The sequence below is a fragment of the Tachypleus tridentatus genome, unplaced genomic scaffold (assembly GCF_004210375.1).
Source record: "Tachypleus tridentatus isolate NWPU-2018 unplaced genomic scaffold, ASM421037v1 Hic_cluster_2, whole genome shotgun sequence".
NCBI classification, from domain to species: domain Eukaryota; kingdom Metazoa; phylum Arthropoda; class Merostomata; order Xiphosura; family Limulidae; genus Tachypleus; species Tachypleus tridentatus.
The window spans coordinates 23,273,618-23,408,233 of NW_027467782.1; the positions used below are offsets into that span (position 1 = coordinate 23,273,618).

The 134,616-nt window shown below is 32.6% G+C and overlaps 1 protein-coding gene and 2 long non-coding RNA genes across 5 annotated transcripts; 1 reads left to right on the top strand and 2 right to left on the bottom strand.

Moving 5' to 3' along the window:
* Positions 1-26,114: 26,114 nt before the first annotated feature.
* On the bottom strand, positions 26,115-51,585 carry LOC143242591 (uncharacterized). Of its 3 annotated transcripts, none has more exons than XM_076486060.1 (6): positions 51,471-51,578; positions 48,424-48,528; positions 47,797-48,000; positions 38,494-38,759; positions 36,128-36,268; positions 26,115-33,653 (listed from the first exon to the last, which is right to left on the bottom strand). In XM_076486060.1, the coding sequence occupies exons 3-6, from the start codon at positions 47,846-47,848 to the stop codon at positions 33,543-33,545; spliced, it is 570 nt and encodes a 189-aa protein (XP_076342175.1). In that variant the 5' UTR covers positions 47,849-48,000; positions 48,424-48,528; positions 51,471-51,578; the 3' UTR covers positions 26,115-33,542. The 3 variants fall into 3 exon arrangements, with proteins under 3 accessions (XP_076342175.1, XP_076342176.1, XP_076342177.1); XM_076486061.1 differs by having other exon boundaries at positions 47,797-48,029; XM_076486062.1 differs by lacking the exon at positions 26,115-33,653 and adding an exon at positions 33,681-35,207 and having other exon boundaries at positions 51,471-51,585.
* A 6,273-nt stretch (positions 51,586-57,858) lies between these two features.
* On the bottom strand, positions 57,859-120,185 carry LOC143242733 (uncharacterized). The gene is made up of 15 exons (XR_013023187.1): positions 120,123-120,185; positions 116,911-116,979; positions 114,661-114,736; positions 104,153-104,244; positions 103,763-103,864; positions 100,880-100,985; positions 89,744-89,813; positions 84,496-84,567; positions 80,529-80,611; positions 78,132-78,209; positions 74,115-74,160; positions 69,424-69,605; positions 66,649-66,769; positions 64,297-64,366; positions 57,859-62,614 (listed from the first exon to the last, which is right to left on the bottom strand). It is a non-coding gene; the product is annotated as an uncharacterized LOC143242733 (long non-coding RNA).
* LOC143242734 (uncharacterized) lies at positions 89,708-107,023 on the top strand. Its single transcript, XR_013023188.1, has 2 exons — positions 89,708-89,830; positions 106,725-107,023. It is a non-coding gene; the product is annotated as an uncharacterized LOC143242734 (long non-coding RNA).
* Positions 120,186-134,616: the final 14,431 nt, after the last annotated feature.

Consider the following 134,616-nt stretch of genomic DNA (forward strand, 5'->3'; position numbering starts at 1 on the left):
TGCTTTTATGAAAGTCTTTTAAAACCCGACAAGTACAAGCGATTGATCTCCCATCAAGACTTAACCCAAGGGCATAGGGGTCAGTGAAATCTCATAGTCAAAAGGCGACGGAGTCTCAGCTCAGTGAGGGTCAAAGCTATGTAGGGAACGGCCACTAAGAGAAATAATTTTGTTTGTTTCGGATATTTACAAGGGCTATCTGGGTTAGTAGTCCCTAATTTTAAAGTGGCTACAACAGCGCTGACATCCAGCCCTTGAGCCACTCTAATAATGTAATTTCAATGTCGCTCTTTTGACACAGACCCAAAGTGCGAGGCGCGATTTTAAGGCAACATGTAAGACCTCCGATTCACAGTCCAGAACGCTGACCACTGTCCAGTCAGTCACGTGATAAATTACTTTTGTTTTTTTCACATATTACGTCTAAAGATTTAATTGCTTGCTTGTTTGGAATTAAACACAAAGCTACACGATGGGTATCTAAACCCGGTTTGTAGCGGTGCGAGTTTACAGACTGTGGCACTGGGAGGGACGTGTAAAGAGAAACAAAACTAAGACACTTAGCACCTTTTCAGCAAAAGCTCGTTTCTCAAACACAACAAAAGTAAACAACTTAAGTAGAATGTATCTTTTATTGATTTCAATGCTGCAAGTGATAACAATTCTGATAGCACATATAAAGTAAAATTCGAATTTTAAAAAACCTTCGACAGCATACAAATAGCCCTTCACGAAACATTGCGTTTAACAACAAACAAACAACTTACTCCATTCACTTTATAAAAAGATCCATAGTGGGACAGAGATAAGTGTATCGATTTTCAACACGGTTGATACCCCCGCTGAATATGCTCTACAATAAACATATAAATCATAATAAACAAACACTTCATAATATTCAAGATATAAAACACTCGTTAATAAGTGGCCTTGACGTTAAGCTTTAACTTTTAGGTAGAAAAATAGAAAACTTCAACGAAATATTGGTTTTTGTTTTCTTTTTCGAATTTCGCGCACATTTACACGAGGGCTAACTGTATTAGCCGTCCCTAATTTAGCAATGTAAGAATAGAAGGAAGGCAGCTTGTTATCACCACTGACCGCCAACTCTTGGGCTACTCTTTTACCAACGAATAGTGGGTTTGATCGGGACACTATAATGCCCCTACGGCTGAAAGGACTAGCATGTTTGGTGAGACGGAAATTCGAACCCGCGACCCTCGCATTACAAGTTAAGCGCCTTAACCACCTGGCCATGCAGCGCCAGAAGAATAGTAAACTTCAAGGAAATATTGGTTTTTGTTTGGTTTTTGAATTTCATGCACAGCTACACGAGGGCTATTTGTTCTAGCCGTCCCTAATTTAGCAGTGTAAAACTAAAAGGAAGACAGCTAGTCATCACCACCAACTCTTGGGCTACTCTTTTATCAACAAATAGTGTGATTGACCGTGACATTATAACGCTCCCACGACTAAAATGGCGAGCATGTTTGGTGCGACGGGTATTCGAACCCGCAAGTCTCAGATTACGATCCGAGCGCTTTAACCACCTGGCCATGCTGGGCCCCGAAACATTGGACATCCGCCACCTTCATCCAAGCCATTCTTACCAAAAAAGCATCCACAACTAGAAACAAATTTCAAAGACATGTTCATGCAGAATACACAAGTCGAGAAGCTATTTAAGTCAATAGACAAATTTACACAGACACTCCATACAAAGAAGGATATAATGAAAACTCAATCATCACAAACGCACTTTTAAACATCAACTGATTTCTTCCAAACAAGCATGTTGAAACCTAGATATGTATTTCCAAGATAGCCTGGAGAACTAAGACAGACAAACAACCTGTTAGCGACTTTTGAAGATTTCGACACTCATTATCGAGAGAGTCTCATTCACCCCACAGATATGGAACTGATGCTGTGTTCGACAGAATCTTCTATTACTGTCTCGTGTTCTCAACATTTTTACTCCTACAAAGAAAAAACAATCTTCGAAAAACGACGACCACGAGACGTTTTCAGACTCATTATCGACCCTTTTTAAAAATAGTCCATTATTCATTATGTATACTAATAATTTGTAATGTGAACATATTACCACATGCTATTTATAAAATTATTGTACCTTTTAAAAAGTAATGGATTAATATGTTTCTAGTCTTATATTTTTGTGAGGTGATAAAACTGTATACTTTCCTTGTAAGTTTATTATGCAGCAGTTAGAAAATTGTGCACAATTACTATTTAATTATATGAATTTTACTAAGTAAGTGGTGTATTATATTCACACAAGTAAGCACCATTTCTCCAAGTTATATTAATAACCTTTTAGAAGTGTATGTAGCTGTAACATTCGCAATGTCCTAATAATATGATGTTAGTTTTGAATATGTAATACAACAGTTCTGCTTAGATTATATGCAGAAATTAATCTATTTTAGTAAATGTATGGTTTTAATCCTTACAATATTAATAACACAATGGATTATTTTGATCTATAAACCTTGTAACCATTACTGTGATCACACTTTGAAAGTTCCTTGGAAATAATATATTTCTAAAACTGTTATTTTAACTCTTCAGAATTTGTCGAATCTCCCTTTAAATCAAAATGTACAGTTATTCAGTTACACATTTTAACACTGAGTTATGCAACTATTTTTACTGGGACTGAAATAATTACAACTGAATACAAACCCTTATTGATGTAAGCTGTTTTGGATGAATCAAATTACCAACACTACATTTTTTTTTTTCTTTCCTTGGCAGGTCATAAAAGTATTAGATGTTTTAATATTTAAAATTACTAAATTTTATAATTTGAATCATATTTTCAATACTTCAAGAATACCATTCTACAGACTGATTAATCTGCATACTTATTTTTAATCTACATCACGTATTCTATAAAATTGTTGTGTTATTTATAATTTTTTGTACTAAAATGTAATTCCAATAAGTACTTATCTCCTTTTACACAGGTCTGAAATAACCAGGCAGTTAAGACCCTCAACTCGTAATTTGAAAGTTGCTAGTTCCAATCCCCATCACACCAAACATGCTCACCCTTTGGCTGTAGGGGACTTCTAATGTTACGGTCAATCCCAACATTCATTGGTAGAGAAGTAGCCCAAGAGTTGGCAGCGAGTGGTGATGACTAGCTGTCTTCCCTCTAGTCTTACACTGCTAAATTAAGGATGGCTAGTGGAGATAGACCTCATGTAGCTTTCACGAAATTATAAAACAAACAAACAATCCTTTTACATCAATAGATATTCTCATTCAATGCTGGCATCTATTTGTGAAACTTGTTTTCAAGCATGTCCTGAGTTACTGCCTCCTCTTGATTGCAAATTATTCATTAAAATTATCATGTGACAACCCTCCATCAGTAAAAGTGCAAGGTATTCTCATTACGCTTATGACTTCCTCTGTTCAATTCTACCAGATATCACTTTGAGTTCTCTTAGAATCTGGAAGCATCAGGTTTTAATGAAAAGGTAAGATGGGAAGTGTGAAATGAGGTAAGAACCTTCCAGAAATAAATTTACAGTTTGGGAGAATTACAACTTCCAATACAGTACATTATGTCATATCAACAGATAGTGAAAATCTTACACTGAATAGGTGGAAGAAACAGTTTGAGGGAAGGAAAGAAGCATCCTCCAAAGTCATCCAAAGGACACACCTGAAAATAAGAAAGTCAAATTTGGAGAACTGGTGTGGGAAACTGTACGAGCCAGGTGTACATTTTACCCATGTAAGGAAGGTGTGGTACTCATGGGAAAACTGGAATGTAATAAGGGCTATCAATCTTCATTAGAAGAAAAGTGAGGGCATAAAATACAGTGGAGAGTCTGAAGGAACAACAACACTTGAAACAGTGCAATGGATGACCACAAAGATCTATTTTCAAATGCAGACCGTAATGATTCACTCAATACAAGGCATGGTAGGGATGAAGAGCTATTCTATTCTACCTTAACCATATATGTTTTGGTTTAGAATAATGGCTACTTTGATAATACTTTCACAGTTGACTAGATGCCCCCATTAGTTCTGTCAAGACAATATAAAATAAACTTAAAACAGATTTACCAGAGATCCATACAATGAAAAATAAACTTTGGAAGTACTGATGTGATTAATTATTATAGTTTACAAAAATAGAGGCATTCATGTAATCCACACCCTGCATACTGACACACTTGGTGATTTATTGAGATGGAAGATTAGTGTGAGAAAATATTACATTATAAAGAACATGGGGTTTACCAAACACAAGTTCTAACTTTTTGATAATCTATAATCAGTTCACATGTTTACCACTTTGCAAAATAAAATTGACAAATGGAATGAAAATTGAAACAGACTCAAAAGGAAAAAAATATTAAAAAATGCACTGCAGACTCAACACATACCTAGATAAAAATTCTGCACTTTACAGGTCACAATTCTTTCGAAACAGAAACTAATTACATGATTTATGTTCTCCTTGTAGCTGGCCAATCAACTTAGATGGCAATAATCCAGAAGAACATATTACTTTTGTGCCATTAATGACACAAATTCACACTCAAGTTGATACCAGGTGAACTATCCCATGAAGCAGCAGGTACCAGCTGTCATGACTCATATTAGGTACAGCAACACCTAGAAGTCAACTAGCACATGCCCTAGTAAGAAGTTCTGAGCTAGAATCATAAAAATAACTCCGAATTTTATGTTTCATATTTATCAAGCTGAGGTACCTGTCCTTTATTTGTACATGAACTTAAACAAAACCTGGGGCTGGAAGATATGATAAATTAGAAAAATCTTGATTTTCATACAATTCATTTAGAACATTCATTTACTAGACTGTATAATGGTTATTATGACCCTGTAGAAAGAGGTAGTATCAATTGTAATGTCAGTAGGGGTGCATTCTGTTACCTGCTTTCAACACCCAGCTCATCACATCTTTCTGCAGTGTTTCACATGATTATTTAATAGAAAACCAATGGCTACAGAAGTGTCTTACAGACAGGTCAAAGTAAGAAATTATTACAACTCAAACAACAGCTTTTCATACCAGCCTTATGGTGGCTGTTGAAATAGAAACTTCATCTCAGTTTATGCATTATTGTAACAAAGGCAGTCATCTTTGTTCATTTAATTCCTCCAAAGAGAGCCCAGCACAGTCTCTGAGATGTATATATTAAATGTTTGTCTGCTTTAGGCACACTGTATGCATGCATATTAGAAAAATTATAAACGTGTCTTACTTTTTAGTTTAAGATCAAGACACCATCTACAAATATAATTAATGTTAACTTTATTAAAGTGTTCAATAACAGCAATAATGGGGGTGGAGGAGTTACGAACCCTACATTAATATGTCCCCTTTTCCAAATTATCTTCACATTTACTCTCATGAAGAAGGATAGTCATCTATTGAAAGCAGTGCTGTTTTTGGTCTTCTTTAAAAACATTTCACACAGTTTGGTTAAGATTGGTCCAGTGAAGATAATGTAACAAGAGAAAGACAGATATTTGTGTTTTATATATATATATATACACGATATAGCAATGAGGTTTATGGTATCAGTATACCAACTAATTCTACTTTCAACAAATCAAGACAAAATTTAACTATTTTCCTTCTTTTCTCAGACATAAATACTAGTTTCATTTCCAGAACACTGAGAACAGTTGTTATTCTATTTTCCAGGTGGGTGTCAATAGTACTTCAAGTCCACTGCCATGTTTGTTGATTTATGAAAGAAGGGTAAAATTAAGTACAATACAGCTTTATTATTGTCTGGTTACTCTGGTTGTTATCATCTATAATTTGATTAAACAACCTTTAATTACTTTTCATGAAGATAGGCAAAACAGCATGTATGTCAAAATATGTAAACAAAACTTTCCCAACAAGAGGCTCCTGAGTAATTGAAGTTTCACTTTACTGAATCAGGAAAATAATTTTAAAAAATTCTTGCAAGGTTTTTTTAACAGATGCCTAGAAATATCCACTTATCAACACTTGTTTCCAGTTCAGCATGTGAATACTTTACTTGTGCATCAAATGCATTGATAAATATGTTTGTCTTTAAAAGTATTAAAGCTTATAAAGCAGTTAACTGTTTCTATTTGCAATAAATTCATTTTAAAACATTTTATCAATCAGATTTGTTTTGGAAATAATAAACATAAACACGACTTTCTTCTTTTCAAACAGAATAAGAACATGTAATTATTAGATTCATTATGTTTGACAATCAAACACATTCATTGGTACCAGATATGTGAAGAGAGAAAAGAATATTGTTTTTCACATGCCCTGGATCCCTCAGACCCATGGGGTTCACATGGTCACCACTTCACACATGCCAAAACAGCTATTGACCTGTGGTGAACTGGTGCTTTACTTCTACCACCTATTTTTCAGTATAATTAATTCTATTAATAAATAATTGAAAACATTATTATTTATTTTTTACCCATCTGTAAAAACACAGTTAATTTTTTGCCACATAGAAAAACTTTTAACACATTTTAAACAGTTTTGGTGATTATAAAAATGCAGTTTTTCCAAATGGTGAAAATGTAAACACATTTTAAACAGTTTTGGTGACTATGAAATACATTTGGACACTGGTGTATTAGACCTAAAAGCACACCCACTCCCAAAGCTTTTTAAAGAACCACAATTATTCCAATGTTCTGATTTCATTCCAGTTAGAAACTTACTTTTAAATAGTATATATAATCATTTAAATTGGTGTGTTGGACTAAGGATTCTTTTACAATGGGTGTTTGCCACATTTTGGAGATAAATTCAAAAATAAATGAACAGCATGCATTCCACTTATTTTAAAATATGTTCAAAACAAGTGAAACATGACAAATTCTTCACACTACATGTATCACAACTGGATCTAAATACTGTATGGTTCTCTTCTTCACAAAAATTCATTTTAGCCAAATTCAATTGGTTTAAAATGCAGTTGACAAGCCAAACTATTTTTCTCTATTTTAAATGATTCATTTCACATTTTCTAACTTCTCTCTGACTGAAACTCTCTTTTCCTTGGTTTTACTTTTGGCTCACTTCCTACTCTGTGATCTTTAATATGGTTGTTGACACTTTTTATTTCTTGCATTGAGGCATTCTAGAAATCTCTGTAGCCTTGATATGAATTACACAACTTTCAATAACCTTCTGCTTTCAACTTTCTTACTGTGAAACAAAACAGTCATGAAATATTAACTCACAAAATTAACACTACTTACATTAAACAGTGTATTTTATCTTACAACCCTAAACTTATATTTTCTAGTCACTACACTACTTGCCATTGATTGAAAACACTTAAAGTTTGTTGTAATGCAGTTTTTGAAGAGGAGGAAAAGAGAAAGTGGACCAGTTTGAACAATTCTTGAATTTCAAAAGATAACTTAATTTTAGTGAAATACTTGATCAAAAACTTTGAATTTTTTTGTATACAAAAAACTAGTAATATTTACAGAAAGCTAGTCAGATTTTGTGAAGATACACATATCATTTTAAAAGTTACAGTGTGGAAACTGATGATTATGAACAAAGTCACACAGAGTGAGTCTGTAATGAAAGGGTTCATTTCTTTTGTTCCTATCCTCCTCTAACATGACATTTTAAGAAGAGAAATGTAGTTCCTCTATCCACTAAGTATTTATTGCACTGGCTACTGAACCTTACCCTTACAAGAAGCCAACAGTTGTTAACATGGCCAAGCGCGTTAAAGCGTGCGACTCGTAATCTGAGGGTCGCGGGTTCGCATCCCCGTCGTACCAAACATGCTCGCCCTTTCAGCCGTGGGGCTTTATAATGTTACGGTCAATCCCACTATTCGTTGGTAACAGAGTAGCCCAAGAGTTGGCGGTGGGTGGTAATGACTTGCTGCCTTCACTCTAATCTTACACTGCTAAGTTAGGGACGGCTAGCACAGATAACCCTCAAGTAACTTTGTGCGAAATTCAAAACAACAACAACAACAATTGTTAGCCTACTGCACAACCCCCAACCGGGATGACAATTTCTCGGCCCACTGAGTGGAATCGAATCCCTGATGTTAGCGATGTAAATCCGAAGACATACCGCTGGACTAGCGGGGAGGTGTGTATATGTATATATACACATTAATTCCACCTGACAGGTGATATAATTAGTCTCATAACTTAATAATTTATTATACCATTTAATGTGAAGTCAGGAGTTAATTCTTGCTTGATGTGTTCATGGAACTAAAAGAATTCTTCTTGACTACCAGAAACCTACTTGAAATAAAAAGTATTTCAGGACGGCCGGCAACGGTCAGTTGCAAACTCTCTATTTGTTAACCTGAAGATGACCAAGGAAGGTCGAAACGTTGTTTTTTGCTGTATTAATAATAAAGTGTTAACGCCCATACCAGTACGTTTTGAGAAACACAACTAACAGAATGTTCAGTGGAAGCTGTACAGCTTCATTAAAATTTTAAATTTTGTAAATAGGAAATGTTGTTCGTAATTACTTATTGTAATTTTAAAGTGTTAGAATGCAGTGACTAATGTCAGTCGATAGCACTTTCAAACACACTTTTCTGGTCGTTTCATACTATCCAACACTGCTCAGCAGTGATGACAGACACTGATACATCAAAACAATTTTCATTTATGTAAACCTTATTCAGGGATCTTTTATTTTTCCGTTGAGTGGTGCATCAGTGTTACAACTGTTCATACTAAAACAGGTTCATTAAAGAATACTCCCACGAATCACTTGATTTGTTTTGAATTTCGCGCACAGCTACTCGAGGGCTACCTGTGCTAGCCGTCACTAATTTAGCAGTATAAGACTAGAGGGAAGGCAGCTAGTCATCATCACCCACCGCCAACTCTTGGGCTACCATTTTACCAACGAATAGTGGGATTAACCATAACATTATAACGCTCCCACGGCTCAAAGGGCGAGCATGTTTGGTGAGACTCACTTGTTTAGCTGTCACGTGAGGTTGTACTCATAAAATATAAGGAGTGTTATACGTATAACGCTTGATCTGTGTTATGACTTCACTGCCATATCTCTGCTGTTACGATAATTTTAATGAAAGAAACATTGTACAGCCAGTGTGGTTTGTGAAAAATTGCATAGTGAACAAATGATGACTGGAAATGTATGATCCAAAATAATTATATTTAGTGTAATTGTTATTTCTAACTGTCGTGTATCAAATAATATAGATCTTTTAAAGATGTTAAGACATGTTTTGATTGAGGTTTTGTTGAAATCTTATAGATTTTGTTAAGATTCAATTGAGCCTTTTTCAATTCAATTTTGAGTTTATTTTGGTGAGTTTGTGCTTTTAATAATGACATTGATTTATCATTTATCTTACAGCGGTATGTCTGCGGACCTGAACGTTTAAAAACCGGGTTTCGATACCCATGATTGGCACAGCCTAGATAGTCTCTTGTGTAGCTTTGTGCTTAATTCTAAACAAACTAAATTAGCTTACAAGTGTTACGAATTATTATTTAAAAGAGTTTCCAAGTTACTTGAAACTTAAATTTAGTTGTTAATTAACTATTAACCTGAACGTTTAAAAACCGGGTTTCGATACCCATGATTGGCACAGCCTAGATAGTTTCTTGTGTAGCTTTGTGCTTAATTCTAAACAAACTAAATTAGCTTACAAGTGTTACGAATTATTATTATTTAAAAAGAGTTTCCAAGTTACTTGAAACTTAAATTTAGTTGTTAATTAACTATTAATATGTATGAAATTTATATTTGCGAACAAGATTGATATACACAATTTCCTCTTTTAACACAAATATATTTTAGTATATAAACATAAAAATAATACAATTTATAATAACAGTTATTACTAATAATTATTACAAATGACGGCTAAAAAAGAACAGTTTTACAGACAGTATTGAGTCTTATGTCCGGTCTGGAACCGAATATTCTATCGACGATACACGACGAGCAAATTAATTCTGAGTAAATATTGTCACACATCTTGCTTAAGTTAGCTAGTTTGGTTGGCGTCTATACTAATGACGCCTTTCTTAGATAGCTTCACAATCACACGAGTTAACTTCTTTCGGCGAGGGAGACATTTAATGTCCTCGTAAATAATAACGTCCGAAGTATCTCACTGAAGTTGAACGGTTGATAATTTTCGAAATCTATAATGTTTCTGGTCAAGTTCTGTAGTTTCCGATTAAATATAGACGTTAATCACAGTTATGGCTTCATACACCTATAGCACACTGACTGTAGCTGTCCAATAATATTTTCTCTTGACTCTTGGTTGGCTGCTTTTATACAAATCACGCGAGTTTTCCGAAAGTCTACTTGACAACAATGATCCACCTGTTAACTGTGATGAATATACGTCACACACAAAAAGACTGGTTTGGTTTGTTTTGAATTTCGCCCAAAGCTACACGACAGGTATCTGTGCTATCCGTCCCTAATTTAGCAGTGTAAAACAAGAGGGAAGGCAGCTAGTCATTACTACTCACCGCCTTGGGCATTTAGTATGTCAGGTTGCATATTCGAAAGTCCAACGTTCGAGAGCACACAATGTTGTCATACATGATTTATACTTTCAGCAGTGAATATTTTACAAAAGCAGTAGTTCAGTGTCGTTACATTCCGTTAAAGGTATGCAGTGGGTGCTGCTGAATGATTCACTCTCCCACCCACATCTAACCACCAGTTGTAAATTAGGAACGGTTGCTTCCGAACCTGGAGATTTCTAATATAGTCCTTTAACTAATGTATTGCTTGAAGTGTCGAACAGGTTAAAAATATCAAACTTCAAATATTTTTAAATATTTTTTTAGAAAAGAAAAGAGTTAATGAAAGCTGTTGGGACAAAATAATTAATATACGTATTAATTATTACGTATTATCTGATGCATTTATTGAAAGACACAAAATTGTATTAGCATGTGAAAACGTGTATCAAAATACTTCAGAAGCAAATCTCACTTTAATAGTTTCGTTTTAAGTTTACTTATTGGTTAAGTATTATTTTATTACATGTAACTGGTTTTACGGTAACGAAGACTATTATTTAAAACACATACAAAGTTTTGGTCATTACTGTGATCACACTATATACACATCGGGTTGGGCCCAACATGGCCAGGTGGTTAAGACGCTTGACTCGTAATCTGAAAATCGCGGGTTTGAATCCCCGTCGCACCAAACATACTCGCCCTTTCAGCCGTAGGGGTGTTATACTACGACGGTCAATTCCACTATTCGTTGGTAAAAGAGAAGCCCAAGAGTTGGCGGTGGGTGATGATGACTAACTGATCTTCCTCCAGTCTTACACTGCTAAATTAAGGACGGCTAGCGCATACATCCCTTGTGTAGCTTTGCGCAAAATAAAAAAACCCACAAGAAAACAAACACATCGGGTATCGTAGAATTACCACCAGCAGGGGCGTAGATCTGGGAAATAGGGGATACATCCCCCCCCTTCATTTTAGGTGGGGGGCGGTGCATACAATCATCCCTCCCTACAGTTTGGTCAGTTGAATTGTTTTATTGCATTACAGGCTCACAAATTTGTGTTTGTTCTTGTGATTCTCGTGTTCTTGCCAATCGAATTACATAATTGGGCTTAGATGTAGGCTTTTTCAGTAACCTAAATGTACATCTTTAATATAGGCATGGCCGAGCGCGTTAAGGCATGCGACTCGTAATCTGAGGGTCGCGGGTTCGCGTCCGCGTCGCGCTAAACATGCTCGCCCTCCCAGCTGTGGGTGTGTTATAATGTCACGAGCAATCCCACTATTCGTTTGTAAAAAGTGTAGCCCAAGAGTTGGCGGTGGGTGGTGATGACTAACTACCTTCCCTCTAGTCTTACACTTCTAAATTACGGACGGCTAGGTGCAATGGGCTAACAACCTACTCACTTAAAAAACCTGTTACGGAAACCGCAGTGATTGCGGTCCTATGTTCCTTAAGGAATTGAGTGGCAGATGATGATGATGAATATAGGCATGTTTCTAAACTTTTCGATCTCAGCGATAGTTCGTAAGTATCAGTCAGTAAGCCCAAGTATACATGCAAGGCTTGCAAGCACTATCACAGAATCTACCTACGTCTTGTACGTGGTGTAAGATTAAGTAAACTTTTCATCACAACAGATTGAACAGAGCATGAAATTCGAAAATATTGCTCCCAAGCGTAAACTCCTGTGATCTGGATCTGGCAGGCCATTTGTAGCTTGTAGCTGCATCAATCTTATGTTTATATTGTGCGGTTTTCCTACGCCATTTATTCTCATGCATGTCTAGCCGGTTTTATTGTCGAACGCCTTACTCTCCTTAGCTGCCGAAGTCGCTGACCATAGTGTACGTTTAGTGTACAGTTAACGACAGGTTCGGGCTGCTTGGATCCAGACGCGCCCTACATCACCTCCCCTACGCTCCCTTTAGTCTGAGCCTCGATTTTACAACAGGGCTCATCAGATCTGTGTTTGTGGCCCTCATTAATCCATGAAATTTCAGATTATAACTGCCCTCTAATAAAGTGCTTGTGCTTTACGGTAATACGCTTTTATTTAATAGACGTGCTTATAGACATTATATCACAACGTGTTTGATGAGCGTTTAACAGGAATGTAATATATTTGTGATTGTTTAAGTATTTTCGAGAAACTTGCAATTACTTGTGTTGTAGCTATCACACATTATTGTCCAGCGATGCCCAGGTGGTCAGTCGGCTCGGTATTCCACCTAAGTGGTTGCAAAAATCATCCTCCCCCATCGGGTGTATAAAATCTACGCCCCAGTTACAAATAGACTTATTTTCTTCGCTGAGACTAATAATCTCCTGGCAAATATTCAGAAAGCCTCCCGACGTCAAACTGCTAATCACCTCGTTTGAGTTACTGAATCTCCATTTCAAACTTTTAACCGGAATCAGGTAGCCGTATTCCTTGATATCAGGCAAGCTTTTGATTCGGTGTGGCATAACGCTCTGCTCTATAAGCTTTTCTCCATGAACAGTCCGTATACCTTTACCCGTTGGATAGGTAGCTTTCGCCAGAGTTAAAGTTAACAATGAACTCTCTCACTCGTTTCCCATATTAGCGGGAGTCCCCAAGACTCCGTGCTCAGCCCTTTGCTATACATTCTCTGTGAATGGCATTTCTTTCCATGCCATTACTCACACTCATGATTCACAATACGCCGATGACAGAGCTGTTTGGAGTACGTCTACTAACCCGCTTATCGTGTACAGACTACCATCACGCAATGGTGCGACAACTGGCAGGAAGCACTTAATCCTCACAAATCTCAAGCCATTTTATTTTATAGATGCTTTAAAAGTAAAAGAAAAGAATGTCCAAGGTACAACTTAAAATCCATAATACTGTGATCCCCTTCTCAAAATCTGTTAAATTTCTAGGTGTCCATTTTAATTCTAAACTTACTGGCCAACCCATATTAACATAATTGCATCACGTTTCAGTCAACGCATCTCCTTCCTTTGAAGGATTAGCGGTATGAACAAAGGATGTACCCCTCAAACTATTATATTCGTATACATTATACCCCTCGGTCGAGTATAGTTGCATGCTACTCTGTAACATGCCCGACTCTCTCACCAAAAAAATTACAAACATTACAATACACGGCTACTAGGACTGCCTTCCGTTTGCCATGCTATACTCCCCATTGTTACCTCGATAAAATACACAACATATCACCTATTAAAACACGTTTACTTCAACGAGTCACTAAATTTTACAACGAAGCAGTAAACCATAACTCGCTTACAACCCAGTTTACCGATCTATCAGCTACTCCCTCCTCTTGGCAAACGCACATTTCACCCAATAATACTCTCAACTTTATTTACTAATGTCTTTTATCTCAATTTAGTAATGATTATCTTGTCCAATTATCTTTTTTCTTTACAAGTCAAGCACTAACCAGATATATTTTTCGGCAGAATCAAGAACTATTAACTCCCAACTTTAGTTTAGACCTTCCCATCCACATATATTTTGGCATCTGGTTTGTGAAAGTGGGTTTCTCTCGTGGCACTCCAGTTTTCCTTCCACAGCTAAATTATCAGGTATTAGAATTAACCGATCTCTGACCTCGTATTTCTTTGTTTTTTTTTTCATGGAGTCAATGTTTAACCTCTCGCAAAACACCAATGGTGGAAGATTCAAGTCAATTTATAAGGTATTTATCGACCTATAAAATGGGTCAGGATTACCATGAGCCATTATTTTCAGCTATCCGTGTCAAAGGTGGCTTCAATAACAACCCCACTGATCAACAATTCATGGCTACACAGAAAAGGCTATTTTCATATCACAGTAGAGTGGGAGACCTGGGCAATTATACCCTCAACAACAAAAACATTTGTACTGTTAATTGATGTTGATGTTGTAGCTGATGCTCCCACTGTCACTGCATGTTCAGATATTTCAGTCATCAAAATTATGACCTACTTTATTAAAAGTCAGTCATGAATGGGCATGATTATGCTGAAGTACCAAATTTAATAAACTGTATTTTTACAAGGACATATCAATGTTCTATAATGAAGAGTATAAAGTTTGAATGGTTAACAAAAAAAACCCAGAAAGCTTGTGTTGTGGTGTACACATTGTCCAATAAAGAAAGAAAAGCTTTTGTACCTAAAAACGACAGAGAGGCTTGAAAAAGGTAACTTCAAGTGTTGTAAAAATATGTAAGGAAACTGAAGAATGTGTTCATCATTTATTAAAGTCTGCATGTGATAACCTTCCATAACCAAGTTGTATTTTGTCTCTGATTTCTTCTGATGTACTCTCCAATCTTTCAAATGCGAATCTGTTTCTAACACTTAATGATTGCATGTTTGATACTGTTGTTATCAACAACCATTCACATCTCTGATAAAAGTTATTTCTCAATTCTTTGTTAAGATAATACCATACTATCCATGGAAACAGTTCAATGATAAACCAACAGGACGAAACATAATTTGAGAATTGTCAGAATTTATTCTTTTTAAGCACCAGTAACAATACTTTTAATCCTGAGACACAAACTGTAAGAGTGTGCTAAAATAAAAGTCATTTTTAGACCCACACTTTACAGTTGTAGTAATAAACTACCAGATGCAACACAGTGTGTGTGCTTCAATTTTGCAATTGAATAATCATCCGATAAAATCTGTTTAAACTTTCAAACTGCTGCCACATTGAGACAGACCATAAACTAAAAATACTCAACAACGATTTGTAGTTTTACAGCCGGATAATGGAAAGTGTCTACGTTACTTTTTCCTCTACCCACAGCTTCTAAGTCACTTTCATTACTTGACAGAGGGTCTGGTTACATTCTTCACGAAGAACTTTATATGCACGTGTCAGTAAAGGAAAAGTATTTGACCTAACTTTATGCCCTCTTGTTAATGTACATATACACTTGTTCGACCCGTAAGACTCGCTGATTGTTATTAGATTTTCCTTCAGATACTCAGATGTCATTTTAATATTACGTCACTGTAAACCTTCTCTTTCCCCATATCATAACAGTTTACTTTACAACTCTTTCTATTAGAATTTGAGTCCGGGCTAGTAGATCTCTGGATTTTGGAGCTATCGAATCTACTTCGATTCCGCGCGATAATGTAAAATATTCCCTGCACTATAATATATTGGTGCGTTATAAGAGTGACAGTGCATCCCTTAGCGGGCTTTGCATCGCCTGGTGGTTAGTGCCCAAGACTCGCAATCTGCTGGTCACATGATCGAAACCCGTACTCGAACGTAGTCATCCTTTCAGCCTTCGGAGCGTTGTATGTGACGATCAATCTCGCTTTTTGTTGGTAAAGAGCAGCCCAAGAGTAGACGGTAGGTGGTGTTGTGTTAATTGTTACCTTCTAGACTATCACTTCAATATTAGGGACGGCTAGGCTTGGTGGTTTTCTTAAAAATATAAATACTTTAACAGGAAACAGAACCGTTTACACGTTTTATTCATTTATTCCAAAATCTGACTTCGTAGAAATTAGAATCAAACGGTATTCTAACCCACGCCTCTGGAGAATCGGAGGTTCTAATCCTGACAGGTTCAGTTTTTACATCTGGTTACTTTGGTTCTGAATAAACTAATGTTTAAAATAAGCAGTTAATCATAAATACAAACTTTAAGCGTGTTTTCAGTTTGTCTTTTATCGTCAATCAAACTTTTAAACGTCCATACGTTATGTTGTCTGTCAGAACCAAAAGGAAACAGCTGTTTCACTGTTGACTTAACAGTAATCCTCTCAACCTGTCTTCACTGAATTAAGATGGTTGGCCATTAAGATGGCCAGGTGGGTTAAGGCGTTCGATTTGGTTCGAATCCCGGTCGCACCAAACATCTTAATGCTCGCCCTTTCAGCAGTGGGAGCGTCATAATGGTACGGCCAATCCCACTATTCGTTTGGAACGACGTTTTAATTCTAACACAGTTGTTTCTACTCATTACACTTCTCCCTTCGTAACTCGAAAAGAAAAGAAAAACATTTGTTTAAGTTGTTACACGGATACTGCCATAACTTGTCTCTATAATATTAAATAGAACATAATACAACATTCACACTTTACTGTAACTTTACCTTCTGTGGATCGTTAAAATGTGACACAGAGAAGCCCAACACCAAGAGACTGAAATGGGTGAGTACACTTATAGATTATATTAACAGTACCTTGATGACAGGTGTATAATAACAGGAAAACTGTTGAATTAGCCAAGAAAACGCATTGATAAAAAGAAGAAAGACTGGTATATAAAGACACAAAGACTAATAGGTAAAGACAGACAGGCGGATAGATAAAGACAGGAAAACAACCTGATAAAGATAGGAAGATGGAAAGGTAAAGACAGCTGAACTTTTAACACATTGAAGCACCTCTTATTGTTATTGTTGATCGGTTGTGACTAATGAACAATGATTTTATTTATTTTTCGTCTTAAAATGAAAATATATAAAATAACTAAAAGGTTATGAATAAATCTGAGGAATTAGAAAAACTAAAAACAGAGCACTTTGCAACAGATGAGATCTCAAACAAAATGTTAGAATACCAAAAGAAATGAATACAAGGTTAGAGACTTGGAACTGATTAAATATCCAACTAATAAATAAATTCACTAATGGAAGAAAGCATGAAAATATTGATGTTGAATGTGAAATTCCCTGTGGGAACACGAATCTTAATGACCAGGTGAGAAACGCCATAGAATGCAGCCGTCTCTATCTTTGACTCACAAATCACGAGAAAGGAAAGACAAATAATCGTCAACACCCTCCGCAATAAAGATGTTGTTTAAAATCATATCGAACAATGTAATCGACGATCATACTTATAAAGCACTCTCAGCTGTAAAAAAAAAAAGGAACGTCTTTAGTATCATGGTCGCTCGAACTTTCGACTTTTCAATTGCTTGACCCTCAAATATGGAGGAGAAAATCAAACTGAATGTTGTAGGCCAGGAGTCACCAAACTACGGCCCTCGAGGTAATTTTGACCGGCCCGCCAGCAGCTAGCCGCTTGAAATTAAAATGTCCGACTGTCATAACAAAATAAATCACACCGATGGTCGCTTCAAGCTGACAAATACAAGACGTTATCATAAAAAGAAACAAGGCTGTCACGCGCATTTTAACCAATAGGAAAATTCTTCTTTCGTCCTTGCTGCCCGTTTATTCATATCGGGGCACGTATCTATAAAGCATTTGGATTTCGAAAACAAGTACAGACTTAACCCTCGTCCTATCGACTCGTCTTGTAAATTCAGCGGGCTTGGGTTACCGCTTCAGCAAGCTCATTTCTCTTAGTAGTCGGGTTATGAGCTTTTCGTAACTCGTTCTTAGGTAAGTTTCGTGCCAAAGGTACGTTTCAATATATTTTGTTTGTGCGTTCTTGGACCAGTACAATACTTTTCTCACAGCGTTCTGTGTTTTTCATTTTCAGATCCTGTTTTTTCACCCATCGTTATGACTGCTTTTAAAAGAAGAAAAGTGGACTCTGAGTGTCGTCAAGAATGAATGGGGAGAAAAGCACTTTGTGGAAACAAGAAAACAGAAAGCTACTTGTGTGATATGCACAGAAAGTGTTGCCATTTTAAAAAAGTATAGTCTTCGGCGTCACTATGAAACAAAACATCGATCAACATATTTGAAATTTTCAGGAAAGTTCCGTTCTGAGAAATTTGAATCCATGATACGTGGTTTTGAATCTCAAAAGAATCTCTTCACGAGAAAGTTTGCTGAAAATGAATCTGTCACTCGTACAAGTTACAAAATAGTGCATAGGATGGCAGAGCGAGGAAAACCTTTATTGACGACAACTTCATCAAAGAGCGTATGATGGAAGCAGCAAATGAGCTGTGTCCTGAAAAGACAATTTGCCTTTCAGCAACTTCAGTTGTACGGAGAGCAGAAGAACTTGGAGAGAACATCGCATTACAGATACGCCAAAAAGCTAGAAACTCCCTATGGTATTCTCTGGCACAGGATGAGTCTACTGATCTCTCAAGTACGTCACAATTTCTCGTGTTCATTCGTGGAGTTAATTTGGACTTTCAGATCACGGAAGAGTTGGCATCAGTTTGCAGCACGCACGGAAGAACAAGTGGAGAAGACATTTTCATGGAAGTGCATAAAACTTTGAAAGACTATAGCCTTCAGTGGAATCAGCTTAGAGGTGTTACAGTTGATGGAGGAAGAAACATGGCTGGAGTAAAGACGGGTCTGATCAGGAAACAGTTGGAAGATCTTCAACTCTGAAGCGCTCTGTTCATACACTGCATCATACACGAGCAAGCACTCTGTAGAAAAGACTTAGATATTTCTTGCGTACTGAAACAAGTCATTTCTGCAGTGAATTTCATTCGGAGTCATGCACTTAATCATCGCCAGTTCAAGGTGTTTCTTGAAGAAATTGATTCGGATTTCTGTGACTTGCCTTATCACACGGCGGTGAGGTGGCTCAGCTGCGGTAACGTCTTGTCTCGTTTTTATAAGCTGAGAAGAGAAATAGATATAATTTTATCGAGAAATATAGAGCCGATCCACTTCTGTCGGATCCAACCTGGTTGTCAAAGTTGTCAATTTTGATTGACATCACATGAATGAATTGAACTTGAAACTTCAGGGTGAGAATAACTTTGCCTGTGTTCTCTATAGAATCATTAAAGGATTTTGGAGAAAGCTGTCATTGTTTGAAGCACATTTGGAAGGAGGAACCTCTCTCATTTTAGTGTTTCAATGAGTTTCATGCTGGAATCACAGAAGATGTCAACCTGGAGTTTCAGAAAAGATTATTGGTGATTTAAATAAGCATTTTAGAGAGATTTTGGATCTCGACAGAATCGAAAGTGACGTTCTCCTTTTTCAAAATTCTTTTTGATTGTGTCATTGATGACGTGCCAGTGGAACTTCAGCTGGAGGTCATCGATTTGCAAGGAAATGACTTGTTGAAAGCAAAACACAGAGAGAAGCAACTTATTGCATTTTACAGCTGCATACCTGATGATGATTTTCCAAAGCTGAAGCAGTACGAATCTGGTATGGCATGAATGTGCGGAACAACTTATGTCTGTGAATAAGCATTTTCAAAATGAAGTATGTGATGTCGGTACGTCGATCAAGGTTGACTGATGAACATTTGAAAGCAATTCTAATGATTCAATGCAGCAATTCAGAACCAAACATTGAAGATATTTTAAAAGCCAAACGCCAATTTCATAAATCTCACTAACTTTTTTGCAGCTTAGTGAAATTTAGATATGTACTCACTATGTGCGATATGACAATTGTTTTGCTAATGTCACCTTCTTTGATAACCTTTTGGTAAATAAAATGTTGGTTGTATTTCTGTTTGTTTCTAGCTCAGGGGTCACCAAAAATTTTTCACAGGGGCAAGATTACTTAGGGAATTAGAAGCACGGCCGCATGATCATTATATTCAATACTCACAAGCTAGAGCGAAAGCTCTCTGTAAAAAACTTAACACTAAGTTTAGGATACGACATTAACCACGTGGGAGTCGCATGCAATACACACATATAATAAATACAAACAGAAATACAACCAACATTTTGACTCGAACAAAATAATTATGACACACCTACACTCCCGGCAACAGGCCTAGTTACAAGGCAATAAAATGTTAAACGAAAGAGGTCGGAGAAGGCGTAGCTACACATCAATCAAAATATGTTGTTTTTAAAAACGAAATATTACATTTTCTCTTCTCTTTTAATCTTAGGTAAAACCTTCCTGATTTCCTTGTGTAAAACAGAGTTATACGGCAGTGATTATAATTTTAAAATTTATTGTAGAAATATTTGTATACACAAACTGAGAGTACGCATACAATATTCACGTGCTTGAGTAAAACGTATATTTACAATGACACTCATTACAACTTGTTTGCTCACGTTTGTTGTAAAAAGTTTCTCATCCGAAACGCCCCTGTTAAAATCACCAGTAATTGTTCTGAAAGACACTACAATATGATTGTTTCTGCTATAACACAGGTTGAGCTCTGAAAGACACTCTTTTGTTGATATTATTTGTTGGAGTGTATTAAGAATAATTATACTGTTCTGGAGGTTAAACATTGTTGAGTGTTTGTTCATTTTTGAATTTCGCGCAAAGCTACTCGAGGGCCCCTAATTTAGCAGTGTAAGACTAAAGGGAAGGCAGCTAGTCATCACCACCCACCGCCAACTCTTGAGCTACTCTTTTACCAACAAATACTGACCCTTACATTTTAACGCCCTACGGCTGAAAGAGCGAGCATGTTTGGCGCGACGGGGATGCGAAACCACGACCTTCAGATTACAAGTCGCACGCCTTAACACGCTTGTTGAGTGTTACTAGAGTTAATTCAAGGGAGTGACATTGGTTATAAACCTGTGGGGCGTGGAGATCATAATTATTGCTGTAGTCTTCAACAAAAGAACTTGTCCCAACCGAAAGTTAGTCTGGGTTTTTCTACACAATATCTTTTATGATCACGTTAAACTTTAACTTCTCATACAGAAATGAAACGGCGGCGCGAAGCGGAAATCGTTGAGACAGTTTTAACTTTGACCTAATCTCTAACAGGAAATTTTACTGTGACGCCACCTTTCTCGAATGTCATGTTGACCCGAAATATTTTATCTTTGACCCAATCTCTAATAGGTAATCTGTATTACCGCACCACCTTTTTGGAATGTAGTGTTGACCTGAAACAGTTTGATCTTTGACCCAATTTCTGATAGAAAATCTTTATTGTGGCGCCACTTTCTTGAATGTAATGTTGTCCACATTAACTCCCTCATAGAAATAAAGTACTCTGATTCTTATATTAGATTTCGCGATCGTGCCAAATGGTCAAGACGCGGTTAGATTTTTAAGATAGAAATGTTTCTGAAGTTTGTCAAAAAAACAAACAAACCAAAAACGAATTATAGAAATAGCCGACTTTTCCCAGTGTTGTCAAAAAAACATACACCTAAATTTCTTTAAGCTTTCGTAAGTAAACAGAAGATAAACATCTTCTGTGAAATAAAATGCGCATGTCCGAGGTTGTGTCGTGCGTGTACAACCACTGTTATTGATATTAAAACTCTCTTCTGAGCTATCGTGGTTTCTCGGTAGACAATCAATGCACTTTTTCGATCATTTTCTTCTTGACGAATAACTTTCTCCTGTACGTAACTAAACATCCTTTCTTGTCCTTTAGGAGCAAGAACTGTGAATAACGTCATCCGTGACCGAAGCAATTTTCAATATAATTTCACATTCTAAATATTGCTATTTTAAACAGTAGCGTGAGACGTGTGAAACACACATGTTGCACATGAACCATTAAAGATATTTATCGGATTTCCGGTGTCAAAACGTACTCTACCGTCTTGTATAAGAATAAAGAAAACTGTGCCAGTGTATGAGATTGATGATTTAAGTTTTATCGTATAAATAACACAAATGACATCAGAAAACAAAGTTTTGATATACATTGTTTATTTACAATATTTTAATGCAATATAAATGTAGACAAAACACATCGTATCTAAAGAAGAATTCTCTTCCAACATTTGTCTTTTACTCAAGCACATTTTTCCTCTTATGTGGCTCGCTCGTTCTCTCTGGGCAGGATGTGATTTAGCACTTAACGTGTTGGATTGTGGATCCGTGGTTCGCATCCCATTGCAGAAACAAATGGCGCAAGCACTTTGTGGTTTTCAGTATACCGTAAGAGTGATGGTCAAATGATGTAATCATAATAGTCCAAGAGTTGGTAGTCATGTGATTTGATTATAATAGTCTAAAAGCTGACGGTCAAGTGATGTAATTATTATAGTCTAAGAGCTGGCACCCTTGTGATTTGATTATAATAATCTAAAAGCTGACGATCAAGTATCATCACCATCATTAGTATCATCATTAATATCATCATCATCATCATCATTATTATCTTTTGTATCATCATCATTAGTATCATCATTAATATCATCATCATCATCATCATTATTATCTTTTTGTATCATCATCATCATTATTATTATTTTTTGTATCATCATCATTATCATCATCATTAATATCATATCATCATCATCATTATTATCTTTTGTATCATCATCATCATTATTAACTTTTGTATCATCATCATCATTATTGGTGTCATCATCATTATTATCAATGGTATCATCATCATTATCATAATTAGTATCGTTATCATCATTATCATCAGTGGTATCATCATCATCATCATGGTATCATCATCATCATCATTAGTATCATTGGTATCATCATCATCATCATCAGTATCATCATCATCATCATCAGTGGTATCATCATCATGGTATCATCATCATGGTATTATCATCATTATCATCATCATCATCATCATCATCATCATCATCATATCATCATCATCATCATCATCATCATCATCATAGTATCATCATGATCATCATCATCAGTAGTATCATCATCATTAGTGTCGTTATCATCATTATCATCAGTGGTATCATCATCATCATCATTAGTGTCGTTATCATCATTATCATCAGTGGTATCATCATCATTAGTATCATCATCATCATCACTGCTTATTCCCCGATGCTAGAGACATTTACAACAGTGCTTAACCACTCGTTGCTTGGTACATTTCCAACACTTCTTACCCAAATGTTGCTTGGGAGATTTCCAATACTGCTTACCCCCCGTTTCAAGGGACATTTCCAAAATTGCTTACCCCGTTGCTAGGGACATTTTCGACACTGCTTACCCCCCATTGCTAGGGACATTTCCGACACTGCTTATTCCCCGTTGGTAGGGACTTTTCCGACACTGCTTACCCCCCGTTGTTAGGGACATCCCATTGCTTACCCCCGTTTTCAGGGAATTTCCCTCACTGCTTACCTCACTGTTGCTTGGGACATTTCCCCCGCTGATACCCGCCCGTTGCTTGGGCCATTTGACACACAGCTTACTCCCGATACTAGAGACATTTCCACCACAACTTACCTCCATTGCTAGGGGCATTTCCCCCACTGCTTATCTACTTGTTGCTTGGGACATTTCCCCACTGCTTACCCCCCGTTACTAGGGACTTTTCTGACACTGCTTACCACCCATTGCTATTTTATGGGTGTGTTAGAGTATAGATCACCATACCATATGATTTTATCCTACTGTCTAACTCTCTACCTATTAATGGAGTATGTTAAAGTATAGATTACCATGCCATATGATTCGATACTGCTGTTTAACTCTCTAATTATCAATGGAGTATGTTAGAGTATAGATTTCCATACCATAATATTTTATCCCAATGATTAAGATAAGATTGAGAGAAAAAAAGAATTTAAGTATTCCAAAAGAAAGTTTTACCACAATACCAGTGTTATCTTACCAAAAGCTCACCATCACTAGAAAAAATAGTGTAATAGGAGAGAAAGGAAAATCTTTTTTTCTATATAAGGAAGTCATGAAATAACTGCGTAAAAAGATGCTATACTTTTGATAAAGCGTTTTTAGAAATTTCCATGTAGTGTACCATCTTCGTTACTATCTTTATAGACACAAGTTTTACTATCTGGTTTATCTTACGGCATTGAGATCTTTAACAGAATAATAACCATAAAGAGTTCAGGAATTTGACCATCCTACTAAAAGAGATCAATAGTGAAGGGATTTTAACGTTTTGTCAACATGACGAGGGGCGTGATTACCATTTTGATGTGAGACCTTCTCATCACATGAAACATCACACCGTTTTCTCATGCTGCTCTACCGTTTGTCAATATGTAATTTGGATTATCGTTACAAATGTCCCGTGTTACTCTCCACAGTTCAGCTAAGCCTTTTAATTAACTTTCTCAGTTTTTATATAAGCCTATTCAGCGTAAAACATGTTAATTGTGAAATCCAAACCATTGTTGTGAATATTTCATTGATCCATTTTTCTCTATCCCATCAAACAAAATGTCTTTCATCCTTACCAGATAATTCGATATAGAATGCACCTGCTAAAAGTACACGTTTCTAACTTTGGTCATCTCGTTGTGTGTGTTTCATTGTCCACTTAAAACCTTTCATCCTGTCACCTGTTGTCAGTGGTAGTTTTATAGTGGCTATACACCCATTTGGATTACTTCGTACTAAATGTGTATCTTACTGTTGTCAATATTACCTTCATCCTTGTATTTCAGTGTGGATTAAACTGTCAACAGTTCCACGAAAAGCTTGCTATTTCTCTGTGCCAACCACATTGTAATTATCCTGTTAAAGACCGTCCTTCAGTTTCTGTTAAAGTTTGATCTCTACTGTCTACTGGTTCGTTATCAAGTGAAACTATCTTTCCTTCTATTTTACAACACACTACAATTGTAATTTGCTTTTTTTGTGAGATTATACAGGGTGTTCGGAAAGTCACTGTGTAGTTTTGAAAACAGCGATAACAGCATTCATTCAGTCTATTTCAAGCCAGCAACTGATAGCGGTGTTTAGAAACAAAATAAGAAGGATCCAAGCCTGTATTGATGCCAACGGGGGTCACTTTCAACATTTTTTGCAATTATCATTCATATTTACCTCCTATTCGATATTGAAACATGTCTGTTAATAAATATATAAGTGCACAGTGACTTTCCGAAAACCCTGTATTTCTAATAAATATTGTTCTGGGTGTTATCGTTCTTTCTGTTTTGTCTCAGATATTTCTATAAATCTCTAAATTTTATGTAAATTTGTAACTCCCGAGTGAGCACAGCATGGCCAGGCGGTTAAGGCACTCGACTCGCAATCTGAAGATCGTGGGTTCGAATCCCCATCACACCAAACATGCTCGCCCTTTCAGTCGTGGGGACGTTATAATGTTACGACTAATCACACTATTCGTTAATAAAAGAGTAGCCCAAGAGTTGGCGGTGGTTAGTGGTGACTAGCTGCCTTCCCTCTATTTTTGCACTGCTAAATTAGGGATGGCTAGTGCAGAGAGTAGCTTTGCGTGAAATTTAAAACAAAACAAACCAAAATCATATCTAACAAGTATTCAATTACAGTACTGAACAAAAGTGTTGTCTCCCGCTGTTACAGTGGAAAGTCTACGGAGTTACAATGCTAAAATCAGGGGTTCGATGGACTCAACAGATAGTCCGATGTAGCTTTGCTATAAGAAAACACAAACACAAAAGTGTTAAGACAAGAAAATATTTTGTCATTCTTTCCATTTTGTGGGGCTAATTCTTCCATGTCACCACGTAAGAAAACTCAAATATTTTACACCTGAAACAACATGGTAATACTTTACTGTTAACAACCGATGAATCAGTATGAGAATACTTGTCATTCTTTGGAATTTCCATAAACTTGTACCAAGGACATATCATAAGGGTTTTGCTTGAATGAACATAGTGATTAAATTTAAAATCTGAAATAACTGTCATGGTGCTCAATGCAGTGTGTTAACTATATAGAAAGAAGCTAGTAAGGAACTAACATATGGTACCGGTGTATGTTAGAAATAAATTTCATAAAACTTCACAAATAAACCTTCACACAGAGAGTGTTTAACACATTATATTAAGTTTTATTTTCATTGCCCAAAAAGCTTAGAGAATTGTCACGAGAGCAGAGTGACAATTATACCAAACTCTTCTTACAAATTAAATTTTTATTCACTTCTGGAACTCTTCCAACTAATACTACAAAAACTAATACAATAATTAAGTTTTATGAACAATGATACAAAAATATTAAAATGATGAACATCAACAGTATAAATATTTACTACTAAATATTAAGCTATTTGTTAGACCTCACGCATGAAGCAAGAACATCATAATTCATGGTTTAATTACAAGTACTAAACTAACAAAATTCAAATTATAAAACTATAGAAAAATGGCTCTGTAAATATTATAGACAATATATATTGGTCTTGGAGGGTATATTTATTCCATAAATTGTTTTATGTGAATCTAATATTAACTGATTATTTGTGAGACACTATTATCAGTACTATACAGTTAAACTACTTTGCTTGAAACCTAAAGTTATTAGGATACCAAACAATTCCACAACATTAAATGGGTGTTATAATGAAAGATTTTGTTACTTGACTTTGCACAATTGCCTTTTATAAGTTTGGAACTTCTGAGTCAAAAGTATGAAACTACTATCATGATAAAGTATCCAATTAATTGTATTTGTATCTATCACACTTCACAGCTCGTCAAATCACCATGCCACTGAATTACTATTAATATTACGTATTAACGTTATTCATTTACTCATATTATTGTTAATATAGTATCACCACCACTGGGATTCTTCACCAACCTAATTCAAATTATCTTAAGTGTCTTGGTGACCTTGCATGGCCAGGTCGGTTTAGGCATTTCGACTCGTAATCTGAGGGTCGCGGTATCGAATCCCCGTCGCACCAAACATGCTCGCCCATTTAGCCGTGGGGGCGTTATAAAGTTTCGGTCAATCTCACTGTTCGTTGGTAAAAGAGAAGACCATGTCTTACTGAATCACTATGTCAAGTTTGGTGCTCTTTTATCAATAAATGTGGAAACGTTTAATGAACAGATGCACACGTATAGTGACGTTTATTTAAATAGAAGATGAAGGTTCCAACTCACCCCTCAAGCCATCGTACGTCACTCTGTCAAGTATTTTGTTGATTGGTTACGAAATGAGGAAACGTGGAAAGAAAAGTTATTCAATGATAGTTATTGTCGTTTATTGATAAAACAATGTATTACGTATCAATAATTAAAAAGTAATGCTTAGATATGAAAATATGTACACATTTATGAAATATAGTTACTACATGACAAGTTAATGAACGATAGCAAGTAAAATAATGAGATTTTGAGAAATAAAAATCTCAGGTAAAATAAGTAGAGCTTGATATTTTTCCATGTTTCCTGAAGGAATAAAGACTATACGTTTGAGTATTGGTGGAATCAGACACAGGATTCCAGTTGAAACGCTCTCCACATGTAAACTAGGCAGTTCACTTACCACTCCAGCACCTGAACAACATTGGTATCTTCCTGAAGATAAGAAATATCAGTTTCAAGGATGTGGGACCATATTCCCTTTCTTTATTCATTATATAAAGACATTTCATTATTCCTGAAGACGAGTATTAATACATTCATACAAGGAATTACATGTTATGAAACTGAACCAGCAGAAGTTCTTTTATCACCAAAGCTTCTTCAAGATCAAAAAAAGCGTGAGGATTATTTCATCGGCTGTATTGATGAAACATTAGTGTTTCAGACGGAATTTACTGATCGTGGATATTTAATGACGATTCACGGCTCAAAGAAAAGTTTGATGGAAACTTTACCAAAAGTGAAACCAAAGGCTGACAAACACTTTAAACATCTTGGATGGAAGGTGTCCACGTGTTTTAAAAAAGTATTACAAGTTTGTAAAGACAATATATAATTGCCTTCTGTTTCAATCTGTGTCAAAACTAGGATACACCATCACGTGTTCTTCTGAGTGGCGCAATAAATCAACTGAAAATCTCACAACCCAATGGTTGCTTTACAGACAACGAACGCATCATCCGAGAAGAACAACCAAGGCCAAACATGACTACAATTAAAAATGCAGTTCATCGTATCATAAAGAGATTGAAATTTTGGAAAACATAAGAAGTATATTTTTAATTTGAATTAGACTTAGTAGTTACTACTTTCAACTTTATGTGTACTAATATTAACCAAATTAATAGTTTTTGCTCATGTTATTTGAGAACAGTACAATTTCCATGACTACTTCCTTGAAGTTCATAGCTTTGTGTGGAAAATTTATTTTGATGTTAAAATCACTAATTGAATAACCGTTTAAAAACAAAATTATGTAAAATTTAAATAAAGAAACAGTTACGTAATTCTGCTATTCCTCATTCTATGTTGGTGTAATGTCTTTTTTGTATCTGTAGCTCAAATAAAGATTCTTTTGAAAAAACACACGTGTGTGTGTGTGTTTCTTATAGTAAAGCCACATCGGCTATCTGCTGAGCCCATCCAGGGGAATCGAACCCTTGTCTTTTTTCAGTAATATAGTGACGTACTGAAAAGGTATGTTTTAATAGATGATTCAGTTTTAGATTGTGAAAGTATGATTTATAATAAGTACAATAATACACATTGAAACTTACACAGATTATTTCTTTTCATTTGATCTACAGTATCGCTTTACAAATAGTAATAGTAACGATCTTACATGGAAACACCACAGTTTAGTGGGTACGTTTATTTAAATTATTTCTTAGTTATTCTTGGCGTTAGAAATTACTTTTCTGTCGTATCGAATGTACACATTATTTTCTTTTTATCAGCATAGCACATTTAAATGCCTACTAAACAGCCATATCAAATACAAATATAAAGTCAAAGTGTTATTTAAGAGATGATTGGAGATTCTAGTTTTAGTTAAGTGAAACGTTAAAGCCATGAAATGTTAGCAGGTACTCTTTTCGTATGTTAAAAATACTGCTTCCAAAGTCGAAGCACACTATGGAAATAAAACCCTTGTATTTAAATAAACAATAACTATTTTAGGTAAATTCTTTCTGACACAAATTTTAGGTTTATATTCACAGAAACATTTATTTTAAAAAAATGTAATTACATTATTTTGAAAGTTACGGAAATGTTATCCTGCTATTCCTCATTCTATGTTGATGTAAAATAGTTGAGAGTTCTAGATTATGAGCTGTCTGAGAAATATAAGATCAGAAAGTAAATATCGTTATCTTCCACGTTTTATAAGCCCTGTTCCTGGTTACCTATTTATAACAGATTTTGAGGAATTCAAAACTTTGTTGGTACGTTGACTGTTTAATATGAACTGAAGCAAAATTTCCAAGAATGGATTCAATTGCGTTTCACTTTTATCTTTTGTTTTATATTTAAGCATAAAGATCTATATGTGTGCTCTGCTCACCACAGGTATCAAAACCAGGGTTCTAGCAGTGTCAATACGCAGCACAACTATGTGTCGATAGTGGTCTTTATCTTTCATCTGTCATACCTATTTTCATTGGTGCTGGTCTTGTTTGATGTTTCTAGCTCATAAAAGAAGACTTTCTTCCAACAAAATTGTTAACCATTGGTCCTGTGAGTAGTTAGTTGATTTGTTTGTTGTTTGTTTGTTTGGGAATTTAGCAGTGTAAGACTAGAGGGAAGGCAGCTAGTCATCACCACCCACCGCCAACTCTAGGGCTACTCTTTTACCAACGAATAGTGGGATTGACCGTAACATTATACACCCCCACGGCTGGGAGGGCGAGCATGTTTAGCGCGACGCGGGCGCGAACCTCGAATTACGACTCGCACGCCTTACGCGCTAGGCCATGCCGGGCCTTGTTTGTTGTTAAGTAGAAACATATATACACAGGAGACTGTGTAGGATCTATGAACAGACATTTAGAACAACATTTTCATTTGTAAATAATAGATAAATACTACACCAGAGTTAAAACATGTAAATACAAAAGTGGTCAAAACAGTTTAAAAAATGGAGAACGTTATTGTACGTCAGTCAAATGAATTCTGTGAACAAAAAATATCAATGTTTGTTGAATGTGTTGACCATTGTAATTATTTAGCATATGAAACCCTTTTTTACAATGAGACTTTTAAAACCTCATGGTTTTTCGTGATGTCTACCAATTTACTCTAAAAAGAGGCATATTTTCAACGTTAAACCTAAGTTTCAGTTGAATAATTTCAAAACTTTCGTCGGAACAAATTTATTTAAGAAATAGTTTTGTTTAAATGAAAGTTAGTTTATTCATGAGTATTGATTTTGATATTCAGTGAAAGATTAATCTTACCGTTTATTAGGTAACTATAGTTGTTAAGTATTTCGTAGTATTATTGTATTGTGTTTAAAGTTTTTATGGACACAAGCCATTTCCCACATCTTTGGTAACGTCTTGGGCTCCACATTGACCACGAAGAAAAACTAGTTATCTACAACATGTCAGCCAAAGAGTTCGAAACACTGTCAAGAATCGACCTTAAAGAAGAGAATGATTTCTTGAAACATACAAAAAGGTTGAGAACCACTGCAATAACAGTTCTGTGAGCCACTTTTACTCACCAGCTTACACTACTAAATTAGGGACGGCTAGCACAGATGGCCCTCGAGTAGCTTTGTGCGAAATTCAAAAAAGAAAACAAATTTCTTATGGGAAAAATTGATTCGGTTAATGAACTGCCTTCTGAAACGGATTAATTTCGAGAACCGAGGTACCATTGTATTTGTAAATACTTAGCTGTTGTCGTTTATAGTTAAAACAATGGTTTAAACAATGTATTACGTAAATTTTTTTTTAAAAGTAATGCTTTTTTTCACTGTGTCTGTGAAAATTTTGTGAAGGAAGTTGACGTCATCAAATTGTAAGAAGCGAAAGTGTGTAGATGAAAACAGAAATTTTAAGCCAGAGTGGGCGGAATATTTTACATTCACCGTTAAAGGAGGTAAATCTTTATATATTACCTGCAACGTGTTACTCAGTCATTACAAAGCCAGTAACTTGAAACGCCACTATGAAAAAAATCACACAAACGTATCGTCTGATTATCCACCTAAATCATAATTACAGAAAAAAGAATTTAACTGTGTTAAAATCATCAATAAATGGCCAGGAGATACTGTTTACAATGTTCAGTAAGGAAGTTGATACAACGAATGTAGCTAGTTTTGTTATATAATGGAATATTTCTCGTACTAAACGCCTATATTATTATGGTGAATTTGTTAACAAGAATATCGCTGAAGTTACTGCAGTGTCACTTTCAAATAACACAAAACTTCAGTGATTAACAGCACAACCAGTAGCTTCACGCCACACTAAAGAGAGACGTATCTCCCAGATCAGCACTGAAGTCGCACGCGAAATGCAAAATGATTTAAAGAATTCTCTTGCATTCAGCTTAGCCCTTGACGAATCTACAGTCATACAAGACAACTCACAACTGGCGGTATTTATTCGTTATGTTTCCTCTGATGTAACTGTGAAAAAAATGTTGGACTTTCTGGCACTGAAAAAAAACAACTCGTGGTGTTGACATTAAATATGCGTTTGACAGAACAAATACTGATATTCCACTGGGTAAACTCGTCAGTGTGCAACAGATGTAGCACCTGCAATGGTGGGGAAAAATGAAGGATTAATTGCACTTATGAAAAGTGATCCCAGCTTTACAGAGTTTCTCCCTGTTCACTGTGTTATTCACTGTGAACATCTGGCAGCCAGGTGCTTCAAGCATGATATATTGCTTGATTTCTAACCAATACAAACTGAGAAAGACAACAATAAAATGTAAGCATAATATTATTGAATACTTGCATACAGTAACTAAGGAGACGAAATCTTAAAGTAAGAACCGAGCTGTGCGAAGAAAGAACTAAATTTTATGGTGAAAAGTTTCTCACCTTGCATTTCATGGGTACTTCGACCAGTACAATTTGTAGGTATAAAGTTTTGTATAAATATTTTAATTGTATATTCACATAAGATCATTCGATAAATCTGAATTAAATTCTTGAAATAAGAAACAAAAGTTGCACATTTTGGAAATATCATTTACGTTACTCTTAACTCTGCCAGAGGCTTAGTAATTAGTGTTAGCGAACACTGAGCTGTTTTCGATAGCGTGATTCTGAAAACTTTTAGAAAAAAGTGAAGGTTTCTAAGAAAAAAATAAAGATTTTTTTACATCAAGTACTGCAGGGGAAAAGTATTCGGATTGTGCTGATACAAACAGTAATTTTTTATGTATTAACTATGGTACCGTTTATTGAAAGAAGTTTTTCTCTTAAACTTCATTTCTTAAAACTATATACACTGAATTTAAGTGGTGGAAAAGAGAAATAAAGACCTTTAGCTAGAACTGATTTACTCTGATTATTTATGTTACAATTACTTAGGTTAACAATCAGGTCGCCAGGATGAAACTAGGAATGAACGCTATTAGTCAATCAATTCAGCCTCAAATTTTGAACATGTTCACGTCGAGGAATTTGTCTTCGGTCCACTGGTACCACTTGTTTAGTACACCGGTGTATTGAACACTGGCAACAACGATCGTAAGGTAAGTAGAGTACACATTGAACTGTTTCAGTAAGTTTGTGTGTGTGTGAATGAGTTGTTGGTGTGTAGTGATTTCTAGGTGCCTCTCTTCTTTCACTGCTAAATTACGGACGACTAGTGAAGATAATCCTTGGGTAGCTTGGAGCCAAATTTAAAACAAACCAAGTCTCTTTAGAGAAATTTGATAAGCTGACGAAAATTTTGGTTTGGTTCTTTAAATTTGAGAAACTTTCGAATAACGTGACGAAGCTTGAATTCTGAAAAAAAGCAAATGTCAAGGTTTACTTTGACATTTAAAGTAAAATGTAAAAATAATTATAAATCTGTACGAACAGTTTTACTCAAAATTTATAATTTTGTAACATTTATTCAATGTAAGTCACAAAGAAATATGAAATCCATCCACACTTTCATGTTTGTTTACATGTGACCAGATTATACAGTAAACAGTTAATATTTTAAATTAATTTTAACCTCTAATCTCAAAGTCTATGGATGTGTTTGTTAACAAATCTTTATTACTTGATAGACTGAACAACCACCAATGAAGACCGACTTTCAAAGTAGCTGTAGTCAACATCTGAATGTGATTATTTTATGTATACTGTGTGTGTTTGTTTTGAATTTCGCACAAAGCTACTCGAGGGCTATCTGTGCTAGCCGTCCCTAATTTAGCAGTGTAAGACTAGAGGGAAGGCAGCTAGTCATCACCACCCACCGCCAACTCTTGGGCTACTCTTTTACCAACGAATAGTGGGATAGACCGTCACATTATAACGCCCCCACGGCTAAAAGGGCGAGCATGTTTGGCGCGAAGGGAATGATGCGAACCCGCGACCCTCAGATTACGAGTTGCACGCCTTAACACGCTTGGTCATGCCGGGCCATCGTATACTGTGAACCGTGGTGTCTGCTCGTCAGTTCATCTATCTTCTGTATATGACGGGCACTCCTCGTGTTGAGTGTGAAAAGCTACGGATGAAAGTAAAGTTCAATATTAACTATTTACATAACTGTAGAACAGGTATGAAAAATGTTGACAACAAACAGGACGTTCTACACTAACTTGTTATGAGTTAATAACACTATCATATACATATCAACATGTGACGTAACGGTGTGTTATTGTTGAATGGTTCGTAATAGAACGCTTCTCATACAAATGTGGAACATTAAACAGAAAAACAAAACCCATTTAACACATTTATTCTAGAGTGTCACACTATCGTATAGTGTTTTTATCACTGCGAGTAAATTAATTATCCTTTCAACTTTAAACGTTTTTTTTCTCAGCAGCATCTATTTGTGTACTTTAACCTAATCATAAAACATTTTATGGTTCTCTCTATTTTTATATTTCATGTAATACAAATATACATATAAATCTTCAGATGACCAGTATGACTTTTCACATATCAAACTTGTTATTCTGAGATCTTCACTAACAAATTTACACACGTGATCGTGAAGAACGACCCTTTATTTACACTATGTACAACTCCTTAACTAAGTTTAAAAGGATATTTTTATTTTTATAACTCAACTTTTAACGTCTAACTTTTCCCACTTATCCCTCACCAGTTTTATATTTCTGTTATTTTCATTCTATTTCACTTACGTCATATCTTTACAAAACTGATTCACCAGTATTGTTACACCTCCAACCAATACAAACTGTGAAAGACAACAATAAAACGGAACCACAGTATTAGTAAATATTTCTATACAGTAACTAAGGAGACCAGATATTAAAATAAAAACCAAACGGTGCGAAGAAAGAACAATATTTTGGATGAAAAGGTTTCTCACATTGCATTCCAAGGATACTTCGACAAGTACGATTTGTAGGCATAAAGTTTTGTGTAAATATTATGTTCACATAAGGTCATTCTATAAATCTGAATTACATTTCTGAAATGAGAAACAATTACGTTACTCTAAAACCTGAGAGAGGCTTAGTAATTAGTGTTTTAGATAGCGTCGTATTGAAAAATTTAGAAAAAGTAAACATTTTCTGAAAAAAAATCATTTTACAGAAAGTACTGCAGGGGAAAAGCGTTCGGTTTGTGGTAATATAAACAGTAATTTTTTATCTGTTAAATGTGGTACCGTTTATTGAAAAAATAAGTATTTTAAGCTCCATGTCTTAAAATTATATTTATAAATTACATCAATAAAGATGTAATCAAACCTTCAGTTTTAGTACAGGGGTGGATACAGGATTTTTTTGGTAGGGGGAGTATGATCGACTAAGTAACAGTGAGTTAAACCTGACCAGAAGTAATTTTTTTTTTTTTTACTGCAGCGTAAATTTCATGAAATTCATTTAGAAACAAATAAAAGAAACATATATGACTATGAATTTTCGTTTATTGATTTTATTCCAAAATATCAAGTTACAAGCAATCGTACACAATTTTGGTATGGTCAGTGTGGGGGATGCATCCCCCCCCTCTGTATCCATCCCTGGTTTACTCCCAGTGAAAGTCGTGTTCTTGTTACAAGGACAGTACTTAAAATTCTGTTCTATAATGAACAAAGGTTTGTTGTACGTTTTGTAATTATTTTTGTTTTATAATTATCTGAATTTAGAATACCAAAGTGGGAATCTTATAGATTTTTGTCTATATACTGTGATGGTTCACCTGGTGTATCATCATTACTAAGAACAACTTAATATACTGTGATGGCTCACCTGTGACCATTATTTTACTTTCATTGGCTGTAAAACAATTATATCTCTTGCTAGCTGTATCACAACACTGTCAACCTACTAATTTTGAAATAACATTTTAAAAACGAAACTTTGTGGAATGGATGGCAACTGCCTGTTGTGGAGACACAAGGGTAGAGGACGATGTTTCAAAAATCTTCCGCCTTTTCGTCTTCAGGTCAGTGTGCGTGTGTATAGGTATTGTCAGTCTTTTATAGTGTCCCGGTGGTTTGTGAAGAGCGTGTTATGACTGATTGGATTGTCACTGTTTCTCCACAATCCACCAGGACACTATAAAAGACTGACAACATCTACACACACACATACTGGCCTAAAGACAAAAATCGGAAGATGTTCAAAACGTCGTCCAAAACACTTGTTTTTCCACCACAGGCAGTTGCAGTCCATTCTTCAAAGTTTCATCATGAATACTTTGCCTAAACAAAGAATGTTTTAAAAACTTCACAACTTTAGAAAGTAAAAAAACATACAATTAGTAAAACCTTAAACAAATATTATCAGTATCTTTAAAGTTTGGATAGGGTTTCAGATTCAAACTGAAATAACTATTAAAACATCATGTGTTATTGTTTATGAACAACACTGATCACGTTTAACTTAAAGACAATTACTTATGAAAACTAAAAGGAAGAGCTGGAGTGAAACTATTAGTTAATGTTTAATAACGTGCACTAATATATACTAACAGTCACTTGTAAAAAATAAGGCATACTTGAACATGAACTTTGAGTCTATGAAATAGATTCAATAGAGGCTGTTGACAAAACTTTGAACTCCATACATTTCTTAAGGTTGTCCCTGCAGTTACCCATTGTTTGGAATCTATTCTTTCATGTTTAATAGGAACTCCACACTGAAAAGTATATACATATATGTATTAAGTTTCCTTATTTTGTAATTTTTCACTAATTTATAGCTGAGTATTACTAAGAAAAAAATTTTATACATTAAAAATTGTCTTACCACCTCTTAATTTTCTTATACAATTTTAAAATGGTTTCATTTTAAAATAACATGATCAAAACATATTTTTCAGATTAAAATTTAACTCTTCAAGTACAGGTGTGATCATTTTGACCAATCTTGTAACCACCATGATATAGCTTTAAATTTGCTGAGTGCACCTTCATGAAATAAAAAAAAGAAGTAAATATTACATGCTTATTGTACACAAAAAGAAATCACATTTTTAATAAAGTATTTTTATAAATGATCTGAGCTTACAACAGCATTACTAAGTCAGTCCAAGTACAAAATGATTTTTTCATGTTAGCAACAAAATAATATTTGACACCTGTGATGGAGAGAACACAGATAGCCCTTTGTGCTTGATAACAAACAACATTTCTGAAATGACTTTATATTATAATAAAGAGTAATACACTATTCATTTCAACAACCACAGCTAATACCTTACAAACCTCCTAGTCATTTAGATTTAACAAAAAAGCAATTAACCCAGTTCTGTGTAAAAAAATTATCAAATTACAAGCATGTACAATCAAATTATAGTACTACTGATGCAATATCTATAAACTTTGTCCACTCAGAACCCTTGGCTAGAGCTTTATAATAACCTGCAGGTTTAACCTATAACACATTTGAATTTTTAAAATGCCTAAATTAAAGCACACTTCTTCAGCTCAGCAGGTTAACAGCCAAAACCAGGAAAATATGTAGTCCTAAAATAAGATCCATAAATTAATATACAGTTGACCAAGTAAGAATATATCTTTTAGTATACATTTCTTTAATTAATATACAGTTGACGAAGTAAGAATATGTCTCTTAATATACATTTCTTTTAACGTTTCAGCCTATATCAATTTATTAAAAATATTTGAAAATAACTTAAAAATATAAAGTTAAAACACTAATCAGTCAATACTTAAAGGAGATGACGAAATGTTCATAAGAAACGTTAATACTTAAAGGAGATGACGAAATGTTCATAAGAAACGTTAATACTTAAAGGAGATGACCAAATCTACATAAGAAAGGTTAATACTTAAAGGATATAACCAAATGCACATTAGAAATGTTAATACTTAAAGGAAATGACCAAATGCACATAAGAAACGTTAATACTTAAAGGAGATGACCAAATGTTCATAAGAAACGTTAATACTTAAAGGAGATGACCAAATGTCCATAAGAAACGTTAATACTTAAAGGAGATGACCAAATGTCCATAAGAAACGTTAATACTTAAAGGAGATGACCAAATGTTCATAAGAAATGTTAATACTTAGAGGAAATGACCAAATGCACATAAGATACGTTAATACTTAAAGGAGATGACCAAATGTACATAATAAACGTTAATACTTAAAGGAAATGACCAAATGTACATAATAAACGTTAATACTTAAAGGAGATGACCAAATGCACATAAGAAACGTTAATACTTAAAGGAGATGACCAAATGCACATAGGAAACGTTAATACTTAAAGGAGATGACCAAATGCACATAAGAAACGTTAATACTTAAAAATGCACATAGGAAACGTTAATACTTAAAGGAAATAACCAAATGCACACAAGAAACGTTAATACTTAAAGGAGATGACCAAATGTACATAATAAACGTTAATACTTAATGGAGATGACCAAATGCACATAGGAAAGGTTAATACTTAAAGGAGATGACCAAATGCACATAAGAAAGGTTAATACTTGAAGGAAATAACCAAATGCACACAAGAAACGTTAATACTTAAAGGAGATGACCAATTGAAAAACTTTCAATCCAATGATAAAACTATTACCTCAATTCATTTTTAAGGATTATGTCTAATAACTTTTTATCAATATTTGGTTCACTTACTGTTGCAGTGAATGCTTTACAAATCTCATAATCAGTTTAGAACTTGTACATTTTAACAGTTATAGAACTGATAAAAAAAATCTCTGTAACAATGAAAGTTAAAATTATTTTTTATTCCACTTTTATGAAACAAGCAAAGTTTATCAAGTAGAGTAAAACAGTTATATAATAAATATGATGTTATAATTATAACAAAAAACTTTGCTCTAATTAGAATGATCAGTTGTAAAGAAAAAAGTTATACAATTACCACATTAGGTCTGCTATCTTTTATAATCCTCTTGTTGGTTTCTAGATAGTTGATATTGTACTTCTGAAAGAACTTCACACATTCATCCTTTAAGTAGTCTAAAAGGGAAGAGTCTTCATCTTGTATTTGGTCCCACAGATGCAAGTTCTCCTTAATGGTAACTTCTTGGTACTCTTTAAATTGACAACAACAGTGTTCTAACTGTTCTTGGAATAGTGGTGGTAAACATTCCAAAGGAAATACGGCATGACTACCATACTGCTTTCCTAGATAAAAAACTAGCAACATGAGCACAAACACTGTTCGAGTTTGATATACATTGAAAAACAAACACAGTATGTGTACCATGTTCTAAAAACAATATGAGCAAAGTAATCAACTATGATAGACATTCCAAACTACTATACTACTGGATTTATTATAAAACGTATCACTAGTTCTGAAAACAGAGCCAGTTACTAACAGTTATTTGTAAGATATCAGTGATAAAAACCATATTCACAGCTAAATGGTTGAGAGCAACAACAGTAGATGTCAGTAGTGGCTGTATACAAGATATAAATGGTAAAACCATGTTCATAGATACAGAGTTGAGAACAACAATAGACGTCAGTAATGGCTGTAAACAAGATATAAATGGTGAAAACCATGTTCATAGATACAGAGTTGAGAACAACAACAGATGTCAGTAATGGCTGTATACAAAATAAAAATGGTAAAAACCATGTTCATAGATACAGAGTTGAGAACAACAATAGACGTCAGTAACGGCTGTATACAAAATATAAATGGTAAAAACCATGTTCATAGATACAGAGTTGAAAACAACAATAGATGTCAGTAACAGCTGTATACAAAATATAAATGGTAAAAACCATGTTTATAGATACAGTGTTGAGAACAACAGTAGGTGTCAGTAATGGCTGTATACAAAATATAAATGGTAAAAACCATGTTCATAGATGCAGTGTTGAGAACAACAGTATGTGTCAGTAATGGCTGTATGCAAGATATAAATGATAAAAACCATATTAGGACTACAGGGTTGAAAAACAAGAACAAGTTAAAACCTGAATTTCACATTTTTGAAAAATGGATTTTATGCACAATTAAAATCTAAAACACTAATATTCCACAACTGACAGAACACTAAATGCCTGAAAAGTAGATGTGCTGCTGGCCAAAATCTTAAGGCCAATGAACATAAAGAAAAAACATGCATTTTGCATTCTTAGACTCAATCACTTATTTGAATAGAGCTTCAAAAGATGAAAATAAGAAAAAGGAAAATAAAAAAACAACTTTTTTAGCATTTAATATGGAAAATGTGAACACTGAAATTAGCCTAAATACTAGCTGGTCAAAAATGTAAGACCATACCAAAAAGAAGTCCTAAACAGGGTAGGAAATGCCCAACAAGAGGCCTCAGTAGTGAGTTGTTGCTGTCATTGTGAATAACTGCAAACATTTGCTTTGGCATGGTAGATATAAGCATTTGCAGAAGGCTGGCTGGAATGTTATTCCAAGTGGTGAAGATGGTTTCACAAAGATTATGCAGAATTTGGAATTGACATCCATTTCTATAGACTTCCCTTCCCATCCACCCCCAAACATTTTTAATGGGGTTCAGTTCGGACGAACAAGCTGGATGGTCCAAAAGAATCACGTTATTTGCCATGAAAAAGTCCTTTGTCTTGCAGGCATTGTGGATTGCAGCGTTATCCCGCTGAAAGATCCAGTGGTATCCACACAAGCGAGAGCCTTCAGTCAATAAGGATGCTCTCTCCAAAATGCCAATGTAGCCAGCTGCTCTTTGATGCCCCTGTATGGTTATACATTGTTTCATTTAAGAAGAAAGCACCCTAGATCATGATGGAACCTCCTAAACTGGGTCGTGTAATAAATGTCTCCGGTGGGATATCTTTATCGTGCCAGTAACATTGGAAGCCATCTGGACCATCCAGGTTAAATTTCTTCTCATCAGAGAACAAAACCTTCGTCCACTTTTCTACATCCCATATTTGGTGCTTCTCAGCTGTTTTGTGGTGTGGAAGGAAGCATGGCTTTTGAAGATGTTTATGATTTTAAAGCCTTTCTCTCATAGATGCTTTATTATTGTTCTTGAGCTGCATTTTGCATCCGTGAGGGCCTTAATCTGGTTCGACGATTAGCTGGTGTCTTGCCGGACAACCCTTCGAATCCTCCTGTTCAACGCCAGGGAAATTTTCTTGGGTCAACCACTTGAAATTCTCGTTCCGTATCCCTCAGGGTCTTTTAAGAAATTTGCATCAGCAGTTTTACTACGCCCAATCCCACCCACTACAGCACGTTGAGAGAGACCTTGCTTTTGCGCTCAACAATTCTGCTACATATAAATTCTGTCAACTTTTTAGCCTTTGCCATGTTTTTACCCAATGTAACACAGGAGATATCAGTGGGAAATGTTGACAATGCTAATGCTTGAACACAAATGACTAAATTTCATTGAATGTTTACTGGTTAGCACTTCGTTTCAGTATGGTCTTAATCTTTTGACCAGCTTGTATTTAGGCTAATTTCAAAGTGTTCATTTTCCCTATTAAATGCTAAAAAAGTTTTTTTTATTTTTATTTTCATTTTTCTTATTTTCCTCTTTTGAAGCTCTTCTCAAATAAGTGGTTGAGTCTAACAATGCAAAATGCATATTTTCTCTTTATGTTCATTGGCCTTAAGATTTTGGCAAGCAGTGTATCAGAACCAGAACCAAAGAGTTCTTTCAAATAAAATATGTCATTCCTGATAACTTGCACATTCCACTGACCAATTAAAAACAATTTAGTTTATCATCTTGTTTACAAATTGAACACATTAATATTGATAGCATTACAACAGCAAATATTTCAATTCCTTATAATATTGTCTAATTTGTAACATGTATTTAAAATTCAAGAAAATAACAATGTATGGTTGTCACATCCCTTGCCAAAGTCTAAATTTTAAAAAACAGAAATAAAAATTATACAAGTTTTTACTGCAATTATTGAACTTTCATGATATTTTGGTGATTATTCTTACTAAATATGTACATCTAAAAATAAGTAACATCTCAAATTGTTAATACTGACCTGACCTAACCTAAACCTAACCCAACCCAACCCAAACCCTAAAATAACCTAAACTAACCCTAACCTAACCTATCCTGACCTAACCCTAACCTAACCTGACCTCACCTAACCTATACTTTACACATGATAAAAATACAGTATGATTAACATTCATGAACTTATTTAGAATTAACTTAGTTCTTAAATCTATATACGAATGTTGGCAACCAGTATTTGATGGTGATTTCTTTGATAATTTGCAACTCCTGGATGTTAATTTTTAGAGCAATTTATGTATTACTTGCATCTTTATAAACATATTGTTTAACCAACTCTTTTAAGACCAGGAATTTTATATTTCGGAAAACCAAGTATTATTATGAATTTACGAAAATACCAAGGTTTTATACTTGATTTATTTTATATTTTATTGCAGAAAGGCTAAAAAACATGTATTACTTGATTCAGTATTAAAAAATTTCTTATGAAAGTACTCCACAAAGTCCATGGGAGGTTTATTTTTGAAAGACATCCTTTTTGTTATGTTGTGATAATAATGATAACTCAAAGTAGAAGACTGAGAGTTAATCCCCAGGTTAAAATGCACATGAACAAATATTAATAAAACAAATTATCTATTAAAAATTATGACTTTTCGTGTGCAACAGCCTTGTAATGTTCAGTAAAAATCTACCAAATTTTGTGAATATACACTTAATATATTAGAAGTTGCTAGTATGTAAACTAATTGGTACAAATAGTTATGGGTTTGGTCCAATGGGCCTAGGCAGTTTCAGTAAAGTTCATAAACTACTTTAAAAAAATTATTAACTGAAACATTTACCATGGAATGATAAAATCTTATATTAATATATATTAAAAGTTACAAGTTTAGATTATAATGCTCCAAGTCAACTACCAGCTGACACAGAGCCTTGATTACAGGACCATAGTCCATGTATTGGATAGGCAGAGTAGTGATAGTGCCAAAGCAGATAGACTTAGCTACGGTGTCAGCAATCTCATTCCCACAAATACTAATGTAGCCTGGTTTCCAGAAAAACTGGATAGAAGTACATGTTATAGGGAAATGGGACATTCGGTTTTGAATATTGGGGGGAGAACATGGTGAGAACCAACATGAAGTGATTCCATGACCAGTAGAGCACTGGCAGTTTGAGTACTGCTTAGTTTTACATAACCCAGGGCAAGAGACATACAGTTCAGCAGTGAACATAGAAGCTGTAGAGGGGATTCTTCGAGCAACTACAGAACCACAACAAACCATGGCAGAGCCCACACAGTCATCTGAGTTCAATTGTAGGTATAAATGGAAATGGAAGAATGGTTCAAAAGATGTTCAGCAAATAGCAGACAGTATTTCCAATCAAGCATGTCTACCTTAAAGAAGTCATGGTGGGATTGGCTGACCAGTGGATACAGCAATGTTATCCAAGAATAAATATGAAAAATTATTTTGATTTTATAACAGTCTATAGCTGCCATTCAATATACCTCATGCTCGACGACTGATGTGAGAAATGAAAGTCATCGACATAGAGCCCATTTGTAACAGTGAGAGAGAGTTGTTCAGTGATGGCATTAATTTTTATACTGAAAAGTGTGAAACATAGAACACAGCTTTGAGGGACTCCAAGAAAAGAATGGGAAAGTGTCAAACCTACTCAAACTTGAAATTGCCTGTCCAATAAAAAGTATTCAATAAAAATGGCAAATGGCCACGTAACACATATATATGGAGGTCTCGCAAAATGCTATACCTCCATGTTGTATCATAAGCCTTCTCAATGTCAAAGAATATTGATACAAGATGTTGTATCAGGTGGTCCATGGTTGAGTGTTGTCATCAGAACCCACACTGGGTGGGCAGGAGGAGGTTCTTTGATTCAAAGAACCAAACAAGACAAGCACTAACCATCCTCTCTGAGGTCTTACAGAGACAGCTCGTCAAAGCAATTGGATGGTAGTTTGAAGGAATCTTGGGGTCCTTCCCAGGCTTAGAGAAAGGTAGGACAATAGCCTGGTACCAGACAATAGGAAAAACATTCTCCTGCCAGGTCCAGTTAAAAAACAATTGGAAAATAGCAAGAGAAGAAAGAGGTAGATGGCACAGCATATCATAGTGTACATCATCTGGTCCAACCGATGTACTGCCAGACCAATGAAGGGCCAGTTTCAGTTCCACCAGTGTAAAGGGACGATTATAGTTATAGAGACAATCACCTCAAAAGGAAAGAGGTGATTCCTCTGCACAAGTCTTGATGGCTAAGAAGGAGGAAGAAGAAGGAGAAGTGCTAGATACCTGGCAAAAGCTTTTACCTAGAGTATCAGCGATGCTCAGGGTATCAGTTACTTCTTGGTCATCAGACGGCAAGATAAAGAAGGGGACAGAATTATATTGCCCACAGACTTTTCTAATATTGTCCCATATGACTTTGGAACAGATGGTAGAAGATATGCTGGTTCTGAACTTAATCCAAGAATCCTTTTGGCTTTGACATCTTACCCACCTAGCATGTGCACGGGCCCGCTGAAAAGCAATGCAGTTCAAGAGTGTGGGATATCTTCAGAAAGTATCCCAGGCCCATTTTTGAGCCTTCAGTTCCATGTGGCAGGCAGGATTCCACCATGGACGAGGATATAGTGGAAAATGTGTCAAGGTTTGAGGAATACATTGAGCAGCTGCTTGTATAATACAGTCAGTTGCTGCTGCCGCACAGTCATCTATTGACGGTTTACAGATGCTGACAATATTAAGTTCTGCAAGAGCAGTGAAAGAGGGCTAGTTTGCCTGATCCAGCTTCCATTGGGGCACACTGGTCATGTGGCTTCGACCACAGTCAGTCTCTCTCAAGATTATAGGAAAATCATCACTGCCTTGTGGATTATTGTCAACTCTCCATGAAAAATGGGAGAATAATGAAGGGGAGCAAATTGAGAGAAACAATCACATTAAACATTTTTAATGGTTAAAAAAAGGCAAATGACAATCTCATTGTATGTGAACTAATTTTAAAATATGATGATAATTTAATATAATATATTATAACACTTGGAATACACAAAAACTTTTCAAAGTCAGAATTCATTTCATCTTCATTTAGAAACTGTGGAAGCAAAAGAGCACATTTATATTAAATCAGAAATTTAGTCTAAACATATTACAAGCTCAATCTGTTTTATAAATAAAATACTATTAGCATGCCAAAATAGTTCCTCAGAGCACTAAACTTTCAAATTAGTACACAGTAACTCCTTTGATTCTCAACGGAAACAAGAACCATAACTTAAAGTTTTGAAGTACAGGAATAGATCTACAGTTTAAATTTTACAAACAGCAAAATAATGTTTTTGTTATTTCAGTGATCCTGAGAAACAATAAAATACAGCATTACATTTTTCTATTGAGGTATACACACCCTGTACCAGTGTGGAAATTACAAGGACATGTGAGTAACCCAACTGTTGCACCATAATAAAATGTTTTTGCAACACTGTTGGGTAAATCCACTTGTCGTACCAAACAGCTCTAAATGTCAAGTCAGATAAATCCATTGATAGTATCCAAAGAGTTTTAAAAAAAAATCCCACTTGCTAGATTATAAAAAGGTTGGATGACAGAAAGCATGGACTTGTAAACAATCTGTACACTAGTTAAAGTCACTTCACTTTCTCTTACAATCCTGTTCTTATTGTGTAAGAAAGGATAGTATTTATTCAAAAGTATTCACAGAACTACTAGGATTACTTCATAAATAGAAGAACTGAATCATGGGAATGGGTTAATCATACAGTCTAAGCTCAGTTGAAGTGCACCTTATAAGTTATATTCAAAATTTATTAACTATATGTTAATAAACTAGATATTAAAGCATATTTACAATTAAAAGTTTTATATTATCTGATGTTCATGATTTAATTTGTCAGTTATGTAGCTTTGTGCTCAGCAGCAAACAAAGTAACATTTTTATTACTTGGATAAATAGAATTACCAAAAATAGAGAAAGTTGTTATCTCTATTTGCAATTAGTTTATTATTATAGTGACAATTGATTTAGTTATAGTTTTGATTAGACTGTATAAACCTAATCAATGTAAACACTGCTTGAAGATAACCAATTACATTTTCCAGTTCTAAACAGTTCTCTCAGTTGTTTAACATGCAAGTGGCACTACAATACATACTACAATAATGTGAAGAGATAATCTTGAAGTCATTTCCACGTAGACCACAAATTATTTGTAGACATTAGAAGATTATATTTAATAAACAAACAATACTGTCATCATAAACTGAGACAAATACCCTAATAATACAATTCTATTTATATGTATGATGAAACATAGGTTTTTCCATACCTACTGAAAGAAATCCTCTTATTTCTTAAACATAAAATTCAACTTCCAGAAAAAACTCACTTCCTTCCCCCAAATCAAGTACACAACAGAATGTTTCAAAAATTTACAAACAATCACATTTAAATTCTTTTTTCTCCATAACATTCCTTAATTGTTTCTAGCTTCATGATAAGGACAGAAATAGTTGTTCACATTTGCACAAGATATTGAAAATTTGTTTACTGACTACAAAACGTAGTACCAACAGAGACCAATTCTGATTAATTTTAGTTGACAAGTTGACTTGCTCCCAAAATTCTGCTGTCATCCCATGTCTGAAAGCAATGATGAAAAGACAGTAAAAGATCATACTTATGATGGATATCCTGAGATAGTATGTTTCACCATGAGAAACCCATTCTTAAATTTTTAAAATCATAGAGTTTATTTTAATAAGCTAATTAATTTTCTTTGCTCTTACAAGAAAAATAGCAAAGGTGTCACAAATTAGCCTTAATATTTGCAGAACAAGTGTCTAATCCTCCATAAAACTCCTCTCCTGTTGATCTTATCAGTGAAAAAAAATTTCAAAATTCATGTTCACTCATTAAACCTTTTAAAGACTTTCTCAAAAGCATCATCTTATCATCACTCTAGTAGGTCTCAAGTCTTTCCAAACATTTGAATTTGTTTGATTTTCATTTTATAAAATTTCACACTAACAACTTTAGTTATACAACATCAATGTACAACCTGTTTCTGTCAGTATATTTACCACAATCATTGATATGTATCAGTGAAACTAAATACATTTAATGAAATTAAATAGTGCATTAAAAACAGCAAACCTAAACCTCTGACTAATTATACTTGTTTGTTATAACTCAAAACCATGTGGGACAATATGGACTCGAGCACCCACACCTCTCTCTCCTAATTTCTAATTCTATATCAATTGCTACTCTTTATTTCTTATGTGAGACTGGCAAATAAAGATAAAGACTGATAGATGGTGTATCCCCACTGCAATGTGGGTCCTATTTCTTCAGTCACCTCCAAAACCTAGGGTAAATATTATGATCCCACACTGTAGCTTGTACCCTGGGATATTTTCAGTCAATGCAGCATTTTTTTTATTCAATTTGTTTTCAAGTTATAACAAACTAACACGTGCGTCATTTTATGATTACTGATATTCCATTTCTGCCTTTACTAATGCATCATTAATGAAAGAAAAAGGTATAACTTGTAAATGTCTAGGTTTCCCCATTTAAACCCATAAGTTCCCCTGAAGTATATAAACAAGCTTTTGAAACACATAAACATCATAGGTCCCAAAATAAGACACTGATAAACTTAAAGTATAATGGTTATTCTAATCAAATGATGTATACTTTATACCATACTCTACTTCCTACATAATTAAATTTTTATTCACTTCTGAAACTCTTCCAACTAATACTACAAAAACTAATACAATAGTTAAGTTTCATGCAGAATGATACAAAAATATTAAAATAATTAACATCAACAGAGAATGCCTTTAAAAACTGTATAAACCTCACAAACAATATTATAACTTAGTAAGAAAATAAACATTTTATTAACATTGTAAAAACTTCTAAGTATCAAACATTATTGTACTGTCAGTACAAATATTTAATACTAAATATTAAGCTATTTGTTAGACCTCACACATGAAACAAGAGCATCATAATTCATGGTTTAATTACAAATACTAAACTAACAAAATTCAAATAATAAAACGATAAAAAAATGGCCCTGTAAATATTATAAACAATATATGTTATTCATTTACTCAAATTATTGTTAATATAGTATTCTGGAATTCTTAACTTACGTTCGACTCGTAATATGAGGGTCGCGGGTTCGAATCCCGTCGCACCAAACATGTTCTCCCTTTCAGCCGTGGGGGTGTTATAAGGTGATAATCAATAACACTATTCGTTGGTAAAACGTAAGCCCATGATTTGGCGGTCGATGGTGATCACTAGTTGCCTTGCACTGCTAAAGTAGGGGCGACGAGCGCATAGCCCTCGAGTAGCTCAGCGAGAAATTCAAAACAAAGAAACTCTTAAATATTACTACATTTTTATCACATTGTTACAACTTCCTTCGCTCATTATTACTAATAACTTACAATATGTACATTTACAACATAAAATTATAATTAAATCTAAGCCTGGTTACAAGAGGCCTACATGTACATAACAAGTTGGTGTGTCACTTCAGTATTCAGATAGCGACATTTGGCTCAAAATCGAATAAGACATCCAATTTCATTCAGTTTGAATTGGATTCTGAGTCATAATCTATCTTTTCTTCAAAGTTTAAGTGTTAAATATGTCCGCATAATGAAGATATTCTAGTAATAGCAGATTAATAATATATTATTAATTTATAAAAAAATTAATTAACAAGAATCAAATGATTAACGCTAATTACAAATTCTAATGACTACACTTACAAATTATATCCTAACTCACGTACGCCGCCTGATCTTCACAACTTTCACCTTTGAATCAGTTTGGCCAATGACAGTCAAGTAGCTTTTGTGACGACTCCAAATAGACTACATTTTAAAGAAGCATCAAAAACAAATTAATAATGTGTTTCTTTTGAATAAACCTATTTGTAAAAACTATGTGATTTGAAAACAATTAATAATTATAGATTGTTTTTTCATTTCCAAACTGTGATACATGCACATACACACACAAAATTTAAAGTTTCGTTTGTTTCAGAAGGTTTTACGTTAAGTTATTGTTGTTTTGAATTAAGCACAACGATATCCGTGCTCTACCTCACCAGAAACCCGATTTTTAGCCTGGTTGGTTCGCAGACATATCGCTGAGCCACTGGGGGATAAAAGCTACATTCCCCAGGTGAGGTTCGAACTCACAACCCTGGTATATCCCACAAGCTTTGCCTTCTACGTACTGTACGTTAACCAATTGCGCCACCGGAGATTTATATACGCCCTTTTAATCAAATAAGTTTCTACGCATAGTCGTGATGGAGATTCGAACCTGCGACCTTCACATTACTAGTCAAGCGCCTTAACCACCTGGCCATATCGAGCCCAGAAACTTTATTTACCACTTAAATGTTCTCAATAACACATACATGTAATTGTTTCGTGTATCCTGGAGCGTTCCTTAGGTTGTTACGGTGGGGACACACGACTCCTATAGTTAGTTATTGTTTATAAAAGAACTTATTACATAATTATGTGTTGTTTGTCAAGTCCAGATTTATATACACATCTTGAAAATCGAACCTTGTTTACGTTCATTTATAATAGTGTTGGTTTTCAGTGATTTACAGCTACATTATGGCAGGTTACATGATCTGATTCTGTGTAGAATGGGGCATTTCCGAGTGGTGATAATGTTTCTTTCTGTAATATGTTCTCACTATGCACAGAAAGTTGGCATTTTTACATACGTAGATGTATATGCAATATGAAAAAAATGACAAATTTTATTGTACAAGAACTCTAAAGTTACAAAGCGTGTGTGAATACAGCTAAGAAGAAATTGAACATGGGCTTCGTTTTCTACATGGTAACAACCTGACGATGACCGAAGAAGGTCGAAACGTTGTTCGCTCTTCTATGTAAAATATTTTCTCAACCCAAACGAGCCGTTTCTGTATATAAATTTCTCAACAAGTGGGTTTCTCGACATCACTGATTATGTTGATAATTGCTTACCAGACAAGAATACTTTTTATGAGAAATGAATTTTGCACTGACTTTCTTCACTTGAAGCGTTTTGAATTTATATTACAAGGTCCATCTAAAAATACGAGTTTATTATATTCAAAGTGACTGCACAGTATCTTGTGTGCTGATGAAGTTGTGTAGGCTCATACATGGCCTGGCATGGCCTAGCGCGTTAAGGTGTGCGCATCGTAATCTGAGGGTCGCGGGTTCGCGCTCGAGTCGCGCCAAACATGCTCGCCCTCCCAGCCGTGGGGGCGTTATAATTTTCGGTCAATCCCACTATTCGTTGGTAAAAGAGTAGCCCAAGAGTTGGCGGTGGGTGGTGATGACTAGCTGCCTTCCCTCTAGTCTTACACTGCTAAATTAGGGACGGCTAGCACAGATAGCCCTCGAGTAGCTTTGTGCGAAATTCAAAAACAAACATAGGCTCATACATCAGAAAATAATTTTAGTTTTTAGTTTCTCTTTTTAATGCTCAGCTAAGAAAATTTGTAATTCAATAACATAAGTTTAGCTTTACGATATAATATTTATTTTGCATGTAAAGTATATCTATTATAAAGAACAACACAAGCTACAAAATATATAAAACCGAAACTCATACTTCAGATAATACAGATCACAATGTTATGAAACCATGTATACATGAAATATTACTGTACATTTCTCTGTAGATCATTAATAATCATGAGGATCAGCAATCTGACTTGATGTTTATTAGTGGCAGTTATATTTATTGTTACTAGTTTGATATTTCCGTGGGTGTTATGATAGGCTTGTTCCCATTCCAAAATATTAGTTCACTTGTTATAGGATACTATATTTGGCTTGTATGCATTCCTAAATATTAGCTTGACCAATTGTTGGAAGAGTTAGTTACATGCATGCCACGTGGGATCTTATCAATGCAATAGAGATAGTATTGTACATAGGCTCCACCTGTAAACTGGATTATCCGACTGATCGCAATATAACATATTCATGCTTTAATGTCATCTATTGGTGTGAATTAGTAATAGTTGTCTCTGTAAGAAAACTTTAAGGGAAAATATGAATTTTAGTTTGCTTTATGATTTTAAAGATTCAGTTAAGCTATACCTGTGGATAATTTCTTTAAAGTTTTTCTTGATTTAATTTTTTATATTGTTATTGTTAGTGTATTTCTATTCGTTATGCTCGTACAAGTTGTTTTCAGAAGACACCAATGAAAGTGACTTTGGCGTATTGTCAATCATCGCCATTCGACTTATAATTCATAATATAAAATTCAAATAGATTGTATTTTAGAAAGTTGCAAACACCTACAAAACTAGATTATCAACACTCTCCCTATCCACTTCAGAAGATTTAAAATTATTACCACTAACTTATCATTACACCAAGAACTAGAAAAATATATTTTTTAAATTCTTAACACAAAAGCTACAAAAATAGAATAATTAATCACATTAATTAGTTGAATGTTACTGTTAAAAACTGTTTCATTCTTTCACATATTATACATTAAAGCATTCTTCAAAATTAGAACTATAAGTTTGTTGTTCTGGTCAACTGGAATGAGGTCAAAGCAACTGTTCGATTATAAATACTTGACACTGATACTCTGACAAATAAATCAGGGTAGTTCTATGACACTTTTATTAATTTAGAAGGTGGAATAGTGAATAGAGAAAAAATATATATTTTTTAAATTTTATATGCGATATATGTAAAGTGATATGATATTTCGGTGAGAATACGAGTTATCATTTCCATATTAAATGATAGACATTTAGAAAGGTAGTTACTGTTTGACAGACTTGTAATAATCATCTCTGTCAGAAATATGACCTCCAATGTTGTTCAATAGTTTGTGCATTTCAATCCATTTCAATCAGAAATGTCACTTTCCCTCGTTGGGACAGCGGTAAATTTTCGGATTTAGAAAACTAAAATCAGGGTTTCAGTTCTCCTCGGTGGACACAGCAGATATCCCGAGGTGATTTTGCTATAAGAACATACACAGAGAAATGTTATTTACATTTAATAAGGTTAAAATACTGTTATACATTCTTTTTCTCCTTCAAACTCCCAGAGCCCGAATAAAAATGTAGTGTTACAAAATACAATAGATCTAATACTAACGTCTTATAACAAGTGTAATTAATTATAATTGTGCTTTGCCAGCTTGAAAACGAAATTCACATAATAGTAATTGGTAATGTAAAGAGTTTTGTTCTCAGTAAGTTAAAACAAGATAAAGTAAACACTTAATAAAGTTTTAAGTATCAACAGGCTGCTTGGTTTATCACATGTTCTTCAACTTGTATGAAAACTAACTTGCACTTAAATAATATATATATACACACATATATTAAGTTATAATATTGCTACTTCATAATCAAATTTTTGTTAACTGTACATTATTAAAATTGTACATTTTTACTAACCCTTTTTTTTCTTAAAAACAATTTTTATTTACAAAGTTTATATTCATTGTTAAAAAATAAGTTAACTTTGTTCATTAATACAATAATTTATTTTTTTTGTCACTTTCGGTTTGTGTTTACAACGCATCTTTTAAGAAAGCCGAAATTTTATAGAAGTGAGTCGGACTTAGACGCTTCTGTTCGCGTCGAGAAAGAGACAATAAAGTTGAATCACGGAACACAGAAGGTATAAAATAATTATAATAACCTAATTTTATAATGTTACTATTAAAAGTTTCTGTATTAACTTTGTTTAAAAATACGTTTCAAAATATACATGTGACTTTGTTTGTTTCCGCTGAAGTTATGTTTTTCAAAACAGCATGTGTATTGTGTGATGTTAAACCTAAAGTATTTCATATTATCAGTAGTTTGTTCATCTATATGTATATGATATTTCATCTTTTGTTTTCTATTATAAGCTGCATATCAAATGAAACTATGATCACATCGAAACAGACACACGTAAATTAATTCTCTGATTTTGTTTATAAAATGATAAATTGTCTCACTAGATAAAACTTTTAATAAAATGTCCAGATCGAAATTACAGATACTTTTAGACCATTATTAATCTTTTAGCTCTAAATATCTGAATATTCACATGTTACTCGTACAGTCGTACTTACTCCTGCATAAGGTCGAGCCTAGAGCGACCTAGAGATTAGCTTGTGCATTGGAAGATTCAAGATTCATGTCACGATATACTACTGAATGCTGAAACCTCCAATTATGATACGTTTTGATAGAAACATACAATCTCAATATTCGGTTAAGCGTAATTGAATTTTATTATTATTATGCCTCTCAATTCCATGAAGGAACATAGGGCCGCAATCTCTTGCGAATTCATTAACAAACTGGTTTTTTTAAGTGAGTAAATTGTTAGCACACTGCACAACCCCCAACCAGGTAGAGAAACCTTAACCGTCCCTAATTTTGCAGTGTAAGACTAGAGGGAAGGCAGCTAGTCATCACTACCCATGGGCTACTCTTTTACCAACGAATAGTGGGATTGACCGTCACATTATAGCGCCCCCACGGCTGAAAGGGCGAGCATGTTTAGCGCGACTGGGATGCGAACCCGCGACCATCGGATTACGAGCGCATGCCTTAACGTGCTCGGCCATGCTAGGCTTGACCGAAATAATAAATACAGTGTGTCACTATTTATCAAATGTCGCTATAAAGAAAAATTTATAAAAAATTCCAACTTTAGCATTCTAAATTCGGATAATTTTAAAAGTAACTACGATACGAACAACAAGCGTTTGTTTTCCATAGAAATAAATATTAAGTACTCTTTGTATTACAAGAGCCCGATTTTCACTAGGACTAACCTGAAGATTTGATTATATCTTTTTTTTTTATTGAAATAATTTATAGATACAGTTTTAAGAAATGGAGTTCAAAAATTATTTTTTAAATAAACGGTACCCCATTTAATAGATAAAAAATACAGTGTATATTAGGACAATCCGATATCCTTTCCCATTCAGTACTTGTATAAAGATTCTCTCTTTTTTTATATAGAAAATGTTCAATTCTTCTAAGTTTTTTAATACGACGTTATCGAAAACAAACAAGTATTTGCTAACATTACTTACTAGGCTTCTCACTGGTTGTGGAGTAAAGTGAATGTCACTTACTAATTGTTTAACTTTTGTTTCTTATTTTCAAGAATTTAATTCAGATGAATAAAATGTTTCCATGTGAATATAAATTAAAATATTTATAGAAAATTTTATACATACAAATTGTGCTGGACGAAGTAGCCATGAAATGCAGTGTGAGAAACTTTCTTCCATATTTTTTTTTTTCTTCACACAGTTAGGTTTTCATTTTAATATCTAGTCCCCTTAGTTACTATACGCAAATATTCAATAATATTGTGGTCCCATTTTATTGTTGTCTTTTACAGTTTTAACTAGTAGTAAGCGTAACAATACTGGTGAATCAATTGTTGTAATGAAGTGACGTAAGCAAAATAGAAGGTTATTTTTTTGTTTTGAATTTCGCGCAGCTTTACTCGATGGATATCTGCGCTAGCCGTCCCTAATTTAGCAGTGTAAGACTAGAGGGAAGGCAGCTAGTCATCACCACCCACCGTCAACTCTTGTGCTACTCTTTTACCAACGGATAGTGGGATTGACCGTCACATTATAACGCCCCATGGCTGAAAGGGTGAGCATGATTGGTACGACCGGGATTCGAACCCGCGACCCTTAGATTAGGAGTCGAACGCCTTAACTCACCTGGCCATGTGTAAATAACAGATTTATGGCCAGTAAGAACTAGACTCACATTTTTTTGCTTTTCCCGTTCATTTAAAATTAGACTTGAAAGACTTACTTGGAGGACTACAACAAGGCGTTAGTGACCATGTACTCCCTCTCTAGGTGAGTATCGTCATGAGGACTGATGCAGAAGAGAAAATAAGTGATTCTGAGCAAACGGAAAAGAAGCGCAGTAGCTTTGATGACTTTCCTGTAAAAACAGTTATTTATTCTCTTCTGACATTTATTTTCTTTTGGAAAGCTGTTTGCATTTCTTTCCAATAAAATCCCTGATACGTTTCGTGGATTTTTGATTCTGGTGAGTCTGAGGCTATGACTGATTTTTATTTTATAGATTTTGAAAACTCCGGTAAATCCTTTAAGCTGTATCTATTTATTTTAATATTTAATCTTGTATAACAGTCACAGCCTGACATAAATTTTATTGTATTGAGTTAATGTGTTTTTTAAGAATACACAGTTCTATAAATCACTTAACGTCTGGGGATTCTGATGTTTAGGAGTTAAAAGAAAACAAAACAAACCTGAAACTGTTTACAGTTTTATTATCAATGTTCAAGTGTGAAATATGTTGAGGAGTGGTAATTGAAGTAATCAATAAAAATCTAAATAATTCATAATCGGACAAACACCGAAACATTTTTGAATTTCTGTGTTACTACTCTTAAAAAGATACAATTGCTTATAAAGTAAAAAATACAACAAATACTTCACTAAATATACTGATATTTTCCCATAGTTTTCTAGATACTCATATGTTTATTTTTCTTCAAATTTTAAAATAGTTTTACCATCGCTGAGCTTGTTATTAAATCGGACAACCATTTATATCTACCTGACATGCGCGGTTTCTATGGAATTGTCCATACGTACTTTGTCTTCAATATTCGTACAACGTTGACCGAGAAGACAGTGTTTACATAAAAAAACAACAACATCTCTATTTAAATTCCCGTCCGTCTACATCTATGTACATACGTATATATGTGTATATATAAATTCAGTTATAGTAGTAAATGAAGCGAGAAAGTGTATGAGAACTTACGTAAATTATTTATATATATACACCAACTTGTTGTGATTTCAGTCGAGGAACCTAATGATGATCATGTTTGTACATGATGAGTTATACACCAGCAAATGGTACAAAAGTCCGGTGTACTTCTCCACGCCACACCAAACATGATCGACCTTTTATCCATGTGGGCATTATAATGTGATAGCCAATCCCAAGACTTGGCGGTGGGTAGCGATGACTACTTGCATTCCATCTGGTCTTTCTGCTACATTAGGGACGACTAGCGCAAATAGCCCTCGTGTAGCAGTGATTGAAAACAAATTGTAAGACTGTGTGATACTCTAGAGTAAGTGTGTTACATGAGTTTTGGTTTTCTGTGTTTGATGTTCCATGTTTGTATAGTGAGTGTTCTGCTAAGAACAATTTAATAACAAACCGTTATGTTTACATTTGATAAATAGTGTTATTAATTCATAACAAGTTAGTGTAGAATATCCTGTTTGTTGTCAACATTATTCATACCTGTTCTACTGTTATTTAAAAAGTTAATGTTGTACTTTGACTTCATCCGTATCTTTTCACACTCAACATGAGAAGTGAAGCCGTCATAAACAGACACCACGGTTCACAGTATGTATAAAACACGTAGTAAATAATGTTCTCTGTCCAATCAAATATTGTCTACAGCTACTTTCAAAGTCGGTTTTCATTGACTGTTGTTGTGATCGAATTCTGTAGCATCAAAAGAGGGTAAGATAAAAAGTCTGTAAAAAGTAAACCACTAAAAATTGTACGAAAAACCAAGCTTGAGTATTTAGTATGTCAAGAAATGAGAATTACTTAACAAATACAATAATAGGATTTGGGTTTAGAAGCTCAAAATAATAGGTAAATTTTGTATTGTTAAAAATACGTCCATAGGCTATGGAATTAAGGGTTAAAAACAACAGGTAAATTGTATAATGTAGAATCTCGTCAGACTTTACATATAAACAAACATGAAAGTCTCGATTGGTTCATCACATCTCTGTGACTTACACTCAATAAATCTTACAAAATTATAAAGTCTATAGTATATCTGAGTAAAACTGTTCGTACAGATTTATAATTGTTATTTTCATTTATATTTGTATATTATTCAGATGTATCAGTAAAATAGTCAACCAGGAATGTGTGTTGTTCAAAGCTATTAACAAAGTAGTAAACCAGGAATGTATGTTGTTCAAAGCTACTAATAAAATAGTCAACCAGGAATGTGTGTTGTTCAAAGCTATTAATAAAGTAGTAAACAAGGAATGTATGTTGTTCAAAGCTATTAATAAAGTAGTAAACAAGGAATGTATGTTGTTCAAAGCTATTAATAAAGTAGTAAACCAGGAATGTATGTTGTTCAAAGCTATTAATAAAGTAGTAAACCAGGAATGTATGTTGTTCAAAGCTATTAATAAAGTAGTAAACCAGGAATGTATGTTGTTCAAAGCTATTAATAAAGTAGTAAACCAGGAATGTATGCTGTTGAGTGGTAACAGTAAAGTAGTTAACACGATATGCATGTTTTACACATGCTTACGTAAAGTTGTCAATCAGGCATGTATGTTGTACAGATGTACTAGTAATGGTTAGTCGCACGGTTGAGTGCCCCAAGTGAAAATTACGGTTTGCCTGTCAGGGTGTAAATTCGGCTTTTCTCCTGGCTATAGGTTAGCTAAAATTGGAGGGAAGACCTTATCGTGGTTTACGACGCTTCCATATACGGCACTGCAGATAGCAGTTTGCCCTTGTTTTGACAGTAAAATAATCATGTTTTATTTCATCAACGGTTGAATAACTTTCCTTGTCTGTTTCTGTATTAAATTAATTCAAACACTAAATATTAAAAATGTGTCGATAACAGAGTAACATGCCAGTACTTACCATGAAGAACTCGAGAGGAGTGTATCGATACGACTTATGTATCTGTACGAAATTTGGCAAACTTTCAGTGTATATAACATATATTTGTGTTGACATTTAGTGATTCAATAAAGAGGAACATTGAGTAGTACATGTTGTCTTCATTTGTTTGATAACAATGTTACCTGCAAAGTAAAACTTACTTTAATGATATCGAGAAAACCCACTTGTAGGGAAATATATATGTATATTGTGAATCAAGCACCTGGCCATGCAGGGCCTATTTAGATATGATCCTAAATAACAGTAAAACAACTGTGTTAAATTATTACATAGCATTAGTAGAGCAAATTTGTTTTAGGTATATTAAGTCTTTTGAAGTGATAAAAGATTTAATACATGTAAAAGATTTAATAAATTATACATTCTGTACTATGAACTTTTTACAAATGCCATAAAAACTTGTGAAACACATGGTCACAGCATATTAAAATCTGTTTAAAACAAGAAGCTTTTAAAACACCTAAGGTGCAATCATTATTTAAAACATTTTATGTTCAAACAGAATAATATCCTTCATCAGTATTACAATAATTTTCACATTTCAATATCAATACCAAGATAACAATCCAAGCAAATAAAATATGTATGTACTTTCAATAACCACTGATGGTGTCTTTATTTATACAATCTACTGACAAGATGGTTACTAGCCTGCCTGTACACATAATGTAAATAATCTTGATATACAAGAAGTTTCTTCATGATTTTATATTATGTTTGCATGTTATCTTAGAAATGCCTATGGTAAACACATTTAAAATAAGTAAAAGCTGTAATTTATGTTAAACATAAAGTCAAAACACTTTCAGAAAATGTTTAATCTGAACACACACAACTGAAACTAGTAAACTTTTGGCAATTAAAGAAGTTGATATCACATACTAGAAATTGACTTTATTAAAAGATCTTGCATTCATGATAAATCAAAACACAAATGTGATAATAGGAAGCATTTCAAAATCAGAATAATTAAATCACCAATAATCTAAAGATACAAAGCAAACAATATTTGTAATTACAAGAGAAATATGTACTTAAGAAATAAACAACATAAATTTACAGTTATAACACAAGAAAATGGAAAATAAATTAAGAATAAGAAAATTATTTTCTCCAATAAGTGCATAGGGTAGCCATTTTGAAAGAGAATGCTTTGAATGAAAGTAATATCTTTACAAAAGGCTAGACTGGATGAGATAAGATTAGCTTCTATTTAATAAACAGAGAATAAAACTGCATTTTAAAGAAAAGGGTGTCAAACTGAGTAAGAAGGTCTTTAATTGTTTTTACAACAGACAGAAATTGAAAAGCCATAAACATTATGGTTAAAAGAAAACATACAAGAGTTATTTGTCTCAATTTCATGAGTTAACTGTATAGATGGGTGATATGAATCAAGACAGTCAATGGTTTGGGTATGTTTCATCAACATTACTTCTATAGATAACAGGCCAGAAGCTTAAAGAACAGCTACATTTCTTGGAAAAAATAACTATCTCATCCTTGACTAATTTGTTTGTACACAAGATACCCACTGTACCCAAATTTACCTTGTATACCTGCTTACCATATCTCAGGAGACAGAACTCCATTATCACAGAGCAGTGAAAGAAATTATGTAATAATAAGAACCTTATATCTTTTTATTTTGCTGAGATACGACTTGCATACTGAATCAAACCTAGTGGCTTCTTTTACCATATGGTTTGTTATATACACTTACTTCAAAATGATATGTGAATAACCAATCAAAAGTTTAGAATATCCTCCAGAGTAGTTTACTCAGCTCTTTTAATCTGTAAAAAAGCTGCCACGTTCTTTCAAACCAAAATTTCAAGAAGATAGGTCGTGTCTTTAGTCTGATTGAAATTTCATATTTTACTAAATCTAAATAAATTTTAGGTACTAAGCTATATAAATTACAGTTAAATTCTATGGTATCAGTTTAGTTATTTATGATGTTTTGGTAATTTAACTGTATATATATATATATATATATATATGTGTGTGTGTGTGTGTGTGTGTGTGTAGAAAACCTGAAAAAAATTTTGTTTGATATCCTTCATATGCAAAATTTTAAAAGACTTAGAGCAGCAACTGAGTACAAAAATTGTAGCAAGAAGAGATAATTGTTTGCTTTACTTCTATATTTTTTATTGTTCAATATTTAAGAAAAATAGGCTCCATAACTTATTTCTAAATAGTAATTAGTTATGAGTATAATGTCTAATGTTATTAATCAACTTTTGTTATTAACAACACCAGTATCACATACCATATTCTACAAAAATGGAAAGCCTAACCACAATGTTTTGCATAGAATATTCTTAGAATAGAATATTCCTAACATAAATATCTAGAGTGTATCTCTACATAGCACTAATACTTACTTAGTGTAAAACATGCATCTAACTTAAAAAGCAGAAACCTTACCACTGAATATTATTATTCACATCAGGTTAACCATTTTGCTATGGGCTCAGTGTAATATACAAGTTCATCTATACAACTGCATACATTAAGTATTTGCACTATAACTTTTGATGCAGCATGTATCTTCACAAAATTTGGTAAAGATTACAAATATTTTGTGTATAAAGATATCAGATTTTTTAATTTTTATTAAAGATTCTTTGTGAATCTGAGTGCAAACTGATTTCATGTTATGATTAAAAAAATTATTCTTTGTTTAAAAATCTCAGATATTATTTTCACAATCTCTAAAACCTCCTAAGTACTTTCAGACACTTATTTTCAGCAAGACTGTTTTATGTTATTTTTTCTACTCTAACTATGTGTGATCTGTCATTTGACCAACCTCGCAACCATCATAAAAACTTTGGAAATAAATGTAAATGAAGTTTTTCATGCTAGAATAACTACATATTATAACACAAAAAGACAGTAATATAAAACTGACCTTTAGTCTTTCCTGTCTTGGCTGCATTTTAGTGGACTAATATTTTATAATACAGTCACATTTCAATTATTGTAATTATGTCCAAGTGTGTGTGTATAATTTTTTCCACAGTTTTTGAAGACATTTCTTGATGTTGATGAAATGTTGTTTTATTTTGTTGGTTTCATTGTTAAGTTTATGTTAGTTTTGTGGCTTTTGTTTCTTAATATGTTGAGTTTTTTGTTTTGTTTCATTGCCTTAATGGTCAGTTTTGATGTAATCTTCCTCTTCACAGAAGTCACAACTGAAGTCTGCAAGATAGCTTTAGAACTTTATATTCAAGGCCCCAACCCATTGATACACATCTCCAGCAACGAAAAAGCAATCTTTATAGAATTCACTACCACCAAAACTAACTTTATGTTCAATAACCAAAACTACCTACAAATAAATGGCCTAAGTATGGGGAATCCCATGCCACTAGTTCTAGCCAACAATTTTATGACACAGATTGAATTTCAAGCAATCAGTTCAGCCTTCCACCCACCACAATACTGGTAAATGTATGTTGATGATACAATTGCTGGATTCACATCTACAGAACACATACTTAATGTTTTTCAATCACGTTAATTCTATACACCCAAAATTAAGTTAACCTTAAAAAACGAACCAAATATAATTTTTTAACCCTAAGATTACTAGCACTGATACACAATTCAAAACAGAAGTCCACAGAAAAATCACCCATACTGGATTATACATTCCCTGGGACTCAGCACATGAAACAAAACAAAAACTCAACATATTAAGAAACAAAATATACACAACCACAAAACTATGTTCACCTAATAAAATTAACAAAATAAAACAACATTTCATCAACATTAACAAATTTCTTCAAAAAACCATGGAAAAAATTATATACACACTTAGATTAACAACAAACAAACAACAATAAATTTCAAAACACATAACAAAACACAACATTCCAGTAAACACCATATTTATTCATAAACCAGGTTCAAAACTAAAGTCCATACTATGTCAAAGCTACACTGACAAACACAATACCAACATAATTTATAAAATGCAAAGTAACAACTGCCAGGACTTCTATATTGAAGAAACAAGCAAAATAATGGAAACTAGATTCAAAGAACACAAAAAAAACACCTTCACATGTTTTTGAACACTGCAAATCAAATAAATACAACATAACCATAGAAAACTCCCAGATACAAAATAGAGAAATAAATATAAACAAACGCAAAATCAAAGAAGCCCTACTTTTTCAGCAACTAAAACCAAAATTAAACCAATATAAAGAAACACCATTATAACTTTACCAATTAATAACCTAACCTCCACCTGCAATGCCCCCTACAATCCAGTACTCGTTTATACTTTCGCCCATCAATGGTCACATTCAAACACTCTTTCTTAACCTGAAGATGACCTAGGAAGGTTGAAATGTTGTTCTCTCATTATCAGTAAAAGTGTTAGTACCCATACCAGCTGTTCCGAGATACGACATGTTTGTTTCTCAAATTGGCCTATGTTATTTTCTATGCTCTTAAACCTTTTTTATTTTCTTACACTTATACTAGTACTAGTGTTTGACAAACACTGGAATTCTGAAGTGGTGTTCAGATATAATGAACACTCCAGTATGTACACACTTCTAGTTATTCTTAATATTTAATCTTTTCTAACAAAAGTAGAATTTTGCAAATAAGAAAATTGCATAATTATGTTTCCAGCTAAACTCTGTATCATGATACTGAACACAAATTAGTCATACAAATGAAAGTGAGAATCTACATGGATCATTAAGCTGGTAAAGACATCAAGTTTTTGACTGTTATGAATACAATAGGATGAACAAATATATATATCCCTGTCATTTAGAAGTGTAAACATGTATATTTTTGCATTCATAAATTTGGAGTTTTGATGAGCAATAACATTTAAAAACAATTTCAAATGTGTAACAATTAGAAAATGACATTATTCAGTTCCATGAATTTCTTTTTGTTTAACTTTGAAGTCTGTTACAATATTGTTATTGTGGGTAAATAATGAATTGTTACTTAAATAGTAACGTAAATTATTTGAAACTTGCATTAAAAATAATTTAACCTTTAGGATACTCTTTGGTTTTGTATTTTTTAGTATTATCATTAAATAGATACTACTTGATAATTAAAACACTACAGAATATTTGGTTAGGATACTCACTCGAGTTTTAGCTGAAACACTACTTTCAAGACCACTATCTTCTGTAAATGTGCTGTTTAAAAAATAAATAAATACTTATTTTTAGTTTATTAAGCCAATTTAATTTTTCTAACATGTGACTAACTTAAGAGATAAGTTGTAACTGGTACCAATGGAGATTAGCACTACAGAAGAGCTTAAGAGGACAATTAATAACTTTCTAGAAAGAACAACAGTGAACATACATTTCTACTTTTGCTAAGAATGGGCATAGAAGGACAGTCTTGGAGAACCCCTTGATGTCCTTAAGTTGTGCTGACGGAAATAACCAATCAACTACAGTTTAAACTACAGTGCAGTTCATTTTCATATAATTATTTCCAAAACTTTAGACTGTGAAAATATTATCATTACTACCAAACAAAGGTAAAGAAAGATCACTGTTTGTATTCTGAAGACTCACATAAAGACTAGCTAATTTTTAGCTTGCTATTAAAATTACAGCAATTACTGACATGCCTGATTACAATTTTCCATGAAAAATAACTTGTGATCCACAATGTGCTTCTTAATAAAATTACAACATCTACTGATTTGAGATGAACTCTAGTTTGTAACTCAGTAAATAAACTGAAGTCTCATTTAAAACCCTTGTTTAAAATAGGATACAACACTAAACACATTCTCTCATTCTGAATAGTTTGGACAAACATAAAAATCTCATATATCGTAAAAAAATATTTGAAGCTGGCTGGTTGTTTGGCATTTTATGGTGCAACTGAGTTATCTGCACCAAATAACCGATAAAAAATTATAAATAAGATAAAATTATTAAAATTTGTAAAAATAATCATGTTAAAAAACCCAGTAAAGTTCAATTTTTGAATTAAAACTTAAATAGGACTCTAAACACCAATGGACATTAAAAACATTTGTAAGGTGACAGTGTCACCATTGCCAGTGACATTGTCCAGTATTAGGGGTGAACCTGTGGACAAAAACGTTTGAAACAGTGCTGTTGTTTGGAGTCAAAATGACGGCATGACAGTAAAATGTGGAATATTGTGACTTGAGTGTCACACAGACCACACATTAGTGTATTAGTCTCAGATAAAAGAAAATGATGAGTTAAAAAACTGTGACCAACATGTAGTCTAGTTAGAATAACATCCTCTTTCTGATTCTCAAGGATACAAGACAGCCAAAGTACAACTGAGGGTTTTATCTGGAAAAGCTTGTTATCATGTTGCTCACTCCAAGTTGACTGCCAATTGCCAGGCAGAGCCATAGACCAGTTTTATTTGAATGAGGGCATGATAGATTTTTAGCATTGAACATCAATCTGCTCCCCAAGTAGTGAACGAGAGGGAACAGAGAATGTTCAGTACCCTTATACACTTGAAATGTACCTGATTGGAACCTCATTGTGTTTAGAACTTTGTTGTTAGTACAACCTTTTAATGTCTGTTGAAACACTACATCAAAAAACAAGTAAATATGAAAAGAAAGAACTTTTCAAGAAATGAAGTAAATATAAATATACGGATGTTATTATTAATTCTTTAAAAACATCACAAGTTACTATAAACACCACTTTTTTACTACATTATTTTTGAAGGATTGGTATTAGCCATTCCTACATTTACTTCATTTTTTGAAAAGTTTTTCTTTCTTTACTTGTTCATACATTAATCAGCCATTCCAAAAGTGGTAATCAAATGTAAACAATATTTAAAATTTGAAAAAGAAACTTACTATAACGTTTTTGCAGCGGACAATTCACTGTTAACAGTTGTCTGTACTCTTCTTGACCTGTAATTTTTTTCTGTTTAGATTGAAATAAAAATAAACAGACAGATAATTACATTCTTCATTAGTAATCAGTTAGGGTCAAATCATAACTGTACTTCTGCTTATTTAGATATGTCAATAAATGTTAAGTTTCACTTCACAATGATATTTATACAACTAGAGTTGTGGATATTAACCAATCAACCACTTCATAAACACTCAGGTACTCTATCTACACTGTCTTAATATTGTACCATTGCTAAAACATAAGTTATTGTCAACAAACCCAAAAAGTTCAAATAAAGTCTAATTTTGCTTCATAACACTGTTCCTGCATGGTTCTAAAACATACAAATCACTAAGACATAGTTTCATAGGACATAAAGTAATGTTTTTATGTTTACTTCCTCATAACCTTGAAGACAACTAGCTAAGATGAAAATATAAAGTTCTGAACTTGCATAATGAAAGTTAAGCATTCAAAGCTCACTTAGCTTGATATGTAAAGCACATCCCTATGAAATGCTTATACAAAGAACTTTATTCATATGTATCATTTTACTGTATCTTGAATTAAAATAATGATATAGAATCAAATTTACTTTTTGTTAGTTTCAGTTCTTTATCATATTAAAAATTCCAGAAACCAGAGATCAACAAATTCATGTCAGTTTATCCTTACTCAGGTTATTTTTCTGCATTAATAAATCAACCTAGATGTGCAGTTTCTGTAAGTTTACTGCTTTGTACTGACAATTATTTTATATTACATTACATCCTTATGCTACATTTAACAGATGTAACTATGTCCTTCTACCTGAAGAATCAATTCTTAAAAATTACTCTCTTAATTCTTTGACTATAAAATCTAATTTGGAAACAGTTTATAACAATTCATGCTTACAACTGACTCAAGAAGTTTATAAATGTTGTCATAATTTTACACTTTTCTTAAGCATTACAATAAGCTTTATTTTAAAACAAACAGTTTAATATATTATAGCATATCTAGTAAAGTTATTTTAATTATGAGAAGTTTCTTCAAATGTGACATCTGTTTTCAAATGAAGCAAAGGAAATCAGCAACTTTACCAATTATTTCCACCCACATAATGTTTCTCAAGACAAAAATATCAATAATAAAAGTGATAAATAAAATCATGTCTGAACAAAGTTTCTTTTATCAAAATTAAATAATCAACTTAGTATTAGTTGGTTACATGTTTTACAGTTAGGTGTTTTAGTACTCTTAAAACATGTGTACCTCTTTTTGAAGGTGTTACTTCATTAGAACGACTTGTTGAGGTACTTTCTTTACTGTGAAGGTATGACGAGTTGATTATTTCCCAGCTGTTGTCTTTAGGGGGATTAAGTTTTCCAGCAGCACATGTAGATACCACCTTTATATTACAGAAATTATCTGAGGACACAAGAATATATTTTGTATGGGTATCTTTATCTGAAAGATCTCTTGATAGAATGGAATTTGATGGGTCTTTTGTCAGATAGACTTCATTAAGATAAAGCCCTGAATGTTTATTTGAGATTTTATGGAAATTATTTCTTAGATAATTCCTGTCTGAAGGAATTATCCTGTTCCTCTTTGTTTCTGTTCATCAACAAAAACTGGTTCTGAAAAACAAACTGATGTCTTAAGTGAAGTGTGCTGTATGTTGGGTGAATTTTCATTTCCCAGTTGGAATTCTCCTAGAGTATTCACTAATTCTACATCCTTTTGGTTAATATCTAATTCATGTTGAATAACACCGAAAGAAACAAATAGGAAGCAAGCTTCTCAAAACTGTCACATGTATCATCCAACAAAATACTACATTGAATATAAAGTTACCAAAAGTGTAGAAAAATTCACACGATAAAGATATGATTAAAAAAATATATAAGTGTACTTCAAATGTACATAAATCTCCTACCAAAACAGTCTACAAAAATGAAGATGAACTAAAAACACACATGTAGCAACTAACAGCATGGAAATATGAATCACAAGAATAAAAAATAAATATTCGAAAAAATTTACAATCACTGAAAGTTATTATGAATTTTAAATTATTGAAGTGTTATTCATAATAACCTTACCACAATTTGTAATCACTCTTTACTAACTGCAAGAACAACAGAAATGTGTGCATGTCTGCACAAGAGGCACATATGAGTATGATTTTCCATCTGCTTTGATGTGGATTTCACTGCAATCTGTGTTGAAAGTTCTATTCCTGATTTGAGTTAAATGACCAGAAACTGATAAAGGAGTCAAAGTTGTAAAGCAATTAAGAGAAATACAATAAAACTGGATACCTGGAAGATTTACTTCTACTTTGGAAGAACTCATATGAACATCTCTGGATGTCTCTGAAGACTTCAATCCTTCTTCCAATGGTGTATGACAACTATTACTTTTTAGAATATTCTTATTTACCTGTGAGATAGCGAAATATACATGAACAAACACAATAACTTCTAAAATATTCAAAATATAGTTAAAATGGTTTACTGAAAAATTTAATGTTAAAATAACAGTTGAAAACTCTCTGGGCCAAAAAATTAAAAATATATCACTTTAAGCTGGAAAAATTTCTTTAAACTTATTCTATACTCAAATGTTTTAAGAAAACTAAATGAACAATGTATATAATAATGGATGACACAAAAAGGTTACATTACAGAAAAATTAAAACTCTTCACACAAACACTCGAAATGTAATCTATTCAGAACCATGTACCTCAAAGCTAGGGTGTATATGTATCCCCTCACTAGAAAGACAAACAAATACTGAGATGAAACATTGCAATAATAAGTATACTTTTCAAATACATTTACACTCCTGCCATTCACAGGTGTACAGTGCAACATTTTAAAAGAGTTACTTTCAAGATTTAACTACTTTATTATTATTATTATATGCAAATAAACTTGGCAGCAAAATGTAATTAATATATAATATTAAAATTTGATTTAAATTTTAAGTTATTAATTTTATTATGAAATATCTAAAAACTCCTCAATCTCCCTGAATATGAGAATTGTGACTGTTTATCTTTGGGTCTTCTCTACTTTATTTTCTACTCCTGTGTGAAGTCAGGAATTTGATAGATATCACTAAATATAATATTGATACTACTCAGACAAAACAGAAGTTTTGCAGCTTTCAATCTCATTTCTTTATGGAACCATAAACTAGAAAATCAGATCTACTTTAAATGTTCATTTATAGCATCCTATCATACACTAATTACCAATAATTCTTCCTAACAATTAGTGATATTAGTCATAACCAATGGAAAGTTTTAATCTTTTAAATGATATATTACATTGTTTTCTGTGCATAGAATTAACTTGAAAATAAATTGAATTATTAATGTCATCAACATTTCAAAACAAACTTTTATTTCTGCAGTTTGTACACAGATATTGTACTTAAAACACCAAATCTATTGAACACGAAAATTATAACTCTTATTTAATCTATATCTGTCTATCTACATATAAGCTAAGGAGTGATTCTGTCTCTCAATTTTTGATTACAGATTTTGGTTTGTTAACCTCAATGTACTTTCAAACTTTTATTTAAGTTATTAATTTTATGAGGAAACATTAAAAAACTCCTCAATCTCCATTAGTATGAGAACTGTGACATTTATCTTTAACAACATTTTCTCTTCATAAGGTAATCAATTATAATTGCTTCATAACATTAAGTTGCATATGAAAGATTTCATTACAAAGAGCATCATTTATAATTAAACTACACTTGAATATATTCCTCCCAATTCTGAGAAAGGCAAGAACTGAAAATGATTTTCCTACAGTTGTTGACACTGTGAATGGCTGATTGCTATTAATTTCAGTTTCAAGTTTAGACACATTAGGATTTTCTTCACTACTGTCTCAAATGACTGTGAACTGGCTACCACTTGGCCCTAAAATGAATATTAGAAGGTTTTGTTCACGAAAAACAACAAAGGCTAATTCACTATTTTCTTTGTTTTTTAAATTATAAAAAAACGACTGCAGGAGTTGGTTTAACTAAACCGATACTCACAAAACAGACAAATGAACAAATGAATGGACACGGTAAAAAACTATGATGTCTCCCAAGTACTATTGTGAAGGAAACGAGAACTGATACAATCTAAGTACTTTTGAGAGGACTTTAGTTTCATTAACATGGTATACAAACTTTCTTGGTTCCATATTTTTTACTATGATTAATACAACTGTGAATAATAATAATGTTATAAACTGAACAGATAACGCTACAGTGTGGAGAAAGGAATTAATTACTTAAACATTAACACACTTCAATACCAATGATAAAAGATACTTGTTAAAGGTAATAGAAAAAGTTCTATCACTCCCACATTATACTACTTCAAAATCAACTCAATAAACACAATATTTACTATCTCTCCTTGTTAATGACCAGAAGAGGAATAATCACTTCTCACATTACCTTACTTCAAGTCAACTTTAATTCACAAAGGATTTATGATATAATTCTAATCAAATTAAACATTATGACATATTGACTGTGAAACATATTTCTTTATAATACTGCTTACGAAGCACTGGGCATTATAAAACAGATTTAGAACTGTGCTGCGTGAGTATACTTAATTAACGATTTAACAGTTCACAAATGTAATTCAAGCATGGAGAACAATACTTCAAAACAGAATAAACATGCTGTGTTTTTATATACTGTTTTCACCTGAACTTGCAAGAAAGACTAGATACCACCAATCTAAACAGTTAATGAAGTTTACATATGAAATTCTAAGATTTGATGGAGATTAATTTACTCATCCTTCTTTACGTTTAATAAAACAACCATAATTTATTTGTCTGTTTTTTCTGGAATAGAAATAGTACTAATCAATACTCATCAGAAATATACTGGGTTTTCAGAATTTGCAAACTTATAACTTAAAAGTTATTTTTTTGAGCTTGCAATAATACACTTACCTTTAAGTTCTCAATTTGTCTAAAATATTAGTTTGAAACCAAATGACAAGTCTTAGCATATTAAAAATTGCTTTTAGCCAATTAATTTCAGATTGAAAAAGTTATACCTGATACAGTTCTCCATATATATTCTGTAATAATGAATGAACAATATCATCTTCTGGAAGTATGATCAATACATTGTTACCATGGATTTTATGAGATGATGGAGCTGTGCTATTTCCAATCAGATCAGCACATGGTCGATGAAGTTGTATGTTAATCAACCGATATTCTTGGTTGACTCCAACTTTAAAACATTAACAAAAAAAGATAAAATGTTAAAAATTAATATTATGACATACTTTCAACAGCAAATACAACGTCTAACATTTTTATATCCCTAGTAACCACTGCTAATACAAGGAGACACTGTGTTTTTGAAACTTGTAAACATGTTTCTTTAGTTGTGACAAGTGTTAGAAAAAAAATGAGTATCATATAGAAAATGTTATACTAACATATGCTTTATTATTTAAACATCTTAGTTTTCTATATATGTAATACAAAATTAGCTATTATTGTTAATTTTAGTAAAGTAAGTTCAAATAGAAGATCTTATATAGTCATTCAAAGGTTCCATATATCTAATTGATTTGGCAATGTATCACATGTTCAACTTGGACCAAATATATGGGACAGAGAAGTGGAGGACAATGGTGGTGACTGGTTGGTAACTGTCACCTGTTATGTGAAAGTTAACATTTTTCTAATCTCAAAATTAAGTTGCATTCATTGCTACACACAGAAATGTTATTTCCCACATGCACCTGCCTATGAAATTTGTATACTGCTAGTTTTCAGTTAACTCCTACCTAAATTCATGTGTTTAACATGAACTTCACTGGTGCATGATGACATCATCAAGTGACAATAACTCTCCACTAAAGGACGGTGACACAACCTCCATGCACAGAAACTCCCTCATGCATTTGCACTTGTGATAACGTCATTCTTAGACAAAGTAAGAAAAAAAGAGGTGTTCTAAAAGTACGTTTTGAGGTTACAAAAATGTTAACTTCTGAGATAATAACTCACCACCATTCACCAAATGGGCTCCCTTCAGAAAGTTCCCAAAGAGAAGAACATGGTATGGGACACCCGGTAGCAGAGGCTCCATACGTAAATTAGCATGTTGTGAGAAGCAAAACCAACCACCCAGTAGGATTCTGTTTGATGGATAGGATAAGAGAAAAGGATAAGCAACAATACTTACCCATCTTAAATAGTGTTTTTCTTGAAGAATGACAATGTGGCAAATGAAATCTGGCAGGAAAAGAAATGGTCAGATATTGAAGATATTTAGTGACCAACACATGGAGAGTCATCCACATGCCTCACTGGAAGATCTCATCTAAGGGCTAGCAAAGGGTGAGACAGGTGAAGAATCTCAAGTGAACAAATGTGTAAGCCTGCAAGCATCCAAATCTTCAGAAGAATGAAGCATCTGGAGTAGTTCATGAACCTAGCCAGTAAGGAAACAAGAAGAAAGATTTCACAAAAAAGAATGGTCCCAGAGTAGGAAAAGGCCATACAGGAACCCCAAATGGGAGAAGACCAAGATAAGTAGCATCAAACAGTTCAATCAGGGCACAGAAGCTAGTCTTGGTGACCGCATAGGTAGGCAAAAGAAAGAAGAAAGTGAGACAGGAGAGAAAATATCATTACCTTCCAGAGCAGCACAAGAGTTAGGAAGGAAAGACTAGCATGGGAAAAAGAATAGATAAGTGTGATAGAAGAAGGTGCAAGAGGTAAAATCTGAATAGATATCTAAATGACAGAAACCACAGGTTAGAAGAAGGAAATACTTTCTAAAAGAAGGATGGTACAAAGAGCAAGAAGCCAACAGATTTAATGGGACGTGTGTGAAAGTATACAAAACCATATTAAGGTGGAGCTTGGCAAGGAAGTTGATGAAGCATGAAGGAAAGGTGAAATGTTGTAGACAAGGCTGCCCGATCAAAAGTAATGGTGAAGACCAGCAAACCACGGTTGAACAGTGAAGCAAAAAAGGCTGAAAGATGTTTTACAGTACAACAGTCAGGAAAACAGGAGTAAAGGATGGACCAAAGAGAAAGGAACCATTACTTATATTTATACAGACACAAAGTGAAAAGGAATAGGAACAAGACAAGAAGAATGTTACTACCAGATAACTACCACAAGTGAAGACAAAGGGACCAGTTCCTTGAGTTGAGAAAAGATTTATCACTGAGGGCTAAGGATCCCAAGAATTACTCCATTGGTCTTGCAAGGCCCACTGGCAGAAGTACACGACCCAAAGGAGTAAGGAGTTCCAGAAAAACCAGACTTTCCAGAAGTAATAGAACCATTCATACAGTGCAAAAAATGTAAGTATTAATGATTACACACTCCACAATTTGCAAGCAAAGGGGAAAAGGCTAAGCTCGGCTGAGATGATAGTTGAAGAAGACACCAAGGTATTCTAAATAGTAGCCTCCTGTAAATGAAGAAAGGTGTTAAAAGAAGATACCATCTGGAAATGGATTAAGAGGAGCTACTCTTCAATGTAGAAATGGAATCTCAGTTCCATGCTGTAAAGGTTGCAAGTGAGGGTCTTCCTCATTCAATTTAACATATGAGGAGCAAGCATTGTGCTGAAGGGAAGAGCATAAAATTGAAAAACACAATTGTGATGAACAAACTGTATCAAATGTCTAGAGGATGGGGCAATCAGGATGTGGTCATCCACAGTTCAGGTGAAAATGGCCAATGGAGAGAAAAGAGATCTTCTATCTAAAATTATGGAACAGCCAACGATCAGTTGAAGGACAATAGGTGTTACTGGACACCAGCCCCTGGTCTTCTTAAGGAGCACAAAGAGACAAAAGTAAAACCCAAAAAAAGTTTTATACCTCCTTGACAGTATCTTTGGCCACAAGATCTTTTATCACATCCTTGAAAACAAAGATAGATTGTGGGTCTGAAGGAGTAGAAAATAAAATGAGAAGAGAAAAAATGAAGTGGAAAGAAAGAAGGTGGGTGAGAACTTGTAGAGTCAACATGTAAGTGCAGAAGAGTGACAAACAGATGTGTGTCTATTGGGCATGACCAAACAGGATAGTTGCTGACAAGACATGCAACAAATCTGACACTGAGTAGTGGGAGGACAGGAAGAAGGGGAAAGTTTTAGAGGTGAAACAAATATATTAGAATAGACTGAGCCTGTCAAGGAACAGCAAGGCTGTGAAAGATGAGAAATCAGAGAAAGTAAATAAGGCTGATGCCAAGCTGCTTTGGTCCATGGACTGCAGAGAATTAAGAACACCACTAAAGACATCAGGTCAAAAAAAGGATAAGAAGTAGGTAGTCATGCAATGGTAAGGACTGTATCCTGACCAAACAGGTCTCAACAGTAGAACTAAGTAAGTAGGGTACAATATATATGTAAAAATGGCTGGTATGGGTTGAGAAAACTCTATGTTGTTCGCTCCTCTACATAATGAATCTGTAATCTACTAATGGTCTATTGATATAAGACCAAGTAGAGACCATGATTCTTAGAGTGCAACTATGTTCCCAAAGTCTGGAGAAACATTGTTTCATAACTGCCATTAACTGGTGTTACACAAACCACTAAGCGACGACCAACCATAGACTTTTACATAAAAAGAGAAAATATGTTACTGTGTAACACTAGGGGAATTCAGGATATTTCAAAACATATTTCCTTACAGAATTAGAACTTAAAACTTACATACTATTAAGATATAGATTATTGGCTAAGTTTTCATGCCATAGTAACTGGAATAACAAAAGGTGAGACACAAACTCTCCATCATCCATAGTAAGCAATAGCCAGATTGAAAGAGTTAAACTTAAGCACCTTGCTTCATGATTCATTTTTTATTTCTAATAATATTTTAGAGTAATCAAAATTTTATTTCTTAGTATATAAACAAACATAAATATCTTATTCTAATAAAATACATCCTAGTATCATATATTGTTTCAGACTTCTGAACAGAGAAAAAAAGCTAATTGTGAAAGTGTTGTTGAACTAAACTAAGAGTTGACAAAACTTAATTTTGAGAAAAAGAAAGATATAGTATTTTCAGTAAATTTTAAATTCCTGATATGTTTCTTTCTTTCTTATGGCCACATTTTTCAATTTTCAAGTTAGATTTTATGAATGAATTAAAGAAAAACAAATGATTTTTCAACTATTTTTTTTCTATTACAAAGTTTCAAGAAATAACATCAAGTTTAAAGTATATTATATCTACGTACTGATATTCACCACTTGTCATGCTATCAAATGCTTATGACAAAAACTGAAACCTTTTTACTAAAAAACAACTTTATGCAATTATAATAAAACAGTTAAACTTCCTTAAGGCAGTAAGCTTGCAAGAACTTAGAAATTATATTTTTATTTAAAACATAACAGAGCTTCTTAAGACATGTTAATGCATCAAATATATACTTGTAACAGTCTTGTAGCAAACTACCCACAGTTGTTTGTTCAATACAAACTGAAATTCTGATGTATCACTGCTCACATGTATTCTGTCTTACACACTTTACATTTTATAAACTGGTTTTGGCTAAATTTATGTTCCTGCACCTTGATGTAATTTTTATAGCAAATTAGTTTGTTGTTAGTGTGAAAGTATATATACCCCTTGTCTTTCATTACAAATATTAAATATTATAAATTCAAACAATTATTTATCTGTTAATAAGAACTAGAGTATACAAATAATTACTAAACATTATATATCAAATTTATACACACCTAGTAACCACCAAAAGTAACAGATTTGCAGATGAATGAATACACCCTATGTTCAAAGAAAGAAAACACAATAGTTAATTAATAACCTGCCTATAACTAAATAAATGTTTCCATAGCTAATACAAAAATCTATGACAAGTCAAATTTTGTATACATGTATAAAGAAGTAACATATCACTTAATATATGATTAAGAACTGAAACTATTAGTGTTTGGAGAAACTCCATAATTACAGAATTGACAAAAGCAAAGACAAGTTTGTTTTGCAAATACTTGTGAAACATACAGCTGTCTTTATTTTTCTCAATTCTATGTTACTTGACAGGTTTTTATAACAGTAATTATAAATTTTTTATTAGACAACTTATTTTCAGATGTTTATAATTACTTCCCATTTATATTTGTGACAAAACTAGTAACTCTACCTGCTGTCATTTTCAACTTTCTCAACTAACAACAAAATATGGATGTTGCAAAAATGGGAATATGAAGAAACATCAATCTTGGTCATCCAAAGTTTCAAACAAAAAAGAACAATGAGAAGTGAGAAAACTCATCACTATAAACTGAGGAAGGTCTAGAAACATGAGACAGAATGATGACCAAATCCGCCAGTGCTACGGGATATGAGAAACAGATGAAAATAAAATTTTGGGAAAGGGTGATAAATCCTTTTGACAGTAACTTTGCCTGAAAGGTTTGGCATTGCCTTAGACAAATATAAGAAAGAAGAGAAGGGATACGAATGGAAACAACAGAGGATGAAGAATTATGAGTTTTATCAATGGATAAAACTTGGCAGAACAAATTCCAGAACTTTATAAAGACTTTCTTTTGGGTTTCAAGGACCAGGAAAGCAGAATTCACACTGTCATGAAGGTTACCATTTTAACAATATGATTATAATTGTGCTTTAAATTGACAAATGAGTACACAGTATTAATGTTAAGAGCTTAATTTGCAAAATAAATAAAGACAGTATTCAGAAACTATTTTGGTGTATTTCTAATTATTTAATAAAATATATTATATGTGTATCAATAAAACATCAACTGTCCAAGGCATGTTTTCAATTTCACAAATGTTTGGAATAATTTTCACTGACATAAATATTCTATGCACAAAAAGATCAATGTCCCAGTCTGTGTCACATTTCCATTTCTTCTTTGACTTGATCCAATCATGGTTTTCTCTTAATGGCCTTTCAGAATAGATTCAGTTTCATCTCTACTGCTGCAGGTTTCACATTTTTCATCACTTGAGACTTCTAGGGTTTGTATGTCAAAGCACAATCGTTTTTCTCTTTTTTCAGTTAATCTAGGTTTTCTCACTTTTATACCAATTTTTACTTTTGTTTAAATTGTAACTTTTCTGTTTCCAAATGCTTTTCTCACCCCTTTCACAAATATAATACTTTGTAGAATGATCTAGACTTACAGCACACTTCCAGTATGCTTATTAGCATCACAAACTACTTTTTGTGTCGTGTGTATCCTTTTGCTTAGGGCATTCTCACCTTGGAGTTCACTGAGATTCCAGTCTCCACACTAGTTTGTCCATGTGACAAGACAGAAAGAATCTTCCATCACACTCTACAAATTTGGATACTTTATAAAGTGCTTTTCCAAAAATGCATCTGCTCCTTTATTCTCCAAGTTGAAATCACTAAATGTACTGAAATTAGCCATGAATTCATTGTGAAGAAACTGAGTAAACTCTTCTGTGATTTCATCAGTGTTTATTTTAACTCTGTCAAATTCAACAAAGGAGTTGAGAATCTTATTCAATTTCCTTTAAGAAATGTAACACTTTACAGCAGCAAGACTTGCTGGGAAAAAGCAGATATTGTCTCTCACTACAGCTTATTATAATTAGCACTTTTTCAACAACGTCTTGGCCATTGCTAGTAATTCTATTCTATACTGTATTCTGAACACCATTTTTGTGCTTGTCACTTAGTTCTAGTTAAGAAAGAAGCCTTGTTGAAGAAAACCTAATGTCGATTTTATTATAAGCCAAGAGATCATCTTCCTGCAATTTATATCAATCCAATTTGAGCTTTGTATTCAATGTTTTCAATATATCTGGTTTCACAACAAGATTGAGCAGTTTTTTTTTATGACAAGAAACCTACCTGAAGTAAAAATGTATCTCAAGGCAGGCCCTGTGGATATTAAAACATTTATTAACGTGACCTAAGAAGGTTTAAACGTTGTTCTCTACTTTATTTTAATAAAAGTTTTAACACCCGAACCAGTCATCCTAAGATACATGAGCACAGTTTTGGACATCACCACCCAGAAGAAGAGTCATGGGCTTGTCTGATTGCATTTTCTCAAGATAAGGTTGAACTAGCTGCTGACAAGGGGTGATTGCTACAGTGATATCAGTGTGTTTTATCAAACTGTACCAAAATAATCAGACAAAGACTATTTTAAGAAAAGATTGAGTTCCTTTTACAAACCATCAGACATATATTAGGTCTAAACACAGGTTCATGATACAGGTTGATTTATTTGATACAATGTAGAAAAAAAATTATTATATGTTTATGATATATATGTATGTATATCATCAGTGAGTGAACACACCGAAAATGTCTACTCAAAACTACTAATAATAGACCTACAACAAACAGATCTATTTGAAAAACGAATAAGTTAATGATTTACTGGGCCTAACAACAATACATTGGAATGAGCAGCCACATGTGTGGCTTCACAGTTCCCTGCCTAAATTGATAACTCTTATCATTCAGTATCAAATAAAAATTGATGTTGAAAAGTTTCATGCAAGCAATAAAAAAAAAAAAAAAAACTGGACACATCTTAACTCTTAACATCCAAGTGCCAAATTGAGAGGCAGTATAAAGGCAGCCAGCTGCATTAGGATGTGATGTTGTAATAGGGACAATTACTAAAAGGAATGAATGTGTTTTTCTGACATGAACTGTAACCTGTTAGGATTGAAAATATAAAACACTGGTCACGATGTTGAATACATATGGTATATTATATGATGAGATCAAAATTGTTACTGATAAGAAAACTGATTCAATAATCATGGAAGATTTTAATTTTACACATTTAATGGAATCATATAGAATGTAACAGAGAGAAAGATTTATTGGAGTGGTTCAGATTTTCTCTACCAACTGATGCTGTTTTAGTTTCTAGAAGCACTTCAGGGATTAATGCTTAAGTTATCTTTTAAGTGTATAATTAGCAATTTATCTTAATTTGTTGGTGAAATTAATCTTTGGGCACATCTAGCTGTATTGAAGATTCTGAGGTACTACAGAATGAACTAAGTAAAATGGTAAGTTGAACAAATGTTTGTTAAATGACATTTAAATACAGTAAGTACAGGATAATTCATTTGACTTAAGTTAGATCACACATCCAATAAAGATGGAAACTAGCTCAAAGCATGAATAAAGAAAAAGGTCTTTACATGGTAGAAAACAATTCTCACAAGCCATTCAAAAAAGTACTTCTTTGTTGCTATAAATATAGCTAATATAATTTATGATGTATTTTAAAACATCACAATTAAACGATTTAAAGAAATACCTCTTTATGTTAAGTCTCACTTGGAATGCTATGAACAATTTTGGTCTTGTTATCCAAGATACTGACTTAACGAAATGTGTTCAACTAGGATTATTCCAGGGATGGAAGGATTACTTTATAGGGGCAGGGTAAGATCTTTCATCTTATTTTGTTGAGCTATACTCTGATGATAACTTAAAAGGACAACAGATTAGGTCTTGGAATGGACCAAATGAATTACATTTAAGGTAATTTCATTTTTCTAACAGGATCATTGAGTTATGGAACGAGTTGTTGTGAGTAATTACTTACAGTAATAATACTTCTCTAAAATCTGAGATGTAATACTACAAGCAACATCTTATAGCTACATTGAATTTGCAATAAAATACCTGTGTATAGTAATTAAAAATCTACCTTGCATATCAACACTAATTTTAATACTACTACAAAAAAGAATTCTTACATTATACTCGAGGTTTCCTTGCCAATGTCAAAGAATGCAGATAAAGCCTGTTTTGATCTGATTTGCACACACCATAGTCTGTAGTAAAAATTATATCCAAATTAAAAAAAATTTAATAACAAATTATACAAATCAGAGCACCTGAGTAAAAGCAAAATTTATTTATTTGATACTAAAGTATTGGATATTTCAATATTATTTTAATCTAAACAACTCAAAACTGACCCAAATGTCAAAATCCATAAACACACACAGTTAAGATTATAATTTGACTATTTGTAATTTATGCTTGAAATTTTTTTAACTTATCAACTTTTAAATTGGAAGGAACAACAACATGATGTAGTCATTATTAACCTGGTAAAAGAGCCTTCAAAACAACAATTTTTCTTTCTGATGACCCACGAGTTTATGAACAAAGTTATAAATACCTTGTACTTAAACTGATTACATGAAAAGTTATTTCAACAACTATAAAAACTTGTTGTTTAATATTACACAAACAAAGATTATTAACACAAACTAGCTCACCATTGGCAGTGCTATGGCTCAACTTTGAACTTTCCAATAAGAATATGACACAGAAGTTGTTTTATTAAAATAAGTTTTTAACTTGATTGATAACTCTGAATTTCAGTTTTGCCTTAGAAACGTGAGAATCAATTAAACCAACAGGTTTTTATGATTGTCTTCAAAATATATACACTAATTACAGAAACAATATGAACTGTTCATCACACAAATGTTCTTAAGTTCTAGAAGCATCACTCTGTCTGGTTTAAATTTTGATGATGAAATAAATATTTTACTATTAATATTTCAAAACATCTGTTGGTACAGAAGTTAAGCTGTTTTTAAGATCTACCCTTACTATGATTACAATTAGTAAAATTTGTATTTCTCTACCAAACCCCTTTCTCTAGTTACAACAATAACTGACTCCAATGTCACTGACCTTCCAAGAATGTGTGGAAATAATCCTGTTATAACATTAATCCATGATATCTGTTGTGCACATTTCAAACAGTTATAAACAGGACTTACAAAAATCAGAGTGATGCATGACTCTTTTATCATAATTTAATTACCACATTCTTTGTTATTATTATTCAATATGTTCTATGACCATTCATGCACGTAAATTTCATAAAATAAGAACATTCATTTCATGTTACTATTATTAATTTATGTGCATAAAGAATGTATTTTCCATAAATGCATTGCTGATAAGTTTGATCCTTAGTGTTAAATGAAAACAAGTAAGAGAACATAAACAATGTAAAAAAAATATAAATCCAAAAGTGAACAATAAAATGATTACAAACCAGAATATACAAAAAGGAGGAATTAATAAAATTACACTTTTCTAACAATTTTAATTAAATGATGAACTAATATGTAGTATTTTGATTTGTATTTTACTAACTAAAGAAAAGATATATTCATATAGGATTTTCTATAACTCAGTGACAGTTGGTAAATCAAATAGGCTTCACATTTATATTTAGTATTGTGATGAATTAAGTGTAATTGTATTTTACTAACTAAAGAAAAGATATATTCATATAGGATTTTCTATAACTCAGTGACAGTTGGTAAATCAAATAGGCTTCACATTTATATTTAATATTGTGATGAATTAAGTGTAATACCTGAAGAAAAACATTATTTTTATTTTATATATTTCAGAATGGAAATGTTTATTTTAGTACATAAGTTTAAAAACAAAATATAATGTTGTCTTTATGTACTAAATTAATTTATATTAAGCATATTTCAAATATAGAAGGAGCTACTTAGAATAAGAAAGAGTAATACCATTCTCACCATTTTATTATGTTTAAATAAAATTAATTCTCTTCTTAGTAGCAAAATATTTAAACTTTTTATTCAAAAGATCAAAATCCTAAAATTCAGTATATAGTTAAAAATGAAATATAAATTATGACAGTATATAGTTTAGTTCTCTTCTTAGTAGCAAAATATTTAAAATTTTTATTCAAAAGATCAAAATCCTAAAATTAAATATATAATTAAAAATGAAATATAAATTATGACAATATATGATTTACTTTGACTATTTAAATTTAAAATAAAAATCCTTTTAATCAAAAGTGACCATGTTCATATTTTAAATTTCATACCTAATTTCTTATTTATTTTGTACACAAAAAATAACCTTAAAATACTGCAAATATTGTTTTCATCTACCACTGTTCAATATTTTGCCCATAATAAATCCACAATTTGTACAACAGCATTAATGATTTAAATACTGATCAAGAAGAATTCTCTTGGTCAAGCTGTCAACACACAGCTACACAGAGAAATACCATCTAAAGTATAAATTAACCCAATTCATAAAGCTGGTTTTTTATAATGTTCACAGTTACATACCTGTCTAAGCAGCTGGACTGGACAATTATTTTCTAATGCTAACATCAGCAAAGAATAAATCAAGGAACCTCCATCATCTCTACCTGAGAAAATAAATGTATATGATAAATAACAAATTTTGTTCATGTAAAAAACCATTGAAGTTAAACTGTTAGATAAGCACACTCATTGTTAAAATTTATCTTAAGATGGCTGGTATGGGTATTAAAACTTTTATTAAAATAAAGTAGAGAACAACATTTCAACCTTCTTAAGCCTTAACCTTCTTTAGGTTAAAAAAAGAGAGTTTTGAGAAACTTTTACTTCAAGTGAATTTCTCATCACAAAACACTCATTGTTAATTCACTGTTCTTTTGGGGGATTACATACATACTATATTATCAAAAGTACTGTAATATAAATATATGACAAGGTGGTTATGTTTCACTCTTGAGATTTCATTTAATAGGATATGAAATTACAGCTGACAATAGTTAATAACACTTAATACCAACCATTGACAAACATCTGATAAAATATTCTTATTCCAGTGTGTGTGTGTGTGTGTGTGTGTGTGTGTGTGTGTGTGTAAGTATATATTTTCTAATAAACAAAAATAAAAAAACTGAACAAATCAGAAGAATCCCTAGGGTACAGACATGGGATATAAAATGTATCATAGGTTTCAGAGGTGACTGAAGAAGTAGAAACCAATACTGTGATGGGGATAAATGAATTGTCAGTTTTAAACTCAACTGTGAGTTTCACAAGAAGAAATACATAAATAATAATAAAATAATCAAAAGAAATAAGAATTTATCATTCTTAAATATTGAATGATAAAAAATAAAGAAGTAAAGCAAACAATTATCTCTTCTTGCTACAATTTTTGTACTCAGTTGCTGCTCTGAGTCTTTTAAAATTTTGCATATGAAGGATATCAAACAAATTTTTTTTTAGGTTTTCTTCACACACACACACATATATATATATATATGCACAGTTAAATAACCAAAACATCATAAATAACTGAACTGATACCATAGAATTTAACTGTAATTTATATAGCTTAGTACCTAAAACTTATTTGGATTTAGTAAAATATGAAATTTCAAGCAGACTAAAGACACAACCTATCTTCTTGAAATTTTGGTTTGAAAGAATGTGGCAGCTTTTTTACAGATTAAAAGAGCCAAGTAAACTACTCTGGAGGATATTCTAAACTTTTGATTGGTTATTCACATATCATTTTGAAGTAAGTGTATATAACTAACCATATGGTGAAAGAAGCCACTAGGTTTGATTCAGTATGCAAGTCGTATCTCAGCAAAATAAAAAGATATAAGGTTCTTATTTTTCATTCTAGCCTGATAATATTAATAATTTGAGTTTCTAATTAGTATGAAACTATAGACTTAGTATTTTGGGATCACAGTCATCTGATTTTAACCAATACTGCATTCAAAATACTACACGACTCACTGGAATCTATGTTCAGATTCTTTAAATATTTAACCTTTAAATTAAGAAATTAACTTATGTATGTACATAGTATTAAAGTTTGAATTATATTCTACAATGTGATTCCAAATTTATTGACGTAAATTCATAAAATAGTGGTTCAATAAAATTTTGAAGCCAACAAACACAATGACATCACGTTTAAAATGTATTTAGAAGGTTTTGAGAGATTATGCAAAAAGATTTGAGATTTTGACAATGAAGAGTAGTTTTTTTCAGTCATAACATGAAATCACTTTGCACCCTATTTTCACAAGCAAATCTTTAGTAAAGATATTTCATTAAAAAGTTTGATTTTTTGTATACAAAATACTTGTAATATTTAGTAAAAGTCTACCAAATTTTGTGAAGATACACATGCAATAACAAAAGTTATAGTTCAAATACTTAACATGTGCAAATTTGAAGGTGAAGTCGTATATAATACCAAGTCAGTAGCTAAAGGATTAAATAATTCTCCTTTTCATCAAAGTCCACAAGACAGATTCAATAACTTCAAAATGCCATTCAATAAGACAATTTATTTCTTCTCTATATCTGTTATTACAAGCTGTGAAACTCACTTAAGAAACTGTCCATTATGACTTAAACCGAAAGTCAATCTAACTTCACTTTTACAAACATACTTGCATTAATTTGAGACATTATGATGTAACAGTACTCAATTTAAGCAACAAGAAAAATTCAGAAGGCTTGAGTAATGTGACATTAATTCCTAACTGGTTATTTCTTCCAAGTTATACATTTCCTGTAATGAAAATATATTTGCAATAGGTATTTATCTCCTCTCTCAAATATAGCAATATGGTTCAGTGCTACCCTCTATATGCAAAATTCTTTGCATGCCACAAGTCTTCAACTTTCACAAACCACACAATCAATGTGATTCAACTGCACCTCACATGTAGATCAAGAGACAGCACTCTACTAATACAAGTGCAACACACCCTCCCTCTATTCCATTCTACTGTTTTTGACAGAAATTGTAATCACCAGTTTTCAGTATAAAGGAGGAGTGACAAGTATCTATAGGATATATATTTTCAATATATTCTTCTCACATATACAACTAGAATCTCACACTGAACAAGTAAGTTTTCTTGACTGGTACAAGAAAAAAAGAAGCATCCATCACAAGCTTCTGAAGAACATGCAAAAAAACAGGAGATCATCAAAGTAGAAGATCCTATGTAGGAGACCACACAACTTCTGTTACAGGTATATTCTATACCCAATGTTGTACCCATGCATTACTTCCACTAAAATGTGTAACTAGAATAGGCAGAGAGTCCAGTGACAATGATAGAAATAAGTATCCTTCAAAAGCACATGACAGACACCATAAGTGTGATCCCAACAAGGAACACACATGGGAAACCATACCACTTCTGTACCAGGTATACACTATGCAAAGTGTGGAAACAGGTGTCACATATATGGGTGGAAAGTGAGAAGAGCACAATCAAATGGGAGAGAAAGAAAGAAACACTAAGTGAGTTTGAATCCAAACAACAATACACTGGAATCTCAGTCCCCATGAAGAAAGACTAGACAAGAACCATCTACAATCAGATATGTGAGAAATGTGCTCAAAATGTGTTGAGTCGCTAAGGCAAGTGGCTCATCAATTCCAGTCCAAACCCAAGCAGCATCAGGATTACTATTTCTGACTTGTGATTGGAGGAGGATCCCCACCATCTTTATCTCAAGGTTAGTAGAACAGTATTATACACATGCCTAACCAATCTACTAAAAGAAGCAAAAGAGCAAATCCACAACCACCCACACATACAACAGTCCAACACTCAAATGATGGTGTGAAGGGACGTACCAGTGTGGCATTTTGCATTGCAGGAAAAAAACAAACACTGTTAGGAGAAAAAAGACACCTCTTATAACAACCAATCTCCCAACAGTTTAAAACTAGGAAACCCTCAGTTGAGACACTCAGACCTGAAAACAGTAATGGTGCTCAAAGCAACAATAATAATTTCAGAAATTGTAAAACAAACTTAAGAAGTCATATTAAACCATGAAGAATTCAAAAAAGAGAAAACAAAATTAATAAACAAAGGTAAATTATCTCTGCAAACGACTACAGAAACAATTAACTGTAGCAAATCAAGTTAATCGTTACTTCACAAAAGAAATGGAATGAACACTTGAAGGAAAAGAGTTAACAACTGAAAAACATCTGCACTCAATCACTGTCTAATAAGAAGTAACAGTTCATTGTAAAGGGAGTCAGGAGGGTGTGTCACACTCCTATTGAGAGTTTACATGACAACTTACATGCCAGACACAGTTGAGCCACATGGAAGTTCAAGGATTATGGCATGACAAACATTTCTGCACACGGAAGGCAGCACTGAATGGAAATAGTTATACATGTAAGAAGAAGTACTGTACTACACCAGAAACTTTACAATTTGGATTCAATCTATAATCAAAAACATATTCAACTTACCCACAACACATCTAGAATTCCATATGCAAAGTCTTTGTTCCCTAACAGATCATCTAGGACTAGGTTAACAACCTGACAAATGTACAAAAAATACATGTATATACACACTATTTTATTATGCCATCCCACATTATGTTCAACATATAAAGCACTTAAATTCAAACTAACATACAGAACTCATATTCTTAATTTTCCATGGTCTTTTTCAATTTCTTATAACAATACATGCATAGTTCATTCATAAAGTTCATTTACTGTTTATTGTACTTTTTAATCAGTCAAAATGATTCATTTTATAATCATGCTTTTCTTTATAACACACTACATTAGTTCTTGTAGATGATTATAAGCAGCTACACATCTTCCTTAAGCATTCGTGATGAGCCCAATCAAGTTCACAGATTAATCCCACACTCTTTAAATGAAAGTAGTTTTATGGGTTTTATTAAATATTGGACCAAATAAAGTGTGGAAAAAACCCCCATAAAACTCTACTCTTTCATAAAAAAAGATATTACTTTATGGTAAGTAACCAGAACTATTATACAGCCAATCAAATTTTATTTAACAATGCCAAACTGATTCACGCTACAACGTGTAACATTGACATCCACTGCATTAATGATCACATGCCTAGAAAGTACTAGTTTATTCCATTCTTTCTCCTCCATAAATTGTGAAACAAAGTTACCCTGTCTATTATAAATTGTCTATGTGATTACTTAGTAAGTTTCTTAGTTGTAGCATTTCTATGTTTGAAAACTGCTATAAGAATAGTTTTACTAAAGTTAATTTTATTTATTTATACAATAGTCATAAATTGTAGGAAAAGACATCATATTACTCATTATCAAATGCAATTACAAACAATGATTTATTTATAAAACAAACTCATAATATATAAGGGTGTCAATAATAAACTCTTATTCACTGTGCTATATGTAATGCTCCCATTAATTTATGGGGGAGTCAAAACAATAAAGATTACAAACAATGTATATAAGCATGTTAGATGGATGTGGCTAAATCAGTCAATATAAGAATTAAATGTATGATCTTCTATCAAAGCATGTTAGATGGATGTGGCTAAATCAGTCAATATAAGAATTAAATGTATGATCTTCTATCAAAGCATGTTAGATGGATGTGGCTAAATCAGTCAATATAAGAATTAAATGTATGATCTTCTATCAAAGCATGTTAGATGGATGTGGCTAAATCAGTCAATATAAGAATTAAATGTATGATCTTCTATCAAAGCAGATGGATGTGGCTAAATCAGTCAATATAAGAATTAAATGTATGATCTTCTATCAAAGCATGTTAGATGGATGTATCTTCTATCAAAGCATGTTAGATGGATGTGGCTAAATCAGTCAATATAAGAATTAAATGTATGATCTTCTATCAAAGCATGTTAGATGGATGTGGCTAAATCAGTCAATATAAGAATTAAATGTATGATCTTCTATCAAAGCATGTTAGATGGATGTGGCTAAATCAGTCAATATAAGAATTAAATGTATGATCTTCTATCAAAGCATGTTAGATGGATGTGGCTAAATCAGTCAATATAAGAATTAAATGTATGATCTTCTATCAAAGCATGTTAGATGGATGTGGCTAAATCAGTCAATATAAGAATTATATGTATGATCTTCTATCAAAGCATGTTAGATGGATGTGGCTAAATCAGTCAATATAAGAATTAAATGTATGATCTTCTATCAAAGCATGTTAGATGGATGTGGCTAAATCAGTCAATATAAGAATTAAATGTATGATCTTCTATCAAAGCATGTTACAACTATACTTCAAATATTTTATAATACATAAACAGTACTGAATACCTTCTTTATAAAACCTTTATGAAGTGCATATGGTGACATAAATGCCATGTACACAGAGTAAGTTTTCTGTTTATCACTATTGATACATTTACAGTTTTGAATACATTTATAAACAGTGGTGTTATAAAAACAGGTACTTTTCTTCATACCTCACTTATATTTCTGAGTTTTTATACAAGTCTTTACAAAGACCAGTGTTTTAGATACAGTTAACTACAAGACAATTGTTTGCTTTACACTTACAGATGTCAAAGCAAATTCATTCTTGTAGATTCAGCATATGATGATGAGGTTGTTATAAAATGAGCTATCTGTACTCTGTCCACTATGGGTATCAAAATCCAATTTTAGACATTGTAAGTTACAAAACTTACAACTGACACACAAGGTGCGGGCATGTATGTAAGACAAATACACGAATGAACAACAAAGCCCAAAATCTATGTAGCCTATATTAATGTACAATGATGCAGCAAACATGCAGCACAAAGCTAACATCTACTCATCTGAAAGCACATTACAGATAATTTTTATTTTTCTAAGGAACACACAGCCATTGATTGTGAAAGGAATGGATGACCAATAACAGGAAGCAAGAACCATGGTGTTCAAACTGTGATGTGTGGCCCCAGGGTGGGGGATTGGTGGTTGGTGAAGGGTGGGATATGTAATTAGGACTATGAGAGCACATATATTACATCTGAACAAATTTAAAAATGAACAAGTTTGAAAACTGCTGGCTGAACGTCACTGCCAGTGAGTAATATAGCAGCAAAAACATGGGAAAACTGGGTCAGTCATGGAACAAGCAGAGGTTAATTGTATGCTGAAAAATAAACAGATAGAGAGGTTACACACCTAAAACTATGCAACGTGAAGCAAAGAAAGTGCTAAAAGTCCCTGAAAGTATGTAAATTCTGAGAAACAAAGAGCTTTGATTTTTGACAGCAGGTGGCTTTTCATTATTTGTTGTAGAAATGTGATCCATCTACAACGACTTCTGATGCATACAGAGGTGTGCTGGTTGTCTAAAAGGAAAGTATTCAGTTACATTATACAAATGAAAAAATAATTTTGTATTTTTCTATTAGATTGTAGCCCTACATTAGTAGTACATTTTATGGATGAAAAGTGGCTTTTTGCACTGTGCTATCAAGCTAATATTTTTACTCAGCTCAACAACCTTATGATGTCACTGCAAGGTCCAAATGGTAATATTTTGCAGCTCAGTAACAAAGTGTTGCATTTTACAACAAAAAAAGGTTCTACTGAGAATAGTTATAATATTCCTATACTGAAAATGTATTTATGATAGACACTGACATCCAGTCACAAGACTATCTATTCAGATTCAGTGCTGTCTCTATATGCAAACTTCTTCTTTACACATGCCACAAGTCTTCTGATTCCTCCTATTGGAACTGTAATATTAGATCATGTTGCTCATGCAAATAATCATGCATCACCTCCTCACCAATATAAGCATGGCATGCTCATGTGACTCCCTCTACATTCCTCTACTGAACTATCACTTCAAAGTTTGGCAAAACATGACAGCACTAGAGAAGTGTGAAAAGAGGATATTACCTATCATAAATACATTTTCTGTATATGAAAATAATAGCTTTTGATACAGTACTTACTTCCTCACAAAAGATTAATGAGAATCCCATGTTGATAAGGAAGAGGGACTGGCATGAGAAAATGACAAATACCTTCCAAAAGTATCCAAATGATACATCTGGAAAAAAGATATTCAGATCAAAAGATCAAAAAAGTAAAACCACACCACTTTTGGGTCATGTATACTCTTTGCCCAACTGTGAAATTCAATGGAATTGTCACCATCTCAGAATTAATGATGTGGAAACCAGATACTGAAAATAGTGAAAATATCCTCAACTGCAACACCAAGATAGAAATTCATTTGTGAAAGATGTAGTATAAGCGGTATGGAGAAAGATGGATATCCAAAATTATGGGGAAACATCAAAGCCAACAGGAAGGCAAGAGCTAAAGCAATGAAGATAAAGAAATAAAAGAAAATTATGATCACATGGTATCTTCTACTGATTTGGCAGAATCTATAAAATGAAACATAAACAAAGCATGCATAAGACCTCAAAACATACAGAACCTCATGAGTAAGAGAATAATGACAGAATTCAGTAGCTCCATATGTCAAAAATGTAAAGAAGAAGGTTGAGCTCACTCAGCAAGTAATCAGATATTGAAGAAATCAGTACTGAATCAACAGCAGCCAAATGAATAGATTACCAAAATAAAAAGAAAGTCATGGGAGATAATGACTTCAGAATAGGACTGGGAATTCCATATGTCCATACAGTGGCTGAAGCTGCAGACCTAGTGAGCACATTCTCCATGTGAATGCCTTCAGATCTCAGTTGAAAATATACAGTTCTGATTTTTGAATCACAAATAATGCTCCTGTAGGAAATTTGTGAAACTCAGTAGTATTATGTAAAGTGAGCCCAAAGGTGGACAAAGTGTAAAAGCCAAGCTATTACACAACAAAAACTGAGGGGTAATTCTAGAAATAACTGATAACTCAGCCTATGATTGCTGGCCTCTCAAAAGTAAAATGTATGTATCAGGAATTGACAGTAGAAAAAAAGAAATTCACTGGTAAATATGCTGATGATGGATGGCTTGGCTTTAAGAAAATATGTATTAAAATCAGCAGAATCTACAATAAACAGGAACAATAGACCAGACATCAAGTACTTGCCCACCAGAATGGTTCTCACAGTTCACATTCTCTGTGCAGTTAATCAATCAGAAAATTGAATCACAAGTTTTTGGAAGTATTTCTGTTACAGTTGGCAGCCATAAAGCATTCTCTATGCACAAGGTAATATAGGACATAACATACAATTACCTAATAAAAAAATTCACAGATGTTGAAATAATTTAAGAGGAGCCCCCAGTGGCACAGCTGTATTTCTGTGGGTTTATACTGCTAAAATCCTGGTTTCCATCCCCTTGGTGGGCAGAGCACAGATAGCCCCTTGTGTAGCTTTGTGTTTAACAACAAATAACAACAAGTTTACGAAGAATTGTTTAAGGTATAACACAGTACTGTTCCTCAACACACAGATGAAAAACTCAGATGGACTGCAATAGTTAGAATTTGATTCCTGTTTACAAAAACGGAAACTGTCTGACAGAATATTTATTAATCATTTCTCTGGTATGTCAATGTATGTATAACCACAACAATCTGACTATAATTCTTAAGCCTCTTGAACTGACTAAAAGGACAACAGTGGGAAATTATCATTACTTAAACTTAAGTCAAATTATTTACCAACAAACTAACTCAGCGTAAAATCTCTGTGAAATTAGATTTAAACCAAAAACATGAACTTTTTTCTTACACTTTTATTGCTCGACAGATGACCCAAATGACCACACGTGGAGCTCCATTAAGTTCAGGCATAGCTCTCGCTAATTTAGAAACAAATGTAGGCAGAAATATTTGATTTTGAGAGTGTATGTTTTATTAAACTGACAGAAGTTTCTCCTAGTGTTAAGGTTCACATATCAATACACAATATTATGAAAATACGGGGTCACATAAGATGTAACCTCATGTTTTAACCAATGAATAAAAACTATCTTGAGATCGAGCTAATTAGTCAAAGATATATATTAAAAACAAATTGTTTATTGATCTTGAAGTGGTATAATGTCAGGATATTGTTACTGATATTGAAGTGGTGTAATGTCAAGATACTGTTACTGATATTGAAGTGGTATAATGTCACGATATTGTTATTGATCTTGAAGTGGTATAATGTCAAGATATTGTTATTGATCTTGAAGTGGTATAATGTCAGGATATTGTTATTGATCTTGAAGTGGTATAATGTCAGGATATTGTTATTGATCTTGAAGTGGTATAATGTCAGGATATTGTTATTGATCTTGAAGTGGTATAATGTCAGGATATATGTTATTGATATTGAAGTGGTATAATGTCATGATATTGTTATTGATATTGAAGTGGTATAATGTCAGGATATTGTTATTGATCTTGAAGTGGTATAATGTCAGGATATTGTTATTGATATTGAAGTGGTATAATGTCAGGATATTGTTATTGATCTTGAAGTGGTATAATGTCAGGATATTGTTATTGATATCAGTCTGTTGAAGTGGTATAATGTACCAGTGTATGTTGTTTTTTATTTCTTATAGAGCTACATGTACCAGTGTATATTGTTTTTATTTCTTGTAAAGCTACATTTGCCAGTGTATGTTGTTTTTTATTTCTTATAGAGCTACATGTACCAGTGTAAGTTGTTTTTTATTTCTTATAGAGCTACATGTACCAGTGTATGTTGTTTTTTATTTCTTATATAGCTATATGTACCAGTGTATGTTACTTTTTTCCTTATTTTTTTTATAACTACATGTATCAGTTTGTAATTTTTGAGACTAAAAAAAAGTATTTTTAATCCAAACATAGAAATGAACACTCAGACTGGTATACAGAAATTCTCTATTTATATATTTATACATATGTAAGTATTAGTAGATACATTTTTAGTAAAAATACTCCATTAAAAAATATTATCTTTGGTGTGCAAAAAACTTGTGTTTACTTAAAGCCTGTCAAAATGATATGAATACATTGTAATACTATAACAAGCACAGAATAATTATGAATACATTGTAACACTATAACAAGCACAGAATAATTATGAATACATTGTAATACTATAACAAGCACAGAATAATTATGAATACATTGTAATACTATAACAAGCACAGAATAATTATGAATACATTGTAATACTATAACAAGCACAGAATAATTATGAATACATTGTAACACTATAACAAGCACAGAATAATTATGAATACATTTTAATACTATAACAAGCATAGAATAATTATGAACACATTGTAATACTATAACAAGCACAGAATAATTATGAATACATTGTAATACTATAACAAGCACAGAATAATTATGAATACATTGTAATACTATAACAAGCACAGAATAATTATGAATACATTGTAACACTATAACAAGCACAGAATAATTATGAATACATTTTAATACTATAACAAGCATAGAATAATTATGAACACATTGTAATACTATAACAAGCACAGAATAATTGTTAGGTCAGTTCTTGGGATTGAGCCTGTCGTGATAAAGTTAAACAATGAAGAATCAATCAAAGTTTTCATGTTAGTCACACACATTCTTTAAATTTTGAGGTTTGAAACATTATTTTTTTGGACCATTTGATCCTGGGCAAGTTATTAGTGCTCTCACTCACTAACTTATATCTTATTGTACTTTTCAGTCTTGTGTCCTTTCTGAGATATTTTATAAAGTGATATGACAGTAATTTTGAAACTGTTTTTTCTACATTTCCTTCTAGTGTAGAACAGGAGGGTGTTTGTTTGATCTCTCTTTGCAGTTAGCTATAATTGTGGTAGGGAAGCAGTTCATTAACGCCGTGGTGGAAGTGGGTGTTCTGTACGTTTTTTAGTTAAAATAGATATTTATTGTACTAATTTCATGGAAGAACATTATCTATGACAGTTGGCTCATTCTGAGACTTAAGAACTGTGCTGTAGTTTTTTTTTAAAGTGATTTTGATATTTTCAAGATTCATAGTTTATTAATGTTCAGTCAAACATGTAGCAAGTCATGTTTCGTCTGATGAGATGTAATTTGGCATTAGCACTCCCAAGTAAATACAGTACTAACACTACTGTTAGTAAACTTAATACAGTTTTACTACTGTTACCTTGTACGTTAAAACACGCAATTATTTACTTTAACTGATAGTAAAAGACTTAGGTCATCGAAAGACTTTCCAAACAGTTTCATGTTGTGCTTTACCAAACCTCTGTCATGTCTCTAATATTGATTGCTGGGTGACGAATTAGTGAAAAAAATTACCATAAATTATCATTAAAAAAAAATGAAAAGCGACACATCCAACGTTTGTTTTGCTTGTTACACTTTGTATTTCCTTCTATAACATTTTTTTCTTCAATAATACTGTGAGATTCCTAATCTCAAAATCAATTTTAAAGTTTTAAAGATCCATTTTTATACAGACTAGTTAAATCCAGTTTCTGGAGTCCTCCGCAATAAGTTATCGTGTATTTTAACTGTATCTAGTTACCTCAAACTTACCACTGCATTTTACCTCTTATCATCATGAATATGATAGTACCTTTGGATATCTTTGCATATGTTCACTAGTATAAATCCAACTTTTTACAATGCTCGGGCATGGCCACGTGGTTAAGGCACTCGACTTGTAATCCAAGGGTCTTGGGCTCAAATCCCCGTCACACCAAACATGCTCGCCCTTTCAGCCATTATAATGTGGTAGTCAATCCCATTATTCGCTGATAAAAGAGTAGCCCAAGGTGGTGATTACTATCTGTCTTCTGTCTAGTCTTACACTATTAAATTAGGGACACATAACCCTCGTGTAGCTTTGTGCGAAATTTCATAACGATAAGGTAAGATCCTACTCACATGAATCCAAAATTTAAATTTCAAGCATAACATCTTTAAAATATATGCATAAATTCTCACCACATTTTTATTTTTGTAATTTTAAGTTTTAAAACATGGATTATATATATTATGATCTATGATTAATTTACAGATTCTATGAATAAGGAAACCTGTCAAAAAGCATAATGAAAATTTTAATCTGTTGAAGTGTGTTCTGACTTTACTGGATAAAAGTCATTTTAATCATTTTTACAACTTCATTAACAATATATTTATAAAAAACTAATGCTTCTATTATTAAAACCTATATAAAATAAGTTACAACAAAATAACAATTATTCATAACATCTTTCCTGAAATAGTAAGTTCAGGTTTTTATATTATTTTAAAGAAACTTTAATATTGCACATTGATGTCATTTCAAAATTTTATTGTAATCACCCCTTTCAAGACAACAACTCTGAGTTCTATCTTAAAACATATTATTTTACCTACATAGCAGTTGGATCATTTGTTAAGCCTTAATATGCTGTGCTCATAGATTATTAATTGAAAAATAACTTGTATGAAGTTTTAACATACTATAAAACACTTAGCCTTTCTTTACCATGTTTACATTCTACAATCTATGATATCAAAACTTCATCAAAGGTCAGTAGACTTAAAATATGTCGTATACTTGTGGTTTCCATTTACATGTTATCTCAGTAAAATATGCTATATAGATCATAAAATTACTGTGAAAGTAGCCAATAGAAATTTCAAATCATCATTGTCTAATTCAATGGATAATATTATATTTGAATTAAATTAAGAGTTTACACAGTACACAATTTTATACTATTTTAATCATCAAGTGTTAGAATAAAACTGTGATCAATAGCTAAAAATACAAAGTCTAGTTTGTGGATTCAGTTATTTACATTACAGTAGTTGAATAAAGGAGAACAGCAAGAGAAATCCGTTCACTTTATAAAGTAACAAATAATGCAAACAAAGCACTAGCAATGTAAAATGTTAGAAATAATTGAAAAGTAAAATTAAAGTCAAGTTTTGTTTTACAATTAAAATGGTAAACACTGATTGCAGAGATGCCAACCATTACGATTTGAGCGTAACCATTACGACTAAACGTTCATCCAGACAAATATTACGACTTGTTGCAACTCCCAAATTATTATATATTATATAGGCCTATACAATAAAGTGATAAATTGTTCCCCCAGGGCTTGAAAGGGGTGAAAAGGAAATTTCTAGTGAGATACAGATAAATTTTGATTATAAATAAAAGACACAGTCCAAATGGCTACTTGCAATAATCATGTTTGTGCTTGAAATAATAAAAAATATTTGTATCTCTGACCTCTACCAATAGTTTTAGTGTGGTGCTTCTCCATACTGGGTACATGGGGGAATCTATAGTTACGTCATCAGTGCTTGTCAGCCACTCAGCGCTCGTGTAGATGGGTATTTCTATTGGCATAGAAACACCAATGTGATCGTTCACAAGATAAAAAAAAATAAAGAGGCCTCGCTCACCAGATTGTCTTGTTTCTGGCAAATCTAAAAGGACTAAAACTGTGAATCAAAATTTAGAAAAAGAGTATAGTGCAAAATTTTCGGTCATTGCATCAAAAGTCAGTGACAGTTATGTGTTTTGTACAGTTTGTCATATCGATTTTTTTGTGGTGCATACAAAATCAGCATCTCACCATAAAAAGGCTGAGGTGAAGACAAAAACAATGCAGATAACGACATTTATGAGTAAAAATTCAGAATATGAAACCATAAATGCAGAAGTGATGTTCATGTAATTCGTCATTGCTCATAATTTACCCATAGCTGTAGCCGATCATGCAGGACATCTATTCAGAAAAATGTTCCCAGACTGATATAGCGAAAAAATATGGTTGTGCTAGAACTAAAACTACAGCCATTGTACAAATGTTTGGTTGTGAAGATGACAAAATGATTTCAAACATACTTACTAACAGTGTTTACAGTTTAGCCACAGATGGATCCACAGATATGGATGACTCAAAACTCTATCCAGTGGCTGTACGATATCTTGACCCTTTACTTGGAAAAATTGTTTGTTCTCTTTTGACAATGGTGGAATGGAAAGAAGCTACAATGGGAAAGAATATTTAAGCTTTTGGACCATGAACTGACAAAGAGGAAAATTCCATGGGAAATCTGTCTTAGTTTTTCTTCAGACAATGGCTGGTATAGGTAAAGGTGTGACAGGACACATCTCAAGATGACAGCCCAGCATTTACTTCATGGGCTGTGCCTGTCACCTCATGAATATTGCTGCCCAGAAAGCTTCCAGAAAACTGCCCTGCCTAGTTTCTGATATACTGATATATATCTACTATTTTCTGGACAAAAGTGCTAGCAGAAAACAACATTTCAAAGAGTTTCAAGGATTGTATGACAAAGAAACAAGAAAAACTCTACAACTTGTTAACACAAGATGGCTATCACTTGGGATGTGCCTCAACAGAATATTGGACATGTGGAAGCCATTGAAGAAGTATTTTTCACTGTGAAAAGGAAAAACTAGATTCAAAAGGAGCTAGGCATGCAGCTCAGTCAGGTAGCAAGACTAACAGTCAGGATATCCTCTCAGCCACACAGGGACACAGTCAAGACACCCTCTCGGCCACACAGAGACACAGTCAAGACACCCTCTCGGCCACACAGAGACACAGTCAAGACACCCTCTCGGCCACACAGAGACACAGTCAAGACACCCTCTCGGCCACACAGGGACACAGTCAAGACACCCTCTCGGCCACACAGGGACACAGTCAAGACACCCTCTCGGCCACACAGGGACACAGTCAAGACACCCTCTCGGCCACACAGGGACACAGTCAAGATATCTTCTCAGCCACACAGGGACACAAGACAAGAGTCTCCAAAAACAGACAAAGAAACATTTGATATCACTCAATATATGTTTAGGCAGTCTGACCTTGAACTAAAGAAGAGACAATCAATGAAAAAGAGAAGAAAACAAAAGCTAGCAAGGAAGTAACCAAGAAAAGTTATGTGCAGAGCAAGTTAGATAAGTTGACAGTTTCTTGGACAACAAAATGAACTTGTTATTTTGTCTTTTTCTTTAGTCGGCAATTCCTTTATTTGAGAAAGCCAATTTGATATTGCAAAGAGAAGAACCTTGCATACACATTATGCATAGAACTCTGATTAAACAAGTTAAAAATATACTTGTCAGATACATCAAGCCAGTGAAGGCAACATCACTGAACTTGATAACAACAATAAATCCTTATACAAATCTGATGAGGCAGTTTCTATTGGAAATGCTGCCAAGGAATACATTGTTAAATATGAAAAGGACCTGGACCTGATCAGCTTCTACACCAGTGTCAATAAATACTATATTGCAGCTACAAATTACATGATGAAACATTTCCCTCTAAATGATGAACTTCTGATTCATGCAGAGGTTGCTGATCCAAAACTGAAAGTAAGCAAAGATTTCTCTTCTCTACACTTCTTCACAGACAGGTATTCTGTCCTTGCAAATACACATGAGCACAACACTATTGACAAGTTGAAAGGGCAATATTTGAACTACTAAATTGATATTTTCTCAGAAACTGTCCTTCAGTTGAATGTTGACAAGTTTTGGGTTCAGCTGTCTACAGTTAAGGATGGAAATGGTAACCAGAAGTATGACTTTCTGTGTAGGGTTATGCTTGGAATTCTTACAATCTTCCATTCTAATGCTGACAGTAAAAGGATATTTAGTTTAGAGACTAAAACAAAAGCAAGTTCAGACCAAACTTGAGCACCTCAGTTTTGAGCAGTATTATAATGCACAAGATGTGTATGCAGTCAAATGGACAATGTTGTTGTAACTCCCAACCATCCAGAGACATTCTCATGAAAGCAAAGGCTACAACAGCTGCAAAACTATTACAATAAGCATCATAAACATGATATAAACTAGTCCTTACACAAAGGCTTTTTCTGCTTACTGTTTGTGCATGTTCAGTGTTGTTTTACCAGTACATTTGTTACTCTGAACTAAATAAAAAACATAATTTCAAAATATTTTTTAAAATTTATTTATTAAATACACAAAACACAGTCATAAATGAGCAATCTATAGCAGTAATAAATAATAATAGTTATAATAATAATATAATAATAAACAGCTTAGAGACATTGGTCAGGCCTAGTAGCCACAAATGATAAAGGACTCTGTCTACAATCATTATGCTCAGTCATTTGAAATAGTTGGCATCTTTGTGATTGTACTTTAATGTGAGAATTCTTTCTAATGATTTACATTTGAAATTGTGACTGTTGAAATTACATGGAAGCAAAAAAAGTTACTAATTTGTTCATAAGTAAAGATTTAAAACAGGATTTGTGGCATTAAACTTTGAATAAAGAGTGATAAAAAGAAAAGACTGTAAAAATAAGAATTAACCAATATGCACAACAATTCTTAGGCAACATTTGCCTATTGTCATCTGACTGAATAGTGGGGTTTGAAAACCAACATTTCAGTACATCAGCAACCCCAAAAGGCAAGACATTTCTGTTGCAACAGAATGTAAAACGCAAGCCCTCAGATTAACAATATGTCATATTACCAAAATGATCCCAAGTTCAGATAAAATTAACACCCCAGTGTAACCCTTTATAATCTAGTGGGTAGTATAATGCCACCTTTGGCCTTGGATTGTGAGAGTCAATAAGTAATAAAAGTCACAGTAACTAAAATACAGAAACTTCAAACACACCTTGCTCACTTTGAGATATTTTAAATTATAATTTTGATTTTTTTAGTTAAATGATGATTTGTAATACAATAAAAATAACTATATAACTATTTAGTATGTAGCTATGCACACGGGTGTAGATTTTTTTATACCCGATGGGGGATGATTTTTGCAACCACTTATGTGGACTGTTAAATTTGCAAGTTGGTAATCTGTGATTACGTGAACCTGAAAGCTGTAAACATGCAGTTACAGAGTAATCTTGTTGCCACGATACTTGCATGTATACTTAGGTCTACTGTCTGATACTTATGAACTATCGCTTAGATCGAAAAGCTCAGAAGCATGCCTATATTAAAGATGTACATTTCGGCTACTGAAAGTGCCTACATCTAGGCCTAATTATGTAATTCGATTGGTAAGAACACGAGAATCACAAGAACAAACACACAATTTGTAGGTCTGTGATGCAATAAAACAATTCAACAGACCAAACTGAAGGGGGGATGATTGTATGCACTATAACCCCTACCTAAAATGAAGGGGATGTATACCCTCCATCCCCCAGGATCTACACCCTGGCTATGCATGACCTGCAACTGTTGACCTGAAAGCCAATTTTTGTACATATACTATAGCATGCCTAGTGACATCATGCTCTAGGCTATTTTGTTGAAATATTTAGATGTTTGTAGTTAACCACAGAGCTACATAATGGAATATCTGTGCTGTGCCCACAATGAGTACTGAAACCCAGTTTTTAGAATTTCACATTTGCAGATATAAGATTGAGTCACTGGGAGGCATTGTTGAAAGAACTGCTGCAGTGAATAAAATTGTCTAAAACATTAAAACCACTTTAAATACAGTATTCACTTCACTATTTTAAAATGTAAAAGTTATCTATGTCCTCTTTTTACAACTTTATGTACATGTTTAAAGTAGACCTCATAATATTTATCTTTGTTCAAAGCCAAATTTTATGATACCCGTATTTACAATGGCCTTGAAATATACAACAGTTATTTTAATGGGAAAAAAATGCCCATGACAGTTACTTTTATGATGGGTCATGGGTCAAAGGACGTCACATATATATATATAAAACCTAAAAAAAACAACTTTGTTTAACATCTTCCACATTCAAAATTTTAAAAAGCTTAGAGACCTATGTCCAGCAGCAACCAATTTCAAGTCTTAGCGACAACAGACAATTGTATGCTTTATTTCTTGACTTATTGTTTTATATTTCAATAAACATAAGTTTAATAATTTATTCCTAAATAGTAATAATTTATATACATATATAATGTACAATAATTGAAATGTGACTGTATATTACAAAATACTACTCCACTAAAACACAGCCAAGACAGAGAAGACTAAAGGTCAATTTTATATTATTGAATACATATCATGAGTACACTTGCACCTCATCAATGCAATTTATGTAATGTTAGCTGGGCATGACTGGAAGAATCAACATAATATAAAATATTAAATATATAGCATTATGAGACTTAATCAACTTAAACTAAACATTTGTATTTTTGTGTTATACTATGTAATCATTCCAGCATGAAAACAAAAATAATTTATATTTCCTATTTTTTTTATGATGGTTATGATGTTGGTCAGTTCATAGACCCCACAAATGGTATAGAAAAAAACATGAAATGTCAAATCTTACTAAAAACAAACATTTGAAATATATTTAGGAGGTTCTAGAGATTAAGCAAATAATATCCAAGATTTTTACAACGAAGAATAGTTTTCTTAACTATAACACAAAACCCCTTTGTACTTGGACTAGTAACAAAACAATTTTCACAAACAAATATTTAGTAAAAAATATTTAATTAGAAATCTAATTTTCTGTGTACAAAAACTTATAATCTTTAAAATTCCAAAGTATTTCCCCTAGAAGTTTGTTTTTTTTGTTTTTGTAATGCAATTTAACAACAGGTACATCAAAGCAGTTCAAAAAAACCTCATTGAGTTAAAGTATATTAAAGTATTGTAAATATCTTGAGAAAATATGAATAAATGTAGACAAACAGTTAGAAAATGACCTTTAGGATGTATTATGTCCTGAGAGAGGATGCCTCCCACAGTGCAAGTGTCCAATGGACAGTGGAACACATGCCAAAGACTTGTGTATCATCCACCATCTTGAAAACATGAGAATTCTGATCAAGGATAAAATTCTGCTGGTGATGAGAACCAGATATTTTTTTAAGGTATACTATTACTGGGATTTACATCAGATGTGTGTGCATTCTATTGTTCTAACAGAAAGCTCAGAACTGTCAAAAAGCAAACAACTGTTTAAAAGAGCAACCAATAAATAACCTTAAATCTCAGCAACAAGATCATGAAAAGTTATTTGGCAGATTTGATGCCAAACATTACCAAACTAATCACTGCCCTATAGGGTAGAGGACTGTATATTTTATATAGGCTGTCTTATACTTTCACTTTGTCAGTGCCAGCCCAAAAAAAGCAAATGGAACAGTTAAAGACAAAACTGTCATTAGGTAATTTCAGTATTATGAAATGTTTTAATTTCTTGTACTGATTAAATCTTGCTTTTTTTGAATATTTTTATCACATTTGAATTCATTGTATTCAAACAATTCACAGAAATAAACTTATTACTTATTAAAAACTTTATTTGTTAAATATAAGCTGAATTTGACCACAAATATTGTTAGTAAAAATTACAAATAGTGATGTCATTTAGAAAGGTGAGATTCAAAGGTCATCAATAGATCTTTGTTAAATTTTCTGATTTTTCTTGTGACTTATAGCTAAGAGTAATGACTACTGCAATTAGTAAAGTATCAAAAGAAGTATGTAAATGAATGTTAATCAATTGGACAGATGTAGAGTACATATTGAAAAATATTAAATAAGGTGTTTTAATGTTATCTCAAAACAACATCTCACAAAATTTTGAAAACCTCCCAACCTGTAAAACCATAAAATAAGATATAAAAATTATTCCACATTATTTAAGCAGAAATGAGATATAATTTAGTAAGTTTGTGCTAGGTTCTTTGCATTTTGTCAAGTACTCTCATTGAGACAGGACAAAAAATCAGGTGATATTAACAACATACAGAAAAGTAGAAGGATAAATACATTTACTATTATGTGCTTGTTGACTATTTTCACACATGCACACACATACATACATATATATTAATGTATTAGGAGAGTTACTAAAATGTTATTATACTACTTACAGGTTTCTGGGCATCTTCAAAAGTTTTATTAATAGCATTAATTTGACTTTCTCTGTCCATATAAAGGTTTTCTTCTTTGAACAATTTCTTGACATTGTATCCAACTCTGCAGAAAGGTAAGTGAAATAAACAATAATTGAAATACAAATGTAAAGTGTGAGTCTAATGAGTGTATTGTATGACTGATCAGTAACTACAGTTAAACCTATGTTTAGAGATATTATAGAATAAGAAAACTCTTCAAGAATGTAGTTTTTTTTAAATCACAGTAAAATTTAATTTAATAGCTATTTTCACAAATGTTAAAAGACAATTAACTAAATATTAAGAAAAAACAGTAAAGTAGCATATACTAAAAGTATAATTAAGTAAAAACTGCAAGACAGGTATCTCAAAACTCTGATAATACCTATTTAAATTTAACTAATAATCAATATGTTTGGAAAAACATACTTCAAAAGAAAAAGAATATACTTGAATTTCAAGAATATGCTTTTCTAATGGTTACATTAAGATGGTAAACTGTGTAAAACATTTCAGTTCAATTTCAAATACAAGAAATAGTCTAAGTCCTATGTACTGTATAATCACTTTCAAAAATTATACTGTTTGACAACTAAGAACATTTGAAGTTGAATATTTTTAGACTACATAAGGCAAGAACATAAAGTGAGCATAACAGATCAGAGAAATACCAACCAATTAAATCACTGTTTATATATACCTATGTGTCTCATTCAGAGCTACTTACAATGAAGACTTTTCAGTGTATTTGCTGATCAGATTCAAGATTATCAGAAATTGAAAACATGTCAAAAGGCATGTACAGGACATACAAATTTTCTTGGTTGAAATTTACAAGTTTGCTCATTAACCAATTCAATACATAATCCTTAACATGTGGGTGCACATATTTTCAGCTTGCAGCTCTTGTTAGACATATATGCTTGAACAATACATGTATATGCTAACTGTTATGACCTAAATGTTAGCCCTATTCAACATTTTAAGCTGCTATACTTTCATTACATTTTTTTAAAGTTTATGAATGATTAATCAGATGATAAATGTTAAAACTGCTATAAGATAAAATTTGGCAGACTTTTAGTAATGTAATGCAATCATGTTACCGTATCCAATAATATAAAATTGGCCCATTCTTGGTTGTGTTTCAGTGGACTAATATTTTGTATTATACAGTAACATTTAAACTATTAAACACACACACACACACACACATTATTACTATTTAGAGACAAGTTTTGAAACTTTTCTTAAAATATAGAACAATAACTAAAGAAGTAAAGCAAACAATTATCTCTTCCAGTTATGACCTTTGAACTTGGTTGCTGCTGGTCATAGATTGCTAAGTTTTTTTTAAATTTCTAATGTGGATGATACCAAACAAAATATTTGTAAGGTTTTATATAAACAGTTGAATAACCAACAAATCATAAATAACTATACTGATGCAATGCCAGTCAACAGCCAAAAAAGAAGACCCAGGTAAGTAATATATTTCTTGTTTTTCATGGGTACTCTAACTATTATTATAAAAGTAACTAAAATGTATAAAAATTAGAAACTTATTAGATCAGGCAAGATTAGGTAAGATAATGAAGCAAAAACATAAAAATTCTACACAGGGTATGCTAGCAGGCAGCTCATGCATTAAATAATTTGATACCAGTATAATGGGAGCTGTTTGTTAATGGAATAATTTAAAACTTATTTGACAGAATTATCAGTAAGACATGATTCAAATATCAATAAAACAGTAAAACATATAAATTGGTGTATACAGTTATTAATTTTAAGATATTTAGGATAAACAAATACAGTTTCCTGTTACAACCTGCAGTCACTCAAGAAAGAAAAAAAGTAATTTAGATTTATTTCCTGATTTTTATTGTGGTTATGAGGTTGGTCGAATTGATCAACCCAGTTTAAAGCTAGGGTAGAGAAATTAACAGCTAAAATATAATGATTTCCTTTAAAAAAAAATCATACCTATTTATGAGATTTCACAAATTATGCAAACCAATTATGACAATTCTAGGATGCATAAAAGTATTTTTGACACTAACATAAAACTCACTTTGAACTCAGAGCAGTCAACACTGACTACACACGTTCCTGGAGAAATTTATTTTAAAAGTACTTAATTAAAAACTCCAACTTTTATCTCCAAAAGACTCGTAAAATGTACTAATAGTACATGAAATTTAATGAATATATGCTTACATTATCAAAAGTTATTGCATCACTAATCTCTTGGTTACTTTAATGCTCAGAAGTTAAGTGCAGTACACCTAGCCCATATCAAAAGCTAAGTAGTTAAAAACAGATTGAGGACTAGCTTAGAAAATAGTAATGTAAAACATTTAGTACAGCTGTCTAAAGAAGGAAAATATCTGTTACCTTACACGTTTGTTTAATGAATCCAGTGAAAAAAGATCAGAGAAAAAATGGAACACTGTGTTAATGTTACAACAACTCAAAGTTTTATAAAAACATAATGAAACATAATACATATACCTAACTGGTATGTAAATAAGCTTTAGCTTTTTAAATAAGAACTGACTGTTGTAGAAGAAACTTAAGTTGGAAAGTTGTAATTATACATGCATTCTGATGTACAGAATAATGATCTTGAAGTAACAGAACTTGCTTTTGTATTTAATAATAATACCAGAAGCTAATACTTTTAAAATGCCAAAAAAAGTAAAGACATTAATCTCATTACACATGGAAAAGCAACAGTCAAAGTTACAAATAATATAAATGTATATAAACAGAATACCAAAAGCATTATATTACACCCTAATTTTTCTTACGCACAAGTAAATATACTCCATTTTCAGGACTCGTGTATACACTTACTTTGTTTCAGTTTTGTCATTAGAAACTCCATATCTGTTGAACTCTGTAGAAATGTACTCAGTTTTCTTCAGCCTAGGTACAGCTTTGTTGTGATGTCGTGATCTAGGCACACAATAAATTATCTTAATACCTTTGACTAAATTCTTTCAGAAAATGAACAGTAAGGTTATACTTCAATAATCATTCAGTTTTATCTTTTTACTTAACTTCAGAAAACAAAAATTTCAACTTTTGTCAAGTATTACTAAAACAACAAAAATTCATATATTACTTGTAGTAATGAAGAAAATCAGAAAATATGCAACTGATGGTATCACATGCAAATATGTTATCACATTACTTTTTTTTACATGATATACCAATGAACCTATATAACAAAGATACTTAAACCAGTTTGTCGATGAACAAAACAAACCCTTTGGAATCTTGTGGTCCAAGGTTGTCTTCTTCAAGAAGCTTTTCATCTTTAAGGTCTAATGATGCTGAAAAAAATAATAAAGTTATGGTTATCACTACTGAAAATAAAAATCATGATGGCTTTTCACCAGTATTTTCTAGACACATGTTATACGAATTCAAAATGGAGATATTAATAAGGTGAAAAAAGAGCTTCTTGTACCATTTCACACATTTACAAAGGCAACCATTTTATCCAATTTGCATGTCACTTTTTTCAACTAGCCTCATTTTGATAGTATAATCTAAAACCACACCAGGTTTAGTTATTGGTTGTTTAGTTTTGTAATCATCCTTTCCACTGTATTTCATTTCACCTTCATGTATTGTAGTAAGCAAAGTAACACGACATTTGTCTTTCCATTGAATTGCTAAAATATTTCCTTTCTTCTTAATATCTCCCTTTTTCAGAGGCATGTCTTACTTTCAAAGAGAATGTTGCATAATTCCAGACTTGTGTAATAATTATCAATATATATGACCTTTCCATAATATAATCAATCATTTGCATTTGGTTTTTTGTTATTTCAAAGTGCAAATATCTAAGAATCTTCATGAATCAATCTCAAGTAATGTATTTTGGAAAAACCGGAGTTCCTACAAGAGGTCATTCTTCCAATAATCAACCGACACGTGCTTTTTTAAATGAGAAATAAGCATCGACAAAGCAAAAAAAAAGTGTAAATTTCCTCAATATTTTGTATCTTTCCATTTCTTACTTCATGAAGTAGAGGGAGTGTTACTTTAACTTTCTTCAGAATTCAAGGATCTCTGAAACTCATAATATGTGTTTCTCACAAAATATGACTCATTATACTTTGATCAAATATAGCAGTAAAAAAATTCATATTCTTCAGATTCATCCATGAGACTAAATTTATCTGCGAGTCCAGCATTTATACCATCAAAAGAATGAATAAATGGATCAAATCATGACAATTTACCCATTGGGAACCAATGGATTTTGATTCACTATTTAAATTGTATTTAAAACTTTAAATTATTATATTTGATGTTGATGAAAATTTTTTCTTCTTTATTTGAATAGTTACACTATGAAACACAAATTTTGTTCCTGGACAGTATTTATTATTTCTTAATTGCTTATGTTGTAAAAGTATAAAATTCGAGTTTGATTATGTTGAGATCACTTTGACTTAGAACATAGTGGCAAGCACTAGTGCCATGCAAGGTAGGTGCACTTATCAGACAAAGAATATGTTGGAAATGAATCCAGCTTTCATCTTTATGTGACCTTGCAGGCCATGAGAACAGTTAATTTCTTGATTTCTTCATAAATGACACCAACACATCGGAATGTTCATTGGATCTATCTTTTATGTTTCCCATATACCATTCATGATCGTATAAGCATGCCACATATTTCCCTGGCTGATAATTGTCATTGCTGTCATTAGACTCTATTTGAGCTGCTGTAGCATCACTTTCACTGCTACTACCAACAGTTACAACTGTGTACACATCATCATCTGATAACCTGCTCATATAGAATTTGTTGGTAGAGTGGGGTATAAAGCTATGATGTGACCTAATACCTGCCACAGTTTTGCATTTTTCATAGCACTCAAGTAGATCAAACTTTACACAATTCTGCAGGACTGATTCCTGATTGACCATAAAGAACTGAATGCCCTGAATGTGGTCCTTTGCCCAATGGTACATATCAGAGACACTTAAAATTTGATAATTTATTATTTTACACAACATTGAACTTTTTTAAGATAATGTTCAGAGATGTAAGAATATATGGTAAAGGCTGATTAGAATATTTCAATGGGATTCATAAATTATTTCAAAATTGTATGGATATATCTGCACACAGTAACACACCTGAACTGAAGTTTTTTTTTTTCAAGTAAGCAATGTATGGTCACAGGATACTTTAAAAATTATAACTCAAAAGTAGGTTGAACACCATCCTGATTGTTTTTGTAGATCATATTCAGAGATGTAAGATTATATGGAAAAATCTGAAAAGGCTGAATAACTGGTGACATGGTCAAACTGTGGCCTGAAGTAGGGCTATTTTTAGCTAAATCGTTAAAAGTTGCATGCAACTACATTCTTTTACAGGAGATCTAACATACTTTTAACTACAACAATTGCTGATTTATCAACTGATATGTCATAGGAAATTTGTAAACAAAATTCAGCTTTGTATCATATTATGTCTTAAGAGCTATGACTTCTTAAATAAACCAATGTTTTTTATGATTTTGGTTTTCAGGTGAGTTTACAGCCTCACGATGCAAATCCTCAGAGAGATAAACTTGGTTTGAGACCATTTTTGAATTCTGTGAGATTAATTCAGTCAGTGTAGCACATTTCAGCCTTCTAGCACCATTACTGTTGCAGCTTTAGGTTGCCAAGTTTGCCCGAAAACGAATTCGCCACAAATAAAAAAAAATAATTAAATTTTACAGTGCTGTAAATCAGAAACTATTAGAGATACTGATCTAATCTTTGGCAATATTTCATTATATAGGTAAATGAGCACATGTGAAATTTTTCGAGGAATTCTGTGGGGGTCACCTCCAGCCCCCTGGATGATTTGACATGGAATGACCCTACAGTTATCTGATCCTCATCTGAATAACAAAAAGTAAAAGAAAGCTGTTGGAAATGCTGAACAAAATCTTCCAAAGACACAACAAGTTGAGAAAATAAGTTAAAAAGCAAGAGGCCATACGTCCAGGCTCTAAGGTAGAAAATGTAGAACAAAGCCAGCCACTTCCTGCACAATAACAGCAATGCTGCATATAATAAAATAACTTAAACAGGAAACTAATTTTGCATAATATTATTTACAAGCCCAATACAAAATCGACTGCATTAACTTCATTTACCCCCCATCCTTCTATTAACAAACATTAAAAATGTTAAAATTACTTCAGTAAAGACAAAGTTAATACTTATTTGAGATTTAATATGAAATATTAAGGCATATCATAACACAAACAAGAAACTAATTTTCTAGTATATGATTTACAACAGCAATATAAGAAGAACTGACAGCTATTATCAGAAAACTTTGAAATTAAAACAAATTTAAAAAAATTCACTTTATAAAAATATTCAGCCTAGATCTTATTTATATACATACATATATTTTTGTTCTTTTAACTGTGAAAGAGATCTTAAGACAGACTTTACAGTGAGTTTTAGCACTCAATTGTTAATTTTATGGGGCTATAAGTATATGTTAGATATTTTAATGAATGTCTTTCATAATAATTTTGAAATATTAATACCTGATTCAAAACATCAACAACTAATAAAACTACTGTAATAGCAGCTAATATAACACAATTTAACAACCATGTATACACATAAAACAAAAGAGAAAAACCTTAACCTTTCTGGGTAACAAACTTTTAATACTTAAAATAAATATTAACCAAGGTATCATTCAGTTTACTACTTGTCATTAAATTATAACAGTTTCATGGAATTTTGTCTTTCACTTGTAATGCTGGTCAAGGATAAATACTAAAGGAACAAAGCTAAACATTTTTATCCTAAAATATACATCATACATATGGCATGTTTAGTTGTGTTTTATTCAACCATAGCAAACATGGATTTGTATAAAATTTAAGAAGAATAAGTTTTATCAGAATGATTATATTTTTATTTCAAAATATAGCTTAGGGTTTGTATTTAATTATAAGGTCTATGTTTGTAAAACAATATTGGTAGTTTCGCATTAAAACACAGTTGTCAGGGCTAATAAAACCAAGGCTAGCACACTCTCTATTACTGTAGAAAACATGGTTATTTTGAGTATCAAACATTTTGTGTTTTATACTAAAATAAATATAACTGCAATAATTTCAATGCAAAAACAAGTAATTTTGAAAATGTTTAATATTTCCTTAAATGTTGTTGTATCTTTATGCTAAGGTACAGAAATAAGCACAACAAATACTCAGAATAGTTTTTACAAATAACATTATAATTAAGTGTAAGCTTGTTATGAGTGTTATAAATAAACTGATTTGAACTCTGTTATAGAAAAGTATAATATATTGATGTCAAATTAAGTAAATGAGGCCTTTTGACTTTCAAGAATGAAATTAATGCAACATCATAATTAGATAACTATCATAAGTGTATTTGTATATATCATCTTGCATATTTAAATTTGTAGTAATTTTGGTTCAATATGTTTTATTTTGGGGTCATTTGCATCAATGGTCATCAGATTTATTGAGTGACAACAGGCGATCTCTGAAATTTTGACAAAAGACTGCTATAAGCTTGCATTTGATGTCAGGTGGTAGATCTATTATAGTTTTATATTTATCATATCATGATACATGAGCCACAGTAAGATAAATACATTGCAACACACACAATCTGTACTACACCTCTAATTAAATAAGGTAAAACAAATATTTTTCAAACAACATACACAACCATTTTAACAAAAGCACATTTGTGATAAATAATAAGTCATTTACTCGAATTTAACACAATTCAACCATTCCATCCAAAGATAAAAGACTTTAAAAATGTTAAATTTACAACACTAAAGATGATGCTAACAATTCCTTTTACAGGTTTTCTCTACACTTTCTGCAAGTTGACCTTCTCATAATGTCAGCATATGTGCAAAGACACATTGATTCCACTCCACTCCTACGTCACTGACATGTATTTTCATCAGCTAAAACAAATTTTTATTTTTGTGAAGGTTTGCTCAACTATTTTCTACACTGCCAAAAAACCCAAAATATTTCCACAATACTAAACTAAAGAGCATCAAATGCCTTCAAATTTGAGGTACTGGAATTTCATTTTAACGTTAACATTTTCGAATTTGCTTACACAAACTGAAATTATATTGGTGACACATAATTTTCTCATTCAAAGGAATATTTTGACTGTAAGTGTTCTGATAAGGTATGCTTAAGCAGCTTAAATTATCCTTGTTCTTTCTTTACATTCAGAAGGGGACATATATCAGGTATGTCTTTATACAAATGTTTTCACTTCTCACTAGGTTCAAGACTTTCACCTAAGCACATATTTATACATGACATTGCTGCATACTAATAAGTACATGAAAATCCTCCACTATATAAAGTGTGACTCATTAATAGCACAGCTCACTCCCTCTGTATTCAACCATCATTATAAGAGCAAGAAATGATGCACTAAAAGAAGCATGGGAGGTGTGAAAGGAAGTATCCATAAGAAATACATTTTAGTCCATGAAAATGTTGAAATGTTAAATTCTATTCACATACAACTATAATCCAGTGTTGAAACAGTGAAAGGATCACAAAAGCAAAATTTACTTATATAAATAAATCCCCTTCAGGAAGCACTCAAAATGAACCAATAGCATGAGGCATTGTATACAATGGAATAGTACACAGACATACTTGTGGAAGATCACACATTGTTGGTATCAAGATACACTCTCTGTTTATAAAGAGTTGCTAGAAAGAGTGGAAATAAGCACAGTCCAGAATCTGAACTGGCTCACAGAAGTGCTACATGTATAGTGTGGCTAGGAATGTCACACTGTACATGGTTGATAAACTCCACTAAAAAACACAGCATTGGGAATGTGTTATACAGGTCACAGTAAAAAGGTCCTCATGGTCTTCACTTGAAAATCAATGAGGCAGAACGAAAATCCATCAAAGTGCAAATTAATGTTACACTTTACACTAGATATACCCATTGCCTATTGGGATATACCCTGTGCAATCTACATGCAACTATCATATTTTGGAACAAAACCTTTTATTTTATGACTTATAGGTACAATAGGTACTTATTGGAGATTAAAATTTAAAATATATTTTACAATATTTATATCTGTATTATGTATCACTTTATAAAATGTCACATCACATTTATATACATTATTATATACCTAATAAGAGAGTGTACTAATTCTCAGTTGATAACACTTAACCATACCTGCTTTATATCCTTTCTGTCGCATTTACTTTAGGATATTCAGAAGTGAATGTAAATAAAGATTAAGAATTGTTTAAGCTGCTCAAGCATACCATATCAGAAGACTTACAGTCTCAATATTCTTTTGAAGTAATTAAAGAGGTTTGGATGTGTACATATATATAGATCTTCATTTTAGACAAAACTATTTCCAAAATAACATCACTCTTGCAGGAAAGGATGGACATTGCCACACTGTCTTTAATTGACTCTGATCTCCATGCCCTGTGAAGGAAAAGATGTTTCTCTCTTTAGATTCTGGAAAAATTAAGTTTCAGTGAAAGCGTCATCCACACATTGTTTCTTTACAGACAAAGGAAAACCATGAAAAAGAATGAAAACTTGTAACATAGTCAGTGTAATCCATTAAGACAACACAGTAGCAAAAAAGTTCAATAAAAATGAAATGATGTTCACAAAATAATTTGTTGTGAACAAAGACGAGAACAGTTATGTCTGATCAATTCCTCGTAAACTCAAATTTTTGAAAGTTTCTACCAATTTTCAACTTAGAATTAAAATTTAAAAGAATTACTCAAAATTCCCAATGAATTTGTTTTCTGTAAATTTATGGACATCATTTACAAACATCTCCTTTGAAAAACTAATTTTTCCAAATTTATTTCCAATACCAGTGCTTCAAAATCATATACTTTTTCTCTTATACTCCTAGCATTACAACAGTAACAATCAAGTTCATCCTTTTCTACTATTTCTGTACTAACTTTAGTGCTAAATTTTTATTCTTTTGTGTTAAGTTTTCTCTGGCCCTCACCACTGTTTAGTTTTAGTTTAAAACCTCCCTTATAGCTGAGTTAATAGTCTTAGAAAACAAGCCAGCTGCTACAATATTTAAATGTAAACCACCCATTCCTAAAGCTCCCTTCTTCCGATGAACTTGATCGATACAAGTCCAGTCGGTCTGCTCATCCTTACAGTTTACTTACTAAAACCTAAACCTAACATTTAACCCTAGTAACCTACTTATAACTTCATTTACACAGTTAATTCTTGGTTATATTCTCCACCTGTTCTCCCACATAGCATAATCTAATTATTTTGTCCTCATTTACCAACAGATTATTCTAACCACATATCTTGTCGATAAATCACCTACAACTTCAATATCCTTCTCTGATCCTTTTGTTTTCATTCTCTCCAACAGTTCATATGCAGAATCCAAATTCTGAAATTTCTTTGTTAACATAATAGGTTCATAACAAGTAAATTCATTAATTTTTACTCTAATACTAATAGCACTCTTTCTATCATCCTGAAAGTCACTATCATCTGATATATCCCTTTCATATTAATAAATTATTCACCCTCTGACTACTGCTTCCATTTCCCATAATCTACAATTCTTTTCATTGCCTCTAACTTCTTCAAAATTCTACATAAAACTCGTATACCTGCGCCACTAATTTTCTTTAGTAGTAGCGACCTGGCATATCTTGGTGCTTAAGGTACTAGGCTTGTACTCTTGAGCGGCTAAAATGGGATTTACCGACTTTATAACGTCCTTTTGAATGAAAGAATACACACTAGTAAGGATGAAAGAGCGAGCATGTTATGTAACGGGTGGATTCGAACTCCCAATTCTTTGTTAATATTTATCCAATTTTTCTTTTAATGTCTTGTGGGAAAACACTCATTAAAAAAATGAATAACATATATGTATTGTTTCCTGCATATTTTCTACAACTGTGATTGGACATCCACTAAGTAGAATTCAACAATAACTTGCAAGTAATGACGTCAATACTGATTATACAAAAGAGTATCTTAGCAACGTTAAACGTAGAGAAAAGAATTTCGGAAAGTTAGTGTAGAATAAGAAGCCTAAAAAATATTGATATTTCGTCTTATAAAAAGAGAAGTAAGATATTATAATGGAATTAACATTAAAAATTATTATTTTTGCTTAATTATATTTGCTGTCAAAACCCAACCCAAATGTATGAAAAATTTATTTTATCTCTTAAAAATGTGAAAAACATGTACTATTATATCCAGAAATGAAATAATACAGCAATTCCTTTACACAACTTGTTTCCAACCGAAAACCCCTCAGTCACTGCTTCTGTTAATTACGATTGCAGAAGCTAAAGCGATACAATTGTATCTGTAGGAAATAAAATCATAATATAAAACTAATACAGATGTCCTTTTAATTTGGGTTGTACGAGTTCTTGATAGGGGCCATTTACAATGTAATACTGTATACTAGAAAGAAAATTTATGGAAATGAAACCAGCAAGAAATCGTTGTACTGATTCATGATGAGGAAAAACCCACTTGAGAAAAATGTATTCTAAAGTGGGCTGGTATTGGTATTAACTGTTTGTTTGTTTTGGAATTTCGCACAAAGCTACTTGAGGGCTATCTGTGCTAGCCGTCCCTAATTTAGCAGTGTCAGACTAGAGAGAAGGCAGCTAGTCATCACCACTCACCGCCAACTCTTGGGCTACTCTTTTACCAACGAATAGTGGGATTGACCGTCACATTATAACAAACCCACGACTAAAAGGTCGAGCGTGTTTGGTGTGATGGGGAATCAAACTCGTGATCCTCAGATTACGAGTCGAGTGCCTCAAACACCTGGCTATTTACAAAAAAAAGAACACTGAACAAAATTTGTGTAGATATTATAATGTACATCAATTAATAGATAAGGAAGTGACTGAAAACAGAAAGGAAAAGAAAACCTCTAGAAGATTATTAAACCTTCTCAAGTGTGAAAACATTTAAAACTTTGCTAAACTAGTTTAAACACCTGGCCATGCCGGGATCTGTTTACTCTCTCTTCTGCAAAAGATGGTAAACTCAAGATTTCATAAATAATTTTAATATTTTTGGAATATCTTCTTTCAAACATTTCCAGTCACTTTATGTTTTTTCTCTTATTGTGAAAATGTGTTGTTCTTATAGCAAAGCAACAACAGGAAATCCTCTCTGTCTACCAATGGGAAATTGAACGCTCGATTTTAGGATTGTAAATCCTTAATTATCATTAATTATGAATGTATTTTGAGATGAAATCTGTTGTGACTTTCAATACCATGTATATATTTTAGGCTCATAACAAATTATTAACTACTTTTCTTCAGGAAAGCTCATAAATCGAAAATCCTGTTTGATATAAACAAAGTTTAACAAATGTAGTTGATAGTTTATCTTGCTCTGTACCTATTTAATAAAAAAGTAGTTTATCGACTTCTAGAAGTTTGGTATAATAATATTAATGTCATATCAGTTCAAAACAACCCACCCTCATTGCACAGCGATATGTCGATAGACTTGAAGTGTTAGAAATCGAGTCTCGATATCTGTTATCCGTGGTGGACAGAGCACAGATAGCTCAATGTTTAGTTTTATGTTTATTTTGTAGGGTTGTATCACTTCTCTGTCTTCATGAGTCATTAACTTTTGAAGTGGAGTCGTGCTTATCCTATTTACTAGTACAGATACTTAGCATATGTATGATGTAAAATGAGGACTTAATTTATTAATTAAAATTTATCAACATGTACTGGTCCCCTGGAAGAACTGGTATCAACAGAAACAAAAGTATGAGAAGAGCAATTCTCTCCAAAAGCAAACAACTTGGAAACATGAAAAGTATTGAAAAACCAAAACTCCTCAAATGGTGTGGAGTGTGACAGACTAAAATAAAATGTGTTAAAAACAAAGAAAAACAGAGAGTCCAAATGTCTTCTTATTGATTACATTCTTACTTAGAAACATTGTTTTACTGAAAAGAAGAAGAAATCACTGGCCAAACCCATGAATCTAATTTCCTAAGAATTAAAGACTGTTTATAACTTTGAACTAAATTCCTGGGAAATCTTATCAGTAGCACGTTCAGCTATAATGGGAATTTCTATCGTCAATACACTGATCATATATTACTGCAGCAGTAATTTGGTTTATCAACATATTAGATACCCAGAGCTCTCATGATTGTGAACAAATGTTCTTAATGTAAGGCTCAGGGAAAAGAGGAAAAATACCAGAGACAGGAATTTTGTTTCTTTTGTTGTTGTGGTTTTATTTCTGAAAATATTTTTGACAATTTGAAAGCTGCAGGAATATTCTTCTATGACATCATATGTTTATTCTGGTTTATCAAGTGCAGTATGTAATATTTAACTGATTGAAATCCAAATTATTTAAAAGATAAAAATTCGTCTTGACCAAAAAATATGGAATTTAAACTTTTTATATTTGAAAAGAAAGATATAAACCCTTAATAGAATTAGATTTATCTTCATTAATTTTCTAAAAGGTACAACTAAAGATTGCCATTTAAACTCTTAAAATCCTTCAGTAGTTTAACACTAATAATACAAACACAGAAAACTGTACAGTTGATTTAAAAGACCTTTACACTTCACGTTTTTAATAGATAATAGATACACAGATAAAAAAATAAACTACATTACCTTCATCTCTCAAGTCCACATAAATACTCTTCTTTTCACTTATAAAAAACACACAGTGCAGATTTAGGATCAGTTCCTGAAATTAAAATAGTTACATCACCTTTTTACAATAGATGAATGTAACTGAACTGTATCCATGTTGAGAGTAACAAGATAAAACACTTCAATGCTGTGGTGTGTGATTTACATGAAGCAGACTTTGAACACTTGATTTTATTCACCCAAAGAATATCAGTGACCTAAGTATTGAAAAACACACAAAAATTATGAAAACTAATTTAATATTAAAGATAGCTATGTACAGTATAATAATTCATGCTTTCAGTTAATATGTACACAATACTTGTACCATATACTTGTTACAAAAGTTGTTTTAATTCATTTAAAGTTATAAAAACAGATAAAATGTCCAAACATGCATTTTTAAAATGTATAAAAATAACATTCAATAAAGTTACAGTAATATAATAACTTATGCTTTTTGTTTTGAATGAGTTTTAACTATGTAAATAATTTCATTGTACTTATAAAGCCAATTATTGTTGGTTAGTCACAATTATCTACCTGATTTATGTCTCTCTAAGTGTTATAACTGCAAAACTCATATGCAATAAAATTGTATTTCTTTCCAACCACTCCTAAAATATTTAAATCTCACTGATAAAGAATAAATATTTATAATTACAAGTTGTACATAAATTTTAGTGCCAGACCTTAAACAAATACTGAAAATAAATATTTATAACCTTAAATGGGTGAAATTGTGAAACTGATGTTCCACACTTTAGAAATTCTTTTATATATGACTAATGCTAAAAAATTCCTTACTTATGTCAGGATTTCAAAGTCATGGAAATGTATCTCTAAAAGTAGAAAGCAAAGAGGTTCCATCTTTAAACACATTTAAGACTACATATCAAGAGCAATATTAATATGGTATAATACATCATGATGTATTTCAGTTTCTATATAATACATAAGGTATAAAAACCATAATAATTCTGAAAAGTATTTTAACTTTTCTTGAATAACTCAGTCTGAAAGATTCAACTTATCTTATTATTTGCTATTTCTAAGAAATAAAATCTTAAAAAACCTTTATGACCTACTTAGACAGCCAGATCATTGACGCATCCAAAGATAATCTGTATTAAAAACACTTTATGTAGTAATTCTTAAAAGTCTTCAGTTAACTATAAAATCCTATGTTTTTTAGTACTATTAAACCTCACATTGACATATTCTCCTGCTCATTTTACACCACTTCAAAACAAGCAAAAGCAACACTGGAAAAAAAGAAAAATCTTTGTATTTATATGTTTACAAAAACATGCCATATCAACATGTAGGGGGAGGTTAAGTGATTAACAATATATCACGCATTTCATGATGACGACAAACCAACTTGAAGTAAAAATGTATTTCAGAACAACTGTTGCAAACTCCTCCTTTGTTGATCTGAATATAACCTAAGAAGGTCAAAACATTGTTTTCAGTTTTATTTTGGTATAACCAGTTGTCCTGAGATACATATCATGTACTTGTTATGTTGAAAGTCATACAACAATAGGAATATACAAATTTCAGAATTTCTTGCTCACACTCTCTATTGAATTACATAGAAATAACTTATGGGAAAGCTAGTCTAATCTAGCTTTTGTATTAGGTACAATTAAGATAATAAACTTTACTCCATACACAAATTACACTGCACAACAATTTTTCTTTTAAATGTTTTGCTTCCTGAAAAGGTTTTGCTGATTGTGACAGGTACCTGGTGGGTATGCACAAATACAGTTTTGGTTTTGCTTCATCATGTGGAAACTTTGAGAAATAAACAGTTAATTGTTTACTGGCAATAACTTATTTAATTGTGTTAATGTTTGTAATATGCTGTTAAGTTCAACATAATTAAAAGTGTTTTGCTCCTGATTTTTGTTTGTATTCAATGTCCGGTGCATCACGTTGCAGTGTCCAACAGTAGTCAGCAAGCATTGACAAATTCCAGTTGCCCTGATACTGTTTTCCCATGGTAGCAAAACTGAAGATTTCAACGAAACTGTACGTAATGGGCAAATTTGGATATGATTTTTGTGTTCAGCAGCCAAAACTCTACAAGGAACACCCAACAGTGTTCAAGAATCAAAAAACTTTGTTGTGCAGTGTTATCTAACATTAACTTCATTCTCCACAAGCAAGGAAAAGTGACAGAAAAAAACCTATTTCATAATATAAAGAGTAGTATTTTACCTTTCTGTGTTGTTACAGATTTGAATATCAAGTTCAGGTCCTCAATTTCCTTCCTACTTGTTGATCTACCTGAGGTAATGTGAGTAGAGTGTGATTACTCTTCTACTACCAACAATTTGTTTGAACCTTTGTATCAATAACTTCAATAAACATTGCATACTATTTCATTGATTAAGTGAACAAATCATGCATTACAAAGATAATTAGAGTTTTAAAGTATTCAAAATATATTATCTGATACATGTTCATTAAAAATAATGTGACAGCTGTTAAGATGAAAACTACACTGTGAATTTGACATTAATGTGGTACTTCTAAGATTACTATATGGAAGTATGATTTTACAAAGCCTTTCATACTGTTTTTGTTCCTACTTTCCTGCAGACAATGTTGATGATAATTATGAAATTACAAAGTGTTAAAGACATGTTAAAAGGCCATCACAAAATTTTGCAGTTTCAAACACTGGTAAAAGTTAAGGTAGCCTTGGATACCTGGTTGGACTGTAATATTTTGAATGCTAATGCACTGTCTTCTCATGAAGTTTATAAGAACTGACCACACCTTTTCAGCATGATATTAAAGCAGTAAAATAAGATAAATAACACCCAGAATTTGCCTTTATCAGACCCAACTTAAATACATCTGATCTATTCAGGATGTGTGTGTGTGTGTGTGTGTTGGTGTGCATCACCACTGAATATACCCCAAATCAGTCATTTTCTGACCTCAACAAAGTATTTGGTTATTTCAAAAACATATTTGATACACTAGCCAAAGAATACTATAAAAAAACAGAAACAAGAAACAGTCTCATCTTTACCTGACACACCATCTCATGTGCACCAGACAAAACAATATCACCAAACAAGAAGCATCACAATGTAATTGAAAAAACAATTAGTCAACATGACTGTAATCCATCATTACTACACAACCTGTGTGAGGTCACTCACACAATCAGCAGAAATTCACAAGTAGCATGGAAATTTCTAAGGCAGACATAAAAAGACAGCTTTCTGTGCAAGACGTGAACTGCCTCTAAAAAGATTAATTTTTGATTACTGAATATTGAAAATAGTAATAATTGGACACACAAGTTGATTATTTTCATAAAATTAATTCATTACTTTGCATGAAACTAACTGATATAATCAATTCTCATAGGAATACAATTGTATTTCATTCTGATTAAGAAATTTTGAAATTTAACCATGAATCTTGCAACAATAAGTTATTTTACGGTCTGGCCTAAAGCTAAGCAATGTAAATCTAAATCTAAAATAGTCAAAGTGAGAAAAAAATAGTGCCACCATCAATACAGATACCAATTTATTTTAGTTTCTGGTCAAACACGTTAAAATTACAATTGGTTGATATAAATAAATCAACTTTTTTTAGACTGTTTGCAAATTTTTAACACTGCTTCCACAAGCCAGACACCCAGGATTTGTGCTGAATGACTGCCCTTAATAAATAACATCATTCTAGAATGAGCTAAAACTCACTTTTAGAGTTTTCAGGTTGAACAAAAATCTCCCACAAAGTTTTATGAAAAAAAAAAATGCAGATTTAGTAATGCTATTCCAAGTTTTTGACTCCCATAGCACACAGTGGTAAACTTGGAAGATGTGTATGTTGTGTTATTGACTATTTGCTTTAATTCTTGCTTTTAGTTTTCAAAGTAGATACAAAATCCACGACCTTCATATCAGTGGGACAGTTCTCATCTAGCTATTTCAAAAGTTTGTTCTTCAATCTATCCTTCATTTCTTTAAACATCATTGACTAGCATATCAGTGCAAGTATAACTTCTCTGGCAAAACTTGTTGCATATTACTGGCATATGAGAATAGTTTTGTATCATCAGATTTCATTGTATTTCCAGTCATGTTCATAAGATCATCTGGATCTCATGGAAGTAACATAGTACAAAGAATCCTTAATCCTGCCATGGAGAATGCAAGCAATCAACTGTTCTTTTCAAGAGCACTGAAACTTGATGCTTTTCATAGAGCTTCTTGATTTGAAAAGTTTAATGTTGTTGTGGATTCAATACCAAATTGAATCGGCATTGCTCCTGTGCCATGTTGAAATACCACAACAATGTCTTGCTTTTACACTTCAATTCTTGGATAATCTGCATCATTCATTCAGTGTCACAAACTCCATGGGATCCTCAGAAGTACTGCTAGGCATTTCATCTTCATCACTCTCCAGTGGAATAGATGAATCAGTCCTTCCTTTTCTCTTTCTTCATACTTATAATTTACCTTGCAGCTCTTTCACACCTGTTTTTTATGCAATTTTGACCTCTAAGTCTGAACCATTGCATCTACACTGTCACTTTGAACTTACAAGCTACTTTCTTCTTTTCCTGTATTAATGTTACTTTATCAATAGAGGATCAGTATACTTAATCACTGAATGTTGTAGCATGTTGTTTTGTGGCCAGCTGCAGATCCAGTTTTAACAAACTGTGTAACAGTTGTCTGTTTTTTGGCTAATGAGATTTTGGTAAAAGCATCAGCCAATAAACAAAATATCCAGATTGACAGCAATGTACAATTATCTACCCATATTGTTTCTGGTCTTGTATCTGAATTTGTTTTAATGAAAAACTATTTAATATTATAAAAAATAGTTTTTCATAGTTTAAAACTTTCACATAAAAAGTCACTAAAGCAATTAAATTAAAAGGAAAAGTACTTGTCCTATTAAGCACTCTTGATGATTTACTCGCTACTTCACATGGACAAGTGACAGTGAGAATAAAACCATAATAATTTGTAGGACTCACTCAACAACTGGAAAAGCCTTTTTTCTTATTACGATAGAGCCACAATTCAAAGTGACAGGACATGCATTTATTTCACCATTGCCTTTAAAGTTTAAAAATCGTAAATTTACAATTTATGTTGTCCCTACTTATGAGTTATATACTAATAATTTCATTTTAAAATATTGTCCAAATCTACTTACATTGAACATTTGTAATAATATTGCAGATACTACTTATAATTAGCATGAACAATTATTATGTGGCTAACTAACTCATTTTTGTATTAACACTCACAGACTGGAATTAGGCTCAGCCGCTACGGTAAATTCAAGTCACAGTATATTACTTTAAAGTCCAAATATTGCATTAGTTACAATTTACATAATTCAGAATTTCAATGCCTATTTATACAACAATAAAATTGTTTTACTTTGATATATTTCATTCTTCTGATCAACTTTCTTTCCTGGTTCGTTTAGTTTTTCCTTTAGAGACATCACTTCACTAAATTAAAACTATAAAATTGTCAGTTTCCCGCGTTGTCAGCTATCCATATGTGTTATCAAGCGACCTCTACAGTTTCGAACAAAGAGTACAACGGAGTCTGCAAGAAAGTTCTCGTCATATTAAGAAAATAAAAAAGCATACGTATGTTTATATTCTTATAATTGTTAGTAGAACAGAATATTTTGAAATATTAGTAGTATTATTAGGTTAAAAGGTGAGAAATAGGACATGACTGATATCATAATAGTTGTCTCCAGATCCTAAGATAAGTAATTAATATGATTTTAATCTGTAATTTTTGATATTGCATTAGTTCTGGAACTAGCGCTCATACCCACGAAATGTGTAAAGCTAAAATTCCATGTCGGATACTGATAAAACTCAAAGCTGGTAGTAGAGGTAGTTGTACGTTAATTATTGCAAATACAAATTATAAATTAAAGTTTTTCAAAGTGTGTATGAGATTGGGATAAATGGCTCATTTATTATCTGAGTTCACAATATTTTGTGACACAATAACTTGTAAGTTACTCAAAATTTCGAATAGAAAGACTTGCATTTTCAAAGCAGTATATTTTAATTTTAGATTATAACATAGTTTAGTAACAAACTTTTCAAATATTTGTTGGACATCAGTTTGTTTGTTTAGAATTAAGCACAAAGCTGCACAATGGGCTCTCTGTGCTCTGTCCACCATGGGCATCGAAACCCAGATTTTAGTGGTGTGAGTCTGCAGACATACCGTTGTGCCATTAGGGGCTTGGACATCAGTATGAGCACTTTTCTAACATCTAAATTGTATTTTATTAGGTGTCAGTTTAGTCCTCAAATGTTACCTAAGAGTATTAATAATAGACATAATACATTTAGCAGATTAAGTAAAAATATTAATTCTTAAATCTTTTGTCTTTGATTGATAATGTAGTAAACTGCTGTTGTGGCATATAACACAACTCATTAAGGATATTCATTTGGAGCATTCTTGGAAATTTCACACACATACATTTATATTCTTGTGGGATCACTGGCCATTAATAGGAAGCCAAAGGGTCTGATATTACTGAAGATGAAAACATTTTTAAATTGTTCAGTTACTTATTTTGCTTATGCTTGTGATTTTTTTGGATAAAATACAAATAATTTTCACAATAAAATGTTATTACTTAACTTTCAAATATATGCACATTTTATAGAAATTTAATATAAAAACATTTTCACTATTTCAGTGTTAATTTGATAAAATACGTATACACTGAATATACTTTATATGTGTATATATACAGTCATAAAGTATAGCAGTTTATAAAATAATTTTAAAAAATATTTTGAGTATAATATTTTTATCGTTTGAGTAATCTATGATTATACAAGATAACAGTACACTCTCACATAACTTTGAAAGGTATTTTTTTCAACATTTAATTATTTTTCTATTGTAAATAATATGATATGATGATGGATTTTTAATGAATCTTTGTATGCATTGGAGCCTTTTTAACAATAAAATATTGTTTTCACTGCATAATACTCCTGTCTTACAGGTAAATATCAGTTATTCTCTTTGAAATGAAACATCTGTTTTCAATTGCCTAACTTTAAACTTCATACAACTTTTGAACCACTTACTTAATCAAATGAGATTCTGGTTCTTATTCCATAGTATCAACTATTATTTGTATCTTGATAAAATTATTGCAAATATTAACAACAAAGGCACCATATATAAATATGTTTGGAATCCCATTAGAAAATAATGGTGGTGTGAAGGTTTAACATTATTTAAGTATGATTATTTACACACATTGAAAAACCTTCAGTAGTCTAATGTATTTGACTGAGGTGAAAAAAGCTAAAATAATTAAGTATCCTTTTTTTAGAGAATATATAATTTGAAAACAAGAAGGCAATTTTAACCTTGATATAAGATTTTGATTTGGGCTACCATTGCATTTAATAGCTTATAAGTCTTACTGGCATACAACAACTACAGTAGTGGTTGGAATACTATTGATGTCAGTAGTTTGTTATAACAACAGTTTTATGATATGAAGTTTGTGAATGCTAACTTAGAAAAGGTATTCACTCCATAACAACTGTTATACAAGTGTTCATTGTCTGTTCCCTAGTAGGACAGAGGTAAGTCTTTGAATTTATAATGCTAAAATCAGGGTTTTGGTTCCCCTTGGTGGACACAGCAGATAGCCCATTGTTGCTTTGCTATAACAAAACAAACACATTCTGTCTGATATGTTAAGAATATTATCAACCTCCACTCACCATATTGTCTGACTGAAATTATATATGAATGAAATCATTAGATCATCAATGCATGTAATAAACCTTTGAAGTCAATAGTACATGTAGTTTTGAAAATAATTAATGCATTCAGAGGGAGATTTTAAGTTTCTAACTTGTTATATTATATTCTTAAAGTTTATTTGCAATTTTGAAAAAATTCAAATCTAAACCAAATCGTTTAGAAATAGTAGATATTATATTTTTGCCTAAAAACATTGGATGAATTTTTATTTCTTTAAAAGTTATAGAAGTTGCTGTTTAAGAGATGTTTTTTTGTAGGAAAGACAAATAAAAAGTTCACTGACATAGGTTTTAGTATTAAATGATAAAGATAAAAAAACAAACAAACATGCAAATCAGTAACATATTGCAATGATGTAAGGAAAACACTGGGTAAAAAAAATTAGTTAAAGAAAAACAAAATATAGGAGTTTGAGAGTGTTTATAAGAGGATAACTTATTGTTTAATTTTAAAAGTATAATAAAGAGAACAGACTACTAATATTCATCACTGGTACAACTCACCATTTCAAACAATATAATATTCCTCTTCCACTAATGGTTAGTGTTTAACCTTCCAGTCCTTTTTACCTCAAAATTGATATCTGTAATGTTAAACATCATTTTTCTTGATCATTTAGTGGGGGTGTGTACAAAGAAAGCATTCTCATATCAAGAATTTTAACTTACATTCTTAGTCCAGTGAATAATGTCACTCCTTGACCTTTGTTCACTGACAGCATTGGTCATGAAACATTTTCAATGATTATCATACTTGGTCAACCAGGAATATTTTAGTTATAACCCATTTAACCTGGACACTATATACAGTACTAAAACATAGTAAGGAGTGGATCCACTGAGATCTTACTATACCAGTTAAGTGTCTCCTTTATTTCAATTAATTTTATCGCTACCCCAATGCACCAATTCTTTAATGATTTTTATTTTACGATTTTCCAATCTTAATTCAGTCCAACCCTTTTTAAAACAAATAGATTTACTTTAGTTTCCCAGATTCGATTATTTTATTACTGTGATTTTATCTGAATTTTTTTCAGTCTTCAAATTCTGCAGTATTCTCTATTTCTGTTTCCAAAACTTAGTTTACTTCAAATGTTTAGAGTTCCCAAGTTTATGTTGAAAATACTGTATTCAGTTAGAGAGAGAAAATGATACTTTTCTATAGACCTTTACAAAGCAGAATAATTAGGATAAAGAACATTTTTGAGTCAAATCTAACACATAGTACCTTAGTACACACCCACACTATCCCCTTACTATGTGTGCAAAGTTTTAGGTTCTCTTCTCTTGGATGCATTGCAGTCAGACATACAACTCGTCATAATGTTTATGGCTAACTCTATGTAACCAAGTTATCCAGCTCAGACAGTTCTTCTTTTAGTTTGGCTCTTAAAACGTGTAAAGAGATAAACTGTTGTTTCATGAACCGAAACCAGAAGTGTGTTAGTTTGGTGCCAAATCTTCTCACTACCTCCATATGATCATTCCAACGTACTGGTCATTCTGAAAGTCCGTTGACTAATGAAACTAAAGTGGTGACCTGAAAATGAACATGTCCAGTAACGTAAGAGACTGTACATTTTCACTAATGACAGCACCAGAAACAAACTCCTACGGTCAAGATTCTAAAGGTTGTCTTGTGGTCTTTCTACAAAACACGGTGATGTTTCCTTCTTCACCATTCAATAACTTTATTGGTGCTATCTTCCTCATAGTTCCCGGGACCTACTAAAGCTACATCTTGTAATGTTCTTTGGAGAAACACAGTAAGCCAAAAATTAAAAAAAAAAAAACAGGTAAAGAACTAACTATACCTTAGTAACGAATGACACCATATGAACTAGATGTACTTCCAAACTAAAATTAAAAGAAACAAGTATTTTCATTTCTTGCTTTTATAGTTCATTTGCCATGCTGTGTTCTAGCCAAGAGAGTGCATAATTCTACTCGTGATTCATAGCATGCGTACGTTTTACTGATTTTTAGTACTCGTCTGGATAAATAGTAACCAATGTTCATATCTTTAGTATTTGCTTAGATAAACAATCATCTATGTTCTGATCGTTAGTATTTTCCTGGATAGATACTGTTGTGTGTTACGATCCTTAGCACTTGCCTGATTAAAAATATGCTCAAATTACGTTTTCTTACAATAAATAGTTACAGGTGCTCGTATATCACTCTATAGTCTTAAATACATTGTTCCCAAACTTCTGATCTGTAACAGTTGGGGGTTGTGAGTAATAAAATACATCCAAATATTAGTACTATGATCACATTAAAATTTAACATTAATCCTTCTCTCTAAATATTCCACTTCTATAAATACACTATAAAACTGAATACGCACGTTTCGAACCCAAGAACTTTCATTTTGAGATCAAGTACAAGGTTAGAGGTCGTGAATCGCTGCACTACACTTTTCTGATAACTTATATACAGCTGTTGTGTACTTGGTATGATCTTGTGTTTAAGGCGCTCAACTCTGAATTTAATGGTCATAGGTTTGAATCGCCGTCACCAAAAATACTTGTCTTTTCATCCATGGGGCATTATATGTGACGGTCAGTCCCATTATTTGTTAGTGAAAGCATAGTCTAAGAGTTGGTGGTGGATGGTGTTTAGCTATCTTTCCTCTAGTTTATGGTTGCTAAATTATGAAAAGTAAGTAGAGATAGCCCTTGTCCTGCTTTTCGCAAAATTCAAACCAATGCGATATGTCTGTAGAGTTAGAAGGCTAGACACCAGGTTTCGATATCCGTGGTGGGCAGAGTACGGATAGCTCATTGTGCAGTTTTGTACTTAACTTCAACCATTTTAAACCACATTTTATGTGTTTCCTATCCTCCGCTTGGGGTGATTTGTTTTTGAATTTCGCGCAAAGCTACTTGAGCGCTATCTGCGCTAGCCGTCCATAATTTAGCAGTGTAAGACTAGAGAAAAGGCAGCTAATCATCACCACCCACCGCCAACTCTTTGGCTAGTCTTTATCAACAAATAGTGGGATTGACCGTCACATTATAACGCCCCAGGGCAAAAAGGGCGAGCATGTTTGGTGCGATGGGGTTTCGATTCCGCGACCCTCTGATTACAAGTGGAACGCCTCAACCCACTTGGCCATGTCAGGCCACGCATAAATGAAGAAACAATAAACTTATACTATAAGAAGGCTTATTTCTTTTCGAAACATGTACAGCCTAGAGTAAAAGACAAAAGAAAAGATATAACATTGTTTCACAGACTATTTAGACAGAGTATTAGTGCTGAATCTAAGTTAAATGGACGACAACTATTGTAGAAACAAAAGTGTAGAGGAAGACGTTTCGATATAAGATTTCACCGTCCATTCAACTGTGTTTCAAAAAATATAATAGTTTGTGGGTTAAGCTTGACCGAGTGATTTATATTCGGGCAATGCATCTAAAGATCCATAGTTCACGTTTCACCTAAATAAAAGCGCGCCAATAGTTTTAATAGTGGCAGTGAGATTGAAAAATTCGAATAAAGCAATTTCAGAGTCGATAGTAAATGCTGCTCGTATCTGTCTATCAGTTCAAAATTAGGGAAAGCTAGCACAGAGACCTCTTGCGTACTTATGTTCAAATATCCAAGTAAAACAAAATTTCGTTTTGTCGCGTCAATAATAGTTCAGCGAGCTTTGACACTAAAGTCAGGAATTCGATTTCTCGCTGTAGACAAAAAGTATAAAGTAAAATATGTAGCTTTGTGCTAACCTGAGAAACAAACAAACAATCGTTTTGTTACATTTCACTGTAGACACCACACTGTTAAAAATAATTATAAACCATATTCCCAGCTATAAAATTCAAACCCAAAACAGTGTTATTAGTTACTTTCTTAAAAATAATGACAGAAATCTTCAGTAGTTGGCTCTGTTCACAAACAGCAACAGATGAAATCATAGTAAACAAGACCCTAACCGTCACAAACTCACTTCGATATAGATTTATTACTAAATCATTGTTGCATCTGATAGATACCGCACCCTGCGATTTTTTTATCTGATATTGATGTATGACGTTATGGGCTCAAACACTCACATCTCGCTCTCCTAATTTCAATTGATTTTAATTATTTTATTGCTCTTGAATTTCTTCATGTGAGACTGACGTGTGGAGGTTAAAACTGACAGTCAGTGTTCCAACCACAATGTGGTTTCTACGTCATCAGTCAGTGTTTCCAACCACAATGTGGGTTCTACGTCATCAATCACCTTCCAAATCAGTTTATATATCACATTACAGCCTGTATCCTGGGGATCCTTTTAATTGGTGCAGCGTCTTTGATTTTGTTTGATTTATTTTTGTTTATTACAAACATATGTTATACAGTATATTAATTAGAGAAATGTAAACTAATTTGTTATCGATAAATGCTATACCTATGAAAATTTATAAATGTAAAATCTTCCATGCAAATTAAATGTAGAACTGTTTGTTTATTTTTGTTTAAAGTTAGCTACACAAATACACAATGGGCTATCTGTGGCTGCCCATCACGCTTACCTAAACTTATTTTCTAGCATTATAAGTCCACAGAAATATAGAAGTGAAAGTCATTGAGTCATTGGTTAAGTAACACACATTAACATATACCTGCATAAAACATAGTGGAATTTTATATAAGTAAAAAAAAATAACGTATTTAAAAATGTAAAATATGCCATATATCTGAAGTCTTATTTTATAATGGAGTAAAACTACATTTACTAAAACCATAGTGTGTTGTTGTTTTCAATCATAAGATACTTTTAAAGTGACTCTAAAAACGAAAACTATAAATCTAGTGTTATAATATAAAAAGATCAATGTTGACACTTCGTCTTGTGGTGATGGCATCACTTCTAGCAGCACGCCCTCTGACATTAGTGACATGATCATATAATGCTGCCTGATAACATCCTCGTTTTTGGAAAAACATGGGTTTTCATATTAAGTATTTGAAAAAAAGTTGATATTAAATTTGGTTATTACTCCAACTTGTATATTAATTATTGTAATTTTGCATATCACATACATATCCATCACCTAATTAATTTATTAATATTTAATTAAATAAAGTATTACTTAGATATTAATTAAGAATTTGCACTTCACCATATATTAATCACATTATTAATTAATCTTTAATTAATAAATCTCCCCCAGTAACACCTCAACCACCCTTTCTCCTGGTATTGTCTTTTGGCAGATAGTACATGGCCAGCAAGATCTGCTCGCATCTCTAATGATTCCTGGGCAATGAACATAACTAGTGGATCTATCCGCTATCTTCTTTGCTCTTAGGTGTCCTTGCACAGTCAACTCGTGAATTTGTTCCATCAGTTGAGTCCTGTATTCTGTCGTTTTGATTTGCTGCACTTCCCCAGTATAATTTCTCTGTTTGATTTGGTACAGCAATTCCTTCTAATACTCTGGTCTATAAGTGCTTTACCTCTTTGTCTTCTGCTCGATTTTTTTCCCATATTTTATCACAAAGATTGTCTAGCGAAAAGTGTTTCTTTTACGCTTCTTTCAATTCCTGCAAACCTACATTCGTGATATCACCTTTTGACCTTTGTAAGATCTTCGTGTTATGTTTGCTCTTATTTTCTTGAGCTCTGTTTGTGACTGCCAATGCTTCTTCGTTTATATATATATATGTTTTTCATACATATAGTCTTTGGTAGGTCTGACATAGCACTCTCTTTTGTTTCTCTATTCTGTTGGTACCATCTCCTTTGTCTTCTGTTAAATTTTCTCCCAGGTATTGTCCCAAAGTTTCTGCAATGGAAGAACTTTCTTTTATGATTCCTTCATTTCCTACAAACCTACATTCGGGATGTCCTTTTTTCACACTTGTAAGGTCTTGATGTCTTGCTTGCTCTTCTTTACTTGACCACTAGTGGTGACCACCAATGGTTCATCAATCTTCTTTCGATCTGTTTTCTGAGTTTCTACTAGCTGGTATGTTTTAAACAATTTGGTCAAATATGGATGTTTTATACTGTTGTCTCCAGGTCTACCACATAATATAATGCATTTATCTTTATTTTCTTATGGGACATTTTCTCATTGTCCCATCAATAAGTACACACACACACTCACATGTGTAGTTTGCTTCTCATGTGGTCATAATATAGTAGACTGGCTCTCACTACTGCAAACAATTTCTTGTAGGCACTTCACTCTTTTGTCCCCAACATATTCTTCACTCACTGGCATGTTGTGATTTGCTGGTACTTCTGAATATCTGTAACATGCTCCAATCACTATTGACACTGTTGATCCATTTGTTAACTTAAGTTGATTGTTAGTCGTGTACTGATTAACCATAGAAATGGAACTTCCTTCTCATAGTATATCTGGCATCTTTTATTGATTCTCTTTCTTTTGGCAGCAGCATCTATATTGACAGTCAAACTTTCTAGTTTCTTAACAACACCATCTACAGAAGTTGCTATAGCAGCTTTATTCTGAGATTTCTGCTGTTCCTTGTGAGTAATGGACTTCCATTCCTTCGCAACGTTACATATTTTATAAATAACATTTCTTTACCCATTTGTCTGTTAACCCCATGTAACCTTTGGTAGACTCCGTTTCTAGTCAACTACCAGTTTTGTTTTAAATAATAATATCTTCAAAATAAGACAAACGTGTGTACAAAATTATTTACACCATGAAATATCACAGTTGTATCCAAAACTCTAAATAATTAATCTTTATTTTCAAATATCCACTTGGGCTGATTCAATTACTTAAGACTATAATTGACAATATAAACTATTTTTCACACAGTACTTACTTTTACTCACAGTACTATTAGTAAATTATTCACTCAGTAAGTACCCCATTGGTTACAACAGTTATATCATAACTTTAAAAAATTGTCTACTTCTCATCAAAATTCACAGAGAATGGTTCAATTAATATAGATCCCCCTTTTATAATACAAATTATTATATTTATTAAACATTGAAACTAACTTTATCATATCGCCAGATATGGTTAATTATTCTCACATGAGCTAACTTCACGTTTTTTCTCATTGACTAATTGTCTGAGAAAATTCGTAATCTGAGGGTAGCGGGTTTGCATCCCCGTCGCGCCAAACATGCGCATTTCAGCCGTGGGGGCGTTATAATGTGACGGTCAATCCCACTATTCATTGGTAAAAGAGTAGCCCAAGGGTTGGCGGTGTGTGGTGATGACTAGCTGCCTTCCCTCTCGTCTTACACTACTAAATTAGGGACGGCTAGCACAAAGCTCCTTGAGGACTATCAACGTGGTAAATTTGTTTGTTTGCCACGTCATACAACTAAAGTTAAATAATCACTATTATTTTTTTAAATCATTAAATATTAACTCACCAAATAAATTGAATAGTAACTCTTAAACTAAACAATTTTGTATATCCAAAAAATATTAATTACTGATTTAAAATCATTCTTTCCCCAACTTGTGTGTCTACAGTGAAGTTATAATTTATAAAGCTTCTGTAATAAATAATCATTTTCTTTGAAACAAACATGGATTTTTAAAGCGATAAAACAGGCAATTTTAAAATACTCTATAACTTTTTATTTTCTATTTACATACATTTTATTTTAATTTTTTTATCGATGTGAAGTTTGTGAAAATTCGGGACAAGAAAACATAAATCGAGTTCCACTGTCTCTTATTAGTGAAGAAAATCGTCCGATCATAGAAGTTCTTCTGTTGTTGTCTTGCATCTGGCTTTCTAATTCAGTTAAACACTTGTCAAAAAAATTCTTGTAGATCTAAATATGTTTCAGGGGCTTACTTTTCTCAATTTTTCTTTCTACTCTAGACGTCTGAACACTCTGACTCTGATGATTTCCTTTCATGAAACAAATCTCGCAGTTCTTTGAAGTAAAGAGGTCTCATTGATTTATATTTCGTAAATTTGTTGTGACGTCTACAATGTGAAGGTACCTTCTTCCTTTCAGTTAACAGAGTTTCTGATATATATGAGATAATTGGTTTATATTTATGAGGCTGTGTTGTTATAAAATATTTGGCATGTGATCCTTCAAGGCTCGTGATAATGTTTCTTATTTTACTTGATGCATTACTATTTTGAATGTCCTTCCTATGGGTGAAAACATTCGCCTTTGGTTCTTTCTAAAAATAACAAGAATCAGAATAGGTTGATGTTAGTTATCATTATATCGAAATTACCTCTTGGAAATTAATACAATGAAACTACCGATAACTGGGCTATATCAGTTTAGTGGATATCGATTCAAATACGTTTTCGAACAACACTTTTATTGAAATATCCAAATTTTGAGCAAACTGATTGACTCTATAAATTGATTTCTAATAACTAAAAAGGGAAGGGAATGTTTATCTAGTGCATACCGAAATATTTTCCACTTTACTTCGGGGAAAAACTCTGTAGAAAGTATCATATTTCTCTAGTACTAAACAGAACAAAATGTAAACAATTACTAACAAGCGTTATTAGAAATTTGAGAATTTCAAAAATAATCAAACTAAAAAAGAAATTGAAATAAAAAAAACGTTGGTACCAACAACTATACTTTTAAGAATGATAAATTGCGTGATGTATATTTTAATTTAGTTGCTGCAATTATCGAGAATTTCACTCTACGTTGTTTTTGTTGGTTTTTTTTATCAGAAAACTTCAAAACGGACTATCTGTGTCTGCTCACCAAGAGCATTAATACCAGACTTTTAGAGTTATAAGTGTTCGGTCGTAATTCTGGGCTCCACCAGATGTCCTTAATCTATGGGTGCCTTTGTATTTAAAATTCGAATATTTTAATATTTGTTTGGAAGCAGCTTAACACTCCTACGAAATGACGTTTCTAGTCCTGATTTCTCCAAGCCCGTTCCCCTGGCTGTGGTTTCGCTAGATAGTAGAGAGGGACAGTGGGAATCTCGTTAATCCATTCATTAATGGATTTAAATGGCAATTTCATTTAAATACAAAATTATTAGCCTAATATTAATAACCTTTCAAGTTGCTCTGGGGCCTATTAGGCCCCACTTTTCATAGGAGTGTTAACATCGAGATGGCGCTGCGAAATTTATCAATATCGATTTGAACTAAAGCGCAAAAAGAATACAAACACGACAATAATGATGCTTCCTGGCATGGCCAAGCGCGTAAGGCGTGCGACTCGTAATCTGAGGGTCGCGGGTTCGCGCCCGCGTCGCGCTAAACATGCTCGCCCTCCCAGCCGTGGGGGCGTATAATGTGACGGTCAATTCCACTATTCGTTGGTAAAAGAGTAGCCCAAGAGTTGGCGGTGGGTGGTGATGACTAGCTGCCTTCCCTCTAGTCTTACACTGCTAAATTAGAAACGGCTATCACAGATAGCCCTCGAGTAGCTTTGTGCGAAATTCCAAAAAACAAACAAACTAAAACAAGCTTCATAAAAAGTAAAATAAAATACATTTTTAACTCTATGTGGTGCGTAAATGAGTCCAGTGTTTTTAATTAGAAAGTTTCTAGCTAGCATAAATGTAAACTTGTCAGAGAATTTCTACTGTTTAAAATTTTGGCATGACGAAAGGGTGTTTGAACATCAGATAAGATACAATAAAGTTCTACAGTTATCCAAGCAAAGAAAATTTGGCTAATGCCGGTTTGTTAAACAGGAAAAGAAAATAAGCAAATGTAAATGTCCCGGCATAGCCAGGTGGTTAAGGCGCTCGGCTCGTAATCCGAGGTTCGCGAGTTCAAATCCCCGTCACACCGAACATACTCGCCCTTTTAGCCGTGGGAGCATTATAATGTGACGGTCAATCCCACTATTCGTTGGCAAAAGAATAGCTCAAGAGTTGGTGGTGGGTGGTGATGACTAGCTGCCTTCCCTCTAGTCTTACACAACTAAATTAGCAGTTGTAGTATATGAAGGATGGAAGTCCTCACATTATACATCATACGTATATGTGTCTCTCTCCTACTAAATGGAATGAGTGAGAGCCAACTTTACGAGGTAATGACTCATAAACAGAGTCATGCAGTACAAATCTATAGAATAAACATTTAATAAAGGTTTGGAGACGGCTTAAATGGTAATGAAGAAAATATTATTATATACTAGCGCAAGTACTAGTCCTCTGGACGGAATTTACGTAAATTCATAATTAATGAAAAGTTATCTAACGACATGAAGAATTGTCTCCCTCATATGTGACCAGATCAATGAAAACCATGAGATAAAATACTGATTAAACGCCTTCCTTTCCCCGTAGCGGGCTTAGAACCATAATTTGAAACAGCTTCTATCCAAGTGGAACGGTTTTAAAATGGTCATATTAGAAGCATCTTTCATATATCTTCCCAAATGTTAATACAGTAGAAAATATGTAATTTTTACAATTTTGTTGTTCATACATTTCACTTTATACTTTGAGTACATAGATTAAAAAGAATATCAGGTTATACTTTTGTTGCTTAGCGACATGGCATAAAGTTGTTGTTGTATACCTATACCAAGTTAAGATTCATCCGTAACTGTGTCAACAACTGTAAAAACACATGACTCATAAACAGAGTCAATAAAGTACAACAATTTCGAAAATGTTTTGAGATGGCTGCAATGATAAAGAAGAAACCTGTATTATATGTATATATCTACACACAACGTCTCTAGAAGCTGTTATCAAGTATCCATTTAAACCGACTACAATTTCCTTCTAAAAATCGATACCATTAAATTGAAACGTTTCTTATAAGGTGGAAGATTATAGTGTAAAGTTTATAGCCTTAATACATTATATTTACAACGGTGTCTAAACTTCATGCAGAACACCAGCATGAACATGTAGAGAAAGTAAGTAAACATATGTGACTGAAGGTATATTACATTCTTGTTATGTTCGTCTATTTGTGCTCTACCCACCACAGCTATCGATAGCCGGTTTCTAGCGTTGTAAGTCCCAGACACTCGGTATGAAATGTGATGACATTTCCCGTTATCACAATACTTACTTTAGGAAGATGAAAATTCTGGACTTTTTTGGCCCGCTTCTCTTTTACACTTTTACATTTTCTCTTATCGTCTCTATTAACAGACTGGTCTTCATCTTTTTGTGGTACAAGTGAATATTTAATTTTTTTTCTATCATCTTTATTTGTATGGTCTTCTGTGTTAGCTGATTTTACTGTTTTACATCTACAACAATTGCACTTCCAAATAATGACACTACAAAAGAAAAGCGCTAATAAATAACATGGATGATTTAATTTGACTCTTATTTGTACATCAGTGTTATGTCAATTAAAAATGGAATATAATTATAATCTAGAAATAATAATATTTAACAACGACAGCCACAGGGACGTTCTCTCCCAGTGGAACGTCAGTAAGTATATGAACATATAACACTAAAATAGGCGGGTTCAGTTCCCCACGGCGGACATAGCAATTTGACCCCTGCTGCATCTCTTTAAAATAAAGTTAACAAATGTAAACAGGAATAAAACGTTATAGCTTAAGAGGGATAATTGAATAATTATTATACTCGCTGATAAATTTCAATTTTAAGACCATATTCAAATAAACTGAAAATCATTAATTAGTTAAAGAACTTTTTTGAATGAAAATGCCTTTTATATTTATCTCAAGTACTCGAATTGTAATAATTTAGGTTACCCATATTTTACACGTTTCAATTTCAAGTATTTCTACTGACACAGTACCTTATTGTATTTACATATAAAAACAGGTTGAACAATAACATACTTACAAGGAATGTTTTTCATCAGAAGAACTTGTAATATTGTAAAACGTGATCCACAATTTAAGCTTTAAGTGAATCTTCACACTTAAAATACACTTTATTGTAAACTGATGATGCTAATTTCCCCTTATATATTTCTTTTTAATGCAAGCGTTTGTAACCTTTTGATTATTTATCATTCTAATTAAAAGAAAGTAACTAATATCTTTTTATTTCTCAGCCCCTTTAAATTCTTTTATTAAGTATATACACATGGTTCAACTATTAATAACATAGAAATTATATTAAGATCTATTCAACAAAACATTAAAAAAAATACTGTTTTGTTCTTACCTTTAAAAAATTAACAAAAAG

What these genes read in the sequence shown, in the direction of transcription:
- LOC143242591 (XM_076486060.1), bottom strand. Translation starts at nt 47,848, where the DNA reads ATGTTTGGTGCGACGGGATTCGAACCCGCGACCCTCATATTACGAGTC. An exon ending in AAGATAGCAGACCTAATGTG is followed by an intron (nt 36,269 to 38,493) that starts GTAATTGTATAA and finishes TATACTTTTCAG; the next exon opens with TGTGGAGTTCCTATTAAACA. An exon ending in GACTCAAAGTTCATGTTCAA is followed by an intron (nt 33,654 to 36,127) that starts GTATGCCTTATT and finishes TTTCATCCGTAG; the next exon opens with CTTTTCACACTCAACACGAG.